Genomic DNA, 136,860 nt, shown 5'->3' with positions numbered 1-136,860 from the left:
ATGCTAATATTCACAGGATGCCTTTGCAGCCTGCTTTTGTGGGTGTCTACTTGGAAGCAACTCCACATTTTGAAGCTGAAGGTTTGCGTAATATCAGGCAGAGGTAAGAATGGAAATGAGGCTTCCCAATTCATAACTTACACCCACACCAGGTTCTTCATGCAATGCACAGGAGTGATCCAGCCTCCTGTCAGGACACATCATTTGCATGTAGGATCACTCCAAGGAGTCATCACTAAGACCAGAAATCTGCAATCCTATCCACACTTACCTGGGAGCAAGTCCCATTGACTATAATGACTTACTTTGGAGTAGATGTGCATAGGACTGGGCTCTAAGCACCCAAGCCTATCCAATTTTCCAGCCCCAATGCAGCCCTGAGGCAAAGAAACAAATGCTCCCTTACCTTGAAGAAGCCTCCATTACTGCCCCCCTAACCTTACAACACAGTGCACAAGTCCATTGGCAGTTCAGTGCACGGTTGTATTAGCTTGGAAAGTTGGATGGCATTGGAACCTAAGACAGGCATGCCACCAGCCCAGTCCTATACTGATATCACGCCAGTGATGCAGCAATGACAGTACAACATCAGCAAGAGTTTAAGTTGTATCTTAAGCCCATGCATCATGAAGCTGGAGGAGAAACACTAGAGCCCAAACCATTCTGGTGCAGCCTTCCCAGTAACACCACCAAAGTCTGTGGAAACCCCAACAACACAGCCCAGCATCCACAGAGCAGCAACCTGACATCCAAAGAGCCAGTCACTTCAGCCCAATGCTGGTGGGCCACAAGCACCACCATGGGGAACCAAGCAGAGGCTGGCACAAGTCCAGTGAGCAGCATCACTGGGCCACTCTCCCGGTGGTCCCTAGGAATGAGTATGAGAGCAACACATCACTACCAGTTGTAAGGAAATGTCCCACTAACACCACCCACACAACACAATACTATGGCACCCTCCACCCCCCTACAGGAGCTACTCTAGCATAAGCAGCAGAGGCAAAAGTAGATAACTGCTTGGAGTCCTAGCTCCCAGATATCAATCCCCCATGCCACACACACCCATCCAAGAAATACCTTTTTGACACAACTGATGGAAGAAGACTCCCTTGGAAAAGGACACCCATGTGAAGTAAACACACAGAGTTTGGGTTCTCCATGTAGATGGAACCATTTTTTTTTTTCCAGGGGAGGAACTGGGACAAGACAGGGAACCTCAACAGCATGCACATAAATCAGGTTGCTGTTAGACTGCTGCACAAGACACAGGCTGGGAATCAGGCAAGACAGGTTTGTGCCCAGCCAAGGGGCTTGCCTCACCAATAAGGCACTCATCTGTTGCATAACTTGCCAGAAACACTCACGGCAGGGACAGAAGAAGAGGTGGAGGTAGTCTAGAATTCATACTACACCATAAAACTGTTTTTTAACCACGCAGCCACAACAAGAGACAGATAAAGCACCTCATGGAACATTTAGCATCTCACTTCACTGCAAACAGGCACACCTGGCTGGGAGGCTATAGCACATAGACCTATCAGAGAGAGTGTCTGTGGGCCAATCAATGAGCTTTCATGTGACTGAGGGCACCTGCTGCAGCAGTGTATCTATGTATTCATTCAAGCAATCTTCATCCTGCTCCTAATAATCAGGGCAATCAAGGTGGCATACACCCACCTCCACCCCATGCCCTTTGCACCACTGTTAGTGCCTGCCAGTGTAGCTATCAGTATGCTGCCCTTCTTTATTACCCTGCAACTGTCTGCCATTCACTATGACAGCAGAGGGGGTCCATGATCACTGACAAGGGTCCCCCACCCAAGGAGCCAGAGAGTGAGGATGCTACAGATCCTGACAGCAGAGAAGTTCCTTCCCACTCTCCTGCAGAGAGTCCCACCCTGTGGTGACAATCAAATTGGGTGGGAGTAAAGAATCCCTTATTCCCACACCATATATTGAAGCAACCTGTGATCTGATCAAAGTTTTATTACGCAGTCTCAAAGATGGAGCATGTCCCATCCAAAATATTTCATCTCCCTTCCAATGTCCACTTTTTGGGCTAATTAACACCTCCCCTTCTTCAGAAACAGCAGCTGCAGAGTGCAAAGGAACTACAGAACACTCTTATCAGTTTGAGCAATTAACAAAATTTATTGCTACATAAACATTCCCCTGCAATTCCTCTTGTCCAGAAGCTTTCCCCTCCCCCAAAACTCCACTTAACTTCATAGGTAAAAGTCTGAAGCATCTAGTCCAAGTCCACAGCAGCTTCAAAGAACAGTCCAGCTTTCCCAGCCCAATCCAGCTGTGTATCCACATCCTCTTCCTTGGCTGAGTCCACCACAGATCTGTCAGGCAAAGTCACAGCAGCCCCCTCTACTGTGTGTTATGCTTCTTCTGGGACTGCTTTTTATTCCTGCAGACCCTTGTTAAATCCAAATGAAGCTCAGCTGTGAGCTACCTCATTAGTCCATGTCCATTTGCCTTAATTGATTGCAGTTGTGAAGCTAGCCCTGCCCTGCCCTTCCCAGAGCTGTCAACCAGCTGTCAAAACATGGGAATCTGTCAGCACCACATCATCTACCTGGTGATCTTCTGATCTTCCCTTACAGAGCAGCATCTGAAAGAGAAACTTGCAAGTACAGTTGCCAACCATCTCCTCCAGGGCTGTTGTGCCGTTACAAGTTATCTGACAGAGAGCAAAGTAGCAGGTGTCCATGAGATTTGGCTGCCCCGTTTATATCACTGCCTGTCTTTTGAGTTTACAAAGCCACGGACACCTGACTAGAAGGCCAGCAACCTTTCTGAGCACAGCTGTGCTCACACTGGTCACTGCAGGCAGGCAGGCTATAGGCTTCATTTGAGGGTTGTGTGTTAAGTCTTCACATGTGGGACATCTCCCACAGTCTGTGGGGAACAAGGAGAAACACACAGAGAGTAACAAAGAATTGAAAATAGCATCAGTAATGTATCTTCCATAGACCAAAATGCATGCAGTACTTGGTATTTGTGGGGGAGCATGGTGCCACCAGAATGGACCTAAGAAGGCAAGTGTTAACACAGCAATTCCCCACCCCCACAAGGTTTGAAAAGCAGGAAAACATCAAAAACTCTCAGGAGAAAGACCATTGGGTAATATAGAGGAGAAATGGCAGTCTGAAAAGGGTTTAAGCATCCCTTCCTCTCAATTGCTTCTATGTTCCCAATCACCCACTCTAAAATACCCTCCCCTTAGAACTGAGAACTGCTCCCTCATTGCTAATGTTTCGGCGTGGACTGAAGACCTTTTTATTTCAAAAAGCTTTTAATTGTTGACAGGCTGGCTGGCGTTCTTGCTTTTTATATGAAAATCCACGGGGTTTGTTTTGTTTTTTAGCTTTTTAATCATTGTATATTGTTTTTAACTGTTTCTCATGTTGTATTTTTAAATTGTTTGTTAGCCACCTTGTTTGCCCGTTGGGCAAAAAGGTGGGGTACAAATTAATAAAATAATAATAAAATAATAATAAAAGTAGGCCACGAAGCTACTATTATATGAATTTGCTCATAACATGTGCTTTGGCCCTTCACGGACAGAAAACTGACATGAAAAAATGGCAGCATTCAGAAGCCATAGGAGGGTGTTTCAGTCTCCCAGGACACTGTACTCTTGACCTCAAACTCACTACAAGAAAGTTACAGTGTGAGCCCTGTTGAACTAGAACTTCTTAGAATTTCCACTCTATTGAATTTGGACTTAGTCAAGCCTAGGAATGGCTTTACCACCACTGAACGTTATCATTCTTTTTTAGCTGTTAAATTAGCATAGCCAGAAAGAGAAATTATCACCAGTGACTGTTGCAAATGTCACAAACTCTGTTAACCTCTTTTGATCTCTGCTGCAGCATAGTGTTTTTCTATCTACCTGCACCCTTTCCAACTGAGAATAACACAATGAATCTGATGAAGTGGGCCACACAAGCCACAAATGTTTATGCAGCTACACATTTGTTAGTTTCCAAGGTACCACAAGCACATTTTTTTACCTTCCCCTAATTCTATTTTTTTCTCCTGCTAGAAAATGTGTCCAAAAGCCCTTTTCAAAAGCATTTCTGGATTATAAAACAAAGTATCTCCACTGTCTTATTGGTACAGTCACTGTTGGAATGATCATGAATTGGTGCTGAGAGATTTCCAAGCAAAGCAAACTTGCCATTGAGCCTGGATGGTACTTGCAAGCTTTGTGTCTCAGATAATCCAATTGAGTTATTACGTCCCTCTTACTCTACAGATCTTCATCCTGCCACTGCTAAAATCTGAGTCCATCACGTGAAGGAGGATCTGTCAAAAGAGAAAGGAAGTGTAAACAACAGGCAACCATGGTGTTGCCCTCTGCTCTGGCCAGGAGGTGCTCAGTTGGGCTTCCCAGCCTGAGCGGGCAGGTTCCGGTTTACTTGCTAAACCACTTGCCAGGCACTTCAGTGCTTAGCTACGAACCACAAACAAAGCTATAAAAGAAGGAAGGCAAATAAACAAGGAAAACCAACCCTGCACTTTTTATTGGGAATACAATCCGGAAAAATTCAAGTCTGGACTGTTCTGAATGCAGCATCTGACCAGCATTGGCAGGTATTTTTTTTTTAATCTCTTTCTCTTGTGTATGGTGAAACAATAAATAATAAGAGATTGACACTGTGTGGAAGTAAGTTCCATTGCTTTCAGTGGAATCCACTTTCAGCTGAAAGGCTTAAGGTGGCAGTCTTGGTCTTTCTTAATGCTGTAAAATTCTTGGCATTGTGCTTAGACGTTAATATTGTCCTCCAAATGTGCTGGATTTTTACTGTTTAGAGCAAAAGTCTTGGCATTCCTAATTTCAGTTATCTTGCTCAGGAGAAAAGTTATTACCCAGGAGAGAAATGGACAATTTTTCTTTGAGATGGCAATAGTTGTTTCCCGCTGGATTTTAGACCTAGATGGGAGATTTTTTCTTCAAGTTGAAATTATTTTTTATGTAGTTGTATTTCTCGCTGTTTGTAACTCACTGTTTGTAACTATGTCATTGTAAAATGACATAGGTAAAGGTGGTTTTATGAAAGCGGTTATAGCACGGGGCTGGTGTATCTGTCCTGCATATAACTTTTTTAAAATTTCTTTTAATTTTCTAGGTAGCTGGGTCCTAAAGGAATAAAATTGCAAATAACTGGGGGGAGGGGAGAGTGAGTATGGCAAACCACTCCCAATAGCCACAATAAGGCAGCTTTAGCTCCACCTCCAGAGTACCCACTCAAAAACGTTCTATGTAGATGTGGGCATATTACTTAAACCAGTCAACTTCCTCACATATATATGGAAGTTATTCTCACCTTAAAAAATACTGGATATTTGTACAGCTTTTGAACACGAGACTAGAAAAAGACCCCTGCTAGGTCTTAACCAGGATCCATGTAGCACAGCAACTGCTTCCTAATGGCCAACCAGATGTCCCCAAAAGCCCACCAGCAGAGCATGAATACATTAGCCTGCCCACACAGTTGCCTATCCAGCAACTACTATTTAGTGGTACTGCAATACCTCCTATAACACTGTGGATACGTTCCTGGAAAGCAGAGTGCTGTGAAACAGAGCTAGAGGGGACCACTCTAACACTGTTCTAATGTAGATGTGTTCACAAAACTGTACGAAGCAGTGCATAAGGTCAGAACCTGCTATGTCATTGACCATCAGTTCCGTTGCTCCTACCACATGCTGCTACACAGCAGCAGAAAATGATGGGAGGAGCTGTTCCTAGGAGGATGAGTCAGTATTCCAGTTTGATAATACTATAAAAATTATACTGATGACCAGGGGCCCAGTCCTATTCAATTTTCCAGTGCCAGTGCAGCCATGCCGATGGGGCATGCACTGCATCTTGTGGTGGGGAGGCAGTCACAGAGGCCTCCTTAAGGTATGGGAACATTTGTTTCATTAACTTGGGGCTGCATTGCACCTGCACTGGTGTTGGAAAGTTGGATATGATGGGGCCCAAAGAGTGCTATAACAAAACAATGTAACTGGAAGCGGTGTTATAGATGGTTTTAAGGTAGTGTTTCTCAAACTGTGGGTCAGATGGGTCCTCATTCATTTCAATATTTTATTTTTAATATTTTAGACTTGATGCTACCATGGTATGTGACTGCATTTGGGGAAATGTTACAGATTTGTACTTTTAACAGGCTATTATGTGTATGCTTTTAACAATGATAGTAAACTGGACTTACTCCTAGCTAAGTGTAGGTAGGATTGCAGCTGGGCAGCCCAATCCTGCGCTCCTGTGGCACGCAGCTGTGGCGGCACTGAAAACAGCTGCCACCGCATCCAGCGCACCCACGGCAGCTGCGGACGGCACCTCGGGAGAAGGGAAGTAGCCCCGCAATGGGGCTACTCAATGAGGGAAGGTGAGGTGAGATGAGGAAGGTAGTGAGGGAAGAGCGTTCATGTCGGGTGCCGAGCCCCGCACAAATGCTCTGGATGGTGGAACAGAGCTCCACCGGACCCGCCTCCCTCCCTGTTCCCCTCCCGGCACACCTCCTCCCCTCCCTCTCTCCGCTGTCTCCCTGCCTCCCCGCTCCCCGGAATGCCACCTCCCTGCCTCCCCCCACCCCCCGCTGACCTTACCACAGCTCAGCAGTCAGTGTGACCATTGAGCAGCAGAGACCGGGCACCCACCCGGCGCTAGCCCAGTGCTGGCCAGCGCTGGGCTAGCACAGGCACTTACCCAGCAGTAAGCCTCGGTGCTAAGCCGGCGCATCAAGCCTAGTATTGGGCTCTAAGATTGTTAAATATTTTCTAGCTTGATTATGTCACTTGTGGTTGGTCCTGACAGATTCCCTTCTAAAAAGTGGGCCCTGGCACTAAAAGTTTGAGAATCCTTTTTTAAAGGTAGTCTATCTCTGAACTTGGTCTTTCATTTACTGATAGTAGTTAACAGCCATTGTTAAACCTTCATGAATTTGTCCAGTTCCGTAATATTATTGTTTTTATTATTGTGTCATCATAGTGACACAGGTGCAGATTTGAGGAGACCCATATCAGAGCCTGCCATCTCCACCCTCCTCCCAGGCCCACTCCTGAACCTCCACATTCTGCTGCCAACATACTAGCACCTACAGAGCCTCCTCTGTATGCTTCACACCTCTTGCCATTTGTGGCAGTAGCCCAGCAGTATGCAACAGCAGCTCACCTTTCATACCACTATAAAGGACTTTCATTACCTAAACTGGCAGTTGGCACCTTACAGTTGAGAACTAAATCATGGTACCAACAGTGTCACAGAAAAAGTGGGTGTTAAGAAGAGATTTGAAATAAGTGAACAGGAAAGCATCTTATAGACAATTGTAAGCGTAAGAGACAGCCAAGGCGAAAAGATGGAAATTTGAGGGAGCAGGAGGGCTTTGGTTGGTTGCAGATAGTAGCAGTTGAAGCAGGAAAGTCACAGGTAGGAGTGTAGAGGAATATGAGATCTGAAGTTTTTATGTTCCCATGACAAAGATTGTCTACAATAGAAGCACATCAGGAATTAAAGCTAGCACCAATCCTCCCAGCTGTTGGTCATTTCTTTTTTGGCCATGAAGGTGTTTAGCTGCTGTTGATCCCCTTTATTTTCAGTGTAAAAACATCTCAACCTTACACAGTACTAGATGGTTCTGGCAGCCTGTGTCTCTGAAATAACTGTAAATCAACCTGTATATACTGTATTTTGAAAGTAATCAGCCCTCAAATCCCTCTAATGCTGTGAATCTTTCTACACCTTGTGCATACAGTCTAGAACAGTGTTTTTCAAACTGTGGGTCAGGACCCACTAGGTGGGTTGTGAGTCAATTCCAGGTGGGTTGCCATTCATTTCAATATTTTATTTTTAATATATTAGACTTGATACTACCATAGTATGACTGCATCTGGGAAAATATTACAGACCTGTCATTTTAACAAGCTACTATGTATATTCTTTTAACAATGATAGTAAATGGGACTTACTCCTGGGTAAGTGTGAGTAGGATTGCAACCTAGGCTTGTTAAAAAATTTCCTGCTTGATGATGTCACTTCTGGTCATGACATCACTTCCAGCAGGTCCTGACAGATTCTCTTTCTAAAAAGTGGGTCATGGTGCTATATGTGTGAGAACCACTTGTCTAGAAGTATGGGGTCAATTTGCTGTAGAGTGTGCTTTAATAGGTGCGTGAGAAGTGACAGCCCTTTTCAAGATAATAGCTGTCACTTTTAGTGTTTCTTAGACTAGAGCAGCCATTTTCAACCACTGTGCTGTGAATGGTCCCCAGGTGTGCCACAGGAGTTTGTTAGAGGGTCGTTTTTTAATAGGACCATTGGGGGATATGAGCCCCCCACCAACAGCATGGTGTGCCTTGTCAATTTTCCAAAAACTGATGGTGTGCCTTGACAATTTTAGTACCTTGTCAGTGTACCATGAGACAAAAAAGATTGAAAATCACTGGACTAGAAGTTACTTGGTCCAAGTCTTTGCTCCCTAATCTCTGTTTGGATCCTGTCTGTTTCTTTCCCATCTCTGTGGCTTTCTGGAGGGTTAAAGCCTCTATTGACTCTATTCTCCTTTATCTGGCATTGAAGGCACCATTCTATCTCTCAATTGTTTCTCTTTCTTATCAGTAAATTCACAATGTTCAGCCTGTTCATGCAAGGTCCTAATAAAATGACTCAACAATTCTCCAAGCTTCTGCACTTTGGTAGAAGCAAGCCCTCTCATAAAACACTTTCCTCTTTGGAATGAAATGGGCATCAGACTTGGAACGAAGAGTCTCATAGTTTGTGACCTTTTTCAGCAGGTAAGGAATTTATAGTTGGCTTCTTTACCTATAGCATAAATGATTGGGTGTACTTGTGCCTTTCTCCTTGTGGTTTGGGCAAAAGAAGGCAAATACTTTAGGTCAGCCTGCAGGATTGTTCAGTGCCATTTCTCTGCTTGTCAGTTTTAAGACTAATTCTGATATCCTGCCAATGAGAAAGCTCAATAAGACACTATTCAATACACTGCATATAAGTTTTTTATCTTGCTATAATGGGAAGTGACACAGCAACCAACTCCCAACTACAAGTACCTCCATTGCCACCTAGTGACTGAACTAAAGATGTGAAGCCCAACACAGATATCTCCACCCCTCCCCCAGCTGCTCAGTGGAGCAAAACAGCTGTTCAAAGAAAAAATATATATATACATCTACTCCAAGTGATGAGATTTGGATCATGTCTCAAATATGACTTGTTTTCAGTGGAATTCACTGTATAAATTCAGATTGAATATTTTCAGTCCACCCTCCCTTTAAGGAAATCCTTTATAGCTTTGTGCCTACAGTGTACGCCTACTGCTTATTTAGAAGGGAAACTTCCCAATATTCCAGTTGATAATAGATTTTGCATTTGTAGTCTGAGGAGGTAAAGGATGTTATCTATTAAAGTTACTTCTCATGTAATAATCCAAGACATACATTTTTTGCTGTCTATTTTAGAGCAGATATGAATTCTTCTTGTAAAGCAATGATTGTTTACTACACTTACAGTACAATCCTAAGCACGTCTACTTGGAAGTGAGTCCCATTGTGTTCTTGAGGGACTTTAGGTCTGAGTAGCCGGCAGTGTTGATATGATCCAAGAGCCTGTGATCTCATGGAAAATGGTGTCATAGAAAAGGCTGGTAGGCTGCAGAATGATCCTGGGCTTACTTGGAAGTCCAATATAATTTTTTTGACATCTCAAACCTCTGAGTTGGCCAAGTTGTTCTGTGTTAGGGACAAGTGGATGGTGTGTACTGGTTTAGGAGTTGGATTTAGGACTGGAAGATCCAGATTCAAATCCCTGCTCATACATGCAGCTTCCTGGATGACCTTGGGATAGTCACTATCTCTCAGCCTCACTTACCTCACAGGGTTTTTGTGAGGATTAAAGGAGGGAAGGAACCATGAACACAAACACCACATTGAGCTTCCTGGAGAAAGAGAAGAATAAAAATGTGAAAAATAATTTTGAATACTATATCCAGTGCTAATAGCAATCTACAGATGCTCAGAAAGAGTCTGTAATTTTTAACTAAGGAGCAAAACCAAATATGTCTAAACCCAAAAAAGGTCAATGTGGGTTTTTCTAGGGAACTGAAACTGAATTCCCAAACACAAAAAGTAGTAACCAGTTCAAAACGGGGTTCATTAGTCAGGCATTCACAACACTCTTATGAGAGTGGCAAGGGCTTGTCCTTACACCAGCTGCACTTGGTGTAACAATTTCTCCCAGTAAACCATCAGGAGGAAGAGGCCAGGGTTTAGGTGTTGTCTATTATAAGGCCTCAGGATGGATGGTGTTGCTTGGTGGCAGAGAACTTCCAGCCTTGTCTGAATTCCTTGCTGGTTAATAAAGCATAGACATTGTTTATGTGTCTCTCCCTTTTAAAGTGAAAACACCCAAGAGTCTTGGGAGCATTTTGGCTCAGTAGTCATTGCAAGTGGTTTGCATTTGTTTAGGAACACAGGCTTGTGAAGTACTGAAATTTGCTCCTTATGCCCTGCAAGCCCTCTGCAACTTCTCTTCTTCATACCTTTCCTTTCAGAGCTCCCACAACTTGTCTGAACTTAAGTCTTGCTTCGCCTCAATTCCATGTATAAATAGTCCAAATGAATTTGGAAGGCCCACTAAAAGCAATCCAATTTGGTCTTCTTCAAGGATCTCATTTCAACAGCCAGCAAGTTTGTCAACATGCAATGAATATGAGATCATGAACATGGTTCCCTTCATTCAGCCTCTGAGAGTACAATTCCTTTAGTAAATGCATCCTGTCTTGGAGACTGTGGACCCAATCCTATCCAACTTTCCAGTGCTGGTGCAACCGCAATGCAGCCCTGGGAAAAAGGAACAAATGTTCATTTACCTAGAGGAGGCCTCATGACTGTTCCCCTACTCCAGGAGGTAGTACATGCCTTATTGGCACCGCTGCACCAGTGCTAGAAAATTGGATAGGATATGGCCATGTTTGGGGGATGCAAATCTCTTAGAATCTCCCACTTCATGGGCTGTTTTCTTTCTCTTCATATGAATTAATGGGAAATCATCAACAGCTTGGATGATAAGGGCAATTGCAAGCTTATTCTTTTCATCCCGTGCATCTGTGATTTCAAGAGAATGACTTTTGGCAAGTCATCCTCCATCTTTGCCAAAAGTCATCCTTTATCATTAGCATTTTCATTCTGAAGCTCCAGAACTCACAATTCAGGTGTTAAGTCTTGGGATCAAAGTTCCCCCATCAGGTTGTTGGGCAGTCACCCTGATTGCTTTAACGCTCTCCTTTCTAAATCAACTCAGTGAAATTCTTCTTTTAGTCTATTTCTCCCATGTGCTGGGCCCATTATCTCCTAACATGCCACAGGGTTTGGGAGACTTCTTTAAGAAGATCATTTCAAGATATGTGGTTGTAAAGAAAAGGAAATACTTTAATTATGAGGACTCCATACTTGGAGAGCATGAAGTCCTACATGCTTGCTATCTATCCTGAAAAAGGGTTTCTGGGAAGAAGAAAGAGGAAGGTTGAATAATTTGACATTAGCAATCCGCAAACTAAAGAGAACTTCACTGGAAAAATAAAGTGGATATGAAATGTTTATTAATAAAAGTGGTGCTACATTTCAGGCTTCCAATAGTAATCAAAATACCATAGATAGTAGATACTAACCTATAGTAGGTAAAATTTTTGCCAAGTAATCAAGCTCCAATTCTCACTTTGCCTTATCTCCGGGTCAATCAGAGGGCAGAACCTTTCAACTCTGAACAGTTTCCTTTCTCAGGGGGAGACAGGTGCCAAGTTTCTCAAGCAGCAGGCAGACACAGCTCCTTAGAAGCAATTTGTTAACCTTTTATTCTCCTTCCTTCTGCTGCAGCCTGGTTCCGCTTGGCAAATGCTTGCAAAGCAGGTCTGTTTTTTGAAACACCAGGAGGGGACCCTCCTTCCCAGGCTACAATTCAGTGCACACTTACTTAAGAATAACACCCATGGAAAGCAGTGGGTCTACTTCTGACTACAAAGGGTTGCAAATATCTCATCTCTCTGCTGTGAATTGAATTGCACACTCTCAGTTATGTGTTATGGATTGTATGTTGAGCTTCTGGCTTAACACACCAGACACCTTAAAGGTAGATTTGATTCATGGTTCTCCTGCAGTGGTTCCCAACCTTTTTCATTTGCATATCCCTTGGCAGCCCATTTCCATTAATTGTACCCTTCATATGAGCAAAATGTTTGTAATTAATAATACAAGCCCTCCTCTCCTCTATATGAAAGCCCAGACTTCATGTATTCATCACAGTGTTTTCTTTTTTTGTCTGTTTGAAGAACAGAAGACTCTGCCTTTGCACTGTTTTGCACCAGAAGTGTGGTGAGAAATTCCGGGTGATTGATCACTTTTCATATTATGTTTCAGCTTTTTTTACTGTGCTGGTTTTCAATCACTGGTTCATACATGAATTGATGACCAAAAACTAGCTATTGGTGGGGCTTTCACAGCCAACTAGCTCCCTCCCTTCCTGCCTTGCTGGTCCTTGCAAGGCATTCTGGAGCATGGCCTGCCTTTTTCTACCATTATTCCATTCTTTTTCAAGTACCCCTAAAGGTCCTGTTGAGTGTCCCTGGGAGTACGTGAATACCAGGTTGGGAACCACTGTTTTACTTGTTCACAGTGCACTTATTCTGATAGTGCTTACAAAAAGGTGATGAAGACCAGAATTTAAAAAGAATAAAAATGTATCTTATGATCTTTTACAATGTTTTTAATAAATTAGAGACTACAGTTCTTAGGTAACAATTAGTGGTGGGTTATTTTTCAGGATCTGGCGTTGGGTAAAATCAGACAAAACTATAGTCAGACACCCCCTTAAGTTTAGCCCCCGACTTATCCGAGGGTCATAGAAAATTCCATGATTGTTGGCTCAAAACCTGCCCTCAACTTATCTGTGGGATCGACTTATGGACGGGTGTCTGCAGTGGTTAACCTGAATCCTTACATAGCGGAGGTATTTTAATTCCAACACCTTTTTGGCCTTAGTTTCTCCACTCAGGTCCAGAGGAGAATAGGGCAAGGCCCAACCAGCTACCAAGGTGTCTGGACCGTGGAAACTGCTGACTGAACTGCAGTGATCTGTCAAAGCCTTGCAGTCAACTTTTGCCTGTCTTTTAAAGGCACAGTACATAACAGGGACACTCTCATCTGGCTAGCTCACTAGCTTTATTGCCCCTTTTATGTGTAGGATGCTTGTGCAGTGTTGTTGCATCTTTCTCCACTTAAAACAAATACAAAAAGTCCCCAAGATACTACTGATTCTATTCTGGATATTTGTCCTAAAGTTGGAACATATGTAGGTCAAAACAACTGCTACTTGCCAGCCCACAGCTATTGTGCCTGCACAAAAGCATCACAATGAAAGGACTGCACCCATGAAAAAGTAGAGATGCAGCCATCTGTAACTTGGACATCTGTAACTCAGGGACCCAGTGTATCAACCTGGGATATGAGCTGCATTTTGAGAACTTCCAGTAGGAAATGGGATTATGCACTGCAAAAAAGAAGAAATACTTGCAACAACAACAAAAATGTATTCACTCAGGAAGTTAGCAGAACCAGTGGAATGAGTTCATCTGCTTCATTGGATTGCTCCAATTTTGGAGCATTTTTATTGGAACAACATGGGACAAACTCTTTCATTGGAAGCAGAAAATTTGCATGCAGGAGAGCTGGGAGGCAAAACTCAAGAACCCAAAGAGGACACAGTGATGATCTTAGCATGGAGGAAATTCCTCTGACCTCAGTGCTGATGGGTTGACTGAAATGCAACCCCAACAATACATTACAGAGAGAGAGAGAGAGAGAGAGAGAGAGAGAGAGAGAACATGGAGATGGCTTAGATTAAGAAGATTTGTATGTCATTTGTAATTAAGGTTAGGCTTTTAAGAAGCTTTCCTGACCTTGAAACTACACAAACTAAAATTAGAACCATGATCCCCCAGTTCAAAATTCCAAGTTAGTCCACTGTACTATGGAAAGATTGCTGAAGGCTCATTTCAATGCTTTACAACACCCTTATGTGGCAAGCCAGTAAGATTGAAGCCTGTGAAGTTATAACTAACTCCTGGTTTCTGTGACTCGCTAACCGTGCAGAACTCCAAAAGCATAGGAAGGGAAGCTGGCAGAGGAACAGGCTCATGGAAAACAAGCTGTGTCGTCCCCCTCTTTCACCCATTTTTCCTTCTTTTTGAACACTTCTAACCCGCTCCTCCCCAAAAGGTCCTATGCAGGTTCAGCAGCCTAAAAAGCTGCTGAGGCATCCTTCTGCAAGCAGCCTTTTGTCCTTTGTTTGACACTCCCTTATTCATCAACCATGTGTGTTTGTGGTTCCATTCCTACAGTTGGGTTCTGTGTTATGTGCTGTGCCTTTAAGAGGCAGGCCAAAAGTAACCTACTGTTCAATCCTTCTACAGAGGCTTTGGTGAGTGATTAGGCCTGGTTTTCTTTGGATGAGAGGCAAGACTAAGCCCCAAAAGTAGTGACATTTAGATATGTCAGTTATGTAGGGATTTAAGTTTAGGGCGCAATCCTAACCCCTTATGTCAGTGCTTTCCAGCACTGGCATAGCGGTGCCAACGGGACGAGTCCCTCCTGCCCTCCTTTGTGCTGTTAAATACAGTGATACCTCGCAAGACGAATGCCTCGCGCAACGAAAAACTCGCAAGACGAAAGCGTTTTGTGATTTTTTTGGTGACTCACAAGACGAATTTTTCTATGGCCGTGCTTCACAAGACGAATTTTTTTTGTTTGTTTTAAATCGCGCTTCGCAAGACGAAAATTTCGCAATATGAAACGACTCACGGAACGAATTAATTTCGTCTTGCGAGGCACCATTGTAAATATAATTTCATACCATTAGATTCCTTTATTCACCCCATTTAGTGTCTGAATGGGGTATAGCGTCTATACCAATGCATTCTGGGGTGACAGTGGAGGAGCAGGAAACCTGGAAGTGGCTCTTTAAAGCTATTTTTCAATTGATTTGGTATCCACTAATATTTTTATCTACTGGGGGTTCCGGAACAGAACTCCCAGTGGATAATGAGGCACAACCTGTAGTTATTGTTGGATGCCTGAAGTGTGACCTCCTTTTCATGAGCAAAATAATAAAAAAAAATTTATTTAAAAAAAACTTAAAGATAAAACTTTTTAATCACTAAAAAACTTTTCATTAACTTCATGACATCATCACACCTAGCACAAGAACACTCTGTGTGTTTTCTGCCTGCTCTGCTGTCAAAACCTAATGCTGGTATGTGGCAGGCACACCTACTTACTCTCTAGCAAGTGCAGGGACCAAGGATTCCTGGGACACTAAGTGGCTAATAATAGGGATTGTATTTATAGCCAGACATGTTCAGGGAATTTGCTTTGTTTACATTTGCTTTCACTCCTGACTAGCTGCAACTTCTCTGGTTTAGCAGTGTGATGAATTGGGGGCTTCGGTGTACTTTGCTGTTGAGTAGCATCCCAGCTCCATCTGCAGAGTATTACTAGTTATTGTACTTTGTTTGGTCAAGCCTTTGCTTTGTGTCTATCCAGCCAAGTTCAGGCATTTCCCACTCATTGCTTGCCTAGTCCACAATTTGGTGAGTTGTCTTTGGTTTTTTAATAAGAACCCCTAGAGTTCTGCCCTCTCCTGAAAGGGAGAATTTTCTCAGATGATCCTACCCCACACCCTGAGATGGTGTCAGCAGTTTAAAACTGCTAGTCCTTTCTCCCTTCAGCTGTTGACCCAGTAAAAAGGGAAAGCAGGGAGGTTGTGTGTGCATGCACATCAACCCCTTGGCACTGCTCCTGTCAGTCAGCCTCTCTCCTCCCAGTTGTCTTCCCTGACACATGTTGTGTGCTGAACAGGTGGAGCAGGGGAGAGCTTATATTTTTAAGCTCCTTTTGTTTATTCTGCATTGAGATGGATGGATGCTTTGCACCTAGAGACAGTGCCTGCTTGTGAAAGAAGTCTGGGTCAGGGAGATGATCTGCAAAAGTGAACGTGTCTGCTTTGCATCATGTAATGTTTCAATATTGTTGGGACAGTGATTTTTTTCATAACATGATGGTGCAGGCTTCTTTAAAGTTTTGTTGGCATCCTTCAGTCTTGGAAGACCACGGTATCGTGCTCTGAATGGAACAGAGTGTCCTCTCCAGTGCATGAAGCCTGGGTAAAGTAGATATGGAGGATAGACTGTTTCCCATGCAGCAAATCCCCCCTCTCCACGTCACCGAAATAGTCCAAGGGAAAGGCAGAAGCCAATACGGTTGGTTCCAGCGGCGTCGCAGGAGTTGCCAGAATGTAACTGTGTTCAGCCATGAACTGCCTCAGGGACTCCGGCTCCAGGTTTTGCCTCAAGGTTGGATCCTGAAGCCTTTTCCATAATTGGATGTAGCCACAAGGCAGTGGAGGTTTGGGAGCAGAGTTTTCCTTCTCTCAGATGAGCTGCCGTCCCAGGCTAACGAGTCCCATCTATCCAGTGGCTGTTTAGTCACCTCTTATGACAAGTACAGCCAAACCGAGGGCCTATTCTTATCCCCAGCCCCCAGGGGAAACTTTAAAATTATATGAACTATACGAGTTATATGAAATTAAAATTTCTTTAAAGTTATATGAACACAAAGGCACATTCATTTGTGAACAATTTGTTTTCTCTTACATAGCAATTGAATGGGTATGTGTGTTATTGTGCTCTCAAAAAATTCTCACACTTCTGATATATCGTGTTCTTCCTATTTAGTCAACTGGACTGCATGGCCAGTTTGTGCTCTGATGATGAATTGTCAGGGTGGGGGTTTCTGCTCTGGTGCACTTTAATCTGTGTCTGGTTGGTTGTCCACCCACTGCTGTTTGTTGTCATCCTTCTCTTCCCACACTTCTGGATTTTGGAAAGAATTTTAAAAGAATCAGGGAATAGCAAAGAGAAGAAAGTATGGAGAAGTAATATGGAGAAGAGTACTGGGCTAGCACGTCTGGGTGTTGTAACAGGCAGATCAAGACGTACTTTCCAAATCTGGTCCTTCCCTCTTCTTGGCTTCCTGAGGTAGCAATACTGGGTTGAAGGGGAGGAAGATATTGGGGTGATGAGTGGGATGAAATTGAAAAGTAGGAGTAATGAATGGAATGCAGAAAGCACTGGATATCTCCTTCTATATGTACCTAGTGAACTTGATGGGCTTATAGCCAGTAGTTGGTTTTTAAAAAAATGTTGTTGTTTCCATTCTATAAATGCTTGTACCTGGATTTTCTCATAACAGAGATGAGTTCATCTGTAACTCTGTCTGATGTCTTACAAGCCAAAGGATGTCCTCTGGAGGAAGAAGAGATATGGGCGCTGATGGTCGTTGGCACTGAACGTCTTCTGGAGGACTTGCGCAAAGGTGAGCAGATGTATTGTTCTCTTGTGACCATTTATGATGGATTTTTCAGATTTACGACCAAGGTTTGTGTGCCTTGAGACTTCTGTGGGCCCAAAGCTGTCACCATGGATGGGATGATACTAGTGGGGGCCTGCCCCCCTCAAGAATTTTTCAGCTGCTTTCCCTGATCTCATGAGAGAGTGAAGCCTCTAGCTTTTTTATTTAAAGAGATATGATGAAAACCTTGTGGGTAGTATCCTGGCCAATTACTCTGTAACAAATAATGTGCAGGAAGCAAATGATCCAATACAGATGTGACAGAGTCATGGCTTCTTGCACCAGTCAGCAGCTTAGGGTGAAATCTTAACCCTTTATGTCAGTGCTTTCCAGCACTGACTTAAGAGCAATGCAGCTCTGAGGTAAGGGAACAAACATTCCCTTACTTTGAGGAGGCCTCCGTGAGTGACACCCAACTGCAGGGTGCAGCACATGTCCCATTGGCACTGTCATGCCAATGCTGGAAAGCACTGACATAAGGGGTTAGGATTGCGCCCTTAGTGGCTGTAGTCTGTATTAATTTTTGTTTCCAGAGTGCCTTCATTGGCAGCCCCATGTTGAATGCATTACTCTAGTCCAGGGGTGTCCAGACTTTTTGGCAGGAGGGCCACATCATTTCTCTGACACTGTGTTGGGGGCTGGGGAAAAAAGAATTAATTTACATTTTAAATTTGAATAAATTTATATAAATGAATATATTAAAGATGGAACTTATATGAATGAATGAAGGTCTCGCAATAGCCCAATGCCTATAAAAGGCCCTGCACCAAACAAGGCCAGCCCTTCCTTTGCTGCAGCTACTGCATCACAGATGTGGAACAGCAAGCAGTGGAGGAAGCCCTTGTCCCACAGCTCACGCGAGAGGTCGAACAGTTGGCCATCACGCTTAGAGCAGTTGCATCAGGCCAGTGTGGGCTCCAGCAAGTCTGGAGGGCATAATGGGGGCAGGGGAGGGAGGATCAGGCTCGTCAGGGGACGGGATCGGCGACAGCGCCACATGCTGTATCCTATCCCCCTTTCCAGAACTGATCTGCTGAAATGGGGCAAATTGGGCTTGCGCCAGCTATTTAGCAGGTGCAGGTCCAAGTTTCCCCATTGTGGCTACTGGGGCTTTCCCCAGGGCAATGGGACAAATGTCCCCCTTCCTCGCAGAGACCTCCATCATGCAAAATACCCCACAGGATACAGCACAGGACACCCTGGCACTGCAGATCAGCACAGGGGAATTTACTATTTGATTTATAGTAGAGCTTCAGCAGCACTTTCCTGGTATGATTCAGCCTTTTACATGGAAGGTTAAAACCTTGACTCTCTGCTCTTCTCTTACAGAGTCATCCAGCTATATGATTTGCCCATGGTCAATACTGCTCTCAGATGAAGGATCTCTGTCTTTCAGAGACAATGTGCCCCAGGAAAATATTGCTCCTTTCAGGGCGCCTGAGACACTGTGTGAACACAATAAAAGCAATTGTGGATTAACAAAGGTAAGGAATTTTTTTTTTTTCTTGACCACCCACATTTAATATGTGGTGATTTATTTCTCACCATGACCAGGCAACTGAAGCTGAGAACATACAGTAAAATGTAGAAGGAAGATTTACTGGGGACCTAATACTTTCTGTCTGTGTTGACTGGGTTGCTTAGAAGCCTTACTTCCCGATATCACCATTCAGCCCTTTCCATCCGAGCCAAACTGCACATGATGCACTGCACTTGTTGCTATGGTGGGAAGTGCTGTGTTTTTATGGCTGTATCAGACAGAAGTTCATTAGGTGTGCATATGTACCAACTCTTTAGCTGCTCCAGTTGAATTTCTGTCTGGATATGCTCCCTTCCCCCTGCCAACCCTGTGTCAAGCTGAAAGACCAAGCCAGAGTGGGAGTACATAGTTCCTGATTTGTAGAATTCAGAATATGTGGGACTGTACAAAGTGTTTAAAGCTTGTGTGGCATGAAAGTTAAGATGAGCACCTTACGTTACCATTTCCATGCGTTTTGGAGCATAAGTGAAAATGGTAAGTGCCTTACAAGAAAGCATCCATGCAGCCCAGAGCTCCCTTCTATAATCTAAAAGCCCAAGTAAACAAACAGGTCTTCAATAGTTTTCTAAAGATTGGAATGGGTTTATAAATTATGTATATGTCTTTGGAAATAACATTTGGTGTTATTTTATTTACCTCAGACTTGGTTCAAGTTTTCTATGGTCTGAATAATGACTTTTTTTTACTGTTGTCTTACCTTTATTATTATTTATGCTAAACATCAGATAAGCAATACATTATTAATAGTTGTAGTAATAGTATTGTTGTTAAGTCGGTTTCCTCTCTCTCTCTCTCTCTCTCTCTCTCTCTCTCTCTCTCCCCCCCCCCCCCCAGATGCTGATGTACTCATTAGGGATGACTCTCTACTGGTCAGCAGATTACCAACTTTCTCCCAATCAGGTAAGTCAATTAGTGAATGAATCTCAAATTTTCAAAGAGGAAAAATGAAACCTTGTGAAGGGAGTCTTTCTATCAAGGGTGAGGGTGTGTCATCTTCCACAAGGAAGAAAAATGTATGTTAACTTTCTACAATATAAGAGACAGTGGTTATGTTTAGCTATAATTTGATTGTGTTAACCACAGTTAAGAATTCACACCATGGGTTCAGCTTCCATGCAACAGGCAAACCAGAGCTTAAAGCTACCTATTGACTTTTGCGTCACAGGATTAAGATTTGGCACTTTTGTGTTATGACTGAGCTTCATAAGTTCATTACCTGTCTCCATTGAGCAGCAGTCTCTTGAGACAGAGCAATGTTTTATTAATGGTCTGTATGTTCAAACATACGTGAAGCCAGTAAGCCCAAACTACGGTTTGCAAACCAACCTCAAAACACAGCTTCAGAGTCTGTTCCACTGACCCCAAACAAACCAGTTTGTGGGCAAGCTTGGGGTTAGTCGTAGCATGTCACCATGCTTTAGCTAAACAAACTATGTTTTCACATTATGTCTTAAAAGTCAGTGACTCATTTCATGACAGAAGAGCACGGATTAGAAATTCAAATGTAACAGTGATTCAAATGAGTGCATGACATAGTTATTTATAATAACCTCTTTCAGTGAGTCCCGTAACATTGGTGCTGCTACAGAGAAGGCCATACCCCTTATTGTCCCCAACCTGGCTACAGTCAGGGGCAGCACTCAAAGGAGGCCACCGCTCAGATGACCTCAGGTGATGAGCTGGCTTATATGGAAGAATATATACTGTTTGCAAAAGCAAGCAACCAAACTTTTTCCAAATGCTCAAACCAACCACACAGAATCTATAGGGCACAATCCAACCCAAATTAGGTACTTGCAAAGTCCATCTGTTTCAGTGGGAGAGTCAAACATGTACATACGTATTTAAACTAAATGGGTATCAAAGGTGCTTAATTTCTGCTGGATTGTGCTGATAGCATATGAGTACAGATCTTTGGGGGTATAGGCATTCCCCAACTTACGTAAGTGTTCTGTTATGGATACCCTTGCATAGGTTAAGTAAGAACCGGGCTGTGCAAGAGGAGCCACCCATATTCCCCACTCTAAAATGCTTGCCAGTCACTTTGCTGTTTAGGCTGGGATCATTCCTAGTGCACCCCACGTTTCCTCTTTCATTTAAAGAGCCTGCATGGAGGAAGGGTCGAGGCTAATGCATGCTGATCCTTGGAGCACAGTAATCTCACATCTTCCTCCACACAGGTTTTTTAAGCAAAAGAGAAAACATGGACAAACAAGGAGCAAAGCAGCTTACAGAGCAAAGCAAGTGGCAAGAACCTTATAGAGCAGCAAACAGTGAGCACTGGCAGCTTCTCTTGCACAGGCTGGATTTTACGTAAACTCAGAATTACTTAAGTCAAGGCTTATGTAACTTGGGGACTGCCTGTAAATATTAAGTCACTTGGAAATATTAAGTCACTTGGAAGATACTTGCTTTTTTCCCTGCTGTTTCAGCCTCTTCAGCTAAGTGATCAGTTACATACCATCCTGCTATTGTTATGTGAAGATCTGCCTCATAAAAGACTTTCTCCAGAGTCTGTTCTGGAAGCATGCAAAGGACACCAAATGCAGTCCTCTCAGTACTCAGCAAATGCTGCAATCAAGAGACTGGTCAAATTTGTCTTAGGAAGTATCAGGCAGGTGAGCACCTCTCAAATTTTCTAATATTCATAGACTAGGGGCGCAATCCTAACCCCTTATGTCAGTGTGTTCCAGTGCTGGCATAGTGGTGCCAATGGGACATGTGCTGCATCCTGCAGTTGGGTGTCACTCACCCAAGTTGGGTGTCAAAGTAATGGAATGTTTGTTCCCTTACCTCAGAGCTGCATTGCCCTTATGTCAGTGCTGGAAAGCACTGACATAAGGGGTTAGAATTGCACCCTAATTTGTATGTGTAAGTTATTTTGTGCACAGGTGGTGTTGAGAGAATGTTCTGAATCAGGACAACTTGTGAGAGACAACTCATTGCTTTTTGAATGAGTCAAGGACTTTAAAGAGCTTAATTTTTTCAAAATCACTTTAAAAAAAAAAAAAGGTGAGGCATCTTTGGGCTACTTAGATCTGAGTATTTTGGAACAGTCATTCCCAAGCATTTTATCACCGGGACCCACTTTTTAAAATGACACTCTATCAGAACCCACCTAGCTTTATGAGACTAAAAAAAAGTTTCACTTATCAGCTACTCAAGCTCTGTTTTTATCCTTTTTATTATGGTGGGATGGGAGACAATCTTCTGAAGCATTTGCTAAGGTTCACATACATCATATCAAGACCATTCTAGTGGTCTTGCATTCCCCTTTGCCTGGCCTTTGATAAGAACCAAGGTATGTTTACCAACTTATAAGTAAAGTAGTAGTAATTTTATTGTCATTGTGCTACAGCACAATGAAATTTATGCACCTTTGAGATACAAGCATAAATATATACTACAATTCCAACAATCACACTCTGCACACTCACCCACACATTCTATACAACATGCATCATAATATAAAAACAGTATACAGACCATAATGCCCAGGAGCATGGTAACAACTATATCGCCTTATTCAGCATAATTATGGCTGTGGGATAAAAACTGTTCAGGAGTCGTGTGGTGCTGCTCTAATAGTTCTGTATCGTCTACCGGAAGGCAACAGTTCATAGAACTTATGAGCCAGATGGAAGGGGTCTCTCAGAATACTATGTGACTTCTGCAGACAGCAAGATGTATAGATGTCCTCCAAAGCTGGTAGATGAAGGTTGATGATGTGCTGCTCGATCTTAATAATTCTCTGCAGACCTTTTTTGTCCCCTGCAGAGCAATTTCCTTACCACACCAAGATATCATAGGTTAGGACACTCTCAATGGTACAACGACAGTAAGACACAAGCAGCTGCTGTGACAAATTTAACCTCCCAAGCCCAGAAAATATAACCGCTTTTGTGCCTTTTTTATCAACATGCTGGTGTTAATAGTCCATGAGAGGTCCTCTGTGATGTAAATACCTAGGAATTTGAAACTAGCAACCCTCTTCACCTCCTCACCATTTATGTATAATGGTGTGTGTACATCCCTCTTTTTCCGGAATTATAAGTTCTTTAGTTTTTTTTTATGTTAAGTGAGAGATTATTTTCTTTGTACCACAATTACCTCCTTCCTATAAGCAGACTCATCATTCCTGCTAACAATCCCAACCACTGTAGTATCTGCACATTTTATAATTTCACTGGTGTTATGTGATGGGGTACAATCATGTGTATACAGGGAATAGAGGAAGGGGCTCAGCACACAGCCTTGGGGAGCTCCTGTATTTAGTATCAGAGTGGAAGAATGATAAGAGCCCATCCTAACTGACTGTGGCCTATTTGTCAAAAAGTCCTTTCCAGCAGACAAATGTCTTGCTGTATGCCCAAACTAGTCATTTTAAAAAACAACCTGCTAGGTAGAATGGTGTTAAAAGCAGAACTATAATCCATAAATAACATCCGTACATATGTACCCCGTTGTTGCAAATGACGCACATATGGCTCAGTTTCCATAGGGCTCAATACATTTTCCTTGACAGCTCTCATCTTGTCAGTTTCACGACTCACCAACAATCAGGTTGTGACTCTCTGGTGGGTCCCGACCACAGTTTGGGAAACACTGTTTTGGAGAAAAGTAGATGTCATTTATTAGGCAATGTAACCCAACCTTTAGGAGCCTGCGGACCACTGAAGTAAATATTGTAATTGTCGTGGACCACATGCAACCACCCCCCTGCACAATAAAAATAAAATTAAGTTTGCAATACATGGGGGCCCCATATCCACAGATCCTATCCACGGTTTCAGTTAACTATGGATCAGATCTATGGAGCACCCTGCATGCCCCAATCGGAGGTGAATGCAGCTCCACTTCCCTCGCCACCAGAGGCTTTTCTGACCCCTGCAGAGGCTGCACGCATCTGTCCACAATCTCTGTGGGACTCAAAATGGCCATTTGGGCCCCCCCCCCAAAAAAAACGTACTTCTGGTTTCCAGAGGGAAAACTGGAGGGCTTCCCCGGGCCTCAGAATGCCTTATAAGGGCAGAAAAGTCACTTCTGGTTTCCCGAGGACACCGGAAGTTGCTTATTTGGCCCAAATGGCCATTCTGGAGGCTGTGATCAGACACATATGGCCTCTGCAGGCCTCAGAAAAGCCTCTGGACCCAACCAGAGCATAGCTCTGGTCAGGTTCACTGGGCTGGGGGGGCATCCCTGGGTATCCACAGTTTCAGTTAACTCCAGGGGGTTCTGGAACAGAACTAGCACAGATTCTGGGGCATGCCTATAATTAGAGAAGATTTATTAGAAATTTATTATTTTTATAGAGAAGATTTGTGGGTTGCTGCTTTTGTTGCTGGCTGTGGGGGGTCCGTCTCCACCCTCTCTTGTAATTTGTGGGGAAGCGTCTGCCAAGTGAGTACTCCCCTCATTAACCACCAGAGAGAGCAGAGAATGGACCACCACAGCTGCAGCTGGCACTTCAGTGCTGGCTGAGGGCTGTCTGTTCTATGCCCTCTCTGGTGGTCCATGGGGGAATGCTCACTTGGCAAGGCATTGGAAGTGATTGAAGGCGATTTGCTTTTCTGAGACCTTGTGGACCACTTCTCAGGGTCTCACGGACCACTTGTGGTCCCTGGACCACAGGTTAGGGACCAGTGTCCTAAAGCCTAAAACTGTGTTCCATAGTCCAATCATTACCCTCATGCCAGTTCTCACTTTAAATTGTTCTCATTGTTCACTACTTTAAATTGTGTATGACTAAAGCAGCCATAATTAAAAAAAATTACTTTGAATGAAATGTCAGAGAGTTGGCCGTCTAGTGTAGTATTTCCAGCCTTGACTGGCAGCAGCTCTCCAGTGTTTCAGAGAGGAATATTCTCTGACTTACCCAGAGAAGCAAGAGATTGAAACTGGGGCCTTATTATACAAGCAGATGCCCTTCCATTGAGCTACAATCCATCTGGGGCTTTCTGGGCACTGACAGCATATATATGATTTCTAGACAGAACTGGGAGCGACTGAAGACAGTGTATATACTCAGCTTAACAGAAGCAATGAAATCAGGAAGAGGCTGCATGAGAAAGGGGTTGAGTGTTCAACTGTGCCATCTCAGATGAATTTGCACCAAGGTAAAAATGATTTCTTGCTTCATTCATTTATGTCAGTTTAAGAAAGCATTGTGTTCATTTTAAGTAAGTGTATAGCTATTCCTTGCTGATGCACATCTTAATGTTTGACAGGAAAACATGGTATGACCACCCACCCCTGCGTTAACTTCAGTCACTTAGCTGTCACAAAGAATGACTGTCTGAAAGTTGCAGAGAATTGGCAGCTGCATAGCTGATCTCAGAAAGATGATTGATGCGAAGTGGCATGTCTGTGGCATGAGCTGTCCCTTCTAATAGAGAACCTCTGTTGGCACTTTTCCTTTTTGTTCAGACCAGCAGAGGGCAGTAGCTTTTAATCAACAATTGATTCCATGTCCTGCAGCGTTTGTTTCTCTCTGAAGCTGTATGCAGTAGATTCAGCCACTTAGGACAGGCTGACCTACACTTAGAGTGGGTCACAACTGCCTGAAGAACTAAAAATAAAATATTGTTACATGAGTTAATTGCCCGTCCACCTGGTGGCTATTGCAGTTGCATCTGCCTACCTGTCCTTGCCTTCTTCCCTCCTGTGCCATGTGGACCATTCCTGGAGCATTCCACCACCCTTCCAAGTGTGACAAATTTGGGGGGGGGGGGGAGAACCAGTTATGAATCAGTAGCTTAATCAGGTGACACTGGTGGGTCATGACCTGGGCCTGCTCACCCATCCTTGCCTCCATTTGGTTCCAAATCAGAGCCACTTCAGAGGTGTGGGGAGGCCCCAGAGGCTTCTACAAGCTTCTGCAGGCCTCAGAATGACAACTTTCAGTTTGCCTCCAAAAATGGGAAGTAGGTTTCAGGGGATTCTGCAGGCCACTTTGAGGCCTGCAAAACCCTGTAGAGTGGGTAACCAGCTTGGCATGACCCAGAAGAAACCTCTGAGACCTCCCCAGCACTACTAGGACCATCAGCCAGACAAGATGGGTCGTAGGGTGGGAAAGATTGGAAACCACTCAGTACATGAAACCTTAGTTGTATGTAAACATATAGTTGTAGACATTTTTCTCTAGTCATTGGTTTCACAGTCATTAGCCCTGTGAGTATTCGGTCACACCTGCCAATAGTTTTGGTTTCATTTTGAATTTTCCAATCATGCATCTCTTGTGGTTGCCTCGATGCTGTCTCATCAAATCTTGTGACCTTTGTAGGCTTGTATTTTTTCATCATTTCCATCTGCTGCTAGTTAGGTACATCAGCCGCTGGAAGATTTAGGCCTTCATAAAGGGTGGCTTGGGTGGGTTGTCCTCCTTTGCTTTGTAAAGCTCTGCACACCAACAATAGCATCTCCTCCTCTCCCCTTTTCCCCCTCAGGGGCAAGCACTGCTCTTTTGCCCACAAAACCAAACAAGTCTTCCGCTAGAAAGGATTGAGCCTGCTGCAAAGCATCCAAAGGCAGAGTGCATGATTCACCCTCTCTCACTGGATGCCATGGGCTGGAAGAATTGGTGCTAGTTGAACTGCCCAGAAAAATGTGCCCCTTGCAGGAACAATGGCTGCCTCCTCTTGCTTGCTCATCCTATGTCTCTCTCTCACACTCACTCACTCTTTGAGATGTGGCTGGGAGGATTCGGTGCATTACACTGCTCAGTGCAATCAAACAGCTTAACTCCTCAAACAAGCCCACCCCAAAACTCCTTTTTACCCCAATCACCTTTTTGTTCAGCCAGCTGTCTCCTTAAAATGGCTATAGTACCGTAATTGGGCCCCAGCCACATACAGGTATGTGGTTTCAGCTTTTTAAAAAACACTGTAACTAATTACAAATTCTCTGTTCCGATTCCTGGGAACAGGATCCATGTCAATGAATTACAGTCACTCAACAGAAGGTTACAGACAACTTTCAAAAGATTATGCAGATTCCAGCAGCATTACCGAGAACATGTCCTCGATTCTGCCTAACCCGGGATTCAGACAAGGTGAGCTAACTTTTGAACTCTCCTTAAAAGTCTTGTGTTTTTAATAGCTTCTGCAGAATCCCTGGCTCTCCAGAAACCTCAGATTTTCTTCTGAAGTGACTTTCCATACTCACACCTTTAAGATGCATGTACAGAAAGAGAAAGGGGCCAAAGAAATTGTCTTAAAGTTGGGAACAATCACATCCTACATGCAGATGAGCACTCTTCCTCTGTCAATTTTCTTTGTGATGTCGGAGTCTGGCTACAGCCTGCACTCATCACATGAAAAGATGAGATGAGCAGATTCCCCTTGTTTAATTCTATAACTAGTCTAGAGGTTTTCTGCTCCAATTGTTCTGTTCTTCCACCTTTTGCTGATCTGCTGCAAACTTGTTCATAGCTGCACAACAGGAATACCTATAAGTATTTTGATGTCACCAAAACTTGGCTTGCCCTATCTGACACCGCCATGGTTACTGCCCTGTTTTTTTTTAGCTTTATTTTATTACTGCCCAGAAGTAATATTAGTAATAATATAGCTTTATTTTATTACTGCCTTTATTTTATTACTGCAAGATTTTAAAGGTCTTGCCTTTTTCTGTACCTCTTTCTCTGAAGGCTACACTGACGTGGTATTAATTTTCTCCAGCTAATATTGCAAGTTCCAATCTCTGCTGTCCTCCCACCCCTCAGAATCACTGTCTCTATGACTTGCAATTCATTCTATAGGCAGTTACTCCCACACTACATCTCCATATTGCTAGTCTCCTTTGACTTCCCTCTCAACCCCCCCCCCCCAAACCTTGACTCTTGGCTCGTTTTACTTTCTGACAGCAATCCTACTCTTCTTCTTGGTGACTTTAACAAATGTGTGAATAGTATCTCTTTGACCTTGCTGCCTCCCACTTTTTCTCTTTACCCTCCTTCCATACCATCTTCTGCCTTTACACTGATTTATCTTCCTTGAGTATTTTTGCTCTCATTTTTTTTACTAAGGTTGGTCCATCTCTATGAAGGGTCAAAGATGCCTTGACACTAGTGTCATTTCTGTTGCTATTTTTTTCCCCCTTAACTAAAAAGGAGCTGTGAGGGACCTAATCAGGACTACATAGTATGGGGATAAATAATTTAACCCTTTCTCCTTGTTCTGTCATACCACCAAAAATGGTTCTTCTGATAAGAACTTATGGATTTTGACAGTGTGTATCATTACTGAAACCTCAGCATGAGGAAAAATACCCACTCTCTATGCTCTGCTCTTATTCCTGCTCAGAAAAGAAAATATATTCAAAGTGGCTTACAACACTAGATAAAGATATTACAAAATACCACAATCCCAGAAAATTCAGAGCAGCACATAAGTGAGGTTGCAGGAGTTTAACATTTGATTTGAACATCTAACAAGGTGTAAGACTGAGGGCCCAATCCTATTCGACTTTCCAGCACTGGTGCAGCGCGAAAACAGCCCTGAGATAAGGGAACAAACATTCCCATATATTGGGGAGGACTCTGTGACTGCCTCCCCACCACAGGATGCAGTGCACGCCCCATTGGCATGGCTGCACTGGCACTGGAAAATTGGTTAGGATTGGGCCCTGAAGCCCCCATTCCAGTTTTTCTCTGAACTGTCTTCTTCATTTTTAGATCCTGCTTATGGGATACTTATTGTAATATTTTTTTCTTCTCTACCTTAGGCAGAGCTCCCCAGGCACAGAAGTCATGGGACTCAAATTACAGTGGCTCCAGGACTCACAGTAGCTACAAGTTGTTTATTAATAGGTATTATTTCTTACTGAAACCCATTTGTGTTGCTTATATAATGTTAATCTACCTGCCAATATCTAATATTAAAATAGGAAGCTTCATGAAACCTTATGTAGGACTAAAATGCCAAGGGGTAGCTTCTGAGGACAGGGAAGACCAAAAAGAAAAAAGAAAAAGATGTACAGCGTTTAGAAGGACATAACTTGAACAATGAGACCACCATGGAATGGCATTCATTATGTTTTGGTCTGATATACAAGGGTCGCCCAGAAAGTAATGCACCACATTTTTTTTCTCAGCCTACAGTAATGGTACGAATGTGAAACTTTAGATATACATTATTTGAATTTTCAGGAGTGCGCACACAAATTTTTGGTTTCTTCAGACAGATAGCGTAGCTGCAGCAGTGTTTCGAAATGGCGTCTGTAAGTGATGTACGTTACAAGCAGCGTGTCGTCATTGAATTTCTTACTGCAGAGAAAGAAACTGTTGGGAACATTCACAAATGTTTGTGTACAGTTTATGGAGAATCTGCAGTCGACAGAAGTACGGTTAGTCGCTGGGCACAGAGGGTGAGGCCATTAGAAGGCGGTTCGGCAGAGCTCCAAGATTTGCAGCGTTCGGGGCGGCCATCCACGGCTGTCACACCTGACAAGACGCAGCTTGCTGATGTGCTCATTCGCGAGGACTGACGCATAACGACTAGGCAGTTAGCGCTGAAGCTGTCAATCAGCAAAGGAAGTGTGGATGCAATCATCCGTGCTCTTGATTACTCAAAAGTGTGTGCACGATGGGTTCCGCGCTGTCTTACAGTGGACCACAAATCTCTCAGAAAAAAAGAGAGTCTTTTTCTGAGCAACTCTTCTTCTGAGTTGCTGAAACGTTTTGAAGATGAGGGGGAAGCGTTCTTATCCAGGATTGTGACAGGTGATGAAACCTGGGTTCACCATTTTGAGCCCGAAACAAAACGACAGTCAATGGAATGGCGTCATCCTCAATCTCCACAGAAGAAAAAATTCAAAGCAACTGCTTCCGCCGGTAAGGTCATGATCACTGTGTTTTGGGACTGTGAGGGCATCATACTCATTGATGTGATGCCAAGAGGCAGCACCATTAATTCTGAAGCTTATGTGAAGACATTAACCAAACTCAAGAAGCGCTTCCAGCGACTTCGGCGCCATAACAACCCAGGTGAATGTTTGATTCAACATGATAACGCTTGGCCTCACACAAGTTTGAGGACTTCGGAACACATCACTAAACAGGGTTGGACTGTGTTACCCCATCCACCCTACAGCCCTGACCTAGCTCCCTCAGACTTCCACTTGTTTGGGCCATTAAAGGATGCCATTTGCGGAAGACATTTTGAGGATGACGAAGAGGTGATTCGCACAGTGCAGAAATGGCTTTGTGACCAGAACAAGGAGTGGTACCGACAGGGCATACATGCCCTTGTGTCTCGCTGGAGGAAGGCCATAGAACTGGACAGAGATTACGTGGAAAAATAGAGAGTGTAGAAGAAACATCATTCTTTCTTGTGTGTAAGTTTCATTGTGTTCAATAAATAATTGTTGAAGAAAAAAAATGTGGTGCATTACTTTCTGGGAAACCCTTGTACAGTATTTTTCTGGGAGTGAGTGCAAAGGAAACCTCTTCTTGAGGAGTGAGGGTGCATAGTGCTGACTGGCTGGCCATTATTACAGTCATGAAGCTACCTGCCCTGCCCTTCCCTGAGCATTTTTTTTTTCCACATTTAAAACAAAAAATGGGGTGCAGAACTGATTGGAATGACATGCAAGACACTTTTTAAAAGAGACAGATTACCCACAGAATTGCTTGGGAAGAAGTGAAGAGATGCGGAAATCGGTTTTAGATTTATACTTGTGCCATTTGAGGAGTAAGTTAGACAGAGGCATAAAGTCAGGTAGAAAGTTCACCGTGCAGTAAAGACTACACAGACCTCTGTTTGTAATTATAACATTTAACACCAGAGGCATCACTAGGGTTAGCTTTCAAGAGCTCTTTGCACCATCCCCATAATGGACCTCCTCCCATGCCAGACCATACGCCCCAGTTTGGGAACTTTATTGGTTCCCTGCTGTGTCATAATAACACCTCATTGACTCTTGGAATAATCAGTCTCATTGGTCAGTTTTAAGTTAAGAGAATCCACCTTTTGTTACATAAGGCAGTCGTGTTTTTTCTGACTAATTGCTCATATCTTTTGAGCGAATACAGATAATTCAACACTGTTTATTTCTTTACACTCTTCATGAAAGTACCTTTCCAGTGATATAAAACACGATGGTATTATTCATAAATACACATTTTCCAAAAAGTTTCCAGAATTTTGGCCGCTACTAGTGTCACCTCTCCGAGGGTGTCATCCAGTGCGGTCCACATACCCCGCAACTCCCTAGTAATGTCACTGGTTCACACCCAGAGTTTCCTTACCTTTTTCAGCTAAGAAGCCTAAGATATAACAGATATTGGTGTAGTCTGAATAGTCTTTCCAAGTAACTGAGTAGTTAAAATCTCACTACTGGAAGTCATGGAGAGGTTTGTTAACCTTGGGTGGGAGTTGCAAATTTTAAACATTTCCTCTTTCTCATGTTGCTGCCTTTGCATGTGTGGCAGGGAAAAGCTAAAATTCAAGAAGCCACGCATAGAAAAGCAGTAATGCTCCTTACCACATACATCACCTAACTTAAGGAGAACTCTTCTGGCTCAGACCAACAGATACATCTAGAACAGCTCTTGGAAAAATTGTTGTTTGGTTTGTAGAGGCAGTAGGATTGGCCACTCTAGGTTGTCTGGCATTGGTTGTTCTTTCCATTTATATTTTGTAGGTCTTGTTTTTATAATTTTGTACACTGCCTGGTAAAGATTTTGCCTTAAAAAGCCGTATAGAAAAGCAGTATAGAACTGCTTAAAAAGCAGTATAGAAATGTATTTAATAATAACCCCATAAACTAGGGAGGTAGAACCAGGGCAACCACTCCATCAAGAATACAACCTGGCCCCATAGAATAATTTGATTTTTTTTTTTTTAGACAAATTGAGACATGATAGCTTCCTTGTGAAAAAACAAAAGCTTGTTCTTAGAATTAGAGCCTATAGAGTAAGTGTCTCTGGTAGATTAGGGAATTCAAGATAGGGGACATTCAGGAGTAGGGTGAAGGTATGTTTTTATAAATTTATTGACTTTAGTTTGACTTTTGGAAGTTTTGTGCTATTGAAGACAGCAACATTTACAATGCACACAGAAATCTTTAGTAGAAGGCAAAAGATTTATGCAATCTGAAGAGAAACCAAAGCATAGGATTAGGATAGAGGCCTGTATCTGGATAGCCATTTGCTCTTACTGGTTAAGACTGCACCTATACCCATTAGGGATTGCTCCCCTAATCCTCCAAGATGAGTATAAATCCAGGTGGATTAAAGGGCTGGAATAAAAACTGTCCTCTCTGGAATTTTCCATGCCATTTTTGTTTGACATGGGACTGTCTCAGTCGGGAGTTAGGATTAAGCAGCGGATCTTTGACATAGAGTGCCAGGAAGACCTTAATAATGTCAGAAAGTTTTGTGTCAAGGAGGAGCTCAGATATATAGCTGTGCCAGCTCCCTGCCTGTTCCAGTTGGAAATCCCAAACCACAGAAGGTTGTTTACATTGGGGCGGTGTGATAGTTTGCCCTCAGCTGTAGTGGAAGGACACTTTCAGAAGGTCCCATTTTTGGAGCGACTGTGTCCTTGTGGGGCAAACCAACCAGAAACCACCAGTCATGTTTTGCTGGATTGTGTTTTTTATAAGGATATACGGTTATCCCTTATCTCCCAACTGTTAGAAGAGCTCACCAAATGCCCAGATCAAGATTATAGTCATTCTCGTCTATCAGATGCAAATCCAGAGGTAATGCGGAGGGTGGCTAAATTTTTAGCTGCTGCAGTTAGCCTCAGGAGGAAGAGTGGATTGTGGCCTTCCAGGTTGCTCATAGAGGAGTATTTATATTCTGAATAAGTTTTTAATTCAATATGGACTAGAAGACTTTCAGAAGTACCTTCCTCAGTTACTGTACTCCATTCAATCCACAATAACTAGACCAAACTTAGTCTTATCTAGACTTAGATCTATTAATTGTTAGTATTTTATGTTGTCAAGAGCCTATGTTAGGATGCTGTGATGGGTCCTATGTATGTTCTGTTGTATATTATGAATGTATCGTTATTTTTATGCTGGTTGGTGATCGTAATAAAACTGAACTGAAACTGAAACAATGCACACTTTCCTCTGAGTAAGGAGCCCACTGAATACAGTGGGTTTTACTTCCAGGTAAAGATGACTAGGATGATGATGATGATGATGATAATGATAACAGTATTTATATACCGCTTTTCAACAAAAAGTTCCCAAAGCGGTTTACAGAAAAAAAAAATCAAATAACTAATGGCTCCCTGTCCCAAAAGGGCTCACAATCTAAAAATATGCAAAAGAACACCAGCAGACAGCCACTAGAAAAGACTGCTGGGGTGAGGTGGGGCAGTTACTCTCCCCCTGCTGAATAAAAGAGGAGCACCCACTTGAAAAAGTGCCTCTTACCAGTTAGCAGGGGTAACCAGGATTACCAGGATTGAGCTGTAGGAGTTTTAAGATACCTGTAATCTTCCCATATTACTGTTACCCATATTATATATTACTCTCTGCAAATGCTTTTCTTTGAAGATCAGCCAGTACCATGGATGAAACCCCAAATGGAATTCAGAAGAATAGCAGTCATAAAGTCCTGTGCCTGGGTTCCTCCTCCACCTTCTCTGAGCCACCAAAGGATTCTTTACCAGCTCCTGTGCTTTCAAGATCTGTGTTTCAAAGAAAGGAAAAAGTACATCATTAATAATATTGTTGTGTGTTCTTTACTGCTCAGGAATTAGAAGTTAGTATCCAGTTTAGTTTCATTTGGATGAGAGTGCACTGGAAGATGGATAGAACTTTTGTAGTATCTGCTTTATTTACAAATATACAAGCGGAGCCTAAGTGGCGGGGTGGTGGGCAGGGACAAAGTGGCACTTCTGCACACAATATTCTCTCTAAGGGGTCTGCATACTGCTAGGACCCCCATTGCTGAGGGTGAGATATCCTCCAGTCATTACATGGATGGAAATACATGGATTCTCCAGTGACCTGGAACTGGTATCAGTGGGAGCTTTTGTTCCTTTCAGAGCCTGGAAAAACTGAGATCGGGATCACAGTGAGGTCAAAAAGTTAAAGCTTTCCTACCCCCCCCCATCATAAACTTGAGCCAAACTGGGGCTGTATACAGCTACTATTTGCATTTTAAAATACACAGGTACTCCCATCATGATATTATTATTTATTATTTTATCTTTTTGTCTGAATTGCTTTCATCTTCCCAGTTTTCAGGACCAGAATTCATTATTCTGTCCAATGAGCCACCGGTCACCCTGCAACTGCCTGGATCAATTGTGGTAAGTGTTTATTTTTGATATATTTTATTACCTAACCATAGGTCATAGTAAAAGACCAAAGCATAACATTATTAAAGTAACTAAGGGCACAATCCTAACAAGGTCTACTCAGAAGTAAGTCCTATTTTGTTCAATGGGGCTTACTCTCAGGAAAGTGTGGTTACGATTGCAGCCTAAAACAATTAAAACCAAATTCAACGGAAAATGATTCAATGAAATTATGGTAATCGTAGTATTTATGAAAAAATAGGATTACAAATTATATTGTGTGTAAATAATAAATGATGATTTTTAGTTATCCTTTTGGCTGTCCATAAGATGTTTGCAAATATAAAGCTACCTTATCAGCTGTCCAAGAGCAGCTGATGGGCTGGTCCACTTCAACCAGCTTGTAATGGAGCAGGACATGGATGAGGTGGGGGGGGAAGTATTCGGCACTTGAGAGTGGGAGAGTGGATGGCAAAGACTTCCAGGATACTGCAGTGGCCAGAATCCTCTCCCATGACTCTCTGCTCTAGGCCTAGAACCATGATCTTGCAAGACAACAGCAGTGCAGTGTGCACACATGGGATACAGCTTGCTACCTGAGGCTAAGGAAGAGACAGTGGCCTACAGCTAAGCTCTCAGGAGAGAGAAGTAGCCAGATTGTTCCATAGAGGATGATGGAGCCTAAAGGTGTTATCAGTGGCGTCACTAGTGTTTGCATCATGCAGTGTGGGAGGCCAGCATGTCACGCCCATGATGGACCTCTTCTCACGCAGTGGGCGGGGTAGTGCCCCAGGTGGTGGGCGTGATGATGTACCATTGCCCTGCCCTGCTGGTTTTTTGGCTATGCCTTTTGATACAACACAGATATTTCAGTATAGTTTTTTTCATTGTATTCTACTGTAAATTACACATTGAATGGTATATAACATGATGGTATTATTCCTATAATTGTGATTTTAGCTATTTTGGGCACTAGTGGTGTCACCTTAATAACACCTTATTGATTCCATGCTGTGTCACAACAACATCTCATTAGCTCTTCGAACAATCAGTCTCATTGGTCTGTTTTGAATTAAGGAAATGTACTTTTTTGTTATGTAAGACAGTTGCATTTTTGTTTTCTGGGTTTTTTTGGCCATAACCTCAGATTTTTTCATTGCAATCTGCTGTAAATTACACTTCAAATAGTATATAACATGATGGTATTGTTCCTACAAACTGTGATTTTAGCTATTTTTTGTGCATCACCCCCCCCCCAAGTACTTCACATGGTGCAGCCCGCACCCCCTCCCAGTGATGCCACTGGGTGTTATGAAAAAACCCATACTCATTCCAAGCTGAAGCAATTATTAAATGACTATTATGAATTATAATGAACAGGTTTTTATGGAACAAGTAAGATGCTCAGATTCATGAAAACCCACTCTACTATGACTAGACATCACAGCCATAAAAGAAACTTTTACACATCTGTGTATGCAGTCAAACCGCCACCTGGTCTCAAAGTATGGGACAATGTAGTTTTCCTCTGAATACTTTATTGACTACATGATATCAACCCCACCTTAGAGAAGTGTTGCAAAGCTGCAAAGGTGTGGCTTTCCTCCCACACCTAGGTCTTTGCCTGTGACATGAATGTACTGAATTGACCTGGGTGGGAATGACTGTGCCTGCATTTTGAGAATACTCTTAATGGTTGAAAGACACTTGGAAAGAGGCACATAAGCTGTGTAAATCCATCTTTTCCCCCAAACCCAGCAGTAGTACTCAACCTCATCTCTCCTTGATCTTTTTAGACAAAGAAAGGAAAGTCATACTTTTCTCAAAGGGATGTTAATGTGATTCTTCTGAATGGACAATGCCTAGACGTGAAGTGCAACATCAAATCTAAAGTACAAGATGTCTTCAATACGGTAGTGGCATATGCCAATCTTATGGAACACTTCTACTTTGGCTTAGCCTACATGAAAGGTAGTGTCTCTCCCCTTTCCACTGCACATGACAGTCAGGGAATTGGTCTGTATTAACTTGTGGAAGGAAAGCACTGAATTGGCTGGAAGGAGGACTGGACGAAAAATGTTAGGGTAAAAATATTTAAATAAATAGGATGGCAAAAATACATCCATGACCCAATTGCACCATCCACATGGTTTTCCAATGCAAATTTAGTGGGGCCCAGCTCTATGTAACCTAGCATTTTGTTTCTACTTATACCTTAATACCCCCAAAAAAGGGGAAACTCCATTATTCAGCAACCCTGGCTGCAGCTGCGATGTGGCTAGCACTGTCAGCAGCTGCCCGCAAGAGAAGCATGTTTATTGGTGATTATATAGTGGGCCCTTTTTACCAGTGGATTCAGGACCCATGGATTTGAGTATCTGTGGGTCGTGAACTCACAGGGTTGGCCCAACAGGGACCCTCGGGAGGCAACAGGTTTTGTGCTCCTGTTGCCTATGGAGGGTGTTCTGAGGCCCTTTGGGAGCCATTAGTTTAGAACAGGAGTGTCCAAAGTTTTTGGCAGGAGGGCTACATCGTCTCTCTGACACTGTGTTGGGGGCCAGGGGGAAAAAGGAATTAATTCACATTTAAAATTTGCATAAGTTTACATAAATGAATATATTAAAGATGAACGTATATGAATGAATGAAGGTCTTGCAATAACTCAAGGCCTATAAAAGGCCTTGCACAAAGCAAGGCCAGCCTTTCCTTTGCTGCCGCTACTGCATCACAGACATGAAACAACAAGCAGTGGAGGGAGCCCTCATTCCACAGCTCACATGAGAGGTCAGACCGTCTCCCTCACGCTGAGAGCAGTTGCGTCGGGCCAGTGTGGACTCCAACAAATCTCTGGCGGGCCAGAGGCTCATTGGAGACTGGGGGTTCCCTGAGGGCCACATTGAGAAGCCACGAGGGCCGAAAGTGGCCCCAGGGCCAGGGTTTGGGCACCTCTGGTTTAGAAGGTCACTTCCGGTTTTCTCCTGAAAACTAGAAGTGACATTTTAGACCCTTATAAGGCCTTCAGAGGCCCAGGGAGGCTTCTATAAGGCTTTTTAAGAGGCTTATAAGACCTTATAAGAGGCTTATGAGACCCTAAGGCAGTGGTTTTCAGATTGGGGCGTCGCGACGCCCCAGCCTGAGAGCCCAGGGTAGTTCTCCCTTAAGGGGAGGGGTGGGAGAAAGGCAGAGATGCAATGCTCAGCATCGCACCTCTGATCCGGGCACAGGGGCATGCTGCCACTCACCCCTGCCTGCAGCAGCCTCCTGGGGGTTGAGGGAGCCCATCACCAGCCTCAGCAGGGCTCCCCACGCAGTGCAGAGCAGGAAGTGGTCACGATCATTTTCTGGAAGGCTCTGCGCTGTGTGGGGAGCCCTGCTGAGGCTGGTGATGGGCTCCCTCAACCCCCAGGAGGCTGCTGCAGGCAGGGGTGAGTGGCAGCGTGCCCCTGTGCCCAGATCAGATGCGTGATGCTGAGCATCGCATCTCTGCCTTCCCCCCACCCCCGCTGCCTACAGCAAAGACTTAGTGGCTCTCAGACTCTCCCACTTTGAGAACCACTGCCCTAAGGGCCTAAAACATGACTTCTGACTTCCCCCCAAAACCGGACGTAACCCCCTAGGGCTTCCCAAAGGCCTTAGGTATTCTGAGGCCCGTGGAAGAGATGTGCTCCTGTCTTCTCAGGAGGGTTACAGGTGCCCAGACTGATGGATTTCGTTATCTGCAGGTTTTGGCATTCGCGGGGGTTCTGGGAATGAAACCCACATGGGTAATATGGGACACCTGTATATACAAAGTTGCAAAGTTATATATAAATATACAAACACACAAAGTTCAATAAAAGAAAATGTTCACTGCCTATGCTTCTCTGGTAATTATTATTTATCTCATGTCATGACTGTTACTGAAAATAATTTTGTCATGGGTGGTGGGTGGCCAAAAATGTATGAGCCCCAGTTGCCAAATGACCTTGGTATACACACACAACAGGCACAACCGCTTGGTGGTCATTTGAAATCTACATAGGTCCTTTCACGTATAGCTCTTCACTATGTGGAAATTGAGGAAAAGGAAAACATCACAGTGTCAGCCATCCAGTCACTGCACTCAGGCTGGCGAGTTCAACTCAGGTTGACCTTGCCTCAGGTCCTCTCACTTGCTAATCAAACAACCATGATGGCTAACCGTGGATGGGAAGTCAGTGGCTGGAGGAACTGCAGTCATCATTACCATTGCTACTTCCCTTGGATGACTAACCCTAATCCTTTGACCCATTGGGGACAAAGAGGAAGAGGGTCATTGTGTGGGGGAGGGACAAAGGTAATAATGAAGGCTCTGTTCTCCCTGCTCCAGTTGAGAAAATTGACTCCCACTATAGCCTGTGAAGAGACACATACTCAGGAGGTATGGAATCCAAGCTAAGCAAGGTGGTTGGATTAAGTTGAATGACTGGTGGTCATTGAAGGGGACACAGATGTCCAGCCAGCAATAACCCATAGAAGGACACAATGGTGGCTACAGATCATTAGCAGTCTTAAAGACTTTGTTCAGTGTGATTGTGAGATCCTCTCTCATCATCACAAAATCCACTTTCTCTTCTTTAGGTAAAGAATTTTTCTTTCTGGATGATGACACCAAGCTTTACAAAGTGGCTCCGGAAGGCTGGACTGACCAACACAAAAAGAAAACCTCTATCATCAACTTCACTGTCTTTCTGAGGATAAGATTCTTTGTTGATGATTTTAATGTTATCCAGTAAGTGTTGTAGTTCTTCTGACAGTCCAACAAGAACCTCCTTGGAGTCTGAAGTTCTCTTTCAATTCTTAGTTTTCTTTTTGGGTTGCAGGCATGACCTGACCAGGCACCAGTTTTACCTGCAGCTTCGAAAAGATCTCCTGGAGGAGCGCTTGTACTGCAATGACAAGACCATTCTGCAGTTAGGAGCTTTAGCCTTGCAAGCAGAACTGGGGAATTATGCTCCCGAGGTATGATTTACTGCTAGACTTTTGAGATGAGCAAAGGCCACCCAACCAACTCTACCTGCTCTTCCAAAAATGATCAGCAAGCCCTGAATGGATTGCACTTCATATTCAGAGTAGAAAGTCATAATATTTACTTGCTGATATCTCCTTCGGCAAAACATTTGCTACCCTTCTTCCCCGTCTCCAGGTTCATGGGAAGACTTATTTTCGTGTTGAAGATTACATTCCTCCACACCAAATAGAGAAATTGACTCTAGAACACATACAGTTTGAGCTTGCCAAGCTGCACCGTAGAACTCATTCCCTCTTTGAAGAAGAAGCTGAACTTGAGTTTTTAAAGGTATCCAAAAATCCCTATGCTTATCTTAGCTAGCCAAGCAGTTGGCTGTCTTTTTTAAAAAGTTGTCTTTAGCTTTAAATGTATCAGAAATATGTCCAACTAAATAATGACAAAATTTTACTCTTTTGAACATTCCGTACTTCCTGTAGTCTCTGTATACAGTCTTAGTTTTATTAGATTTTTCCATCTTCTGAGTTATCTGGTTAAGATAACTTATATTTATGCCTTGAATGTATACAACAAATAAGCATATCTCTTTTCCCACCTAATTTTCTGGACAAAGGTGACTCAGAAGCTTCCAGAATATGGAGTGTTTTTCCATCATGTGTTCCAAGAGAAGAAAACAGTAGGTGGAGACTTAGTGCTGGGAATATGTGCCAAAGGAGTCATAGTGTACGAAGTGAAGAACCACACCAGGATTGCCAATGTACAGTTTCAGTGGCGAGAAACTGAAAGGATTTCTGCTCATGTGAGTATGAACAAAGCATTCCTCTTTTTAACTTCAGTGCAAATCCCAAAGGCCACCACACCTTTCCTCCAGTGTGCTGCTTCATAGCACATCAGGACAACAGAGAAGGAGGAGGGAAATGAGGGAACCTCCCTCTTCCCCATGTGCCACTACTACTGATTCTACCACCCCAAACTGGTAAGTAAAGGATAGGGGAAATGAGCTTGTCAGTGTTGGGCTGAGTGGGAGGATGTTTTGATGATTTGGGAGGCTGATAAGAAGTCATTTTCCAAATCTAAGATTTAAATCTAACCCATGAAATAATTTGGAATCTTGAAAACGTTTGCTCCCTGGGGCATTTGGTGGGTCACTGTGAGATACAGGAAGCTGGACTAGATGGGCCTATGGCCTGATCCAGAGGGGCTGTTCTTATGTTCTAAAGGTCCCCTTTTCTTTGAAACAGGATTTTATGAGTTCCCAAAGTTACTCCTCGGAGTCAGGGGTGCCAGTGTTTCTGCATTTTAATGTGATATTGATTGTTATGAGCTATTGTTTTTATTAGTCCCCTGAAGATTCTGCAGAGATGTGTTTGATGGGATATAACCCACCCCCACACACACCCATGCCATGGGCACATTAAATTATTATACAAGCAAAGCTATAAGGGCCAAACAACACATTATGTGTAATGTGTTTTGGACACACAACATGCTGTTTGCTCTTAAGAGGCAGGGCTTGTCAAAAGCCATTTAGAACTGGGCAATGCCATCAGGGCTGATTAGAATGTCATTTTGGAATTTTAGAAAAAAAGAAGCATTCTTCCTCAGTTCTCTTCACAATATTTACAGGTATTCAGGGTTGATGCTTTTCAGACAGCGTGCAGAGCAGAATGAATACATATAAGGAACAGGATCATGATTTGAAAAGCAGGCTTCACTTCCGGCCCATGCACAGTCCTCTGAAGATGTCTATAAAGCCTGTGCACATCCATTTGTACATCTCTCCTTAGAGACGTGAGGCAAGAAGTGTGTCTTCAGTCAATAGCATTAGGCCACCCAGAAAGCTGAAATTGCTTAGTGTACCATGATTACTATAAAATTAGGAGAGCCCCAATCCATGCCTAGCATGAAACTTCCTAGGTGGCCTTGTTCCAGTCACTGTCAACCTATCCTACATCACAGAGTAGTTCTGAGGATGAAAGGAAAGAAACAGGAAACCAATTATACTGCCCTGAGCTCCTTAGCTGAAGGATGGTATATAAATGTGAAAAATACATAATGTGTTTAATCACACACCTAGTTTATCCCCAATGAGACACCTAATTATCAATACACAGTCTATGAAGTTTACCTCATAAAAGAGATCCAGCATGCATTCCAGACCACAGAGCATGTCTATCCACAATAATCCAGAAAGAATAGGAGTATGAGTTTTCCCCTCCCCCTTCCCCACCTTCACTATAAAGTATTGTAACATGTTTGTGCTTAAAACATTAAGTGGCATGTATGTTTTTTGTTTTGATTAGAGAAAAAAGTTTATGATCGAGAGCAGTTTCAGTGGCAAAAAGCATACATTCCTTACAGACACTGTGAAAACATGCAAATATTTGCTGGATCTCTGCTCTGCTCAACACAGATTCAATGCACAAATAAATTCCTGGCAACTTCTTCAGGCTCCATCAGGTGAGTTAAGGTGAAGAGAAGAATTTTCAAGTTACTATGGTGCTGCTAACTCAGTAAAACGAGGCACTCAGTAATAATATGCTTAATACCTTGATTTGTCTAGAAATAAGCAAATTGTCTTGGTAGAGACAAATAAAGAGTAGGGCTTGCAATAGTGTGCACTCAACTGATATATCATCTTATTCCTTGCAGGTGATAGTAGATTTATGGAAATATTTAGAACACATTCTGCATATATATCACCCCGAGATGAGCTCACCCTGATTCAGAGACTCTCCCGCTCAGAAAATGTGCTGTATGGGACTAATCTGGAAAGCATGTCTGCAGAGGTTATAAGCAAGTCTTGTGATAACCTTAGCGTGGAAACTAGCAACGAAAATGGAGAAAAGAGCAACTTGGGCAGGTACAGTTTTAAAATAAACATTAGTTCATCAGAATGAAAGAGGTCGTGTTGTCCACTTGCGGGAGCTTCTCCAAAAACAAAGCGACGAAGTCTCAGCATTGCTATTGATGACTGGCTCAGGCGGCTAAAATAGCCTCCTAACGGTCCTATAAAGCTCGTCTGGATGGCATTCTGCAGATACAGTGCTGTTGGGAAAGTAGTATTTCTTTACCAACAGCATTGCCACAGATTAAATGGGTTTTCAAGTGAGCGCTCAACTCTGTTCAGTCAGATTCGGCCTGAATTTTCTGCCATTTGTCATTACGGATTTGTTATCTAAGTGGAAATTTTCTTTGTCCCTAGAACTCCATCTAGGTTATTTCAGTCAGAAACACACATTAATTTGAATGATAAGCAAAGAAGTTATGACTACCTTTCAATCCATTCAACTCAGACCACAGTCAGTGGTAAGTAACATTTGGAATGTATTTACAGCAGTACTGTACTGAATGTATTTTCATGTGTCTAAGAATGTTAGATTGGAGGGGGGGGGGAAATGTGTACTTACTGAAGTTAAGGCTGCAATCCTAACCACACTTTCCTGAGAGTAATCCCCACTGAACAAAATAGGACTTACTTCTGTGTAGACCGGGTTAGGATTGTGCCCTTAGTTTGTAGGATGAACATAAAAAAAGGATCATTTTCAATTTAAGTACTTCTCTTGAAAATGACACTCTTACCCATTTTGTTTTCAATGAAAGTCTCAATCTTCTGATCATCAGGAGATTTTCCTATAATATTCCTACAAAAGGAGTGTGGGTAAGGACTGTAACCAGGATCTCTATACCAATGGTCTTCAACCTTTTTCATGTCACAACCCCAATAAATACATAAATAATGAGGCTAGGGAGTCAACATCAATCTCGCCTCCCTCCCAGTACCCTATCCACCCATTTTCCGCCCCCATAATGTCCTCTCAGCACTGTTCACTGTAACAATATTTTTATTAGAGAGAGAATAAAAAGTTACCATGAAGCCTGGCACTCACAAAGGCTATTTTAGCATAATTGCTAAGAACCTGAGCAAACTAGGAAACAATCGCCAGGTACATGAAGGGGTACACCAGATGTCTCCCCCTTTACCTGATGGTGCTCTAGTCCAGTGGTCTTCTGGGGATGTGGAGGGTCAGGATCAGCGGGGGTGGGATCCTTGAGTGGAGAGGCCTCAGAGAAGCACAGGGGGAGGGGGTTTACTTCACCCTGGTCCTCCTCCCTGTTGTGGTTGCTGTAGGCTTGGTCCTGGGCAAGTCTGGCGGAACCCAGGCCTCCTGCCTCCCTCCAGCTAGCCACCTCATCACTGGCCTTCTCTCTCCTTATGAGGCCCTCTCTGACCTCCCCACCCCTTCCTCTTTCTGCCTGGGAGGCTTAAAAGGAAATCCCCTGGTCCTGCCTGGCTCTATGGCCAGCCTTCTCTTTCCCTCCTCACTGTTCCCCTTTGTTAGTTCTCTAGCTGGGGGCTTGACAAGCGCTCCCTGGGTCTCTACCTGAGCCCACGCCCCCAATGCTCCAGCCCCCCTGGGCGGTAAGTCAGGGCCCTGGTTGGGTCAGGGGTCCCTGATGGAAAAATCTCACGGTGAAGGGCTAGAATCACGGAAACAGACAAATTTATGCTTGGCTTGAGAGCTTTTGCTCCACCCCACATCCACCAGGCTTTACCCCTAAGGTGCCAGGCACTTTCTTTGACAACCCTCTGCCTTCACGAGCTGTCACTAGGCCCTGATGCCACTCTAAGCTCCAACCTGATTTGCTCTACAACAGTATCCTTCTACATTTTCATGCCATGACCCTAATAATTAGATAAATAAAAAATGAGATTGGGGACCCACCATCGATCCTACCCCCCTCCTGGAACCCAGTTCACTCAGTTTTGATAGTACCTTTATTGGATTGGATCCAAGCCTCTCTTGCACAGACTTTGAAAGGTTGCCACAACTCCCCCCCCAAAAAGGTTAGCAACCCCATTGGGGTCATCACCCACAGGTTGAACAACATCTTTTATTTAAAACATGCCCAGGCCCCACTTGGATCTGAACTTGAGTCTGAGCTTTGGAAGATCTGCTAGCCCATCATTATCTCAGTTGTATTTATTTTCAGCTTTCAATAAGCCTGTCAAATATGTGATGGAATTAGGCTATGTTTTTGACCCCTATGTTTCTTCTTCTTCTTGCTTTCACAGCACCAGGTTCACCGTGCAATCAGAGTAAGAGCTCACTAACCAGAATAGAAAGGGAAATTATCTCTGTTACTTTAAAGCGCGACCCTAAAAGTGGCTTCGGTGAGTAATAAATTTTGATGTATCCAAATCTCAGGAGTGCCCACGATTGCAAAGTTGAGGGTTGCAAAGATGAGCCACCATGCCTATTATGTGCCTGAACCCACAGCTCCATCAAAATTTGTGCTGAAGTTATAAGGGACTTACTGTCAGACAGTCATCCCTGCCAGTCCCCTTCCCTTAGCCAAGCAAATTTACCCTTGGAGGGGGAAGGGAACCAGTGGCAGGGAGGGCTGGCTGGTAATGGCTTTCTAGACTTCATGTATGACGTCTGGATATATCCCCTTCTGCTGAGATATAATGGAATGGCAGTTTCCAGTGTCTCCTCAGATTTGATCTGGAAGACAATGAATGCTCCTAAGTATGCTCAGGAGTGTCTACACCAAAGAACAAGGTCTACAAGCCCAGCTCTGTCCTATACCAAGATTCTTTCTAAAAAAACTCTTAGTTTAAAAATTCTCAAGTTTTGCTGAGAGTTCTGTTGAAAGCCCAGGGAAATCAGCTGCAAAGTGAGGAGACATTCATAGTTAAAAATATGAGGATTGGGGCAGTGGTGTCGCTAGGGGGGTGCGGGCCACACCGGGCGATGCACACGGGGGGGTGACCTGCACTGGGGGGGTGATACACTAAAATTGCAGTGGTTAGGAGTAACCCTATCATATTATATACCGTTGGATGTGGAATTTCAAGCAGAATGCAATGCAAAAATCCAGAGGGAAATATCTTCTATCTATCAAAAGTTATGGCCCAGAAAACTGGAGAACAAAAAATGCATGGATCCCTATGGAAAGTGAAAGTGAACCATATCGTGGGTTTACTCATGAGTAGGTGCTTGCCCTAGTCCTTCAGAAAGGGCAGGCTGAGAGGAATCCGAGGACACCAGAATGGTCATGATCCAATGGATGCAGCCCCCAAAAACACCTGAGAAGGAAGTCCCTCCCTCCAAGCAGATTAAAGTATTGAGCCCTATGGAAAAAAAAAACTAAGCCTCACAGTCGTGTTTACTTGCAACTAAGCAACCATGCCTTGGCTGGTGTGGAAGACCAGGTGAAGGAGAGTGCAAGGCTACCAGAATGGTCCTGATCCTATGCACCTGGAGCTAAACAAGTGCTCCAGAAGGCAGCCCCCCCCCCCCACTTAAAAGAATCAAAAGAGGCTTCAGCTGATAAGGTGAACTTTTTGAGACTTGCAAAGCCAGGTGGATCCTGACAGTGATCTGGTTTAAACAAAAGTTCTTAAATTGAACTGGGCACTGGGTAGGGCTGAAAACCTTACTGTTTTTGGAGGGGGGGGGGGTGTTATTGCAGGCAGGCTACAGAGGAAATTCACTTGGTGGACCAGGGTTGGCTTCTGCTTATTTAATTATTTGTTTTACTTTAATTATTTATACTTATTTTAATTTGCCTGATTATGTCACTTCCACCATGACATCACTTCTGGTGAGTCTTAGACAGATTGTCATTCTAAAAAGTGGGTCCCAGTGCTAAAATCCATGTATCTTATCTTGTTTTAATTGTTTTAATTGTTTTGTATTTTTAATCTTTATCTGCTGTTTTGTATTTTTAATCTGATTGTTAGCCGCCTTGGGTGCCCTTGGGGAGAAAAGGGGAATATAAATCAAATAAATATAAGTTTGAGAACTGCTGCAATAAGGTGTTAGTAATTTGACACTCGACCGGGAGGGTGTGTGTGACATCACTAGTGACCAAAATCACTAAAATCACAGTTTGGAGGAATAATGCCATCATGTTATACATCAATCAATGCGTAATTTCATGCAGAATGTGTTCTATCTTTGTTCAAAAGGTACAGCCAAAAAACCAGTGGGGGCGGAGTCATGGTACTTCACCACGCCCACCACCTGGGGTGTTGCCCCGCCCACTGTATGGGGGGGTGAGGTGCTGGCAGCCGCACCGGGTGATGTGAACCCTAGTGACGCCACTGGATTGGGGCATGCATTTAGAACTCATTTGCTGCTTATTAACATTTTAGATTCTCATTTTATGTCATTATTGTGCTGTCTTGAGTAATATCAGTTGCCTCAGGTTTGTCTTTAGGTTGGAGAGAAAGGGAAGGTAGGTACCAATACTGAAGCAATAGCGGAAACAAAACCTAAGATGCACTAGAAATGTGAATCCAGCATATTCCAAGGACGAAGTTCTTATGCTCTGTATTTTGTGTGGCACAATAATTGTTTCTCATGTTGTGTTTGGCTCTGAGTGGAGCTGATGAGCATTCTTCAATTATATGAAATCAAACTTCTAAGGGCCAATCCTATCCAACTTTCTAGTGCTGATTCAACTATGCCAATGGCGTATGTGCTGCATCCTGTGGTGGTGCAACAGTGAAGGAAGTCTCCTCAAGATAATGGATGTTTGTTCCCTTATCTTGGGGCTGCATTGCAGCTGCATTGGTACTGGGAAGTTGGATGGGATTGGCCCTAAGATTGTTTCTGTAATAATTCCGGTGCCTCCAGCTTCTAACCTCTGTCTTGTTCTTTCAGGTTTTGTAATTATTGGAGGAGAAACTGTGGGGAAATTAGACCTTGGCATCTTCATCGCCTCCATTATCCCTGGAGGACCTGCTGACAGAGCTGGGCATATTAAACCAGGTCACCATTTTCAGATCTTTAAGTTGAATCCAACCAATTTTGTGGTTTAAAACAAGGCATTTTCTAGCTCCATTTAATGTAGTCTATTTTTTATCATTATCTGTAGGAGGACGTCTCATCTCTGTGAATAATATTAGTCTGGAGGGTGTTTCTTTTAATACTGCTGTTCAGATTATACAGAATTCTCCTGATGAGGTGCAGCTTATTATCTCTCAGCCCAAAGGTATGACTACAACAATAGGTTTACATGGGCAATGATATTATAGTTGCATAAAGCAGTTTTTTCAACAATAGCCTCAAATTTTAACTGGGAAGCAGGAAGCAAGCTCATCCATAAACCTGTATACTTTTGATTCTTCTCTCTGTAACAGATTAAAAGTTAAACCTTTGGTAAAGAGCATAAGGCCCACAGGCCAGATACATCCTACTGAAGTTCTTTATCCAGCTGCCCCATGATCATTGCTACTATCTTCTTCACCTCTCAGTTGCTGTGAAGTGACACCTCAGCAGAAGCACTGCTAAAAGGTGCCAATGTGTGCAGGAAAAGTAAGATAAAGAAGCATCTCCACGCTTGGCTCTCACAACCTGCACAATCCTGCTCTTTTCTTTCCCACACAGAGTGTTGCAGAGTGAACCAAGATGAGAGACTAGAAGGGAGGCATGGGGACGATCAAAGGAACTTTGCTAAGGATGTAGGGAAGGAGTAGAGGGGGGGTAAGAACCACAGGGGAAGAGAGAAAGGAAAGACCCACCACAGACGATACAGAGACAACATACAATTAAGGCTCAAGAAAGCTGTAAGACTGGAAGTAGGAGGGGAGGAACCTCAGAACAAAGAAAGAGAGAAATGCTAGAGACTGGAAAAGAAGAGCAGGTGGAAAGAGTATAAATGCAGAAGGGGGACCCTAAGGAAGAGTGGAATGCCCTGAGGGATTACTCCCTTCCCATAACCTGGTTTCCCACCAGAATGCAGAGCAGGACTGAAGTAGAGACACTGCGGGTCTTAAAACTGCGTTTATTTACAAAAGATATTTCAGTGGCAATCACTTTCGAACAATTCAGCAATGATGTATCTCATTGTTTCAGGTCAAGCTTCCCACAGTGAATGACTGGCTTATAAATGGCACAATGAATAAGCTTGCCTTTATACACCCTTTGAGGCTGCTTGGTTTGTCCCCCTCTAGTCGGCCATTTTGGAAGAAATTTTAAACCAAACTGCCCTTGCACTTTTTTTAAACTTCAGTGGTTTTGACAGGAAAACTGGAGTTTGAATTCTGACCACACAAACTGAAAAGGAAACAGCTTTTAATCTCTGCTCAGGACAGCTTCTTTTTTAAACTGGAATTTTTAAAAACCTTTTTTTCTGTAGGAATAAAATGTTCTGTCACAGGAATGGTTGGGTGGGCAGTGGAAGTAACTGAAAACCAGGTGGAAGAGGATGCATGCCTATTTGGAAATAAGCCCCATTGAGTTCAGTGGTATTTGCTCCAAGTAAACATGTATAGGGTTACAGGTTAAAGAGGCGTAGGTAGGGATTCTGATTTTCTTATTTAGCTTGTTTTCAGGTGGCTAACTTTTTTTTTTCAAATTCAAAGATGGTTTTGAAGAAGGACTGAATGAGGAAAGGCATCTGCCAAGAAAAATCAGCATCACCAGTGGTTCTGAGATATCTTGCATTGAGTCTGAGAAGCAAATTACAGAAGATTGCCATACAACACCAATTGAAGAAAATGGAGGTGTAGACAATGACCCCAAGAAAGTTATTTCACAGAATATAGCTCCCAAATTGGTGCCCAAATTTCCTGTTTCTTCTGCTGACACCCTTGTACCACAGGTAACCCTCATTACTGTTTTGTTGAACAGTTACTGGATATATCCTTTTTACTACTATAGACACGATTCTACCACTAGCCACAATTACCTGAGGTGTTGCAGCTACACATTCAGAAATGTATATCTGTACTTATTACCACCCAAACTGGACCCCATTGTTGTGGTATTGTTTGAAGTGATTCAAGACAATTGTTTGCATTGATAGATCCTGGTACATCTATCAGGCACTGTGAAATGACTTGTATTTTGTGATTTATTCCATTTGCAAGATCAGGATTTTACAATATATGGAACTTCCGCAGGAATTCTAATGGTAGAAATGGAGTTCTTGTGGTAGACCTTTCACAGGAATTCTTATGGTAGGAATATGTGGATTGTTCTGGGACAATTGTTTTATGGGAAAGCACTGAGAAATAAAGTGAAGCTTTTCTTCACAATCATAAGGACCATAAATGTTTGTAATTATTAAAGTGAAATTTGTGATTCTCAAGATTTAAAATATGTCTCTGGCAAGCTGATTAACATCAACTTAGCATAAGCTCCATGATTAACTCCATTACGGAAGCGGATACAGATTCTAGGCTCCTGAATTTATTTTGGGAACTACTTCAAGTACAGTATTCAGGTTTCCGATCCAGATTTAACCTTGACTGACTTCGTACTACCCAAAGTTATACACACAGCTCTCCTACATGTGACAAATAGCAAGAGATTGAGAATACATGTGCCAGGCATGTAGTCTTCTATTTCATGAGGAACACCACATAAACCATCCCCACACACCTGTTTAGCAGAGATAGTTAATTTCACAACAGTTCAGCAGAGGGCAGAACCTCTTTCCATTAGCTTGATATATTTATTTCAGTATCTTACAGCTGTTTATTATTTTTTTAATAGGAGGGTTACCCATTGCCACCTGGAGAGTCCCAAGGGGATGACATCTATTCTGTGGAGCTGACGAAAGAGAATGACTCTTTTGGAATCAGTGTGACTGCAAGTATTACTGTTGAAGTTAATGATGAATCATAGAATAAGTTGTAGAGGGAAACACACATACCAATGACTGGTTAATAGGTTTCCCATAATACACTTTAACCAAAGATTCCCCCAATAATATACTTAACTCCATAAATGAAGGAATATTTTATAGTTTTGATATAGTTTCTGAGAGGGATCTCATGGGGTTGGGGGCTGCATCTGAGGATCAAACTCTGCATTAAGTTAAGCCCATCATTAACAGCGAGGCTTGAAGATGGAAGTGTCTCTTATTCACAAAAAGCAGCCATGCAGCAGTGTGGGGAGAGCTGCAGCACATGGAGGGGGGGGGGGTTAACGCTTTCCCCCTGCCATTTTTCCACTGAAAATCTCCTCCCCAATTTGACTATTTGCTGCCACAGCACAGAGTTACCAAATCAATGGGAAGTCAGCCTCTGACACATAAGAAGCTAGATCTTGGGGATATGATTTCATTTATAATAGTCTGATGAGAGCTGTATTATTTTTATTAGAACTGAGAGTAAAGAACCAGATGAACAGAGAGAATGAGGTCTGATATCAATATATCTTAAGGCCTGTTGTAAACAAAATGTGAAGCAAATTTGTGCCTGGCTGTTTTGGACAGCTGCCCAATTCTTAGACTGTTTTGCAGGTTATAAAAATAAATAAGTTGATTTTGCTTTTTGAATCAAGGAAGGTTGGCATATTTCTGTGGTAATGATAATGGCTTAGTACTTTTGTTGCCAGGGTGGAATTAGCACCAATGTGCTGTATGGAGGGATCTACGTGAAAGCCATTATCCCCAACGGACCAGCTGATAAGGATGGGCAAATAAGGAAAGGTTAGAATTTTTACAGTTCAGTTCAGCCCTGCCCTACTAGTCTTTTCCTCTGATTGTAAAAGAAGTGATGGAACTTAGATTGACTAGGCACATTGAGAATGGACTGAAGGGTTCTGGGTGTTAAGCGGATACCACCAATGAATCTCTGAAGCATACGCTGTAACAGTGCATTTCAACCAATGGTCCAAGTATCACTGGTGACGTACCACTTACAGTATGACAGAGGTACTTGGGCCCCCTGCCCAGTGGTGTCGCTAGGGTGGTGCAGGTAGTGCGGGCCGCACCGGCTGACGCGCACGGGGGGGTGCCGCACACTGGGGGGTGACACGCTAAAATCACCGTGGTTAGGAGTAACCCCATCATGTTATACACCGTTGGATGCGGGATTTCCAGCTGAATGCAATGCAGAGTGAAATATCTCCTTTCTATCAAAAGTTATGGCCAAAAAAACTGAAGAACAAAAAATGCATGGAGCCCTATGCAAAGTGAAAGTGAACTGTATCACACGTTTACTCGCGAGTAGGCAAACTTGCCTTAAGCCATTGGAAAGGGAAGGCTGAGTGGAATCCAACAACACCAGAATGGTCCTGATCCGATGAATGCAGCCCCCCAAAACACCTGTGAAGAAAATCCCTCCCTGCAAGCAGAAAATGTATTGAGCCCATGGAAAGCGAAACTAAGCCTCATGGTCACGTTTACTCGTGCGTAAGCAACCATGCCTTGGCTGGTGTGGAAGACCAGGTGAAGGAGAGTGCAAGGCTACCAGAATGGTCCTGATCTTTATTTAATTTAGCACCTGGAGCTAAACAAGTGCTCCCCCCCACTAAAAAGGAACCCCACAAGGCAGCCTTCCCCCCCCACACACACACACACACTAAAAAGGATCAAAACAGAGGCTTCAGCTGGTGAGGTGAACTTTTTGAGACTTGCAAAGCCAGGTGGATCCTGACAGTGATCTGGTTTAAACAGAAGTTCTTAAATTGAACTGGGCATTGGGTACGGCTGAAAACCTTACTGGTTTTGGAGGGGAGGTGTTATTGCAGGCAGGCTACAGAGGAAATTCACTTGGTGGAACAGGGCTGGCTTCTGCTTATTTAATTATTTGTTTTACTTTAATTATTTATACTTATTAATTTTAATTTGCCTGATAGTGTCACTTCCACCATGACATCACTTCTGGTGGGTCTTGGACATTCTAAAAAGTGGGTCTCGGTGCTAAAAGTTTGAGAACTGCTGCAATAAGGTGTTAGTAAGTTGACATCCTGGGGGTGTGTGTGACTCCACTAGTGACCAAAATCACTAAAATCACAGTTTGGAGGAATAACACCATCATGTTATATATCAATTAATGTGTAATTTCATGCAGAATGTGTTCTATCTTTGTTCTGTCAAAAGGTACAGCCAAAAAACCAGTGGGGGCAGGGTGATGGTACATCACCACACCCACCACCTGGGGTGTTGCCCCACCCATTGCATGGGGGTGATGCGCTGGCATCCCGCACAGGGTGACATGAACCCTGTGACACCACTGCCACTGCCACAGAGACCAGATGACGCTGCCTGTGTCCTCACTGCACCAGGTGTGGTTATGGCTGATGGCGACATTTGGCTTTGTACCAACCCTTCGAAAGAGGCATAGGTTGACCAAGGAGTGCACATAATGGAACAGAAATCAGGAGCTGGCAGCAACCAGAGAAGCCTCTTCTTTGCTGCAGGGACAACTGTGATTTACATTGCCCACTTCTGAGCACAGCAGCTATCTCTGGTCACCTAGTTATCAGGAAAAGTGGTACCTCCAAGCATCATATTCAGACATTTGATACTTGAGGGGGGGGGCAAAGTTAAATGTTGTGTACTTCAGTATTTGATGGACACACACAGGTTCACCCCCAGTTGCCTGAGAACCAGAACCTTCAGACTATGTCACCTGAGCTTGGTCAGGGATTAAGAGTGTATATGCCTTTTCAAAGTCTCAAGTCAGGCTAACACTTCTCAGTTTCCCACAGACATGTGATACTCTCTGAAAACCACAATAAATATCTTTGTTCAAGTGTCTAAAGCACTGGTTCCCAAACACTGTAGCATCGGGACCCACTTTTTAAAATGACATTCTATTGGGGACCCACCTAGGATCACCAGACTTTTTTTTTTTAAAAAAAAAGGAGATCTAGAAAGAAATAATACCTTATTTATTTATTTGTAAGTAATAATAACCAGAAAAAAGACCCTCAAACACCTATCTCCCTATATTTACACATGCTTGCAAACTGCAGAAGCTGAGCTCTTTGCAGGGTAACTAGCAGCTACAGCAGCAGTTCTCAAACTCTCAGGGAGTTTGAGGACCGCAGTAAGTTATTGCAGGGGGGCAGGGAAGGCAGCGGGGGTGGGGGAAGGCAGTGACGCGATCCCCAGGATCGCGTCACTAAGGGGGCTACAGGGACTGGCATGTACTTACCAGTCCCTGCTGCAGCAAGGGATCATTTCACTGGGGATTGTGTCACTATCTCCCCCCTGCCCCTGCCCCTTAAGGGAGCAGAGTCGAGGGCCCTCAGGCTGAAGTGTCATGTACCCAGTTTGAGAAGCCCTGAGCTATAGTATCTGATTTTTCAATAGCTTTAGGGCTTGAGGCAATTAGTTATCTGATCTTTCCTTCACCCTTTGGCAACTCACCAAATACCATGTTGCGACCCACCAGTGGGTTCCAACCCACTGTTCCAACAGTTTGGGAACCACTGGTTTAAAGAATGGATACTAGAATAGTCTTGATTTCAGAAGTCTGTGAAAATTCTTGCAGGTTACTACTAAAGCTTGCTGATGTGGTCAGTGGGAAAAGCTATAACATTACAAGAGTGTCTGGTTGAGTCCCATAGGTCCACAACCTATTAATTTATTTCTTGTGTGACCCAGGAGACCGTCTCTTGGAAGTGGATGGCATCAGTCTCTGTGGAGTGACGCAAAGGCAGGCTGTGGAAAGTCTGAAGAAATCTAAGCAGGTTTGTCTTTGTTGGGCAAGGCAGCGAGGCTAAGTGGTTCTCTCAGAGAATTTGGTTTAATCTCTGAATCAGGAAATAAATCATGCTTGCTGGGCATGCACCTGTGCATTAGGGTGTTTTAACAAAACTTCTTCACTATTCTGCTAGGTTGCCAAGCTAGTCTTGACAAGGGTATGTCACATACCAGCCAAACCGAGTCCAGGTGATAACTCCATTAAGGATGAGCATATGAGCCTTTCATTGACAGTGCCAACCTTATCGGAGAGTCCCAAGAGCACCTCCTTCATAAGCGATGGTAAGAAATGAAAGAATACTAGAATAAGGATTTTGCAGGGAGTCAAAGGGTGCTTCAAAGCTAACTTTTTTTCTCTACAATTGTCATTCTTTGTTCAAGTCTCCCTCCCATGTTTCTTCAGACCAGATTTGTGGTGATATTTAATTTCCTCTAATTCTGAGGTCCAAGATCCCACGCTAATCGATATGTGTGGAGGGATATCTGGAACACCAGCAAAGAAGAGGGAGGTGTTTGCATAATCAGGGCAAGCCCAGTGATTGCAGAAATACAAGTCTAGGAACATTAACAACACAAATCTACACGTCTATTCAGAACTGAGCCCCATTGTGTATGACCTAAGGGGCAAGATACACTCTTCTCTAAAGCATTTAAGAGTCATATTTGTTCAGACTTTCCTTACACATGAGAGTAATGGAGCAGCAGCTGAGCATGGAAAGCTGCACATAAATAGTGAAGTGCTGGAAAGAAGAGTCCTTCATTTGTAGATGTTAGGCATTCGTATTTATAGATTTGGCCTTCATCTGTAATACCTGTCATTAGATATAAAGCTTATGCCTCTTTGCTTTTTATACATGAGCTATGATTTCAAAGTCCAAACAATGCATTCCCTGTTATAAATACAATTTACTCTTGTTGTTATGAGATGCCAGGATGGTGTAGTGGTTCTGGAGTTGGACTTAAATCTGGAAGATGCAGTTTCAAGTCCCTGCTCAGTCATGAACCTTTCTGAGAGACCTTGGACTAGTCCCTATTTCTTAGACTAATCTACCTCACAGGATTGTTGTGAGGACAAAAAGAAGGAAGGAGCTATGTACACCACCCTAAGCTTCTTAGAGGAAGGGTGGCATGAAAAATAACATAAAAATAAATCCACCATTGCACAGGAAGAGGAATTCTCTATTCATAATTCCATGTTTTAATTTTCAGAACTTTTCAGAACTCTACTCTGCATTTATATTGTCCTAGGATCTCTGTTGGGCCCAGTGAAGCACACGCAAAAGCCTGGCAAATGTAATGGAAGCCTTGTGTTTTATATGAAAATATCCAAAGATTTGACTCTGACCTCGGTGGAAATTATGGGCCCAATCCTATCAAAATTTCCAGCGCTGATGCAGTCCCAAGGTAAAGGAACAAACATTCCCTTACCTTGAGGAGGCCTTTGTGACTGCCCCCCGCCACAGCAGGATGCAGTGCATGCCCTATTGGCACACCCGCATAAGCTCTGGAAAGTTATGTTTTTCTGAACACGAAACTAAACTTCATGGGGCACTTGAGGCAATTAAGACTGTCTGGTTTTTTTTTATCCATTTATGAACAGATAACACATTTGAAGTCACACTAAAAAAGAACTCTGGGGGCCTTGGCTTCAGCTTTCTCCAGATGGAAGGGGACGTCTGTGAACGCTTTGGAAGAGACATTGTCAGAATTAAGAGACTATTTCCTGGGCAGCCAGCTGAGGAGAATGGAGAGATTGACGTTGGAGATATTATTTTGGCTGTGAATGGAAAATCTGTTCAAGGGCTATTATATCAGGTACCAGACAGTGGTGTTGAATAGACTTTTTATTTGTAATACAATAAAGAGGATTAAGGATACTTCACCAACTTCCAAGTTGCTACAAGATTTTAGAACAAGAGCTGCCAGGTTGCATTTTCAAGAGAATTGTTCAAATTTTTTAATTTCCTGAACCCAATTCACATATTTGTTATGAGGATAAAATATTTCCACCCATTTATATAAAGAAGAATCAGAATAACAGTGTATCAAATAAATTGCATCATAATGTGATTTCCCTTTGTGGGCCTGATTCGCCTTCGCAGAGCAATGCAGACCTGTGCCAGCAATTGAGGTGGCACAGCTCTGAGTTGCTCCATAGTGGCTGCTGGGGATTACCCAGGGCAAGGGGACAAAGGAGATCTCCAGCAACTGAAAGCCCAGTGGTAGTTGTGTTGGTGCCGCTGCACTGCCACACAGGGATTTTGGTAGGATTGGGCTGCCTGTTGAGTAGTTGGGACAGAATGTGGGGTGAAGGTGCACATTCAGATGTGCACCCATAGCCACATTCCCCATATTCCCTGGCACCTGGAATACTGCTGTGACTGTGTTCAAATTGTCAAGGAGAGAGGCACTTTAACTTAAATTAAAATCTGAGTTAAATAACAGCTTTCAATGAAAGTGGTGCGTATTGTTTTAAATTGCCAGTGCATTGTGTCAAGTGAGAGAGCATTGGTCTGGTTGCCAGGGCAACAGATCAATCCCATGGTACAAGCTGCAACAGATTGAGGTAACAATTAGTATGAAACAGCCCAAATGTGTGAAGGAGCAGGTGGTCAAGATTTTGCAGTGAAAACTGAACCTCTGTCCTACAATAAGCCATAAAACTGTCTGTGGTTTCTTTTCTTGCCAGGAAGTCCTGCACTTGCTGAGAGGGGCTCCTCCGATTGTGACTCTTCATCTTTGCAGACCACCAAAAGGCATTCTGCCAGAAATAGATCAGACTTCACTGGTAAGCACGTGATATCTTGAACTGCACTTGTTTCTGCACATCTGAGCTCCTTTGCATGACTGTTTGAGAAATGGAGTCTCCAAGAACAACATTCTCCAGTTTTTCCCTTTTCCAGCAATAGGTTTACCTCCTAAAGACCAAACAAGATTTGACATGGAGATTCATGAAAAGGATCAGCTGCCATTTTTTAAAATTGTGTGTCCCCAAGCTGCTGTTTGCCCCATAGCTCAAAACATGAAGGTACCTGCATGATACCTCTAGATTTTATCATTAAGAACAAGTACTGGGGGGTGGCATTGTAATTGGGGAAGTGATAAAAAGGAATAAGATTAACCCTCTCCCTTACCACAGTGTTACGGTCTCCATCCAGATTGGGGCCCACAGCTACGATTAATACTTTTAAAAAAACTTCACAAAAGATAAGGAATGAAAGAAGAGATACTGAAATGGGAATTTTTCTTTGGCTGAGCTTATTATGCTTTGCAGGGATTCAAAGTACGACCTCTTAATCTATTCAAGAACATTACTTCAACCAAGCAGCACCAAAGGGTAAAACCAAGCATCTTTATAATGTATGAAAAGTTAAATCCAACAATAGAACATGTGAACTCCACTAAAGGTCCTGGGAGCTTTATCTGATGTGCACTTTCTAAGAAAGTCACATGTACTTGGCTGTTCTTTTTGCTTTTAAAAAATGTGCATAAAGGAATGTGAGGTCTGTCAGTGCTCTGCTCTGCTGGTAATTAGGAACTTGTGCACATCCTCTCTGCTAGGGTGGGCTTACCCAAGCCCCTGGCAATGTGGTGTGGCTGTTTTTATATATTGGCTGTTCTAAATTGTGGTGTGCTGTGTTTGAACTGCACAAGATAATCTGAGATTTTAAAACATCTTTTAAATAAACAAATACATTGGAGAGGAAGTGGCTGTTCTGGGCAAAAATTGACTTCTACTATTGACATGCTGTTCTTGCTTCTAATCATACTTCTCATAAGCCACATATGCAGGACCAAATATTTCATCTTTCTCTTCATTGGTCCTGCCTGTATGTCCTTAAGGGGCAACCTTAACTCCAAATGGTGCATGGTATAAGGTGAACATCAGTACTATCAGAGGCACTGGTTGTATATATCTGTCTTTTGTAACAGCAGGGGTGTATGGTTGTGTGTATGGTATGGTAATGGGGGGGTGTAAAACACTTTCAACCAACCACAGCTGTTTTAACTACAATTTATATGCTTTACTATCTGTGTGTGTTTGTCTTGTTAAGAGTCCGCTACCTTCACCAGCAAAAGAATTCGTGCCATCCCTGGAGCCAAGTTATGGTTTGGATCACACCGTTAGTGATGAAGAAGACTCTTCCCCAGCACCAAACTCTCCAAGAGCAGCCCATGATGGGGAATTGTGGGAAGTAGAACACTCCCTACATGAGGAGCAAGAAACCTCTACTAAACCTCTAAGCAAAAGGGATTCCGCGGGTGAGCGCACCTACAAGCACCGCTGGAAAATCCGCCAGGAGGCCATCACCTCTGAAACCTTCCTTTCCCTAGAAGAGGAGGTGAGGCAGGGGTGCTACTCACCTTGTGAACTTGAAAGGGCTCACAGGTAAGACTAATGGGGTAACCATGTTTTCTGCTGACCTAGAAGGATTTGGAGTGAAAGGAACATAATGTGAGGGATGAAACTGTAGATGACATATGACTGTAGCAGCATGGGAAATCTGGGGAGGTAGAGACTGAGGGTAAATGGGTAGGAGCACTGCAGTGCTCAAGTTTGGTGTGTGCATAGTGAACAGTACAAGTAAGGAGTGCTGAATCAGGAGAGAGAGAGAGAGAGAGAGAGAAAGAGAGGATTCAGGTTCTAGACTTTTGCAATGATCGCCCCAGTAGTTTTTGCATCTTCTTATGTCAAGGAATGGCAATGTTGCGTGTGTGTGTGTGTGTGTGTGTGATTTAAATAGCTTATCTTGAATTGATGTGCAAAAGCAAAAACCACAAGTTGATAAAACATTTTTAATATTTTCATGGCTAACAACAGAGATTATCCAGAACTAGCATGACCTGTAAAGTTTTGTGACATAACTCAAATTCATTATACATTGCAAAAGTTTGTCAGACATGCATCCATAGTAGTTTAATTTGCTTTTGATAGAAATATCTGTCAACAAGTGAGAGAAACATTTACAAGAATTTTACTGCAGCTACTACATTAGTAAAAATGCAGTGTGGTCCTTAAGCAAAATGCTTTTTTTCCCAAAGAATTGTCTCTTGAAAAATGTTTGTGTTGAGTGTCTTCCAACTATTCACTAAATATTTTCAATAAATTCTATATTTGCTTCAATAAATTCTATATTTGATTTTACAAATGGGTTATGTCAGAATGCCAGATGCAAGGGAGGGCACCAGGATGAGGTCTCTTGTTATCTGGTGTGCTCCCTGGGGCATTTGGTGGGCCGCTGTGAGATACAGGAAGCTGGACTAGATGGGCCTATGGCCTGATCCAGCGGGGCTGTTCTTATGTTCTTATGCTGTTGGTATTTGACACTAGAGGTTATTTCAATATTGGATATTTGACATTCTGTAATGGTAACGGCTGGAAAGGCTATTAGACTAACAAAGCAAAGCTGTCAGACAATTATAAACAGTCCTCTTGTTTCCCAAATGCCTATTGTGGCAGTATAACAGGGTCTGGAAGCACAATCTTAGGCATGTCTACTTAGAAGTAAAATGCATTGAGTTCCATGGAACTTACTCCCAGATAAGTATGTATAGGATTGCAGCGTTGAAGACTTGGAAGAAGCCCTTAGCCTCTCAAGTTTACATAAAGGGTGCATGGGGTAGAGAGCCAACACTGCAGTTCTGGGCTTCAATAAATCCTTGCCAACCTTCTATTAGACCTTCTGTACACAGCTAGTTGGTCAAAGCCACAGAAGGATCTGGCACCTAGTGCCCTTTTTTTGTTGTCTGGGGAGGAAGGCCGTAATAAGCAGATTAAGATCAATGTAATAAGCATTGATTGTGTTATAGCAGCTCTTGATTTGGTTCCTGCTGCTCTTTCTAGAAAAGATGACCTTGAGTTTGAGAAGAGTGATGATAACTTAACCATCAAGTGCTACCAACCTGAGATTTGTTCTCCCACACCAGTGGATGAAGAGTATCTTACCATCAGTTCAACATCCTTCACCCCAATATCACACAGTGGGAAATCTGAGGTGGGCACCACCTTAGAGCCAGATGGGCTTGGCCCAACTTCAATCTCCTTGTCTGGTAAAGAACTGTGCACTAGTGACGATGAGTGGGAAGACCTAGAAGAGGTGGAGAGAGACATGAAAGAGCAGCAGGATGTTAGGGTATGTGATTCCAAAGCAGCAAGTACAATGTATTTTCACACTGATGTTTAAAACACACTGTCCAGTTTTGTCAGGAAAAATATGCCCTCAAACTGGGCAGAAACATTACTGAAACAGCTGCAAAGCCACTGGGCCCTCAGGCATTATCTCTAGTAACCGAGGTAGTTATGCCATTAGTTATTTGATTTTTCTCTGTAAACTGCTTTGTGAACTTTTCATTGAAAAGCAGTATATAAATATTGTTAATAATAAAAATAATATGCCAAAATGCTTGTCTGCCTGATTGCTCAAAGCAAAGCATGTAATAAGTGAACCTAATCCTTGCAGAATACGTCCACATGTGAAGGTGAGTGCCAGTAACATACCCAAGTCCACATACCCCTACTAACTGGGAAGAGAGAGAGAGAGAGAGAGCTACTGTTTTTATTCTCTCAGCATAGTGCCTTTTCTGGTGGCTGTTTACTGAGGCTTCTTCTAAATCTTTTTGGATCATGAGCCCTTTTGGGACGGGAAACCATTTATTTAGCTATGTAAACCACTTTGTGAATTTTTCTTGTTGTTAAAAAGTGGTATATAATAACAAACAATGTATTCTGCTATTTCTTATGTAGGAAACCAAGTTCAGCATGTCATTGACAAGGTCAGTGAACAAGAGCTATGGATTCACTGTGGTTGTTAATAAAATGGATAACCTCTTATATGTAGCAGAGATCTTGGGAGAACCTGCTTTGTCAGATGGGCGACTGAAGATTGGAGACAAGCTCCTTATGGTAAAGAAACTTTTAAAATCTATTACGCTAATCTTTAACTGACTTAGGGCCCTATCCTATATATGTATGGGCACAATCCTAACTCACTTTCCAGCACTGACATAAGGGCAGTGCAGCTGTAAGGTAAGGGAACAAACATTCCCTTACCTTACAAACATGAGGAGGCCTCCATGACTGCTACCCAACTGCAGGATGCAGCACATTTCACATTGGTACAGCTATGTCAGTGCTGGAAAGTAGGTTAGGATTTGAACCTAAGGTATATTAAAGAGTGGACATTAGATTCAAAATATGTGAGGAAGAGTACTATATTTGAAAGTATAGACTCTACCAAAAAAAAAAAAAAACCACCCTCATTAGACTGAAATTATAATGTTGAAGCTGGAATTATTAACTTTCAACAAATTCTTGCTGGAAGTCAGTGGGCATACCATGGTGATTTTAGCATGGTGAGGTGTAAACTGGCAAGTTGAATGTAACCAAGACCTTTCCTTGTGGCTCAGGTGAATGGGAATGATGCTACAACTCTTTCAGCTAAGGAAACTTTGGCTATATTGCGCAGTTCCACCTGTGAGCTGCACTTGGTGATTGGCCGGACTATCATGGAGAGCTCCACTTCTCTCAGACTGGATGAGATCCCTGAAATCACACTCACAAAGGGTGACGGTGGACAACTTGGTATGTAGCACTCTGTGAAGAGGAGTGTCTGCCATCCTAAGCACAGTAACTTAAAACCAAGGATGGGTTCATACATGCATGTTGTGGGCCTCTTTTTCTTCCAGGTGTTTTAGCCTATACAATGCACTGTCATGCATAAGCTTAGCATTTATATGGCTCCACATACAAGTTACAGTAATTCTTACAACTGCTCTGTGAGGTAGGCTAGGATTATTTAGAGTTCTACACATTTCTCCATGCATGATTCATAACGCCAATTGCAAAGTGCAATTCCAATCATGATTGTCCATAACTTTTTTTTTCTGGTATTCATATCTGCATGAATTTTCCATTTACCTCACCATTTCTTGTAACAGTGATGTATATGGGTAATATCGCACAGGTGCTTGAGACATACAGTGTGGAAGCAGAAGCAGGAGACATTGGTACCGCCTTATTCCTTGATAGAAAAGGCCTGATAGAAAAGAACTCATGGGTGCTCATCCTAGACCTAGACTTCTTCTCACACATGCCTAGTTGGAGCATTCAATTGGACTTTGGGGGTATATGGGTGAAGCAGCTTACTGGTTCAGAATCAGCTGTTTTTTTCCTTCTGGTGGAAGAGCGGTGCAGACAAGGGAAAAAGAGGTGCTGTGATCACAGCAACTATGGTCTGTCTGCATATTATTCATTCACCTAGAGCAGGGGAAGGGAATATTGCCATCCTTCTCATCTTTAGTGCAGTATGTCCCAACAAGGAGTGGTACCTGGAAACACCCTCTCCCCTCACAGTGGACCAAGCTGATCCACCAACCAAAACACCAGCTGATCTTCCACCATCAAATTCTGCTGCTTTTTAAGCAGTGCACACCAACATACCAGCAGCCTCCACACCAGGCACAACATACATGCACATACCGCCAGAGCTAACCTCCACTCCCACTCCTCCTCCTCCTTGGCTTTTTGTAAAGTACAGACTAAGAAGAATCCTGCCTTGCCACTTTACAAGAAGTTGGAAGGAAAGGTCTCACCCTTTTTCTGAGCTCTCAAGAGAATTCAGGAAAAGGATGGCAGTAGCTGAGGAGTTGAAAGAAGAGGTGAGTCCTTGTCCTCCTCATATTGTGCACTCTCTGAGCACACAAGAAGAAGGATGGGGCAGTGACCAGGCAGGTGTTCGGCAGGAGAAGGTGGCAAATGGGTACAGGTTGCAAGGAATTGGGATAACCAGCCTTCACTCCACTAAATGGAGAACATGCGCAAAAGTGGCCGCTAACAGTTTTGCACATATTCTGAGCAAAAGCCAAAAAGTCTTGACTGAATTAGTGAGATGTTTCCATGTGTGAAAGGAGCAACCTTTTTTGGTTCAGGTCAGAATATGTGATAGAGAGAAGTTTGACAATTGAGCACTAATTCTGTAGTCCTGAGAACGCATCTAGAATTATTATGCCATATTGAAGGTGGGAATGGGGTGGGGAGGATACAGGCTGGGAGAGTTATTGTATGTGAAATGAAGTTTAAACCAGGGGCTTCCTAATTCATGCTGTTAGTTACTATGCTACACTTATATCCAGTGCTTTTTTTGTAAAAGAAAAGGTGCAGGAACTCACAACTTGTTAATCTCTTATTTATTTATTTATTTTTAAACCATTTTTTATTGGAGAAATAAAATCTTTTTTATGTGCTTCCCCCCTAAAGATGAACTTACTTCTGAGTAGACATGCATAGGATTGGGCTGTCAATCTCCACATCCCCTTCCCCCTAGCTACTTTTTCTACACATGGGGAAAAATACTGTACAGGTGCACTTGTAGCGTGTAGTATGTAGTGTGGCACTACTTCAAGGAGAGGTAGCAGTGAATGGATTCTGCAAAATGGCTTACATGAGTTCCATGTAGTAAAATTACTCTAAGCAACTGTGGGAGTAAGAACAAAAAAGGAATTCTTACACGAGAGGGGTCCTGAGGTGCACATAGAAACAGCTACGTTTGCAAACAAGCAATTAAATATGGTTTAATTCAGGTATCAGAATACTCTGTGTCTTTGGGAAGGCGCTTTGCATGCAATTGTATGTTCTCTGCTGCCCTGAGCAGCTGCTGTGCATTGCTGGAGAGGAGCTGCAAACGCTAGCTGGCGGAGGGCATGCTTGTGGGGGAAGGATGAGGAGGATCTCTGGCAAGGCTGGACAGCACATTGTATACACGTAGAATCCCTTTTCACCTGCCCTTAGCATGTGAAAACGGGTGCAGATATATATCTCTGCCAGGATTAAGAGCCCAATCCTAGGTATGTCTACCCTGAAGGTATGTCTACTCTCATTCTAGTCAATGGAGCTAACTCCCAGGACAGTGCCTAGGATTGCAGCCTAAGAGCCCAATCCAATGCATGTCTACTCAGAAGTCCACTTTAGTGAATGGGGCTTACTGTGCATAGGATGGCAGCCTCAATCCTGTGCCTGTCTCCTCAGAAGTCAGTCCCATTAGAGTCAATGGGGCTTCCTCCCAGGAAAGTGTGGAGAGGACTGCAGCCTCAGAACCAAAGCCTATGCCTGTCTCCTCAGACGTCAGTCCCACTAGAGGCAGTGCCAGCACCTACCCAGCGAATGCCTCTGTCTTGCTCCCCCCCCCGGAATGCCTCCGAAGGGGAGGGGCCCCTGCAAAAAGGTGCCGGAACTCCGTCCCCCCGTGTTCCATTAGAAAAAAAGCCCTGCTTATATCAATAGTGTGTACAGTGGCACCAAGCCACCAAAAACGCAGATGAGGCTGCTTTTCAGTGATGAGTTTCTAGTGCCCAACACCTATAGAGAACACTTATGATCTGCATTAAATCACTTAAGTGTGGCATGAGTCCACTCTTAAGTTCCAATGAAATGAATGAGAATTACCTCCAAGTGAACATGTTCAGAATCAGAACAATGCAACAGTGTTCCCATTATCTAAGTGGAATGGTTTCAGGGAGCACTGCAGTCTAGCAAACCTTAACAGCTAATGACAACCAAAAGTAGATGGAGACAATGGATTTTTTTCCCCCTAGGCCTGAAGTTAACTGGTGGAGTTGGAAGCAAGCAACAGGGTATCTATGTCCTTGATATAGTGCCTGACTCTCCAGCCTGTCACGAAGGCAGCCTGCAGCCACTTGATGAGATTGTCTGCATCTGTGGCTTGTGGACAGAAGGCATGAGTCTGGATGATGCTGTCCGAGCGTGTGATGCTGCGAGCCAGATTGTTCATGTCAGAGCCATCAGGTTTGTCTGGCATGTTCTGTCATTTAACTTTTGTGAAACCTCCCAGCTGATGTTCGTCCATCGTTTTTCAAAGAAGACATCTAACGGGTTGTGGACTGCGGTGTGTCCGCAGGTGACTAATAAGGCCGATATGAGCACAGAATGTTCTGCCACATGTCGAGCAGACATGTGTAGGCACCGCTGTTGCAGCATTTGCAGCTCTAGCTTTACGGAGTGCTCGCTTCTCTTGTGCTATGGTTGTCCTTCTGGCTTCAGATGTCTGACAGCCTTGGTGGATCAGTGTATGCCATGTTGATCGGTCTTGTGCCAGGATTTCCCAGGTGGTGGTGGTAATATCCAGGGACTTGAGAGAGGCTTTCAGTGTGTCTTCCAGTCAGCACATTGATGGGAATGGTGTTCTCTCCATTCTAGTTTTTCCCTGCACTCTCTACTCACATCTTTCCCTCTTAGATGTACTAGGATAAAAACATTTGTGAATGATAGAACTACAGAGTTTAGAGTAAACTGGTGCTCAGAGCTGATGTACCCCTTTTATGTTGTCTCCTGGAAGATGGTATACCAAAGTTCATGCAATGCTTTAAGCATCCCCTACAATTTGTTTAAAGAAATCACTTTGTTTAAGATTTGTTTAAGAAATCACTAGCAAGCTCACAGAATCATCATGAATTTAGAATAATATCTAACACTTAAGTGTTCAATGTGTTTCATATAGACTTTCCCAAGTTTTTTTGTTTTGTTGGCATCCTTCAGTCTCGGAAGACTATGGTGTCACGCTCTGAATGGTGGTTCTGGAACAGAGTGTCCTCTCCAGTGCGCAAAGCCTGGGTAAAGTAGGTATGGAGGATAGGCTGTTACCCATGCAGCAAATCCCCCCTCTCCACGTTGCTGAAATGGTCCAATGGAAAGGCAGAGGCCAATACGGTTGGTTCCAGCGGCGTCACAGGAGTTGCCAGAACGTGACTGTGTTCAGCCATGAACTGCCTCAGGGACTCCGGTTCCGGATTTTGCCTCGAGGTTGACTCCTGAAGCCTTTTCCATAACTGGATGTAGCCACAAGGCAGTGGAGGTTTGGGATCAGAGTTTTCCTTCTCTCAGATGAGCTGCCTTCCCAGGCAGACGAGTCCCATCTACCCGGTGGCTGTTTAGTTGCCTCTCATGACAAGTACAGCCAAACTGAGGGCCTATTCTTATCCCCACCCCCCAGGGGAATTAACTTTCCCAGTTAATTGTACAATTACCCTGTAAAATAGGTTGGCATTTCATTTCGTGTATTGTCCAGTGAAAGATTATGATAATGTATGGGGGGGAACCCTGAATTGGTTCCAAGGTGGAATTTTTTAAATCTAAAATTCCACTAACTGGCTACATTTATAATTTGCCATATTTACTTGAAGATCAAAACAACCCAGCTTGGAGTTGGCTACTACAAGCATGGCTATTCTCTATGTAACATATTTATCCTTATTGTTCATGATATTGATATTACTATCCCTATATCGCAGGTTTGAGGCTGAGAGATTAGTGCCCAAGACCACCCAGTGAGTTCATGGCAGAGGCAATATCTTAACCTGGGGATTTTCCTGGTTCACAACTGAGGGTCCAATCCTATCCAACTTTCCATCACCGATGCAGCCACAATGCAATCCCAAGGAAGCCTCCAAGACTGTCCCCCCACTGCAGGATATAGCACAGCCCCCATTGGCATGGCTGCATCGGCACTGGAAAGTTGGATAGGATTGGGCCCTCAGTCTCCTAACCAATGTACTATACTTACTCTCACTTAAGAGTTTACTCTTTACTAAATTGTGCCAGGGGATAAAGGTAACTTCACATATTAGGCTAATTTTGTGTTTGGTGTGATGCACCTCCCCATGCACAGAAGTGCATCTCTTCAGATAACACACTAGCAAATATCAGTGTGGCTGCTTTGTGTTGGTACTGTAATTGGCAGTGGGACTCTAAGACACTACATGCCAGCCAGACTGGCTGCTTTTATATTTGTATGTTAAACTTCTCTCTTGTGTTAGCACCAGATTGCTGAGACCCTTGGAAAAGACCTGTATAAGACCCCCCCCCCATGGCATCCATCCCCTGTTGACACATTGGGGACTATCAAGGATTTAATTTGCAAATTTTTTTTTTTTTTTAAGGAATGGTGAGCCAGTGATTCCATTGGAGCTACAGAATAGTAAGTTCTGTAATTGGTCTCATTTTTGTCCAGAGGTCAAAATACAGTTGTGGTGCTCTCATAAAGTCTCCAACCCTGGGACTACCACTACCACTTCCACCCATACTGACGGTTTGGGGCTGCAGTCTCCAAGTCCCCCTTATTGCCCCTTTTCATGCCTCGCCATCCAGTGGGCCAACTGCTTCACTGACAGGCTTCCTGCTTGTAGCATATTTGAAGAAGCTGTTATTATTCCTCTTAAGCCATTTCTGCCCAACACTGCATATATGCAACAGGGATCAAATGTGTACACTTGTGGGCTGGGCAGAAATGGGTTAATGTTGCTGACCATATGCTTCTCAAAGTCTTTCTTGGCTTCCTTTTACATTTCTTTTGCCAGCATTTGTGATCCTTTTTATTTTCCTTATTAGGGCAAAGACTTACACTTACGAAAAGTAGCTTCCTTTCTTCCTGATCCTTTACAGCCTCTCTGACTCTGCTTGTTAGCCAAACTAATCACAACAGTTCTCCATTTAGATTTTAAAATGAATTGTTCATTCTGTTATATATGGCAGACCTAATCACCTGCAGATTTTTCAACCGCAGATTTGACTCAACCTGTGTCCTCTAAACACAACCAGAGCTGTGCTCTGGTCACGTCCAGAGGGCTTTCTGAGGGCTTTCAAGGCCTCTGGGACACCTTAGAACAGGGCTTTTCAGACTGGGGCATCGCGACCCCTCCTGGGGGTGCGGGAAGCCCTGCACAGCTGTCCACAGAGCTCTCCGAAGCTTCACAAGTGAAAGTGGAATGATCACGCTAAACCAGAAGCAGGCCGCAATCACTCCACTTCCACTTTTGAAGCATCAGGGAGCCCCACGGATAGCCACTAGGGCTTCCTGCACCTCCAGGAGGCTGCAGGAGGCTCTGGTAAGTGTACCCAAGCCCCTGCAGCCCCCCTGAGTGGCTCAATTCTTCCCCCCACCCCTGCTCCTCCCAGCCCCTGCAAGAACTTACTGCAGCTTTCAAACTCCCTGGGAGTTTGAAAACCACAACCTTAGAACATCACTTCGGGAAAAACCAGAAGTGACATTCTAAGGTCTCCCCAGGCTTCAGAACGCCCTCTGGACACAATTGGAGCACAGTGCCAGTAATGCCTGGAGAACTGATGTGCCCTGACCCATGGATTTCATTATCTGCATGTTTCAGAGAACCCCCTCAGATGCCGAGGTACGACTGTATTTTTGAAAGCAAAACACTGCATTCTGATAAAGTCGCAGGTACACCAATTTTAAATGAGGAAAAAGCCTCAAGTTGAAATTCTGTGCATACTTACTTGGGAGAAAGTGACATTAAACTCTGTAGGAAGTACTCCAGAAGAGACATGTAGAATTTGGCTGTTAAACGTGGCTTATCTTTGGCTGGATTATGAATCTCAAAATTGCCAATTGCCATAAACATATTGTTACAAAAGCACTTAAGTTATCACTCCATTCTTTGTAGTAATTTTATTACTGTTCCTCATGGTATTTAGCCATTAATGCTCAAGAGCAGGATCTTATTTTTATTTTACCATTGTCAAATGCTCAGTTCTCTCAAACGCTTAATAATAATACTTGGCACTCCCAATAATCCAAGACAAGCAGGCTTGGGTTTTAAAGCAACCCTGATTTTATTGTAACATTACTGATGTCGTTCCATATTTCTTGTACAGATTCCAGTGGAGCGTAGCAATGACTTTATTGTAGCATTTTTTGTCATCACTCTCTGTGATTTTGCTGCACCCACTTAAAATGTGATCAGTTGTTTCATCTTTTTCTTTACAAAGCCTACGCTTGGCATCATTTCAGATCTTTTCCACTTTTGCCTTCATAACATTGGGTTGTAATGCTTGGTCTTGTGTAGCCATTCCTCTGTTAATTTCTTCAGTTTTTCATACTGTTCACTCAATGACAGACCACATATATGACAGTGGTCAAAGCACAATAAGGATGCTCTTAGTGAGGCAGTTGCGTCTCCCATCACCTGCAGCCGAGTGTCTGTTTACACAACAGAGAGGCTCTTAATGCAAAGAAGAGGCAATCTATCTCCAGTATCTCGCTATACAGCCAGAAAGTGACTGGCAGGGAGTGCCTGTTTACACAACACAGGCACTAGATTGGGCTGAATGACCTAATCGCATAACAACGGGGATAGGAGAATGTATCCCTGTCATTAAGTGACTCACACCTGTATATGGCAAAAGGTGGAACTTCCAAAAACAACTTCATAGTGTATCGAATTTTTAAAATCAAGACAACATTTTTCTTTAATCCTGGAAACACCTCATGCATCCCTGGACCCTCTTCATGCAACTCCTACTGGTGCAGGTCCCACAGGTTAAGAACCCATGTGCCAGAGTTAACTAGAATTCATTAGTACATCAAAGACTGTTTGAATAGTTTTGAGTAAATGGACCTAGTTGCATCTATCATAAAAAAAACAAAAAACTACCAAGTTAATGGTTTATCCATTAACGTGAGTGTTTGGGATTGTGGAATGAATATGACCATTTCACACTATGGCAAGGAGGAACATGAAAAGTGGTATGTAGTCCCAATCCTCTTCCTTTGCAGGTTGGAGCAAAGGACACTATGGGAAGAGTGGCTCACTGATGTTCCACTTTCCCAATATATTTTCATTTTGGTTAGGGAGAGTGACGTATTTTGGTAGTGACTGGTGGGGAGGGAACAAGCTTCATAGATGGAAGGTGCAGAGTGGGACACAAAACTGAAGGCAGATGGACATAGGGGAAGATGAAATCTGCATTTGGGACTGCAAGATTACATTTCCTGGCACATTTTAAAGAGATCAAAATGGTGATCAGGAGGAGCCAGCTGCAGAGAGTGTCATCGGCAAGTGTTACACTGCTAAAGCTGCCGCTGCCCACAGAGATGTAGGGAAGCTATTTTAAAAAGAAGAAAAAGCACATTCTATCCTTCGATAAGGGGGTGTGTTTAACATTTTGCAGGAGGATAACTTTTGGTTGCTTAATAACAAGGCACACAAGGGGGGGGGAAATACTAACTAGATAGGGCATTCAGACAGAAACCTGGGAGATCCACTTCTGTCTAAAGAAACTGTGGATACGGTTGAGAGCTTTGTGTAGGTCTTGGATCAACAAGAAGGAAACAGTGTGAGCACAGTTCACAGTAACATATTCAGTCAATGACATATTCAATCAATGACAAAATGCACCCTGAGAAACAGTCAAAGGAATAGAAGGAAGTTTCCTACTACTATAGAAATCAACTTTGGCACATCATATTGTATTTTATTGTATTGGCAACCTTCAGTCTCGAAAGACTATGGTATCGCGCTCTGAAAGGTGGTTCTGGCACAGCGTCTAGTGTGGCTGAAAAGGCCAATCCGGGAGCGACAATCCCTTCCACACCGGGAGCAAGTGCAGTCTGTCCCTGGTCTGTCTCCCTGGCTATGGGCCTTCCTTCTTTGCCTCTTTGCCTCAGTCTGTTGGCCAAGTGTCTCTTCAAACTGGGAAAGGCCATGCTGCACAGCCTGCCTCCAAGCGGGCCGCTCAGAGGCCAGGGTTTCCCACTTGTTGAGGTCCAGCGAGTCATGGACTCTCCGCTCACAACAGGAGAGGAAACTGAGCGCTTTCCACATGCGCTGTCTCCGACGCATCCTCGGCATCACCTGGCAGGACAAAGTTCCAAACAACACAGGCATATCATATATGCCACGGATATTACAGTTTTTTGCTTGGGAAAATGCACAAACCAGCAATGACATTAAAGTAGTCAGGGACAATGGGTGGCTCCTTTGAGGATGCTACCACCACCCCTTCTGCTTTTCACAGTGTTAGTGCCTTGTTTTTCTCCTGTGCCTCCTTCCTTAGTTCTTTTTTTTTTTTCAGCCTTCTCATAATTTTCCCCCTCTCTGTTTACTTACCTGGTCTCAGTTCACTTGGGAAGGAGGAAGTTGTCATGTCAACCAGACCACCCATGTTCTGCTACTGGTTGGTTTTAGGAGAGTCCTCTAAATTGTGGGGCTGTCTGTAAACCTGAGAGGAAGATTTTCCCAAGGCAGCTTTCTTTTGACTAAACTCTTTAGCTCTGAATGGTGGCAGCAAGAACTACCTTACTCCAGTCCAATCCCAGTTTAGCCAGTAAGGAAAGGATGAGTAGGGTGAATAGTAGCTGGCTACTGTCACTAATCTCTAGGCACTTTACCCATTTTGTCTTCCATTTTCCCTTATAAGGGGAGGAATGAGCAGGATGATGATGATGAATGGGGACCTTGGGGGGGGGGGGCCTGCATCCATTGGCATTTGTTTTTGTTGTCATTTTTCAGCACTGGCAATATTTACCCGCACTTCCCTACAATGATGTGGCATCCAGGGGCACATGGGCAATTAAAAAGACTACCATAAAGAGATGGTTATGCAGTGGAGCTCCTGCTGGAAGCTACTGTTACAAATCATAAATTGAAAATGAAGATAAATGGGAAAAATGAAAGTAAATCAAACTAAATGAAATGAAAACAAAAATCAAATGAATGGAAAATGAAATGAATGAGTCCCACCCCATAGTAATCAAAAATTAAAATTCTTGCACATGTGTAGAGCACTTTCAAAAGATTCAAAAGCCACATAGTAGATATATAGCTACATCTGGTTTGTGGTGTTACATGATTTGAAGCTTGTTAAGAAACATCAATTTTGTAAATGAACCGACTTTTTTTTTTTCCAGCGCTACCCAAAGAGATGTTGGACATGCAAGCACCTACCACAAATGAAACTGTAAATTTCCAAGAACATCATCTCTCCAGTAAACACAGTAAGGAAACTGTTTAGCCATCCTCTCTCTTTCTTTGTTATCTTTAATGCAGCTCTTTCCAAAGAAGACATAAACTGCAGGTGCTTCTGGTTGCAACAGATTAATTATTTGTGAGCCAAACTACCTCCCTTGGAGTATCAGTGAACAGTTTTACCCATTATCTGTCCTCCTGCTGGTGCCGCCAACCCTGTCATATTCCAGCTATAAGGGTTGCTTTGACAACTGCTCCCTGGGAGGTAAAAGGCTCTTGAGGGTTGCAGGCACATACTTCACTTAAGTCTATAGAGAAACAAGCAAACTGAGAGCTGAATAATCTTTGATGCAGGCAACAGTTTGATAACTTAGCTTTGAAAAGTGTGTCCATCTTTCTTGCAGAACAGTTTCCTCTTGAAGACAGTTTCACCCCTGAACATAGCGCCTCCAACTCCGCAGTGCATGAGGTATGACATAGATTTACCAATCCATAAAGAGAGCCAGGTGGTGTAGTGGACAGAGTGGCATATTTTGCCCCAGATTGTAAATGCCTACTTGGCTATGATGATTGAATGACTTTGAGCCAGTCACTGTCTTTCTCAGAATACCTTGACTCATAGGGTTGCTGTGAGAATAATGGGGGGGGGGGATTCCCCATGTATACCACACTGAGTTCCTTGAAGAAAGTGTGGGAGAAACTTATAATAAATAAAATTTGAAAACCAAACACAAAATGACAGCCATATGATTTCTAAAAACTGATTTTCCTCAGCTACCTTTTGAGCCTTTGGTTAATGGTCTAGCATCTTGTAACAATGAAATTTGTTGTATATATTATGAAATGTGATCTCATTTGCAATCAGGCTGATCTGTGAAAAAGTACGTGTAATGAACTTTTGTAACATTAATTTGTTAACACTTGCTTGGCTAGAGATACTGAATTAATTCCATCTAAAAGATGAACAGAAGGTTTCTTGGGTGATACTGGATAAAGTTTCCACCTCTGGATGGTACCCCCTGGCCACAGGCACTAGCAGTTGAGTGCAGAAATACACCTGTTTTTCAACTATCTTATTTCTTTGGGATAATGTGTTTCTGAATGCGTGGAAATTAAGTAATGGTTCTAGGGTCTAAAAGCTTCTGTTTTTAATCTTAGACTTTCTTTTTTTAAAGGAAAGTCACTGAATTACATGAGCTCTCTTTAAGGGTAGATGGGAATGTAAGGCTATTGTGGCTCTATAATTATTAATTAGTGCATCCAACAATGTACGTACTTAAGGGAGTACAGATCTGGACAGGGCCAATTCAAGTTCAGCTGAATCTCTAGACATGCTGCTTTTGGACAATCCATCTCCAAATCAGCATGGTCTATCAGCACATTCTGTGAGATAATCACAAAGAAATTACAACATGTTTGCATATTGAAAAATACAGAACATGTTGATCACTGCAGAAAACAGTACCCACTATTGACCTTTTCTTACATTACAAGTTTCATTGAATCAATGAGCCCATCAATGTTTAATTTGTTGTGTTTTGATATAAATTAGTTTCAGTTCCTTACTCAGCCATCAAGAACTCTTTAAGCAGTCTGGATCAAATCATAGTGGAAATTTTCTTCTGATACGAGGCTACATCTGGGAAAAGTCAAGCTGGCCGCCTCATGCATTCTAATACTTGCCTTCACTTAAATGAATTGTTTAAAAAGCAGACTTTTAACACTTCCTAACTTTATGAATACACAATGGAGTTTCTCCAGACAGGAAGGGCAAGACCCCTGCAATATTCTTATACAGTTGAGAGATTCTAAACTAATAAATAGGAGAAACAAAAAATATATTTAGGGTATTCAAAGTAACCCTTCAGAGTGCTTCATCTCAGACATCTTTGTGTGATTCTTTTGAAATATGAGGATTTCTGAAATATGAAGGTGAAAATAGATTTCATGTGCCAAATTTCATATGGTTACATAGAAAATCTCATTTTGATTTTTTAAAAATAATTTGAATATTTAACCTTTATAATGGTAGAACACCATTTGACACTTCTGCCAGGTGCTCCTTCATCTGTGTGCTCACACTTCTTCCTAACCTGCAGGACTTCTATTTAATACCATCACTGTACAACAGATGATCAAAAATATCCTTAATGATCATTATTTATTGTTTTGCTTGGCTGCTGTTCTGTTGCTGACTGTTGCTGTTCTGTTGCTGTTGCTGACTACTGTTGTTTTCCATTGCAGGATTGTATAATCAATATTGAGTTGGAGAAAGCAGCTAATGGCAGTCTGGGATTTGCTTTGGTTGGTGGTAGGAATGGCCGTGCAATCTTGATAAAAGCCATCAGCCCAGGTAGCGTTGCTGATATTGATGGAAGGCTTCGAGTGGGTGACATCTTACTGAAGGTAGCATCCTTTTTTCTTCTGTATTTTGCACAAAATGATAGTCGGATCTTGTGTGTATCTTGCCAAGAGCAGATTAAACCATGTCAGACAAAATAAATGTTTCCATAACAACAATGTCAGGATCTAGCGAATCATGAAATGTGGTGAATATGATCAGATTGACTAATAGTGCAATCCTATGCAAGTCTACTCAAAAGCACCTTCCATTGAGTTCAATGGGACATACACCCAGGTCTATAAGATTGCAGCATAAGCTTTGTGAGACTGCAGCCTGTTTTGTGGCATCACACCCCACAACAGTTTACTAAAAACTGCAAAAGGTGGGGTCAGGTTATGCATTTGTTAGAACATGTAGTTCTGTCCTGAGCAATCTTCAGTGAACTATGAGAGCGTTTGGTCGCCATCTATATTTTTAGGGCCTGATTTTTGCAACTGAATACTCAAAAGTTTGTTTTTTGCTATTGTAGAGGATGAATTTTGGTGAAATTATATTTTTGACATTTAGATTTTTTTTTAATCCTAAAAAAAATTCTAGAGAGTCCAAGACTTAAAAGTTTCTCAGAAGATTCTCAACAATAGGAAAGTCTGCTATTCATTTAGTAGATAACATCAACACTGATGTCCCAGCCGGTAGGTGGAGGTGGAGCTGCTGCATCTCTTCCTCCATAAGGGGCTCTGTGTTTCTAAATATATGGCAAGTGCCAGCAGCTAATCACAGTGCAAGGTTACACAGCACATGCAGAAGGAAAGGGAACATTGATGCCTAGGCAACTTGCTTTCCCTCCCGCTCCCCCATGTCTAGTTCCCAAGGGAGAGCATGAAAATACACAAGTAGACAAAAAACACCTTATGAACCAGTTTGGAATTGATTTTCTTTTTTTCTTTTTTACACTAGCAGATTGCTGGTCAGTTATTATATGAGCTAAGGGAACTTTGCATATCACTATTTAAAGCATTACTAAAAGCAGCCCACCAATGTGTTTGGTCATGAGTTATGTAAACCATGATGGTTAGGAAAAAAAAAAAAGCTGGACCATTGTATTGCAGAGAAGAATCTTTGATGCAAAATGGGCGGTGGTAGTATTGGGGTGCAAACCCTACCCCCCCCCACCCCCGGGCACCTTTTTGCAACATTCTTCTTTGGTGATTTGCAGCCACAGAGATTCATTTGTTTCTTTTGGCAGGGGGGCAGAAGGAAAAAAGTGGAGCAGGGGGGCCACAAATATGCCCTGTGTTGTCTAGGCAACACAGTGGGGGCACATCCGTCTGTTCCCACACTATGCTGGGAACAACAGAGGAGCACAGGGACATATCTCCGGGCAGCTGGGCAGTGCTTACTCTCTAGCATTGCTTGCAAAGTTGCAGAGGCTGTTCCAAGTCAGCCCAGCAGAAACTTGCTGGTTTGCAAGTTGAAAGCAAAAACTATTCAGTTAGTTTGCAGGTTCCTGTGGAAAAAATCTCAGGATCTCAAGAAGTCACATCCCCTTCTCTGAATTGTGGGCAGTCTTTGGAGGAAACAGCACTGGTGTCTTGCAGTGACTGTGAACATTTTTTCTTTGTAATTTAAGAAGGAATTTTTGTGAGTACTCAAAGAAAGCAACAGTCCAGACCCCAGGGCCTGATCACGTCCACACTCTTGTATGTCTGGCTGTATTATAAGACAGGGGTTCTCCCAATTCCATCAAATGACTCAGCTCTTCCCCTACCTGACCCCCTGGGAGAGGTAACTGCAAGGGATGCTATGTGGAAAAAGAAGCAGACAAATGAAGTCCAAAGTAATGCAGAAGGTGTGCGTTCCTTTCAGGTGAATGGGCATTTTGTGTCTGGCCTGACACGCAATACAGTGATAGACATTTTGCGCAAAGCTCACAGTACAGTGCAGCTCACTGTCTGCCGGAGCGCAGCACTTCGTTGGGCTTATTTGGATGGTCAGTGGGATGAACCTCCATTCCAGTGTGGATCAGCACAGCTTGGTAAGTCCTTGGATGACAAATGCTGATGTTTAAGAACATAAGAACATAAGAACATAAGAACAGCCCCACTGGATCAGGCCATAGGCCCATCTAGTCCAGCTTCCTGTATCTCACAGCGGCCCACCAAATGCCCCAGGGAGCACACCAGATAACAAGAGACCTCGTCCTGGTGCTCTCCCCTACATCTGGCATTCTGACTTAACCCATTCCTAAAATCAGGAGGTTGCGCATACACATCATGGCTTGTACCCCATAATGGATTTTTCCTCCAGAAACTCGTCCAATCCCCTTTTAAAGGCGTCTAGGCTAGACGCCAGCACCACATCCTGTGGCAAGGAGTTCCACAGACTGACCACGCGCTGAGTAAAGAAATATTTTCTTTTGTCTGTCCTAACCCGCCCAACACTCAATTTTAGTGGATGTCCCCTGGTTCTGGTATTATGTGAGAGTGTAAAGAGCATCTTCCTATCCACTCTGTCCATCCCCTGCATAATTTTGTATGTCTCAATCATGTCCCCCCTCAAGCGTCTCTTTTCTAGGCTGAAGAGGCCCAAACGCCGTAGCCTTTCCTCATAAGGAAGGTGCCCCAGCCCCGTAATCAGCTTAGTCGCTCTCTTTTGCACCTTTTCCATTTCCACTATGTCTTTTTTGAGATGCGGCGACCAGAACTGGACACAATACTCCAGGTGTGGCCTTACCATCGATTTGTACAACGGCATTATAATATTAGCCGTTTTGTTCTCAATACCCTTCCTAATGATCCCAAGCATAGAATTGGCCTTCTTCACTGCCGCCGCACATTGGGTCGACACTTTCATCGACCTGTCCACCACCACCCCAAGATCTCTCTCCTGATCTGTCACAGACAGCTCAGAACCCATCAGCCTATATCTAAAGTTTTGATTTTTTGCCCCAATGTGCATGACTTTACACTTACTGACATTGAAGCGCATCTGCCATTTTGCTGCCCATTCTGCCAGTCTGGAGAGATCCTTTTGGAGCTCCTCACAATCACTTCTGGTCTTTACCACTCGGAAAAGTTTGGTGTCGTCTGCAAACTTAGCCACTTCACTGCTCAACCCTGTCTCCAGGTCATTTATGAAGAGGTTGAAAAGCACCGGTCCCAGGACAGATCCTTGGGGCACACCGCTTTTCACCTCTCTCCATTGTGAAAATTGCCCATTGACACCCACTCTCTGCTTCCTGGCCTCCAACCAGTTCTCAATCCACGAGAGGACCTGTCCTCTAATTCCCTGACTGTGGAGTTTTTTCAGTAGCCTTTGGTGAGGGACCGTGTCAAATGCCTTCTGAAAGTCCAGATATATAATGTCCACGGGTTCTCCCGCATCCACATGCCTGTTGACCTTTTCAAAGAATTCTATAAGGTTGGTGAGGCAAGACTTACCCTTACAGAAGCCATGCTGACTCTCCCTCAGCAAGGCCTGTTCGTCCTTTGTGTCCTTTGTTTGTGTCCTTTGGGCCTGGCTGGGCCCTTATCAGTGACAGTGTAGTTCTGACTTCCTCATTTATCCTGGTAGAATGACCCCATAAATCCTTTTTGTATTGCAAGTTTTGCCCACAACAGCAGTTCTGCAAGTTACTACCATAATGAAAAATCATATCAGAAAGAATTTGGTATACTGAAAATCCTAGAAATATCTCATTACAGGTTGAGACTCATTATTTGCAAGGATTCCGTTCCCAGAACTCACGCAGGTGGCAAAAATCGCATTAAAGCAGATCCATTTAATAAACAATGTCCCTTCGCTCAGTGATTTAAAAACAGCCTTGCTGACCTTCGTAATGCATCAGGCTGACAATCAGTCTCTCTCCAGGCACTTAGAAAGGCTTCACTCCAAGGCAGCAATCCCTCTGTTCACCAGGAGCCACAGCCCAGGAGAAAGAATGGAGGAGGTGATAACCACTGCCATTTAGCATTCTTTCACATGCTCAGGGGGAAGGGAGGGGTCACTTGCTTTGGAGTGAAGCTATTCTAAGTGCCTGGAGAGAGAATGATTGATGGATTGTCAGCCAGCTGCCCTCTCTTGCATTAATGAGACTATTGTTAAACGACTTTTTTCCTTTAATTTAAAAGGCCCTTCTCATCATGTTGAGATAAAACTGTGGATGAAAAATCTGTGGATAATTAAGTTACACCTGTATACTTATGTCTGACTTCCAAGATCCTAATTTAAATCCTTTTCACATTCAATATTAGTAACGGGAGTTACTTGGAAGAATTCCTATAAATTCAAATTGGCTTGATGGCAAAGGAAAGGTCCATTTCTCAGAGTTCACCAATGAAAACAAAATTTAATATGCAAAGGCAGTGGGCAAAGCTCATGAGTAAGAACAAAGTCTGGGAATTCTATCCCTATGGTACTGGAATTGATAGAGCTTCTTGACTTTCTAGATTGTTTCTTTTGACTTTTAAGCTGTTGTTTCAGCAGCAGTACATTGATATGGTGGTGCAGGATTCTTGTCATTTCTTACCCTTCAGCTTCAGTTCCAAACACTGTCATCAGGAGGTTAGCATACAGAGCATACTAACATATAATCTGCATTAAATGAGTGATATGGTCAGACTGGGGGAGACATTCTCAATCTTCAGTCCTCACTGAAAAATGAATACACAGCATTTTCACTATGAGACAAAAATCAGATTCTTAAATAAACAAATATCCCTGAATGCCATAGGCTGCAGTTTGATTTTCAGCACAATCCAGTACATGTCTACTCAGAAGTAAATCCTATTGATTTCAATGGGATTTACTCCCAGTAAGCGTGCATAGGATTGTAGTGTCATTCAGTGTCACAAAGGAAACGCTGTGTATAAATAAATATTTAACAATCAATCAATTTTCACCCCCTCTTTCTGCCCCTGATGGGGCTCTTAAGGTGACTTACACAGTATTAACAGCAATAACCACTAAAACATGCTGTGGCATTTCCAAAACATGGCTCCTTTTTGTGTGTCTCTCTCCTAAAGAGAGTTGTGTAATCTGAGTTTGTGTGACATCACAGAGGCCTAAGCATAAGGTTCCACAGGTGACTGTGACAGTTGGAAAGTCAGTTGCAGAGGATGCTAAACAATCAAGTGAAAAAGCAAGACATAATTCTTTTCCCCTTTTGTGTAATTTCACAAAATCTGTTGGGTGACCTAAGGAAATATATTGTCTGTCCTCTCTTCCCTGATCTGTCTGATGAGAATGGGTCTTCTACCCTTCACCAAACCCTGTGTATTTTAGAAGGATCTGACTTCATCCTTAAGTGCTCTCTGCTCAGTAACTTATAGGAGGAAAGGAATGTTCATGGCAAGGGCCTGAACAGAGAAATCTCCCAACCTTTCATACTTCACTGTTATTTTTCTTTGCTCACTATTGATTCTTGTGCCTAGATGAACATGGTGACTTGGGAGTCTTAGGAGCCCAGGAAGACTTCACACTCCAAAGCCAGGAAGAATTCAGCCAAATGTATAGCAAGGTGAGGTGTTACAATTAAACTTATTTTGTGTAGCACTGCTAGCTTGCAGTGGCTGGTTCTTTCCGGTCCAGCTTTGGTGAAATGGAGCACCCTTTGTTCTTTAGATGGTGGGGATATGTGCTGCCATGTACTTAGAAATGTGGCTACATGTGGCTTAGAAATATAAAATTTCTGAGATTTTTAAAGCTGGGCAAGAGAAGGGGATTTCTCAATTCTTCTAGGAAAAAGTGGAAATTGTGAAGGGACTTTAAATAGATGCAATAGGTTCTTATCAAACCAAAATTTATATTACGTTACCTTATGATCAAGAAACATATCATGTATAAGTTAAATTAGCACTAAATTATACTGTAGTTAAGGATACCAGATACTAAGTGAGACAGAGTGCCTTACTTTTAACCATTGTATAGAAGAGGGAATTTTGGCAGGTGCAGCTCAGTATGGAAGAGTTTAAAAAGCTGCACCTGTCAAATTTTCCTCTTCTGTACAATGGTTAATGGAATTTGTACCACTTTGTACCACTTTGTTTCTGGTAACCCTATGTTTACTTAGTATATAGATGGAATGTAAAGGTATAAATGCCTTTCAGCCCAATCCTATGCATGTCTACTCAGAGGTAAATCCCATTGAATTTAGTAGGACCTACACCCAGTTAAGTGTGTATAGGATTTCAACATTTGTTTTAGTCAAGTAATCAGTCCAAATATATTCTGTGTGTGTGTGAGTGTGAGAGAGAGAGAGAGAGAGAGAGAGAGAGAGAGAGAGACTTGCAAGTTGCTGTAGCCTAAGGCAGTGGTTCTCAAATTTTTAGCACCAGGACCCACTTTATAGAATGAGGGCCCACCAGAAGTGATGTCATGACCAGAAGTGACATCATCAAGCAAGAAAATTTATTTATTTATTTATTTATTTTTATTAACACACAGACATACAAACATATAACATACATTTAGGAGTGCTAAATACCATATACCATTACTAATTAATCATATTATATCTCCTAATCTACTTACTCATCTATTTCTACCTCTTATTGATTTATCCATTTATTTATATAATATACAATAAATTTTCCCTAATGCCCTATACTATATTTTCTAAATACTCACTTTCTACCAAGCGTTAACTAACTTCAATTGCTCATTAATATTTAAACAAAATAATCTAATTACCAAAATTATCACCTCAGCTATTTCAACTCCAATCTAATTCTCCAATCTAATTACACTTTTTTCTTTGACATAATAACCACATATAAAACAATTCTTCCACACGTTTACATTTCCAGCTATATTTTTTAATACATTCTAATTCATATTTATCAATTTCATATGTATTCTTTTTTTTTCTTCAAATAAATTTGGGCCATTGTTATTAGCTGAATAAATCCTCCAATTTTCTTTAACCCTCAGATTACCCCTCAGGGTTCTTTTTCTTTCTTACTTTCCATTTTTTTCTCCTGTAATATCTTTAATAATTTATCTCTATAACAGAATATGATAAATCCACACTTTCTTATATAGGGTGTGTTCATTCTTCCAGTTAACTGGGATATATTTTCTCCTTCTTGTTCCAACAAATTTTGTGATTTGTGCACTCCTGTTACTCTGTCCATCTTATCTTTCTTGATCTCCATCAGCGCCTCTTCTTCATCCTGTTGATCATCCTGTTGATTTTCCTCCTTGTCCACTTTTTCACTCCCTTGTTTATCATCTACTTGTTTCTTCACATCTTCCAATTGTTCCTTACAGACATCTATCTGTTGGGAAAGAGTCTCCAGACTGGCTTGAATCTGCGATGACCAATTCAGCTGTTGTCGCTCCATGATAAGCAATCTCTCCGTATTAATCAACATTTTCTGTATCCACATTTCTGGAACATAGTCCATTTTGCAATTTCTCTCTAGTCCACTAGATGTCCACAACATATTATTCTCCTCACTTCCACCACGTCATTACTACTCTGCCATCCTCATTCCTTACATACCTCTTGCAGATAACAGTCCAGTGTGGTTAACGGAGAGAAAAACGAAACGAAAGAAAACAGTCTCACCATCTCTGGTGCAGAGAAAATAAAGCTCTTTCAAATCTAATGAGAATTATATTTATATCCAATTATGTCCAAGAATAATTATGGATTTTAGTTTACACCCAAGTTATAGTTGTAATTATAATCCACCACCAATTTATTCCACGACAGAGAAAAAGAGCACTTTCAACCTCCTTAAAAAGTCTCTTGTTAACACCTCCAATATATCCAGGGCTTTTAGCCAAATCAGTCAATCAAAGCTGGAGACAATATAAACACTTGCTTATCTTAAATTTCCAGCTTAAACTTTACACTTCACGCTTCCCCCCCCCTCCATATAGCATCTTAGCATGGAGCTAGCAGCTGGATTGCAGATCACTGCACCTCCCCCAATACTGTCACAAACAGATTCCTCTGAGAAGAAAGCCCCCCCCCAGGTCGGGCTTTCAGTTTCCCAGATACCTGCCCCGATGAAGATCTTGTCTCTCCTAACAAAGATCTTCAGGTCCTCTTCAGACCTGCAGTATTTGGGGGAAAACAAACTGTCTCCCAGGAGCTCCTGGGGACATGCCTGTTCATCCACTGTTGGCTCCTCCTCCTCCATCAAGCAAGAAAATTTTTAACAATTCTAGGCTACAATCCTCCTCATACTTACCCAGGAGTAAGTCCCATTGACTAGCATTGTTGAAAGCATATACATCGTAGCATATGTATAGTAGCCTATGTAAACATTTACATAGTAGCCTATGTAAAAATACAGATCTGTAACATTTCCCCAAAAGCAGTCACATACCATGGTAGCATCAAGTCTAATACAGGTTGAGAATTCATTATTCATGTGGGTTCCGTTCCAAGCACTCACGTGGATGGCTAAAAACGCACTACAGCAAATCAATTTAAAAAACAAAGTTTCTTTGCTCTGGTGACTTAAAAACAGCCTTACTGACTTTTGTGATGTAAGATAAGAGTAATCAAGAAGACAATCCATCAATCAGTCCTCCTCCAACCGCTTCACTCAGCCCCTCCCTTCACCAATGCAAAGGGATCACCTTTCTGTCACATGCTTAGGGGGAAGGGAAGGGTCGCCTGGAGCGAGAAGGACTGATGGATTGTCAGCCAGCTGCCCTCTCTCTCTCTCTCTCTCATATTAAGGAGGCTACTGTTAAAGGACTGTTCAGTTTTTTAAACTGATTTTAAAGGGATGCATTTTCTCCTTCTCCAGGGATCAGCACCTTCCTTCTCATTTGCAGGGGCCATTCGTGTTGACTCAAATCCGTGTATAAAAAATCTGTGTATAAATAGGCTGGACCTGCATATTAAAAATAAAAAATTGAAGTGATAGAGACCCACCTGAAATTGGCTTGCGACACTCCTAGTGGGTTCCAGTTCACAGTTTGAGAAACACTGGCCTAAAGTACGTTCAGTTTTTGCCAGTTGTGAAAATAAGAAAAAAAAATACGATGAAAGTAGAGTCTTTGACGTAAAGTACAAAGAAAGTAGAGTACATGTGGCTTATGCAGTTTGTGTGTAGAGAACAGCCAGTTTTACATAACAGTTGGAGTTAAGTCAATAAGACCCTGTTCGACCATAAAACTGTCTGTCAACCTAATCTGTCTCACTAGGTCTTTGTGAGAATGAAAAGGGTGTGGGTGTGTGTAGGTATATGTGCTATGGGAATATATACAGCCCCGAACTCTTTGCAGGAAGTGTGGGTTAAAAACATTAAATGACCAAAAAGTCCTCACTGCTGAATTGAAAGTTGTGAATAGATGCCCAGAGCTCACTGTGTTGGTCTGCAAGTCTTCTGCAAAAGAATAGCCACCAGTGCCTTCAGTTTTCCTCCTCCTTGATTCTTTACTAAGTTTATTGTTTTTGTTCTTTAGGATTCAGATGATACAAGCAGCTTGCCTTGCCAAGGACCTGAAAGCAGTTCAAATGGGTATGAGTTTAGCACATCCAGATCCATCTCCACTTATAAAATACAGTAATTCCTCACTAAAAGTTGTTGATAGGTTCTTGGAAAGTGCAACTTTAAGTGAAATAACTTAGAACAAAACCAATTTTATGGGTATTCTTAAACAAGAGTTGTTTTCCTCCAGCATATTTCTGGTCACGAAAACATCACCAAACTTCTAAATAAAGACCCAAAACACTTCTGATATTAAACATTAAAATAAATGTGAGCTTTCTGGGCTGGAGAAAACCCACGCAGACATGGGGAGAATGTGGAAACTCCACACAGTGGTCCCAGCTAGGAATTTTTTTTTCTTTTGTCAGCAACTTTATAATGAAATGACTTTGAAAGAAATGACTTTAAGTGAGGACTTGCTGTACATGTGAATTTCCTGCCAGCTCTGTCATATCCATGCAACACTTGCCAACATAGCCCCCCACCATATGTTTCCACATCTTTTTGTTGTTTAGAAAGCAGATTCAGTGGGTCGAAGTGTAGATCAGTCCAGAAGCCCAAGGTAGGCAAAGTTTACCAATTGCTGCACTCTGATTTCCTGATGCTAATATTTCCCTCTCTTCAAGTTGTTATTGGTACTGAGAAAAAAATATATATATACATTTTGGGTGCCTGTATAGCTTCCTGTCTGTGCTAGTAGCAGCTTGGGGGTGGAGTGGGAATTTGCATCAGTAATTGGCATGAGGATGAAGGATTAATCCATCCTCACCTACAGCTGCACTGTGAACAAGAAGGTGTAGAGAATTCAAAAGACAGAACTCCCATGTAATGTCTGGTTTGGTCCTTAGAAAAACATAAGATGCACTGCTCTGAGACGAAGTCACTTTTGAAGTTGGCATGTGCCAACTTTACTGCTGCGCAGAGAGGGGCAGTTACAGACCAACATAAAAAATATGTCCAGGGATGGCACGACCTAACCCAATGCTTCCTCAGGTTCACCAATTTTAAAAAGTAGCCGGATACCGCATTACATGCAGATTCTTCAGTTGCAGCAGCACAGAACTTTGGTTTGGTTTAAAGGGACGACATGAATGAAGGAGCGCCTTCATTTGCACAGTCCCTGTAAAACAAACAAGAAGTCCTGCTTTTCTGTATTTGAAGTAACCATACCAAGAGCATGGTAAGGAGTCAAATGGTCCGCTTAGCAGGCAGAAAGCGGATCAGTGCAGCTTGCATCTTTGGTGGGATGGAGGGAGACTATGACAGCGATAGACTCGGGCTGAAAAACACCCCTAATCTGCTGCCGTCTTGTCCATCTGTGATCCAGTGCTGATGCAGTGTGCATCACCTCTCCAAATGGATGGGCTGCTCTTGGATATCTCATTAAAAGGGCCCCAGCTGTTTAATATCTGGGCAGTATTTGCATTCTGGTTAGCAACGTGTACTGTTAGTCTTGCTGACAATATTTGGCCTGCTTTAGAAACCATGAGATCACACCTGTGGGGCAACCATGTAGCACAAGATGGCCATTGCCCGGTGTGAAGGTAAGTGGGCTGAAACCCTTTGATATCAATAGGTTAAGTGCATGACTGTGTTGGATCTGTAAAATGCAAATTGTGGCTTCATTAGTAGGATTCTTTCCCAGGGGCAAATGGGCTTGGTACTTGTCCTGAATCTAAATCTAAATGCTAAAACTAATAGAGCTGGTGTTATAACATGGCTTAGAGATGAAATCCAGAAGTTTGCCTCTGTGATGAACTTATGCTAGATGGCCTTAAGATGGCTGTTGGCTTCAGCCCCCATCTGCAACATGGGGATGGTCAAGCTACTGATCTGCCTTTCAGAGTCAGTGTAAGAATTACAAGAAGCTAATATATGTGATGGGCTTTGAACACTCAAATGCTTTATTTACTTAAGGAACTCATAACACTTTTCAAGTAAATTTCACAAAGTAGGTTACATAAAGATATTAAAACAATAAGCATCACTATACCTTATACAAAACAAGGAAGAGAAAATGTTTTCGGACTGTAATTCCATACATACACCTTTTCCTTGGGAGCAAGTGCCACTGAACTCAGTGGTAGTACATACATAGGCTTGCACTGTTACAACTGCATTTTAAAACCTGTTCATTCTGCAGTCCTAGGGGCCCAATCCTATCCAACTTTCCAGCTCCGGTGTAGCTACAATGCAGCCCCGTGGTAAGGGAACAATGTTCCCATGCCTTAAGAAGGCCCCAGTGACTGCCCCTCCACCACAGGATGCAATGCACATGCCACTGGCACAACTGCACCAGCATTGGAAAATTGGATAGGATTGGGTCCTTACAGCCCAATCCTATGAATGTCTACTCAGATGTAAGCCCCGTTACAGTCAATGGGGTTTACAACTAGGAAAGTGTGGATAGGTTTGTAGCCTCAGTTATCTAGCAGTCTGTTTTGTGTACTTTCACTGCATACATGCAAAGTATTTTTAATAACATATGTGGATTACTTTTAGTTGCTGAGATTTAAATTCAGATTTCCTAGACCTAAATCTTAATATCTGAGGGCCCCATCCTATCCAATTTTCTAGTGGTGGTGCAGCTGTGCAAATGGGGCATGCACTGCATCTTGTGGTGGGGCAGCAGTCACAGAGGTCTCCTTAAGGTATGGGAACATTTGTTCCCTTACCTTGGGGCTGTATTGCAGCTGCATCGGTGCTGGAAAATTGGATAGGATTGGGCCCTAAAACTCCTCTGGGCAATGAGAATATTTCTACCATGCTATAACACAGGAAACCACTTCCATAGCTTATATACGATTTATATATCATGTATTATTATATATATATTGATTTGATATCAGAATGGTGACTATTGCTCAGTGGTAAGGCCTAAGGGACACCCTGTATCAGGACTCAGAACATAAGAAGGTCCTGAAGCAGAGACTTTAGGGAAACCAGTTAGGGAATCAGCATGGTCTGAGAATTGCAGGAGGCCAGTCAAACCAGCAAAAATGTATCTTAATAAGAGACCACAGCAAGTCTTTGAGTGCTCTAAAACAAAAAAGAAGGGGCAACACCTACCAAGCAAAGAAGAAAAAAGGAGACCTTTAACAAGGCACAATAAGGGAAGATGTATTGACAAGCTGTTTTATTTGCCCCAATGCGTTTCGGTACATACCTTCCTCAAGGGCACTAAAAATTAAACAGTTCTTATCAAACCACAATTCCAATAGAACTCTTAACTCAATAATCAATAGGAGAAGGTAAATAGAGAAGTAGTTGACCCAAGCCCTTCAAGTTAACATAAAATAAGATTGAATCATGAAAATACTGTGAACATTGAAAAACATACTAACAGAACCCAATAATGCTTATTAAACCTAGGAACCCACAGAAAGAATGCTTTTCTCAAGAGAGCCCAATCAGTGCCAGGCTTCCTGCTGAACTTAGCATCAAAGAGGCTGTCTTGCCACATTCCCTGTAAATACTGGTCATTTTCCTCAACAGAGGGTGGGACTGTCATGATGTTCTACTTTCAAATAGAAGTTAGGATTAGGGGTGCTGTTTACAATAAGGGATTCTATATTTCTGTGCTCTGAGCAGCAAGGAGAAGGCAAAGGAATGGCAACAGGATATGGATATCTTGTTTTATGTGCTCCCAGAGGCATCTGTGGGCCACTGTGAGATATAAGAAAGTGGAATAGCCCTTGATCCAGCAGGCCTCTTCTTATGTTCTCTCTGTTTCTTGGAGGACATATTCTAATACTGTTGAGAGTATGAAATAGGATGGAAAGTGCCTGACTTCCTCCAGTAGTTTCTAGAATTCCTGGTATTGAGTGTTAAGTGAATAATATTATTTTGTTCCAAAGGCAGCAGACAACACAGATGCGGGGACTAGCAGAGGCAGCTACCTGCCTGAGTGACGAAGAAGACATAGCCCGAAGGCTAGCTGGCCGGCCCAGAGGTATTTATATAAATGCTTAGCGGGTATAAAGCATACAGAGGGGCCTCTGTATCCATGGATCTCATTTCTGCAGATTCAGTTAACCATGAATTAGGTTCAGGGCACGCGGACGCACACACGCATGCACCCGCACCCGCATGTGTCCTCTCTGAAGGTGAGCTCCCCTCACCATCAGAGGGTTTTCTAAGCCCAGCAGCAGCCGTGGATATCTGTCCGTAGCCTCTACCAGACTCAGACAGAGCCCTAGCACTAAAAAAAAGTCACTTCCGCTTTCTCCATGAAACTGGAAGTAATGTTTTTAATGCCATATAAGGCATTAGGAGGCTTGGGAAAGCTTCCAATTTCACAGATAAACTGGAAGTGACTTTTTTTAGCTCTAGGACTCAGGCTGAGCCTGGCGAAGGCCACGGATGGACATCTGTGGCCTCTGCTGGGCTCCAGGAGCAAGGGGAGCAGAGCTCCCCTCGCCTCCAGAGCGTGGGAAGGGAAGTGTTCACCTGTATTCACAGTTCCACTTAACAATGGAAGGGGGGATTCTGGAACAGAACTCACACATGGATATGGAGGCATGCCTATATTGACCTTTTTGTCAATATAGTCATCTGCTGAAAAAAAAACTGGATATGTGTTTTGAAACACACATTTTTGGAGGCTGGTTTCTGATGCAGCAGAGAAAACCCAAAAGTCATGTACAGGGGGAACACATATTTCTGGGACCTTAAATTGGAAAATAGAGATCAACAGTGCAAACTTATGCACAGAATAAATCTGATCAAGTTCAATCCAGCTTAATTCTTCATAGGATTGCAGCCTGAGTTACTGCATTGCAACCTATGACTGCAGCACTGAAAAAACTATGAAGTCATGTGCTTGGTTCTCAATAGGGCATCACTTATCTGGAAGTCTCCAAGCACTTCTTACTTCTTTAAGTGCTCAAGGCTACAACCTTCTTCCAACTGCCCTTGCCTTCTATTGAGGCTAGTATAGAGGTCTTGGAACAATTATGCCATGGGATAAATTATTTAAACTACAGGCGTGCCCCAGTATCCATGGGAGTTCTGTTCCGCTGTTAAACAAAACCCAGTAAGTATTTGTGATTAAGTATCCACGGGAGTTCCGCAGTTAAGCAAAACCGCAGATACCAGGGAACACCCCCACACCACCCACATCTGCATCTTGACTCTTGGAGTAAAAAAAGTCACTTCCAGTTGTTGTTTTTTAAAAATAGAAATGACTTTTTTTTCTACTATGAGAGTCTGACTGAGCCTGGCAGAGGCCACGGGCAGACATGCATGGCCTCTTCTGGACTCAGAAGACCCTCCAGAGCTCCCCTTGTCTCCAGATGGGGCAAGTGGAGGGAACCTTGCGGGAGAGGGGTGTGGTCCCAATCCATGGATAAGTTAATTGTGGATACAGGATCCACAAATACGGGGCAGGGGCCAGTATTTATATCTTGTCTTCCTTCCCATAACATGGGGCACCCAAGGCAGCTAACATCAGAAATTAAAATACAACAGTGACCAAGTGGAGACTAGAACGCAGGTGTTTCTGGAGAGGGAGCCCCATTCGCTTGACCTCACCAACTGGAGCTAAATTACTGAAAATGAATCAATATTTATTTTTGGTTCATTCAATAGGTGCCACACTCGTCAGTGAAGAGGAGCTGAGTCAACTGGCACTGGTTAAGCCATCAAGAACAAAGTATGGCCTAAGATACGGCATCAGAGATCTAATTCAGAAGCTTCAGTGGAAGATTGAACAACAGCAAGAAATCATAAAGGAATTTGTGGTGAGTGTTTTTGTTTTGTTTTTGAATGGACTTGAGCTCTGCTGTTGCAGCAGAAATGTACACAAACATTTTCCTCCATTATTATATCATTGTGTTTCCAGTATTTCTAGCCAGGAAATTAGGGGCTAATTGGGGGGGGGGGGAGGTAGGAAGAGAGCAAAGGGTGAGGGACTAGGATTTTGCGATACACATTAAATACTCTTTATGGGAAGAGGTGAAATACGTAACATAAATTTGTTTACCTTCTTAATAAAATAAGGTATTTTATTTTTATTACCTTCTTTTTTAAAAAAAACACTTTTATTACCTTCTTAATAAAACTGCACGTGCCTATTTGGCTGCCATTCTCATCACTTTGACTACATTTCCATGACAAGAAATTTCCTTAATCAGTCATGTGTCATTTTGTTTCTCAGGTAATATCTCCCCACATTAAAGCCATGATCATTTTCCTTTCAGTGTAGCACATAACTTAGGAATATTCACATAAGTCACACATAATTTGTGAAGCTCATGGAAGGCAAGTTTGGATGCTTGTGAGAAAAAAAAGAAAAGGAAGCTCTAACCAATTGTTGATTTTGGACTTCTCTCTTTCGTAGCATTTGTTACTATTGTCAGAATTTTCGCCTTGCTGTCTGCATCACGTTGTGGTGAAAAGTAGCAAGGAGCAAGGGCTAACAACCCAGCACCTAGTGGTTAACAGCAATCCCCCAGTCTTGTTGTCCTCTCTTTCCTCTCCTATTGGTTGCTCTGGATGTATCTGGGGACTTGGTACATCTTCACTGATACCACCACCAAGGCTAGGAAGCCCAGTCAGAAACAGGCCACCTTGGAAAACCTCTCTCCCTGATCTGAGATTTTCAAAGCCCTGCCCAGTTGCTGATCTCCTATTATGTCTGATGGGGCAAATGCCCTGGGCGTGAGCCTGTAGGACCCCACAGAAGCCTCTTTGAGGCTCCCAATGGAGTCGGAAAATGTGCTTCCTGTTTCCTGGAAGCACAGTTTATAGCGTCAGGGAACCCTCAGGAAGTTTTCCCAATGTAGGCTTGGGTCGCGTGAGGCTCTGTGAGCCTCAGATGGGGGGGTGGATTTCTGCCCAGAGGGGCAGCAACAGCCCATGCGGGGCTGGGGAGGTCCACCACTGACCGTGTCCTCTTGAGCACACTTATATTTTAAAAGGAGATAGATTTTTACCCCTGTTTCAAAGCATGTGGGCAGCGGAGAGGCCACTAAGGCTGCAGCTGGAGTGAAGACAAACATGACATCTGCCCCTACTTATGTTTCTCCATTGATAGTAAAGCAGGTAGGACAGGGAGAGATGTGTGCTCATGGCTAGGGGGCTGAGGAGAGCTGCCTTGGAGCCTTAAACATCCTTTAGGAATTTCTCTCTTAGTTCTGTCTTCTGTGTCTGCAGTCCAAAAATTAGACAAACAATGGAGGAAATGGAGAAACTAAAGGCATGTTCTGTTCAGATACGGAATCTCACTGTACACTGGGAGCTGTACAGGGGGGCCCTGTAAATGCAGATCCCGTATCCACAGATTCACCTTTCCACGGATCAGGTCCGCAGCCCCCCTGCATGCACCCCTGGTGCACTTTGCCTCCGGAGGGTCCTCTGAGCCTTATAAGGCGTAATCATTTCCGGTTTTATGAATAAAGCTGAAAGTGACTTTTTCCATTGTAAAACTCAGTCTGAGCTCAGTGGAGCCACAGAGAGACATCCATGGCCTATGCTGAGCTCAGAGGATCCTTCAGAGGCAAGCTCGCCTCTGGAGGGTGGGGATAGGCGTCCCCTCGTATCCATGGTTACGGGGGCACACCTGTATAATAATGCAAAGAAACGGCACTTGCAGTGCATCTGAGAACACTGAGGACTGTCAGTGCAGAGTAGCTGTTACAAACTTGGTAGTCTGACATATTTTTAGATGTACACCTTAAAAGATGTAAAGGGCAAAGTGGCCCTGAGAGAAGACAGCAGCAGAGGCACACTTTGTTCTCTTAATGATAAGAAGGCATTTCTGATCATTGCAAGTGATTTTGTTCCACATATTTTCAGAAAATATTTTACTGACAAGAAAATCTCAAATTAATCCATCCCTGCTCCCCCCCCCCAAAAAATCAGCTTCCTCAGTGTTTCTAAAACAATTTTATTTCAGCTTTGTCAAGGGGTCTGTAAGCATTCCCATTCAGTTTACACAAGCTGCAGGCAACCCCAGATTAACAGTTGACATTTCTTTTGAAAGACTCTGGTATCGCGCTCTGAAAGGTGGTTCTAGAACAGTGTCTAGTGTGGCTGAAAAGGCCAATTCGGGAGTGACAATCCCTTCCACACCGGGAGCAAGTGCAGTCTGTCCCTGGTCTGTCTCCCTGGCTATGGGCCTTCCTTCTTTGCCTCTTAGCTTCAGACTGTTGGCCAAGTGTCTCTTCAAACTGGGAAAGGCCATGCTGCACAGCCTGCCTCCAAGCAGGCCGCTCAGAGGCCAGGGTTTCCCACTTGTTGAGGTCCACTCCTAAGGTCTTCAGATCCCTCTTGCAGATGTCCTTGTAGTGCAATTATTAGTAGACAATAATTCTTATTAGCCACATATCAGACCACAGGATCTCTTTTCCAGAAAAAAATAGCCGACTGCACTAAATAAGCCAATGCGCATTCCCTACCTTCATTCTCATTCCACAGATTAAAAGCCAACACTGCTAATGAAGCATGTTGAATTTTACTTTTATTTTAGAGTTTAGAACACATAAAGCCACTTGATGACTGCATGGTTGGCAAAGCAGCCGAAAATCGGGAAAAGAACAGATACCGAGATATCCTGCCATGTAAGTAAAAGCAACTGTCAGTAGGGCAGCAGAGGAAATACATGAGAAAGACACAAAAGTCTGAGGGATCTACACGTGACCTGCTCAAGACCAAGTTTTGTCCAAGCTAGGATTTAAATCCTCAGGCCTGTATTCCTTAAAGATATAGGAAATAAGTTTGCATAAATATCTACAAGCATGATTTACAAGTAATTTCATTTTTTTTCTATCATGATAACAAACTTGTATCCAAGATTTGTCTGTGGTTGGACTTCCAAGACTGATAAAGTGTGCCCACTCCTCTCCTCTCCTACCCCATCACATTCTTCCAACCCTGATGGGATCACATTTTGCTTTGAAAGACCAGATACAGGCATACCTCACTAATATGGCAGGTTAGGGTCCAGAGCCTCTCCATAAAGCAAATTTCACTGTAAAGTGAATCACAGGCTTTTTTCCCAATAATAATACAACAATAACGCAATTAAAAAAAATAAAAGTTGCCAGTATACGACACGGAGACACAAGTGGAATGAATGCTGTAAACAGACTGAGGGCCCAATCCTATCCAGCTTTTCAGTGCCGGTGCAGCCGTGCTGATGGGCGTGCACTGCATCCTGTGGTGGGGAGGCAGTCACAGAGGCCTCCTCAAGGTATGGGAACATTTGTTCCCTTATCCAGGGACTGCATTGCATCAGTGCTGGAACGTTGGATAAGATTGGACCCCGAGTGCGGGTGACAACAAAGCTCCGGTTGACTTGCTCGATTCAGCTCAGACTTGGCTGATGTGCACACCACCGCTGTAAGAGTAAGGCAAGCACAAAAAATGATAAAAAAGAATTTAATTGAAAAGCACCGCATAAGGAAGTGCTGCAAAGTGAAGTGCCATAAAATAAGGCAGTACTGTACACTGTTACACAAATACGCAACTTGGGAGTGGTCCAGGATACCCAGGTGATCAGGAATGCTCCATTTTTATAAGCTTGGATCCATGGAACAGCTGGGCACCTCCAAGGTGAAATGGCTTGCAAGAAATGGCTGCATTCATACATACCTTCATGACTTCTCAATTGGATTACTGTAATGACGTGAGGATGGCCTCAAGAGCAATCCAGAAAACCCAGGAAGTCCAAAATGTGACTGCTGAATTACTAACAGGGGCAAACTGCAGGGAAGGGAACCTATTACATCACTCTTAGGAGAAGTCTGGCTTTTGGAGCAACCTCACTTCCTCAGGGGGAAAAGAATGTGGACCTGACTCAGCCCTGTGCCCCAAAGGATACAACATAGGCAGCCTCCTCCAGCATGGTGGGCCTCTGCATGGGTTCAGAATCATGGGAAGAGGCACTGAAGTGCTGGGCAGCATTTTGTGGTCTGTCAGAGTGACAGGGACACATCAATAGTCATGTCACAACAGTTGAGGCAAGTTGAGTCCCATTAGGGAAAAAAGCAGGGTATAAATTGAATGAATGAATGAAAGGGACTGGACCATTTCCAGTTGGAAGGAAGGATAGGAAGTAGAAGGAGAAAGAGTGTAAAGGGGCAGCAGACAGAACAGAGGTGGGGTTTAGTGATGGGGTCCAACCTGTACAACTCCCTCCTCACAGAAGTTCACCCAGCTTCAGACTTTTGTAATGTCTCTGAAGTTTCTGACTTTGTTTTCTTGCTGTGTTATGAGAGGCTGGATTTTGCTTGGGTTTTTTTGTAGTTATAGCTGATATTTAGCATATTTTCTGTTACATTATTCATATTTTACAATGGCCTTAGGTGCCATGTGTGCAGAATGGAAGGTTCCAAAAGAACAACCATGGGGATCCATTTGTTTGAAAGTCTTTCTATGTCAAAAAGATTATCTCAGGCATGAAAAGTTTAGCAGTTGGGTGAGAAACTTGCAGGGCCTTTCTTTTTTCCTGCCCAGATGATGGGACACGAGTTCCCCTTGGACTGTCGAAGGCCTATATCAATGCCAGTTATATCCGCATACTACTGGACAAAGAGGAGCTTTTTTACATTTCCACCCAGGGTCCTCTGCCTACTACCCTGAATGACTTCTGGCAAATGGTTTGGGAAAATCACTCCAATGTCATTACCATGATTACAAAAGAAACAGAACGTGGAATATCCAAATGTCATCGATACTGGCCTGAACCTCCCCATGATACTATGGATTTGATTGAGTTCCAGCTACGACTGGATAACTACCAGATCCTGGATTGCTTTGTTATAAGAATGATAGAATTGATTGAAAAACAGGTAAGGCACAGAGACTACACAAGAAAAGTGATATAGATACAAAGTTTTATATTTGTACATATTATTATTATTATTATTATTATTATTATTATTATTATTATTATTATTATTATTATTATTAACAGTATTTATATACCGCTTTTCAACTAAAAGTTCACAAAGCGGTTTACAGAGAAAAATCAAATAACTAAATGGCTCCCAGAAGGGCTCACAATCTAAAAAGATGCCAAGGAATACCAGCAGACAGCTACTAGAACAGACAGTGCTGGGGTGAGGTGGGCCAGTTACTCTCCCCCTGCTAAAAAAAGAGGAGCACCCACTTGAAAAAGTGCCTCTTACCCAATTAGCAGTGGATCGCACTCCACTTCCGCTTTAGTGGGGACGGGGCATGATTGCTCCGCATCCACTTTCCCTGCTGCGGGGAGCCCTGCCAGAAGTCGCACCGGGCTCCCCACACCCCGGGGAGGCTGCAGGAGGCTTGGGTAAGTGCACCCAAGCCCCTGCTGCCCCCTGAGTGGTGCAATTCTGGGGATCGCGTCACTGCCTTGCCCCCGCCCCTGCTGCCTCCTCCCCTCGCCCCTGCAAAGACTTACTGGCTCACAAACTCTCCCAGAGAGTTTGAGAACCACTGCTTTAGGAGATTCCCCAAGTGAGTTGTTCTATGGAAGTCCCGGAAAACCCACTTTGTGACTGGGACACAGTCTAAACGCACCTGTACTTCAGTGCTTCATCTTGCATGTGCAGGCAGTATCATTAGTTCTAACCTTCTTCTAGACTGCAGTATTAGAATTATTATGAATCCGACTATGAAAGAGAACATTTTCCACTGTTGTGAACTACTTTTTGTGAAAAGCAGTTTATAGGTATTCCTAATAGCAATCAGTCCCCTCTAGAAATTTCCAGATGCTTCCTTGCTCAAGCATAGATTCCTGTATAGGTGCATCTACACATATTGTTGCTCAAGGTCTGTGTCCAGTAAGGAGCCTGTTTTGTCTGATCTGTGTACCACTTTGGGATCTTTCTCTTGCAGACGCAGGCAAAGCGCATGGTGCATCATCTCCAATTTATAAGCTGGCCAGACCATGGCACTCCCAGGTCATCAGAGCACCTTGTTAAGTATGTTCGATACATGAGAAAAATTCACCAGACAGGCCCTATTATTACGCACTGCAGTGCTGGGATTGGAAGAAGTGGGGTGCTGCTTTGCGTGGATATTTTGTTGAGCCACATAGAAAAGGATATGATTGTAAGTTCAATAAAAATCTTTTTTTCAGTAGTCAGTTATTTCTTGTTTATGTTGTTGCAAGTGACAGGCATCAGTAGGATTGTTTTTCAATTGAAACCAATTATCCAATGATAAACTGAGAGGTGTCAATTCTTGGCATTGAGACTGAATTGTGAAAGGGAACATTTTGGACATGGAAAATCCTACTAAGTACACCTCAGTTAAACTGCAGGAACAGCCAACTTAAAGATTAACACTGAGCAGCGATCAGGCATGAGTGCACAGTTCACAGTTGTGAAAAAGAAACAAGTATCATGTTTAAAGTATGACTATTATCTCATTTTGAGAACAAAATCAAATGCCCCCTTGATCATAGTCCCTCCCTGCCTCTGATTATCATTTCCCTTGCCATTAACCTTTTTCTTCATCACATCAGCCAACCTGTCTCTATCCTCTGGCTCCTTTCCTTCCCCATTCAAACATGCAACTGTCTTCCCTATTCTCGTATGCGCATGCACACACAGAGTCCTTTGACAAGTCCTCCCTCTCCAATCTGCCCAGTCTTCCTTCTACCCTGTGCTCCAAACTCCTGGAACATGTTTCTTACTCCACTGTCTCAACTTTTTCTCCTCCAGCTCTGATCTTGGCCTCCTTCAAGCAGGCTTCTGCTCCCTACACTCCACTGAAACTGCCCCAGCATAAATCAGCAATGATTTTCTCATGGCCAGATTGGAAGGTCTCTAATCTGCCCTCAGCCTTCTTGTCCTCCCTGCTGCTTCAGTATATTAATTAGTATCTTATGCTTGCTTCCCTCTAAGTATTAAGTCTCCATGATGCTGTCTGTCTTCAAATTGTTTTCTTTCAATCTGTCTAATCATTCATTCAAGGTTTACAGTAGGGGAAACTCTTCCTCTCCCTCCCCCCTCTGTTGGAGCCCTTGGGGCTTTGTTCTTAGCCCCTTGCTTTTCACTCTCAACATACTGTCTCTGGGTGACTTCATCAGATCTCACAGCATTCAGTAACACCTGTACACTGATGACACACAGGTCTCTTTTTCTACCCCAGAACTTTCTTCCTCCATTCAGTCCTGCACCTCCAGCTGCCTATCCAACTCTTTTGCTTGGACGCTTTCATGTCTCAAATTCAGTATGTCTAAAACTGAAGTGCTCAACTTTCAACCCAAGTTCAGTGCAAGCTGCAATGCAAAATGAATTTCTAAGCACTTGGAAAAGTTTTTGGTCTTAAAAAAATATTACCATACATTGAAGAGGTAAAGAAAATATAGACTACTAGGGCCCTAGCAAGCTACAGTGTAAATAGTTGTATGCTTGTATAGTGGGTGGGTTAAGAAATTTATCCAATGTTCGGCAGGCAGACGTTGGGGCTGTATGATTGGGGCTGTGTAATTTGTTTGAGGCTCAGAATGTCTTCATAGCAGGCTTTTCCACCAATGTCTAGAACCTTAACTCATTGGAGAGCTCATTGGAGAGCTTTTCTTGTGTTGCATGGGAGCAATAACACAGGCCACGCACATTTTGCTTCCTTAAACATTACACCAATTCCTGGGTACATTTGGGGTGCTGATTCCAAAAATGGCATCCGTTTTGCCCTATCACGTCTAGTTTTGGAGACATGGCATAGCCTCTTTAGTGAATGGTTCAAGCAGCTTCCTCATGAGGAAGACTACAGCATGGCTTCTTCATGAGGAAGCTACTTGAACCGTTCACTAATGAGGTTATACTATATCTACAAAACTAGACGTGATAGAGCAAAACGGATGCCATTTTTGGAATCGGAACCCCAAATTCATATCAAACCACCATAAATTTGGGGGAAAACTTTTCTGACCCTCAATTTTGTAGGCCTGTGTAATTAGTGTCTGGAACCTGAACTAAAAATAGAAAATACTTTAATAGTCAATTCTCTACAAAATGGAAACCCTTTTTCTTGTCTCTCACAACCCTTGGGATAGTAGCAGAATGCAACAAAAAATCACATGAATTGATTGGCGAACACAGAAGATATAAGCAGTAGAAGGGCAGCTGGTCTCTATTGAAATCAATGGGAGATGAAAATGCCATATTTGTGACACAAAATGTGATTTTAATGCGATTCTTATAACAAATTGTTACAAAAGATTCAATAATGAAACAAATTAGGTTTGTAAAAACAAATGAATGTAATAATGAAACAAAAAATGTCTTACAAACCGCTACTTATCTCTGAGCCGTAGCTGTCTTATGGGCAATGCATGGGCAAAATAATACTGACCTACCTTTGATAATAATTGTTGCAAGGAAACTATTATTCTGACATGCTAATTATGGAAATGCTAACTATTATTTTTAATTGCTCAGTGCCTTGATGTGACCCATGGCTGCCTATTTTACTCATTGACACAAGAGTTGCAAATAAGTACCCTTCTTTTCTGCCTACAGTTTGACATCAAGCAGATAGTCAGAGATCTGAGACAGCAGCGATTTGGCATGATTCAAACCAAGGTAAGGGTGCTTGGCTTAACTGCCTCCTTGCACAAAGAGTATGAAATTAAATGGTTATTTGTATTCAACCCACAGGCATCAGCCTGTTTTCAGATCGGGGCTGGCTCTTCTTGCCTTCCCATGCAAGAAGAGCTTAGTAAGTCATTGAAGCAGCAAATTGGCCACAATTGACATGGTTTAGTTTGTCTTGGAGTCACCAGGGCTCAAGGATTTGTTTTTAACATAACAGGCAGTTCCCTCATCAAACCTGCAAAAGGTTTATGAAAACCACGCTTGGTTTCGAATCCTTGCAAAAAACCCACCACCCTATACAATGTATAAGATTGTAGCCCTAATGGGGAGCTGTCGCAAATGGCCCAGTTGGTCAAGGGAGCCACCAGTCAAAAAGGTTTGGGAACCACTGGCCTTGGGGATCATAAATAGTGCACCAATGACAAAAGGGGTAGTTTTCTTTCACCAAAGGTATTTCAATTTCCAGGTCTTTGTATTTTGTGATCTTTCCCAATTGTTTCACCTCAATTTGACTATCTCATAGAATTGATATATCAATATATATTATTGGTGGTGGTAGTGTAAGGGAAAGTTATTCGAGGGAAGGTGTATAGCTCCTTCCATAGCTGGAAGATTCTCAGCCTAGCAGATTCTCAGGGTTCTTCACCCTGTGATATGGAATGTGACTGTTTCTCTCTTCATATCCAGGTTCAGTATATATTTTGCTATGAAATAGCTCTTGAAGTCCTAAAGAGCATTCAGAACATGGATCCCCAGCTACCGTATTAAGGAATCTTCTGTGGTCACCGTCTACCTCGGATTCTGCTTGTAACTTACAACTCAGTCCATCAAGATGCCCAAATGAGATCTGTGTTGTATTTCAATGTTTAAAAAATATGGATTTTGAACACATTTCCCAGACAAGATAGGCACATGTGACTGAAAGCTAGCTATAAAACGCACATGCTTGTAACTGAACTCAGTTCTGCTAATATTTGTAGTGGTATGTTGGTGCCCAAGAAATTACTTGGGGTTACTGACCATGAGGCAAGTTTCACAGAAGACCTTGCTATTCCTCGTTGGCCACCTGACAAGGAGGGCTCTAGCCTTTGTTTTGGATAGATATGCCTTGTTTTCCATAACCAAGTTCTCCTGTGAAAGATGCAATCCAACCCTTCTCCTGGCTTGAAGGAAATCTGATTCCTGAAACTTATGACATCCTTGAGAGCTTTAATTAAATATACTGATGATTGGACATACCCTTTGAGAATCAGCTGAAAAACTTTCAAAGCAGTCAGAAAGATTTCCAGGAACACATGATACGTTTTATCTAAAAAATGTAAAATGTCCCTCAGCATTTCTTTCAGTGTGTTTTGGTGTAAGAGAAGTAGCTATTTGTTTTGTTTTTATATAGCAGAATGTTCATGTATATATGCCTGTAACCATTAAATGCATTTCACCCCTTTCCAGGCACTTTTTGAAGTTCAGCTACCCTTATACAGGGACTCCATGGAGTATCCCTTTGACCAAATGAAAGGAGGACAATTTTTAATTCTATTTCAGCAACTCCTTCATTTTTTCTGAAGACACAATCCCCTGAAGCTTCTAGGCAAGTTTCATACATTACCATTTCCCATATAGAGAATAACTGCCATGTAGGAACAATCTCACAGTCATGTAAGTGCAGAAGTAAAATACATTACAGAGATTGGGGTGAGTGTAATTTCTGACCTTGGCAGTGTTCCCACATCTGCACCTGGTATGAACAAATGCTAGTTAGCAAAAAATAACCAGCAGCAAAAAAATATAATTTGTGTCCCTCTTCATATATTTCCTGAGTTGCTTTTCCCTGCCTGGCAGTTAATCTCTGAGGTGAAAAATGTCACAAATGAAGCAACCAGTAGGCATCACTTCCCCATGTTTGTATTCCATGATGGATCTTTGTGGTGTAATTTATGATGGACTACACATCACAAGGAGGGGAGAATCAGCAGACAGGAGCTTAACCATTTAAAATAATTTTGCCCTAGGTGGACTCTAAATCCAGAGGAAAGCCCAGGTCAGAGAAGGGGAGGATGGAGGAGTCTGAGGAGGTCAGAGTCTGGGGAGGAGGAGTGGTGGGTGTGGGAAGTGGTTAAGCACACCAATTTCCTGTCCAGTGATTCTGCACTGCAAGTATCTGCCCCTACATTTGTGTTATGTCTCCACAATTGTGACTTCAGGACCAAACATTTGCCAAGAGAATGCACTGCACAACTTCTGGAAGAAAATTTCGGAAGAAATATGTGGAAGAAATATTGTTACCTTCTTCTAAAAACTGGAAGTATACTTATAATTGTTTAACACAGCTTCCTATAACTGCACGGTTTGTTAGTGTGGAACTTTTGCCAACAGGCTTTCTCTAGATTGCAAGGCTATAAAAAAAAATAGCTTATGTTTCATTATGAAACACTGGGAGAGATTTGACATGGCAAAGTAGATGCCATCAAATGCAGCCCATGATTAAGGGTCACTTTCCAGTTTTTGCTGTCATCAGCCTGATTACAATTTCTGTTAAACTGATCACTGCTAAAGGGGCTTGTATTTTCACTGGCAAGACAGAGAGCAGGATCCAGCCACAATAACTGGTCCAGAACCTTCTAGAAAATGATATTTTCAAATTATGAATGACAGTGTTTTCCCTTCTTTTGTTATATGCAATGCTTAGTCTTTCACTGGCTTTTATCTTTTGCTAAACTTGGTTTCAGAATTTCTTACCTTCATCTAGATTGTGTATGTCTTAAACATAAAATATAAAATTGCACACAAATACCCAATTCTTTGTACCAAACCAATTCAGTTTGTGAATGAATATGTTGACCAAACTTTGTTCAAATATGGTTTCCAAGACTGCTAAAGGGGGGGACGGGACTATTGGTCTTATGCTGACAATCCACCTTAAGACAAAACAGGGTACATGTTACTCCACTTTTAAAAATTGTGTCCTCTTTCAAGATTTCTGAATGAAAAAAATTAAAGTAACCTTTGAACACATATGTGCATCTCATTTTACTTTCAGTGGCTAAAGCCCAAGATGTATACATAAATATATGACTGGAATGGGGGGAACTCATTGGAATTGGGAAGTCCATTAGGGTCAGCAACGTGCAGAGGTTAGACTGAAGACTGTTTATTTTGAGCCATTTCTGCCCAATCCTTCATATAAGCAACAGAGACCAAATGTGTACAACTGTGGGCCAGACAAAAATGTATGACAGGTAAGGCTCTGCCTCCCCTGACCACAAGTCCTCGTCATAAATCAATTATTGTGTATGAAGCTCTCAAAATTTGCCCCATTGGTGGAATACGTGCCTGATGACATAGTCTTACATTCTGGTTCATTTCTAGACATTCAGACGTTTCTTGAGACCTATCCTCTAATAATGTGCAGTCAAATGTTTGGGTTGCTGCTCAACCTCAGCAATAATTTTATCTGCCCCACCCTTTCCCAAAGTGTCTCTGGACGCCTGCTTCTGGTTTTCCTATTTAAACAGGCAAAACAATGTCAAGATCAAACTCTGCCTATGCCTTCAGAAACCCAAGTGCTACTTTATTTCCTGACCAAACAGTTGTTCCCTGTCATTATGGTTCCTGATAGTTTTGTGTCTGTGTAGAGGGGGGGATAAAAAAGACCCTTCCAAAACTGTTTTGGACCACAAGATATCTTTTGAGGAGAGGCCTCTTAACGGCACAAGAGACATGGCAATTCTTTTCCACATATACAGTGTTGTTAATGATGTATGAGTCTGTTTATGCGATTATGCTTCTCATTTTTTTGTTTTGAATGTGATTATGCTTTTTTTCTTTAACAAGCAGCTTAGAACTGCCATTCAAAACCCTTGCTCTGTGGGGAGACTTTCTCTGAATCTTTCCAATGGTCTTTGAGCAATTCCTTTTTTAAAAAAGATTGTTAGTTGGCAAGGTCTTTAATTAGCAGAAATTTCCACACTGCAAATATCATTCTGCTTGAGCAGAACTTGCATAGATTTTCCTTGTAGATGCCTTAGTGATGCCATTGATCAACCAATTCATGGGGAATGATGTGACCCAGTGCTAATTTGAATTCACTTACCAAACACATTTTTATTTACTCATCTTGGCTGCACAAAGGGACCAAGGCATTTGGATTCAAGGTTCCTGCAGAGCTGCAATAAAACAAGGCAAGAAATGTTACTCAGCTTCTCCCAACAATATCCAAGTGTCAGTGTCCTACAGGTTTTGGTGCAGGTTAAAATCCAATACAAAAATGTCAGCTTCAAAAGGCTTTTGGAAGGGGCTTTAATGGGACACTGGTCCAAAATAACCCAGCTTGTTCCCACCTCCTGCTGCCTCTTCCTCCCTTTCACAGGACCCCGATTGTAAAGAAACAGTACAGACAAAAACCATTACACAAAAGATGGTGCTCTCACCCCCCATCCAAAGGTCACACACATGCTACCATGGAGAAATTTTTTTAAAGCATCTAAGGAAGTTCAGGATTATTTATAAGTAGCAATTAATTAATGGGATGGTTGATACGCTATTGATGGCAGCCTGAGCAAATTTCTGTTTGTCAAATTTCCACTGCACAGACACAAGGAGCAGCGGCAAGGCTCCCAGCGTTCATGTTAAGAAATGAATCACATTTCTTGTCGCACCACAGGCCAGGACGTTACCAGTGCACGGTTTCAGAAGCTTTCAAAAGTATCAACTCCGCAGGGTTGCAGCATCCCACAAAAGGTCTGTTAGCAATGGCACTGGCAACTCTTTCCAACTCTTCCCCCCCCCCATTATTGCATTGTATAGTCTTCAAGAACCGCAACTGTTTAGGCCACCTGCAGAAATGTTGCTGAACAATGCAGAAAGATAGGCTTCATCCAAGGGACTCTTCTTGCCTCTCTGATTCCTTCACCCAACCAGCTGCCCCCAGCCTGAAAACTGCTAATCTTGGACCTGATGTGGGCAAAGCAACAGACATGGGAGATCTACCCCCTCCTTGCCTGTCTTTTCCATCTGCAAGCAGATCCAGCTCCCAAACTCTGCAAAGCTCTGGGACTTCACTCTCTCAGATCAGTTATAACCCTTTGTTGCCTTTGCAGCTGACCTTTCCCCACATCACTTCGGTGGGCATCTAACGGTTGATGTACTATGGCAGGTTCTACTGCCCATCATTAAACTCGGTGCAATTCAAGCATCAGTGCCATTCACACGTGCCCAGAAAGGAGCTTTGCTCTCGATGCACTTGAAAGCTGTTCAGATCTAACAAGTGGAGAGGGTCTTCGTTGAGTGGGTGTCGGCGGGGGGGGGGTCAATCAGCAGCAGCGATGGGTGGGGCGCAGCGGTGACGGTGGGGGAAGTTTCAGCCCCAACAACCCAAGTCGTGCAGGGCGTCGGGGCGCTTAGAAACGCCCCCCCCCCTCCACGATTGATGCCCGGCGACGGTGCCAGGACTGTCCAACCAAGGCAGCCTGCGGGGCTTTGGAGAGAGGAGGTCAAACTGGGGGCGCGTAAGCAGGAGAGTCCTCCCCGCCCCTCACGGCCGCCCCTGGCTAGCCACGGGGTTCCCCCACTTACCCCCCGCCCCGCCTGCCTGCCACGTGCTCCCAGAGCATCTCGCCCTCCGCCCCGTTGGGGCTACATGTTTGCTGCGCCCAAGCGGGGCTCCGCTCTCCTCCTCGCAGACAGGCGGATGGAAGAGGGAAGGCAGCGACGACGCCCGCCCGCCCGGCCCCGCGCGGCCCCGATGGCAGCCCGCCTGGCCTGCTGCTGCTGCCTCCTGCTCTGGTCCGCAGCGGCCGATCCCCGGGACAGGCTGGCGGCGCACATGCAGAGGATCCACGCGCGCTACGGCCGCCTTGCGCAGGAGGGCGGCGGCGGCGGGAGGCCGGCCCGGGCCAACACGGTGCGCGGCTTCAGGGCCAGGCTGGGTAAGTCCGGCTGCAGCGGGAGAGGCGCGCCCTGCGCTCTGCACACGCTCCGTCCGCCAGCCGGGACAGCAGCAGGGGGTGCCGCCGCCCCCCCCCCCCCGGCTGGCAGCGACATCGCTTGGGACGTTGGGGACTCTCAGCGCGGGGAAGGCGCGACCGTCTGGTGCCTTCGGGGAACGTGGAAGGGACGGACCGGCTGCTCTGGGGCGGGGGAGTTACAAGGGTGATATTTATTTGCCCCTGCATGCTCTAGCTTATGGACCTATATGTTTACTCTGAAGTAAGCTCCACAGAGTAGGAAGTAAACATATATGTTTACTCTGAAGTAAGCTCCACAGAGTAGGAACATATGTTTACTCTGAAGTAAGCTCCACAGAGTAGGAAGTAAACATATATGTTTACTCTGAAGTAAGGTCCATAGAGTAGGAAGTAAACATATATGTTTACTCTGAAGTAAGCTCCACAGAGTAGGAAGTAAACATATATGTTTACTCTGAAGTAAGCTCCACAGAGTAGGAACATATGTTTACTCTGAAGTAAGCTCCACAGAGTAGGAAGTAAACATATATGTTTACTCTGAAGTAAGGTCCATAGAGTAGGAAGTAAACATATATGTTTACTCTGAAGTAAGCTCCATAGAGTAGGAAGTAAACATATATGTTTACTCTGAAGTAAGGTCCATAACATAGAGTCAGAAACATATATGTTTACTCTGAAGTAAGCTCCATAGCGTAGGCAGTAAACATATACATTTACTTGCCCTTACATAGATATGTAAACATATATATGTTTACATATAAACATCTATGTTTACTCTGGAGTAAGGTCCATATCATAGAGTGTCAGGTCTTGCTCTGAAGTATAACCCAACTTTCTGTGTAAGAGAAGCAGGTGATTCACTGAAGCAAAATTACTCTACGTTGTGGACTGTACTTCATCATCATCATCATCACAACCTTTATTGGCATACAACAAACAAACAAGACAAACAAACAAAATTATAATGATCACTAAAGAAAAATATAGTGAGGCAGGGAAGAAGGAAGTGGTCCAAGGATATGGACCTTACTTCAGAGTAAACATATATGTTTACTGCCTACTCTACCTAATGTATGTAAGCTTTGGAATGCCATTGAGCCTTTCAGTAGGCAGAACAGAAAAGCAGCCAATTCTCAGAGAGAGAGAGACTTCAGGATGAGGTCATGAAAAGCTCATGGCAAAGTGTTGGGATGGTGGGCAGCATAGCACAGCAATGTAACACCTCAAGGGAGTAGGGAAGAAAAAAAAGTGGCCTACAAGACTCCAGTTCCAGGCTGGCTGAAGGGAACTGACTACACGTATATACGGTACTCACTTTCAGTATAGAGACACTTCCATCAGGTAGATGTGGTGGGAGGTGAGGCAGAACCTCCCCACCAGAGTCCTTCAGAAAGCAGAGTGCATGGGTTGTAAGCGCTTGTGCACCTCACACACATGCAGTGCTTTTTGAAGGACTCTGGTGGGGAGGCCCTGCCTCCCCACCCACCACCCATCCCTGACTTCCACAGCTCTATAACATACAGTCTGAAAGTAGATTCTTCTCGGTATTAGCTAATGGTTAAAGAGCTGCAATCCTAGGGGTAATACTTCTATATTGTCAGCATACTGCATAAAAAAATTTTCTCAACTATTTTGTTTTCCTCTTATAGTACACCAGACTTCCTTGCGATATTATTTTTGGTATCTTATTATTGGCAGTATCAAAACTTGCTCTCACAAGCAGTCCATTGCTTTTCCGCTCTAAAGTTTCCTCAATAGGTTATTGGAAAGTGAACACATCATTACTTTTGGAACGTTAATTTGTTCAAATAAGAAGGGAGAATCAGATCTGAGGGAAGGGTATTTTTGTTGAGATATTAATACTTGTGTGTGTTCTTGGTCTGTTTGTCTTGTAAAATCTTATTACAGAAATGGTGGCTCAGAAGCCCCTATACTGCTTCAACTTGTCCTCCATACAGGATTCAGAGGTGATCGTGGCTGCTACGTTCCACTTCTTCTCTCACAAGTGCAAACAATCCCATAAGACAGTCTGGAAATGCTCCAAGAACTCTGCATGCCGACTCCTTCACCTGCCCCAGGAGTCACGGCTCAGTGTGATCTTACACAGCTTCAGTGAGAATTTCGCCTTTGGGGAACTGAAGGAGAACATCACTGTGTTCACTCATAGGCTGGAAGCCTGGCAGGCAAAGGACATTTCACACTTCATTAAACAATTGAAGCAAAATGGTGAGCTTATCCTGTGTGCAGAGCTTGACTCTGGGGAGAAATATCACCACCCTGCTTCTCACTTTCCGTATATACTGGTGTATGCTAATGACTTGGCTATATCTGAGCCCAACAGTGTGGCATTTTCCCTCCAGCGTTATGACCCGTTTCCTTCTGCTGAGAGAGTTTTGAGCCTTATGCATAATGCTTCTGTAGACACCCGTATGAGGAGGGACATATACCCATCCAGTTCTATCCACAACAATGTGCTTCCAGAGGAGGTGTATGTCAATGGCCACAAGTATAATGAATATGTCTTCTGGGAAAGCACCTACAAATCCCATAGACCAAAAGCTTCACGCAAAAAGAAAGGGCAAGAAAACCCTGAGATGCTCACCAAATCTCAGCTATTAAGTTTTGATGAGAAAACAATGAAGAAAGCCCGTCAAGAGCAATGGGATGAGCCTACAATTTGCTCTAGAAGATACTTGAAAGTAGATTTTGCTGACATTGGTTGGAATGAATGGATCATTTCTCCCAAATCATTTGATGCTTACTATTGTGCAGGGACCTGTAAATTCCCAATGCCAAAGGTAGGTTGTTATACTGCCTTTATTTGCACTGAGTAGAGACTGGGAATGAAAGAGTTCACGCTGTGCTCCTCCTGCCTGTTCAAGATTTCCAGTGGCTGCCATTGATGACTATAAAAGGCTTGTATAGCAAGACAAGCACTTGCGGGGGGGGGAGGGTGTGATTAAAAGTTAAAGGCGCTATAGAAAAAGAGTAATTTTGTGAAGAACTTGCTAACACAGGAAACCTGAAAAAGTGTTGTGTGTTCAGTGTTTCAGAGTTTGTGGCTGCTAGAACATTATTTTAACAGAGTTTATCAAGCATATATCAATCGCAGAATTATAAAAATGGAAAAATACCCTGGGGGTTATCTAATTGAGCAAAAGCATGGACTGCAAAATTGTAGACAATAGGTACTAACAGGCTGCTTCACTCCAGCATCAACTTGAAAATTGTCTTTTTTACCATTATTATTAATGATAAATCATCATGCATAGAAGTTCATGAAGCAATAAACAAGATGGCAAGCCCCTCCCCCAAGGGGAGCATAAAGGGCATTAAAGCATCACTAAACCCTTAAGATAATTTAAAAGTACTAGCTAAGGAACAAGATCTTCTGTCACCTGAGGTGGCAAATGCCAAATGCTGCCCCCTTCCCTGGTGATGTGCCAGCCTCTGTTCCTCCAGCATTTTAGCCCACCACGGGAGCATTTTAGCCTCCCACTTCATACGTCTCCCTCTTCATTTTCCAATCAAAGGAGTGGGGAGAGGAGGATCAGTGGAAGCAAGCGGGTGAGTCTGCTAACTGAGGTGACTGTTTCGGTTGGCCTCATGGATGGGCCAGCCGTGATCAAGTGGTAACAAGTTCCCTGTCATTTCATTAATGAGGTTTAAAACAGTGACCAAAATAGATGTACTGTATTACAGTGCATGTCCAAAAGATGTGCAAAAAAAAAAAATACCTGTACAAAACTGTTCTAGTAATTACTTATGGTTTGATTGTAAGTTTGTCTTTTAACTGAGGGAGAGTGAAATGGTACCTATATTGAATTTGGAAGAAATTTTCTTTCAGATCAGCCAACAGCAGTCTACCTGGCAGATTTTTTTTCATATCCAGAGTATTTCTGACATCTAGGTTCACTCATTCTTTCTAGTACTGAACTTGGTGGTCCTGTGCCTTTCAGAAATAGGGCCTACCACAAATAAGAGTTTCTGCACCCTCAGAGGACTCCCCTGGTACACAGGAAAACTAAAATCCTACCAAAAAATTCCACCAGGGATTAAGTAGGCTCTGGGATCTCCAGGTAAAAATGAGCACCAGTTTCTGTTTTTATTTTTTTGGAAGCCTGCTCTATAACACAACGGAAGAAGGTTTCAGAAGTGTTCCATTCCCCCTTTCTGTGTTGGAAGTAGTTGAAACCTTCCTCCGTGAGCTGTAAACAGCACTACAATACTTATGATTTAAGCTTGCTGAAGTGTGTTAGGAGTTTACACACACACACATACATAAACCTTCTGCAAACATATTAAGCACATATTTAACATGTACTTTGACCTTCACGGGACCGCACAGGTTTTTGTAAGGCTGAAGTATCACTCTGAGCTCTGTAGAGAAAAGTATAAACATACTTTATATACATTTATATAGCATATATAATTGCCATAAGCGGGGTATAAACATAACAAATGACAATGGTTTTCACCATTGTGATTAAAAGCCATTCTAGTAAATTCCGTGTCACCAGTGGCCATAATAAAGATCATGATTATAAAGATGCTCTGATGGTTTGTCAGAACTTACTTTTACAGGCAGAGGTGATTTTTGAAAAGAAGGACCCAATGCTATCCAGCTTTGTAGCACTGATTCACTGCCCAGTCCTATCCACACTTTCCTGGGAGTAAGCCTTTTTGACTCTATAATGGGACTTATTTCTGAGTAGACATGCGTAGGATTGGGCTCACAGTCATGCTGATCGGGACTGCACTGCATCTCGTGCAGTGGGAAGCTGGTGGGAAGGCAGTCATGGAGGCTTCCTCAAGGTAAGGGAACATATGTTCTCTTAGACTGCATTGCAGCTAGATCAGCGCTGGAAAGCTGGATAGGATTTGGCACTAATTCTTCTGACGCTTTCCATCTTTAGCCTATTTTCCATTCATTGATTTTAAAACAAAATAGCTTTCCCTATATTCTCTAACTCAGCCCTCTCCCCTGCCCCTCAGTCCTAAGGTTCTGTTCTTGCTTTCCACTGCTGTGGTGTTATTGTAACATTTTCCTTTTTGCTCTGCTATCAAAGCAGACGTCTTGGGCTGGCCTTGTGAGCTCTCCTACAGTCAGGAAAGCGGTTTTAGCCTCACGCATGTAAGATAAGATAAAGGCCTCAATGTCAAATTCTTTACTACAATAGCGACACTTAAGTAGTAAAGGGAATAAGCAGAAGATTATTTCTCAACTCCAGCACTTATCAGCAAATACAAGAATTTCTGTTTTTTACAAGCATTTAGCCTTAGGGGCTTGTTAGAAACATAAATCTGTGTTTCTGAAGCCACTTTCAATGTCATTCCTTACTTTACTTTGGTTTTGTTCCTTTTCATCCTTCTATGAGTTTTTCCTTCTCGCTTTGTGATTATTTTTTAAAAAAAACTTTTTAAAACAGTCTTCTGCATCTTTAATCCTCTATCTAAGAGCCGAATCCCATGCATGTCTGTTCAGAAGTACATCCCATTATAGTCAATGGGACTTACTCCCAGAGAATTGTGGACAGGACTGCAGCCTGAGGGCCCAATCCTATCCAACTTTCTAGCACTGGTGCAGCTGCAATGCAGCCCTGAAGTAAGGGAACAAATGTTCCCTTACCTTGAGGAGGCCTCTGTGACTGCCTCCCCACCACTTCTTGCCCTTGAAGGTTTCTTCAGCCCAATGCCCACTCCCTCCTTTTTTTCCAGCTGACATTTCCCATTTCTTCTGTAATTCCTGCATGACTCCCCTATCTCAAGAAACAAGGAAACATGCCTTCCTGGCAACAGAGCTGCCATTCTTCCCACATCATGCTCTGTGATGGGCAGAGGCATGACTCTTGTTGACATAGTGACAAGACAACCGGTTTATGCCATACTATCTATTCACTCGAGAGCCAGCCCTGCACATCTCTGGCATTTAACAACCATATTAGCGCAAGACAAACAATGTAGAAATAATACAGCGTTTCCAATGTTTTTCTCTCATAGTTATTTTGTCCTTTACAGCTGTGTGACAATCAGAGTTTTAGCAGGTGCTACTTTTCTAGCCGTACAGATGTCAAAATGTTTCCCTGGCTGAATATCTGCATGTTATGCAATTGGTAACAACAAAGAATCAGTAGAAGAAGAAAAAGGAAAAATAAAACACCTGGTCTCAGAAGGCCTTGTAGAGGCCTAAAATTGGTTTGGTTTTTCCACCAAAACCAGAAGTGAACTTTGAAGGCCTCCTGAATCCAGGACACCTTAGATACAAGGGGCCTGTATCTGCGGATCCTGTATCCATGGTTTCACTTATCCATGGTTCCACAGATGTGGGGGGCCTGTGTAACAATTAGTTAATTTACAGCACAATCCTATCTTGCGCTGGGACAGGCAGGCCAAGAGGCCTGCACTGTTTCCAGCACAAGATTGGGGCCCGAAGTGGCTTAGCAGGAGGCAAGGGGAAACTCTTCCCCTTACCCTCAGGTAAGCCGACACAGCCCCAATGCAACTCCTTGGACTTGCGCCACCTCCGGGGCTGGCATAAGTTCGAGGAGAGCAGAGCGGCTTGCAGCTCCACACTGCCCAGGAACAGGAGCTAGGATCTGGCATACCTGCTGGGTCCCAGCCCCGCCTTCTGCTCTCGCCCACCCTCCCCCACCCCAAAACACCTCCTTCCCGCCTTCTGCTCTCGCCCACCCCAAAACACCTCCCTCCCGCCTCCTCCCCGCCCACCCCAGAGCCTTGTGTCGGCCGACGCAAGCAGCCCTGCCCAAGTCAGTCCAGAGGCTGTATTAAGCCTTCGTGGGCCAGCACACGTCCCTGTGCCGGCCCAGCCGACTCTAGAGGAGGTGCAAACAAGCTTTACGGCATGTTTGCAACCCTCCTGGGCTGGTGCAAGTCCGCCAGCCCAAGGCACACTTAGGATTGCACCCTGAAAGACTTACCCGTGCAGCCACAGATTCTTACCTGGACCCTTCAGAGGGGAGCACAGCTCCCCTTGCCTCTGGAGGCTCTTCTGAACTCCTGACAGTAAGAACGCAGGCCATAACACTCCAGAACTTTCCTAAGGCATAGTATTCCAGTATTCTGAAGAAACACGAATAATAGATATTACAATCATGAAGACATCTCTGTTCTGAAAGGAAACTCACCTTCCTTCCTGTGCTGCATAAGTAGAGCTGCTAGTGGCCTGGCCCTTTGCATTCAGCCATTCACATGCTTCTCCTCCCTCTCTCCTTTAGCAGGCTTCCCAACCGTTCTGGGAAATCTGCTTCTTTTGCCAAGAAGCAGTAATGATTTCCTTTTCTCTTCCAGATCGTACGGCCATCGAACCATGCCACTATCCAGAGCATTGTGAAGGCTGTAGGGATCATTCCAGGCATTCCAGAGCCCTGCTGTGTACCCAACACAATGAACTCCCTGGGTGTTCTGTTCCTAGATGAGAGCAAAAACATTGTGTTGAAGATGTACCCCAATATGTCTGTTAAAAGCTGTGCCTGCCAATAGAGTTGCTTCAATATACAGTTTGTTAATGAAGCCAGTCCATAGCCTGGCTCAACAGAGAATGACCAGACTCCCCATAACGAGTGGGTCTAATCACTCCATCCAGAAGGGGCTCTGAAGAAATGGTACATTTTGCCCTTTGGCACTTTCAAATCCTTAACTTGCATAACTCCGAAGAAATAATGTTGTTTAGTGCAATCTTCTGTATTTAGCAAAGTTCCCAATGATCTGACAACTAAGTGACGCATTTAAAGGAATACTTTTCAAGAAGGATGTGGACATTGTAGTCAAATTTTACACACAGAATTTGTGCTTTTAAGATTTAAGTGTTTTCTTTCAGCAGGAACTTAATCCAGATATTTATACTGAAGAAAAAGTTGTACTCAATGTTAATAGTCAGCTTCATCTATCTCTCTATCTCTCTATATCTCTATCTATTTAATTAATTGTAGTGCACTGTATAAGTACAATTAGATAGATCACCAGTATATTTGCTTTTGGTTACCCTTTCTTATATATTTTGTTTTATCAAGTAAACATTGTGTAACTACCCCACAAAGAGCGTTTTCATTCTGTTAAATGTCAGAAGTATATCCCTGGAACAGAAATTACAAGCAGTATGTTTTTATTTACTAAAAGTAAATATCCAAATTTATATTTTTGTAAATGACATCTTTGGAGTGATTGTTTAATTTTAACAAAAAATAATAAATCAAGAGGTGTACTAATATCTGCAGTAGTGGAAATTCCTTCCAATGTCTCCTGTGCTCTTTTCCATCATGAAGTATGGATTCCTGTTTCCTATGTATGTTATAATTCTCCAGTTCACTTTGTGTATCTTTCCAGTTATCATCCGTTGAGGGGACACCTGATTCTTACGAACAAGCTGGAAGAACATGAAGTCCCATTCCTTCAGGTCTTTCCCAGCCCTTTCTGGAGATGGCTTGATGTCGGGGCAGAGCAGAGAGGGATGAAGTTTTAAGGGCTTTTGTTGTGTGGGTTTTTTTTAGATACACACGTAGGAAAGCTTTACTCACTCTTCCCCTGACTTAGCTTTTGGTTGTGACCACCAGAAATAGACTATTTCCCATTCACAAGCTCCCTGTGCCTCATAATTAGATGGCATATCTATCAGGTGGAGGATGCGAGTGTTTCTGTTTCAGAAAAGATGAATTGTAGAATAATAGGAAGATGTGAGGTCTTTATGCTTTCTGTTCTCTTGGACTTACTGCATTAGGAAGAACACTCAGAAACATTGACAGCTTAATCCTGAGCTGCTGAGTGTGCGGGGCTGCTGTGGCACCAAAATGGCTGCCGTGGCATCCTAAGCATGCCAGTCAGCCAGTGGCAGCTCCTCAGGGAAAGGGGACATTTGTCCCCTTCCCTCAAGTAAGGGAAGCAGCAATGGGGCTACCTGACTCTGTGTCAGCTATTTAGCTGGCACAGAGTAAGGATGCCTTGTGTTGGGCCACAAGGCCCAACATGGGGCTCCAGATCTGGCAGAATTGAGCTCCGTCTGTCCTGCCCCCTCCCACTCTGCTCCCTCCCCCCACCACACCTTCCTCCCACTCTCCGCCTGCCCTGGAATGCCACTTCCCCAACTTAGCACTCCACTGCCCAAGCAAGAACCAGGCAGCAGACCACCGGCCTCCAACTGGTGCTGTCCCACTTGTGTTGGGCCAGCTCTGGTGCTAAAGCCCACAAATGTGCCTTCCAGCATGTTTGTGACAGTGCGCATCGGCAGTAAGCCAGCACGCACTGTTCTGGATTGGGCCCTTAATAAACAAAGTTGGCAGATACTCCATTTGAAATTCATCATGCCTGCTTTCTAGGTCACCTAAACCAACACCTAGTCCTTGGAATAGTTGCAAAGTGTGTACCTAAAAAAACCTGCTACTACACTGCTGTCATGTCATCCCAGCTGATGTCCGTACAGATTCTGGGAACCTATTGCACCTGTATTCTGTCATCAGCACTGGCCATTGCGTCTTGGTCACATTTCAGTAGGCTAATTTTGACTTCTGCATTTTGGGATGTCTTTAGACCCGACACATCTAAGAAGCTTTATGGACTTTATGTGCAAAAGTCTAAAAAATTCTTCAGTGTCCTGAAAAAACCCTGAAAATGCTACCATATCATTCAAAAGTGAAATCAACAATCCTAGAAATAAGTGAACAGAAAGCAGACTTTCCTCTATGTACAAACAAGCATGCTTGGCTGAAAAATAAGAAAATGTTAATGTTATTTAAAGAATTTTATCTTGCAACAGGTCAGAAGTCTCGTGGATGGGTGTATTTTTTATGATAATTTAATGACACTTAAAACCGATATGGGGGTGTTATGCTTACCAAAATTACATTTTGTTTTTCATTTTTCATCTTGGCTTTGTTTACTGTGGGAACTCAGGCAACATTGATCTTTACCCCATACCCCCTTCCATTGCATTTCTGAAATACAAATTGTTGCTGGCAAGGAAATGATAAAGCTACATAATTAAGCAATGATGACCCCTCAAAGAGAAACATAGATTCTTTCCTGGATGCCATGTACTTCCACCAGCCATGTGTGTTTGTCTGGTGTTTATAGAATCTTCATTAGTGGAGAGCTTTAATAGATAAGCGACTCAAATGTAGCATCAATGGCTGAGATAAGACCAAGTGTACAACCAATCTGCTTGACGATTCACAAGGGTCTGGGGCTGGGGGGGAAAAAACCGGCAACACAGTCCCAGAAAGTAGCTGGCCTTTAGTATTCCTTGCTTGTTCAGTTTGTAATCAGACAAGACGTCTAGTCTCCTGGATCAAGGTTGGCTTTTTCTCCTGTGGAAAACGGAACACATGTAAAATGTACTATTTTAGTGCTTTGGTTCTTCTGAATGTTGTCATCATTCATTTGGCAAGTGGAAAGCCCTTAGAAAATCAGGGCAGGTTACTAGTGATGGAAAACTCTCACAAAAACCATGATGACCTTAGAAATGTGGAAACAGAAGCTCATTCCAACCTTAAGGCTTTCCTGGAGAACCTGAAAGCTAATTTCCTGAGGAGCTTGAATTTGACAGAGATACCTTCACAAGAGAAGATGAAAGAGGAGCCACCCCAGTTCATGATTGATTTGTATAACAGATACACGAAGGACAAGTCCTCCAGCCCCATATCCAACATTGTGCGTAGCTTCAGTCCTGAAGGTATGAGTTATTTTAAATATGTAGACTAGCTATTTTCAACCAGTGTGCCATGGTACATTGGTGTGCAGCAAATGGTCCACAGGTGTGCCTTGGGAATTTGGGGGGGGGGGGGTGTGAGCCTCCCACCAGCTGCATTGTGTGACTCATCAATTGTAAAAAAAACTCATGGTGTTCCGTGACAATTTTAGTGCCTTGTCAGTGTTCCATGAGATGAAAAAGATTGAAAATAGCTGATGTAGACTAAGGAAGTGGACATTGCAGTTTCTTGGGCTCCTCAGAAAGTCCTAATTCATGTTTTGTATGTTCTATTAGCCAGCTTTTCTCCATCTGCCTATTTTCTTATATGCTGTAAAAAAAAAATGTGATTACTTAAAAAAAATTATTTTCAGGGTAATCTTGGATTTGCCACCAAAACATTTTTGATACTTCTCCCTGCCTTTTATAAGCAGCAAATTTTGGTGGAGACTAGAGTGCTGTTAAAAATCCTCAGGTTTCTGAGATATGAATAGTCTCTACATATTTATGAAATGTCTGTTCAGGGCTAATTATGCCTCAAGAATATGGTTTCAGCAGCATGAATGTGAGCACCATAAGGTACACTTAATGTTCAGTGGACAATGTGTGGGAGAGCTGAGCCTTAGTAGCCACCAAAATGAATAGAAAAGCCAGCTCTTCTGCATCCATTCCACTTATCTACGGTCTGCGCAGCCAAGAACCCTCTTTTTGACAATGACCAAATCTGGATACTTGAAGAAGTTTAGAATTAGCACTAGTTATCAAGGAAGTGCTCCTGGCTTTTAGCCGTTCTCCTTTCTGTGCTGCAGGTGTGAACTAGAGATGTTTTAATTGTTGCACTTATGTTCAGAGATCTTTGAAGCTTAGTATGTTCTTTTTCAAAACTAAACTATTGATAAAATTGTGTGACTGCATTTGAGGAAGAATACAATCGAATGGAATAGAATTCAGAAGACAAATGAAGATAATGCAATTGTTCAGCAGTTCTATTTACTGATAAGATATATACAAGAGTGCAGCTCCTGTGTGTGTGTGAGAGAGAGAGAGTGGAGTCAAATCCCACTCCCACAAGTACATACAAGTGCATCCATCTTCACTGGATTACTGCCATCACTCCCTGAGATATCACAGCCAAATATATTTATGTGCCTCCTTCCTGATGTGCAACCTGTAGTGGATAACTGGGAGGAGGGCCTGGAGAAACTGGCGTTATCTAGAGCTATGTTTCTCAAACTGTGTGTTGGGACCCACTAGGTGAGTCGTGAGTCAATTTCAGGTGGATCCCCATTCATTTCAATATTTTATTTTTAACATATTAGACTTGATGCTACCATGGTATGTGTCTGCATTTGGGGAAAGGTTCCAGACCTGTACTTTTAACAAGCTACTATGTATATTCTTTTAACAATGATAGTAAATAGAACTTACTCCTGGGTAAGTGTGGGTAGGATTGCAACCTAGGATTCTTAAAAATTTTCCTGCTTGAGGATGTCACTCAGTAGTGTCACTAAGGTTCGTGTCACCTGATGCGGGGTGCCAGAGCATCATCCCCCATGCAGTGGGCGGGGCAAGACCCCAGGTGGTGGGTGTGGTGATGTACTATCACTCCACCCCCACTGTTTTTTTGGCTGTGCTTTTTGATAGAAGAGGGATAGAACACATTCTGTATGAAATTACATATTGATTGATATATAACATGATGGTATTATTCCTCCAAACTGTGATTTTAGTAATTTTGGTCGCTAGTGGTCACACACACACACACACACACACACCCCGGGTTGTCAACTTAGTAACACCTTATTGCAGCAGTTCTCAAACGTTTAGCACTGGAACCCACTTTTTAGAATGACAATCTGTCCAAGACCCACCAGAAGTGATGTCATGGTGGAAGTGACATCATCAGGCTAATTAAAATAAATAAGTAAATAATTAAAGTAAAACAAATAATTAAATAAGCAGAAGCCAGCCCTGGTTCACCAAGTGAATTTCCTCTGAAGCCTGCCTGCAATAACAACCCCCTCCTCCAAAATCAGTAAGGTTTTCAGCCCTAGCCAGTGCCCAGTTCAATTTAAGAACTTCTGTTTAAACCACATCACTGTCAGGATCCACCTGGCTTTGCAAGTCTCAAAAAAGTTCACCTTATCAGCTGAAGCCTCATTTTGATCCTTTTTAGTCGGGGTGGGGGGGGGGGCTGCCTTCTGAAGCATTTGTTGAACTCCAGTTCTATCAGATCAGGACCATTCTGATGGCTTCACATTCCCCTTCGCCTGGCCTGACCACCAGCCAAGGCACGTTTGCTTACTCGCGAGTAAACGTGACCATGAGGCTTAGGGCACAATCCTAACCCCTTATGTCAGTACTTTCCAGCACTGACATAGCAGTGCCAATGGGACGTGTGCTGCATCCTGCAGTTGGGTGTCACTCATGGAGGCCCCTCAAAGTAAGGGAATGTTTGTTCCCTTACTTCAGAGCTGCATTGCGCTTATGTCGGTGCTGGAAAGCACCGACATAAGGGGTTAGGATTGCGCCCTTAGTTCGCTTTCCATAGGGCTGAATACAGTCTGCTTGGAGGGAGAGACTTACTCCTCAGGTGTTTTGGGGGGCTGCATTCATTGGATCAGGACCATTCTAGTGTTGTTGGATTCCTCTCAGCCTGCCCTTTCTGGCAGACTAAGGCAAGTTCACCTACCTGTGAGTAAACGCACGATACAGCTCAATTTCACTTTCCATAGGGCTCCATGCATTTTTGTTCTCCAGGTTTTTGGCCATAACTTTTGATAGAAAGGAGATATTTCACTCTGGTTTTTTGCATTGCATTCTGCTGGACATTCTCCATCCAACGGTATATAACATCATGGCATTACTCCTAATTACCACGATTTTAGCATGTCACCTCCCCAGTGCACGTCACCCCCCCGTGCGTGTCACACAGTGCAGCCCGCACCACCCACACACCCCTAGCAACGCCACTGATGTCACTTCCAGTCATGACATCACTTCCACTGGGTTCTGACAGATTCTCATTCTAAAAAGTGGGTCCTGGTTTTAAATGTGTGAGAACCACTGATCTAGAGGCAGAGGAAGATGTGCAAATGGATCAGCCACCTGAAACTCCTATGTGACTATTTAGTCACATAGAAAGTACACCTCTGTGGGTAAGATCTGTCCCATTACCTACTATACACTAACAACTGGGATTAAGGGTTTGGACTGTATAACATGGATATTTGGAGCATTAAGGCAAACAGCTGATTAAGGCAAGCCCACTAAGGCCCACTAAGGTAAAGGCAATGCATTCCAAATGCAGCAAAACAGGAATCCCAAGATATGAGGCAAAGAGGGAACCTTTCTTATGGGCAAGCATATTCTGCAACTAAACACTATATTACTGAGGGCGCAGTCCTAACTCCTTATGTCAGTGCTTTCCAACACTGACATAAGGGCAATGCAGCTCTGAGGCAAGGGAACAAACATTCCCTGACTTTGAGGAGGCCTCCATGAGTGACACCCAACTGCAGGATGCAGCACATGTCCCATTGGCACTGCTATGCCAGTGCTGGAAAGCACTGGCATAAGGGGTTAGGATTGTGCCCTAAGTAAGCACCGCTTCTCAAGATCCTCAAATTTCTCAGCTTTCAGCTTGGTAGGATACCTGAACAAGGAGGTAAGTATGAACTAGGAGTGTGCACACTGGAGAATGTCTTTTTGTCAATTAGAAAGCTTTCATTCAAGTGCAGGGAGTCTGACAGGCCAGCCAGCTGGAAACTACTGGTGTGGCTGCCTTGACGCTCCAGTTCCCGAGTGGATGTTCTCCTTGGAGGGCCCACTGGGTCATTAGAAATTGAAATGAGGAATATGATGGGTTTATACCAGATGACCAAGAACTTTTTTAAAAATTAGAGATGCTCAATAAATTGCTTCTGTTTCCTGTTCAGGGAACAGGAATCCCTGGAGTCTGGAAGGAATTCCTTGTCCAGGCTGATACTAGGGAAGCTGTCTTTGTGAGGAAGATTTGTTGTTTTTGTTGTTGGAATGGACCCCTCTGACATACAATTGGTGTCCACCTTTGAGCTGAATGATTTTACTGAATTGCTTTGTGTGTGGTTAGAATTCATTCAAGGGTAGGGCATTTTGTACACCCTTTTAGATTTCTGGCAGTTTATAAATTGACTGAGATAACAGAGAGTTGGAACCATCCACTGGCACAAAAGCAGAACCATCCATTCATCAACCAGACTTCCCTCCCAATTCAAGCTATGTAATTCAGAACACTACAGTGTGTCAAGAGACGAGGCTGCCAGATTCAGGATCTGTCAAGGAGAGAAATTTCTCATTTTTCTGGCAGGGAAAACCACCAAACGAGACCAGGGAACATGGCATTGGCTTTGCGGTCAGAAATACCCTGCTGAAATCCATCATCCTACCTTCTGCAGGAAGTGAAAGAATTTTGTCCCTACAGCTCCACTCATCAGCAGGACTCATCAGTGCATATGCACCAACTCTGTCATCTTCAGCAGAAACTAAAGACAAATTCTATGATGACCTGGCCACCACCATCAAGAAAATCCCTGAAAAAGAGCCATTGTTCATCCTCTGCTATTTCAATGCTAGAGTTGGTGCTGATCACAGTTCATGGCCCACTTGCTTAGGCCAGTTCGGCACTGGGAGGATGAATGAAAATGGCCAACGCATGCTAGAGCTTTGCTGTCATCATGCTCTCTGCATCAGCAACACATTCTTCAACACGAAGCCCCAACATAGAGTCTCTTGGAGACACCCAAGATCAAAGCACTGGCACCCAGCTCAACCTGATTCTCACCAGACGATCCAGCCTTCCCAGCATCAAGATCACACGCAGTTATCAGGGTGCTGCCTGCAACACAGACCACTCCCTGGTGTGCAGCAGAGTGAAACTGCAACTTAAGCGACTGTATCACACGAAAAAGGAAAGAAAACCTCACATTCACACCAGCAAGACCCAGGATCAGGGAAAAGTGGAGAAATTTGCACAACCACTTGAGAAATCTCTTCCAGGCCCGGATGCAGATGCATCCAAAAGATGGGAACATTTCAAGAATGCCATTTACAACACCGCCTTGTCCATATTCGGCAAGAAGACCAACAAGACGGCAGACTGGTTTGAAGCCCACTCTGAGGAGTTGACACCAGTCATTGAGGAAAAGAGGAGAGCTCTAGCAGCATACAAGGCCTGTCCCAGTGAGCGCAACCTGCAGGTTCTCCAAGCTGCTCGCAGCAAAGTCCAGCAGACGTGCTAACGGCTATTGGCTCCAACTCTGTTCCCAGATACAGATAGCAGCTGACACGGGCAACATCAAGGGGATGTATGATGGTATCAAGCTGGCCCTAGGTCCAACACAGAAGAAAACTGCCCCTCTGAAGTCTGCCACAGGTCATCCAGGACCAGGTACAGCAGATGGAACGCTGGGTGCAGCACTACTCTGAGCTGTATTCCTGAGAAAATGCAGTAACCGAGGAAGCACTGAACAACATTGAGTGCCTGCCTGTGTTGGAGGAGCTTGACAGTGAACCAACCCTAGCAGAACTTCACGTGGCCCTGGACTCCCTCGCCTCTGGCAAGACACCTGGGAAAGACAGCATCCCTGCTGAAGTCCTAAAGTGCTGCAAAGAGATCATCGCCACTGAGCTGCATGAAATTCTCTGCCTCTGCTGGAGAGAAGGTGGAGTACCACAGGACATGAGGGATGCAAACCGTCACGCTGTACAAGAACAAAGGCGACAGGGATGACTGCAATAACTACCACGGCATCTCTCTCCTTAGTGTTGTAGGAAAACTGTTTGCCCAAGTTGCACTGAAGAGGCTCCAGGTACTTGCAGAGAGTGTCTATCCAGAATCGCACTGCGGATTCTGAGCCAACAGGTCTACCACTGATATGGTATTCTCCCTTAGACAACTGCAGGAGAAATGCAGGGAACAACGACAGCCACTCTTTATAGCCTTCATAGATCTCAGGAAGGCTTTCGACCTGGTCAGCAGGGACAGCCTCTTCAAGATTCTCCCCAAGATCAGATGTCCACCCAGGCTCCTCAGCATCATCAGGTCTTTCCACAAGGACATGAAGGGCACTGTAGTCTTTGATGGCTCAACATCAGACCCCTTTGACATCCGAAGAGAAGTGAAGTAGGGCTGTGTTCTCGCATAGACCTTGTTTCGGATTTTCTTCGCTATCCTGCTATCCTGCTTCGCTGAAGCAGGCCTTTGGAACTGCAACAGAAGGCATCTATCTCCAGACCAGATCAGACGGAAAGCTCTTCAACCTCGCCAGACTGAGAGCAAAGTCCAAAGTCCAGCTGAAATGTCTGCATGACTTCCTCTTTGCCAACGATGCAGCAGTCACCGCCCACTCTGCCAAAGATCTCCAGCAGCTCATGAACTGTTTTAGCAAGGCCTGCCAAGACTTTGGACTGACAATCAGCCTGAAGAAAACACAGGTCCCTGCATTACAATCTCTGCGCATGAACTGGAGGTTGTCCATGACTTTGTGTACCTTGGCTCAACGATCTCCGACACTCTTTCTCTCGATACCGAGCTAAACAGACGCATCGGCAAAGCAGCTACCATGTTTTCCAGACTCACAAAGAGAGTCTGCTCCAACAAGAAGCTGACGGAACATACCAAGATCCAGAGCTTGCGTCTTGAGTACACTTCTGTACTGCAGCGAGTCATGGACTCTTCGCACACAACAGGAGAAGAAACTGAATGCTTGCCACATGCGCTGCCTCCGACACATCCTCGGTATCACCTGGCAGGACAAAGTTCCAAACAACACAGTCCTGGAACAAGCTGGAATCCCCAGTGTGTATACACTGCTTAAACAGAGACGCCTGCATTGGCTTCATTATGTCGTGAGAATGGATGATGGTCGGATCCCAAAGGATCTCCTCTGTGGAGAACTTGTGCAGGGAAAGCGTCCTACAGATAGACCACAGCTGTGCTACAAGGATATCTGCAAGAGGGATCTGAAAGCCTTAGGAATGAACCTCAACAGATGGGAAACCTTGGCCTCTGGGTGTTCTGCTTGGAGGCAGGTTGTGCAGCATGGCTTTTCCCAGTTTGAAAAGACACTTGGCCAACAGACTGAGGCAAAGAGGCAAAGAAGGAAGGCCCATAGCCAGGGAGACAGACCAGGGACAGACTGCACTTGCTCCCACTGTGGAAGGGATTGTCACTCCCGAATCGGCCTTTTCAGTCACACTAGACGCTGTTCCAGAACCACCATTCAGAGCGCAATACCATAGTCTTTCGAGACTGAAGGTTGCCAACAACAGTGTGTCACAAGCAGAAAGTGGATCAATTTAATTTAACGTTTAAATTATTTAATTAATCCATCCAACCATTCATTCACTGGAAATTTAATTTTTTATATATTATTGCTCATCTGTCTGACTGCTTGAAACCAGGGCCAAGCCTTAGTAGCACTGAGAAGGAATGCTAGGCCAATGTTTTAATAGAGACATTGAGCTGAGGAGTGGAATTGCACACACTCCTGGGGCATCTCTTCAGCTCTGTTATTACCATTGAAAAATACCAGTCTGGTGGCAGCATGCTGAAATTCCCCTGGTATTTCAGAAGGTCAAGTTCATAACATGACTGGATGAGAATGAGGGAATTATGTGTGGGTTTGTTTTGGTGACCATGAAATTTATCACCACAGCATGGGTGGGGGCTTTAGGACTTTGCCTCCACAGCAGTTTCATTCTCAGTTGTGCCACCATGTACTTTCAAAGGATGTGTTTCCCTATTTAAAATAGCACATGGCAGGAGGTACAATTCAGAGTGGGGCCACAGCATGAGCAAAGTTTCAAAGCCTCTCAAGTTTCCTTGCCAAAGTTCGGTTCATTTTTATGGATCCTAGTCACTATTTCTTAAAAATAAAACCCAATATGACGTTACATATTTCACATAATATGTATTTTGGCACACAGTGCCTATTTAAAAAAAGAAAAACGAAACCCTTACCTCTTCATTTCATCTTCATCTTGATCTTACACATGTGCTCAAATTGTCTCTATGTCTTAGGGACAACCCCTGTCTTCTGACACTTGCCCTTGCTAAATTACTGTCCCCGTTTTCCCTTTTAGGGAGATGTTGGAGATGCCAGTGGCATAGCTAAGGGGGTGCAGGGGGTAGCAGTTGCACCGGGCATCAAGCTTTAGGGGCGCAACAAGCTGAGCTTGACAATAGTGACCAAAATTGTGAAAATCTTGGTATGTATGAATAATACCATCATGTTATATATCATTTGAAAGGTAATTTAATGCAGAGTGCAATGAAACAAACTGCAGTGGAATATCTATATTCTATCAAAAGTTATGGCCAATTGACCAAAAAATGAAAGCACAACTGTCTTGTGGAACAAAATTCTTGTGGATTTGCTTAACTCCAAACTGACCTATGAGACTGATTGTTCTGAGCACTAAAGAGATGTTGTTATGATACAGCATGGAACCAATAAATTTTTATTTATTTACTTAAATAAATTTGATTTTATCACACGGGGGGTCTACAAAATATTATTTGACCCCAGGTAGCAGATAGATGCCTTAGCTGTGCCACTGACTGGGGGGAGGCAGCAGAGCAAGTGGGTGGTGAGCTGCTGGGGAGAGGAGGTGGGTTCCTCCCAATTTTCACTTTTTAAAAGCTTGGGTGTGATGTCACTTCCGGTTGTGACATCACTTCCGGGGCAACATTTTGAGCTTGGTACCAGTCTACATGATCATTTGCTACGCCACTGGAGATGCCTTTTTAGAATTTTAACGCCCAGTGCTCCTCCCTCAGGGTTTCTAGAAGTGAAATATTTGAGAAGAGAGCAGATGCATCTTGAGTTCAGTACATGTGCATGTATGGACACGTACATGGGCATAGAATGCCAGGATCCCCGTAATTAGAGGTGTGCTTTTTCTGTTTAATTTTTTTTCACATATTTTGTTTTCTGACAAAAATGAGAAGTGGGGGAAAAAAAGGTATTGTATGTTTTTATTCCAAGGGCACATTTTTATACATTAAAATTATAATCACTTTTAAAGTGCACTAGGTAAGTGATATAGGTGGCATATTGTCAGCAGACACAGCCACATGCATCTAAGGTGTTATTGAATATGCAGAGGTGTTGGAAAATGGTTTTGCAGACTGGATTTTTTTTGTTCATTTGTTTGATTTGCTTTGTTTTTGTTTTTTTTACAAAAATGAGAAGTGATGAAAGTGATGTTATGTCTTTTTCAGCGCAATCCTATCTTGTGCTGGAACAGTCAAGCTTGGAGGCTTGTGCTGCATCCAGTGCAAGACAGGGCTACAAAGTGGCTCTGCTGAAGGTAAGGGGAAACTCCTCCCCTAACCCCCAGGTAAGCCACTGCAGCCCCTCTGGGGCTATTTTGTTGAAAGGGAACATATGGGAGGTAGGGGGCTCCTGAGGTGGTGCAGGTCCGAGGAGAGCAGAGCAGCTTGAAGCCCAGGTATGGGGGTTAGGATCCAGTATAACAGCCGGATCCCAGCCCCACCTCCAACTCTCTGCCCACCCCCGGGGTCGCCCTTCGCCCACCCTCCCCCTGCCCCAGAACGCCTCCCTCTCATCTCCTCCCCACCCTCCACAGAGCCTTGCATCTGCTGAGGTCAGCCGACACAAGGCTCACTCCCTCCATCGGCGCAGAAGCTGCATTCAGCCTCTGCGGTCTGGCGTGGCTCCATGCACTGGCCCAGCCAACTCTCAAGGAGGCACAAACGTGCTTTATAGCATGTATGCAACCCTCCTGGGACAATGCAAGGGACTTGTGCAGGCCCAACGGCGAGTCAGAATTGTGCCCTGAATTTCATTATCACCAAAAAAAAACCCACCTCTACCCATAATTGTCTATCCAGGCAGACAAGGATGGCCCAAGGTGACCTGCCACTGATGCACACACCCCAAAAAAACTGTGCAGAAGATGGCACTCTAGCCCCCTACCTCCCATATGTTCCCTTTCAACAAAATAGGAAGTGTGGGACACGCTTGGAGTTCCCAGAGTGTTCTGCACTTCCTGTTTTTCTGAATGAGACTGCTGAAAAAGACAGAGTGAGGTGAGTGGATAGGGAAATGCGTAGGTAGGAGTGGAGATCAGCTTCCCTATCCCTTACCTCATTCCTTCCTTGTGAAGTCCCTTCACATAAATGCACTTCCTGATTTGATAAAGGGTCTGTGCAAGGAAAGATCGAGGTAAGGGAGTAGGGAAGAAGGTTGTCACCTTCTGACCTGCTTCCCAGTCTCTTAGAGAGAGCAGGCCTGTAGGCAGGTGGGAGGGCAACGGGCTGGAAAACACCCACTGTCTTGCCACTCCCTGCAACTACTGGAGTTGTGGATTACATCCTGATATCAGGATGATACTTCAATGTATGTTCCTTTCTTTGCCATAAATACTCACGGTAATAGTAGTTATACATTTTCTCCCACAGATGTTGCTTCTCTCACCTCACTAGAAATGGGTCCTTCTCAGAAACATATTTTGCTCTTCAATATCTCCATCCCGTGGCATGAAGACGTCTCCAGAGCTGAGCTAAGAGTCCACATTGCCTGTCAGAAGGAGACAGGATGTTCCTCTCACCTTCAGGGAAACATGGCAATTTATGATGTCCTTGAAGAAGATCTCTGGGAGAAGCCAAAACATGTGAAATCCTTCCTAGTCTCCAAAGAGATCCAGGAATGTGGTTGGGTGATGTTTGATGTGTCCAACACTGTGAAAAGATGGGTTAAGGTGGAAAAAACAAAGACCACTGGTCAGCTGGAGATTGTTGTGGAGAATCATGTTCAAGATGATCTCACTTGTGGGATGTTGCACATCGGTGTATTGCCTGACTCCAGCCGTTTGCCCTTGTTGGTAGTGTTTTCTAATGATCACAGTAACAGAATCAAGGAGAATCAAATGGAACTGCAGGAAATGATGATGCATGAACAAGAGAGTATGCTTAAGAATGCAGTAAAGAACAATACTGCTCGCAAACAGAATCTTTTGCCCGTCAGTGAAATCCATCACCCTTTATCCAGACGCAAGCGAAGCGCTGAATTGCACTACTGTAGGAGAACCTCACTCCGTGTGCACTTTAAAGAAATTGGCTGGAAATGGATCATTGCACCCGAAGATTATGAGGCATTTGAGTGTAAAGGGGGCTGCTTCTTCCCTTTGACTGACAATGTCACCCCAACAAAACATGCTATTGTCCAGACCTTGGTGCACTATAAGAACCCCAAGAAAGCTGCCAAAGCCTGTTGCGTTCCCACTAAACTGAATGCAATTTCCATACTTTATAAAGATGATGCCGGGACGCCCACTCTGAAATACCAATATGAGGGCATGCAAGTAGCAGAATGTGGCTGCAGGTAGTACCAGGAGGACCTCTCTGAGAAGGGAGGAGAAGGGTCTTTCAGCTTTGCTGTAAATCTGTACATTCATAATATAAATGTGAAGTCTTGTATACTGACTTTTCTCTGTGGACATTTCATGGAATGGCTCTTGTTTGTAAATAAGTGGCCCAGTATGAGTACTGCAGGATTCCAAGCTCAATCAATTCATTCCAAAACTGAGAAATTGCTGACCGTTCCAAAGACAAAGGTGCTGAAGCTTCTCTTGGGTAGATTTCCTTGAACGAGGAATTCAGTTCCCTTCCCTTTGTGGCTCTCTCTCTGTTTCTTAAAGATGATCATGACCTATGGTCAAGACATGAATTCCACAGGGGTTGGCGGTCTTTTAATTGTGGCCAAATGATATGTTCACAGAGATGTCAATTCTGAAAAAAGTATAGTTTCTTCATTTTTTTTCTGGGGTCCAACATGGAAAAATTGGATTTGGGGGAGGAAACTTAACGAATATTTTCCCTTTCTTAATGATCAGCGGCACTGTATTAATAGCACCTAGTTGTACACTCAATTCACTCCGCTATGTGAATTTCTTTAGAGCCCAGTGCACCTGCAAATGTGCCCATGTGCAGAAGAGCTGATGTGGGGCTCAACAGAACTTGGCCTCCTAGCTTACCCCACCTGGTTGAGTCAGGTGAGAGGGAGGGCTGGATTGGGAAAATGGGGAAGGCACATGGGCCTCCCATTCCCATTTAACTCCCAGAGTGCTGTTGTGCACATTCAAGGGTTATGCTGAACTGTATGGCAGTGAAGATGATTTATGAATGTATATCCTGCTTTTCTGCAGCGTATTCAAGGATGCCATTCTTCTATGCTTGGACAGGATGGATGATGCTCTTCCAACAGTATCCAACAGTACTATTTTATGTACTAACGAGTTATACAAAATGTACTGCATGCTTGTAAAGTGATAAATAAAATTTATTTAAAATTTAGGTTTTACGAGTCAGCGGGAAATTACGTCTCTTTCAGCTTTCCCCAGCATTTTCAAAACTGCCAAAATTGGAGGAAAAAAGCTGCTTCGTCCATGACCTCCAAATTTCAAAATTTTTTACAGCTCAATCTTATGCTTTCCCCCTGCTGTGCAGCTGCGCAAAAATGGCTTGCGCTGAGTCCTATGGGGGGGCAGTCCCAGAGGCTTCCTATGGGTAAGGGAATATATGTATTCAGAGAGAGAGAGTGAGAGAGAGTTTGCAAATATTGTACGCTAGGCTCATTTAGGGCTAAAATGCTCTCAGAATTTAAAATGCTCCCCGAATTATCAAACCTCAGTTGTTTCCTACTCATGGCAGCTGGTGCCTCATCTTCTGTTCTTATCCTTTCTGTGTCTATTTTTACCCCTTTATGGCACATACTTAAATGATAAGAAGCAGAGCCCGCTGCATCTAAGACTTGACTTTCTCCAAGAAACAGCATCCTTTGCTACACTACGCTCAGACAAAGCTTTGACCTTCTGTCCATTCTGAGCATTTCCATTCATGAATTTATAGTTGAGCAGTACAGGACCTATTAAAGAGGATAATTTGTACTCGGGCCCAGGGTTAAAAAGAGGACCCAGGAGCCAAAGAAGGGGGCCCAGAAATTTCCTGGGGTCTTATATTTTCCTATGTCACCTGGACTTGCTGCCCCGTGGGATGCTGGGGGCACCGCTGCTATTGCTGCTACCAAAAGCCATATGTGCTGGGCCTAAGAATGCATACATGACCTCCTTAACACAGTGTCAAATATGGGAGGAAACTGACCTGCTGCAGTAGCTCTTTGGTGTGTAGATCTGCTTGCTATGAAGGAGTGTATAGGAGCTCAGGAACACAGCTATGGGGCTACAGCTGCTGAATAAATATGTTTTGGTGCACACAGGACACTTTTCATTCTAATATGAGCCTAAATAAAATGATGCTAATTTTCTCCAATGATTTTCTATATTTAAAAGATTTTAGAGAGACTTAGGAATGTGTTTGGTTTTCCGTATTACTGTATCTCGCTGCTGACACTGCACAGGAAGGTAGACCTGGGCTCTGCATTGAGAAGCCCAGTAGACCTGGCTCCAAGGAGTTTTCTGTCCATTGCCACCCTCCCCTGCCCTGTTTTCCCATCCCTGTTCTGCGCACCTTTGTCACCACCCTCCCCTCCTCTTTTTCATCCCCTCCCCTCCCCATTTGTGAAAGGGCCCAAAAGAAACTTTGCACCTCCTGATAAAATTCATCTCAGAGGCCCTGGAACAGTCTAATTCCAAATTATATCAAGAGATACTATGCACACGCACGTGTCAGTGCCTTTGAACCTGGAGGCAACTTTTAGACATCATGACGAGTAGCCGCTGATAAGTGTGCTCTCCATGAATTTGTCTAATCCCTATTTAAGGCCATTTAAACTCATGGCGATCTCGACATCTCATGGTAGTACATTCCACAGGTAAATCATATGCTGTGTGAAGAGGTACTTCCTTTTGCTGTCCTGCCAGTCAGTTTCATTGGATAACCCCAGGTTCTACTACAGGGATCCTCAAACCACAGCCCACCCTCTACATTGTTAACATTATGTTTCAAACTACTGTAAGTCACATCCAGACCACCAACATATTTTAAATGACCCTCTGAGCTTGTGGCATTATAGACATTTGATCCCTTCACTCCTTCCTCTTCACTCCTGCCACCCCTACCCTCCATAACGCACCTTCTTTCTCTGCAGTTGCAAACACTGCAAATATTTTTCTCTTATCATGAACATTCTTAAAATTCTGTACAAAAGGTGTATAGTACTTTATATCATTGACTCTCTCCAGGCCACCATAATAACAAGACTGAATGGTGTGGGCCGGGCAGCTGAAAGTTTGTGGACCCCTGTTCTAATGTTAGGGAGAAGGAGAAAAATATGTCTCGGTCCACTTACTCCACGCCATATATAATGTTATAAAATTTCCCTCACATCCCCCCTTAGGACCCAATCCTGGACAGTGTGTGCCAGCTCACTGCCGGCACGCATTGTCGCAAACGGGCTGTAAGGCACATTTGCAAGCCCTTACCGCAGGCCCAGTGCCAGAGCTAGCCCAGCGTGAGCCCGAACTGGGTCAGCTCCAATGCCGGGCCTGTGTTCCGTAGACCAGTGGCTGCACAAACCGCCAGGCAGTGGAGAGGTGAGTGAGGGTGTGGGGGCGGGGAGGAGGCGTTCCAGAGTGGGGGAGGTGGGGGGAGCGCGGGGAGGAGGTGTGGTGGAGGGAGGGAGTGGGGAGGAGGACGGCGGGACTGATGTAGCTTAGCTGCACCAGATCCTGAGCACCATGTCAGGCTGTGCAGCCCAACATTGGAGTCATTGATTCTGTGCTGGCTCAAGAGCCACAGCTGAATTGAGTAGCCCCATTGCAGAGCTATTTCCCTTACTTGGGGGAAGGGGACAAAAGTCCCCTTCTCTTGAGGAGCCACCGCAAGCTGCCTGGTTGCCCATTGGATGCCGCGGTAGCTGTTTTGACAAAGTGGCAGCCCCTCACACTGGGCACCTCAGGATTGGGCTGTGAGTTATATATTTTAAACCAAGCCCCTAAATCCTCATCAGAAAGGCCTCAGGACCCCTAATCACTTTCTTAGTCCTTTTCTGCATTTTTTCCTATTGCAGAATATCTGTTTTTGACATGAGGTTACTAGAAATGTATAGAAAATTCCAGGTGTGGTTGTATTGCAATATTGCCAGTCTTATTGTCAACTACTTTCCTAATTGTTCTTAGCATGGAATTTACTGCTCCTTGCACTTCTGGGCACTGGTTCATCTCGTGAACCAAGTCAAGTCAGAGTTTAGGCAGATGTGCAGGTGGGGGCCTGGGGGAGGGGCCACAGATGTACGGGGATGCAACTATGCCAGGAACCACAGTGCCCCTGGAAGCAGGCCAATGATGACTACACCAGCATCTCCCAGCCCAGAATCAGCAGAAGCAGGCCCCATGGAGACCACATGGGGCCTTGGGAAGGTAGAGAGTGGTGAACACTAGCAGGCAGTCACAGGTCAGCCCCACAGGGGTGGAATTGGCAGGTCAGGAGGAAGATGGGGCAGCTTCTGGAGCCTGATGATACCCAAGCTAGAAATAAAATGAGGCCTGCGATGAATGGTAGGCAGACTTCCATCTTGGAAAGAGAACAGACTGCTGAGGAATCTTGTAGGCTTTCAAGGAACTCCTCAAGAGGGGAGGCGTGTCTTCTGTGAAGCTCCCCCCTTTTATGCTGCCATGACTAGGGTCATGATATCCCCCTCCCCGTGGTGACTCTGATGCCTACTGGCAAGGCTTTTTGAGGAGTCTACTAGAAGAGAATTAAGCAAGGCAGGAAGGAAAGAAGACCCACAGAAAAAAGGGCAACCCCACTGGGCTACCTGCCTAGCACTCTGCTTATGTGCCTCGCACTCCGCTTATGTCTGGTGATGGCAAGCAGTTGCCAGGACAGGAAAGAAGCTGCATTCAGGACTGTCTTTACTCAGTCCAACTGCCTTCTATCAGTCATCCCAGGCATCATGGAGACAGAGCTGGCATTGTTCTTCCTTACTTCACACTGTTCTGGAATAGCCTTCTCGGTAGCTGGAATAGTAAGGTCGGGGTCCACACTGCCTGCTGTGGCACTGTCAGGCATGTAGCACAGGACCCCCTTAAGCATGGAGTCTGGAGTATCAACCCAGCCAGCTCTCTCTTAAAGCCAGCCCTGGTTGCCACCTCAACCCCTAATGGAGTGAAAACAAAATCCCTGCTATAATCCATTTGCCCTATAGACCTTTAGTTCCAACCACCTCCAGGAATTTTCAAGAATTCAGGCCCCCGCTTTTCAGAGGTTTCAGATGGTGTCAAAACAGATCTCTCCTGGGTGCAGGAAGCTAGCCTTTGGAAACCAGGAAGTTTGAAAATGTCTCCAGTCCCAGGTGGCCAAAGATCACTCCTGGCCATGTACAGCCAGATTTTTTTGAAGAAATGCTGCTGCTTATTTCTGAGCCAAGTTCATGCAAGTCACAGATTGCTCACTCTTCTCTTCATAGGTTGCTTTTGGCTTTGACTTGAATACTCAAAAGCCCAATTAATGTTCAGGACAAGCTGAAAGTGGATCACCTGTCTCTACTTGGGTGTGATTTTAATGTCATATCTTCAGCATATCAGGACAATGAGACCTGTTTTTAAGGAACTGTTTTTCATGCCACAATTCAGGTTACAGTACCCTGACCTTAGAACAGAAATGAGTCCATATATAGACTTCTTCTGGCTGTCCATTTAACCCTGCTCTGACCTTAAGAACATTAGCTGTAAGGAGCTTGCACCATAAATAGCAATCTGCCATCAGTGTTAGTATGTCTGATGAAGCTTGAACCTTTGTCCTTTCCCAGCTTATAAGATCAAAGCCTCCCATGAGATCCACAAAGGCAAAATAAAATGTGCCTTTGGAGCTGATGTGCCAAAATAAAAGTGACCGGTATTCAATTAACCAGCCCATTCCTCATAAAGATATAATTTAAACACATTTGCAACATAGTGAGAAGCTTTTTAGCATAGTATCTGGATGTCTAAAGTTTGATAAAGAATTAGATTACTGACCTTTTATGAATATGGGCCTCAATACTACTTTCCAGTAACCCCACTAGGAAGAAAGAACAAGTGTGTTTCAGTGGGGAGACTTTGCCCCACATATTAGATTCCTGAAGGAAAACTAACAGTGTATTTCACATTAATGCTGACATCTTAAACTAAACATAATCCTAACCCAGTTACAGTTCTTTATGTATACTGATGCTTTTTGAATAAATATTGATATATCACAATAAAGAAAAGCAGTCCAAAAAGATAAAAAGTGTCATTCCTCAGCTACAACAGGAAACCAACAATGGGGGGGGGGGGTGTGAGGACAGGGAAGTTACTAATCTAGAGTCATTTCCCCATCCCCTTCAGTTATCTCCTATGCTATTTTCTCTACACTGAAGGTAGAAACCAGATTTCTTTTTAATGTAAAGAAATCTAGCCAAAACTGTGACACACGAAGCAGGATGATTTAAACATGGTGACAGGCAAGAAGTCTTCTCCTGGGACATTACTGGTCAAGGTGGAATACAATGGAGGGATGGGGAAAGGGGAAAGAACACACCACACAGTCACAATCTGTCATCTGTTGCCAAGCCCTACAAGACAACCAAATGTGTTCCATCTAGATCATCAGACAAAGACTCAGTCCTGCAGAATTTGCACCGGGCATTCCTAAAATTACCAAAGCTACTGAAGAAAGTGAGAGGACAGATTGCCAAGGACACTGTGATACCCAGGAATAATCTACTACAGAACAAATATAGAAGAGGAAGCCACAGAACACCATTGGTTGTCACCTACAGCTCTCAGCTAAAATCACTCCAATGCATTACACAGGCCAACACACATTTTGCTTCCTTAAACGTTACACCAATTCCTGGGTATACTTGGGGTGCCGATTCCAAAAATGGCATGTGTTTTGCCCTATCACGTCTAGTTTTGGAGACACGGCATAGCCTCTTTAGCGAATGGTTCAAGCAGCTTCCTTATGAGGAAGCCTACACCATGGCTTCCTCATGAGGAAGCTGCTTGAACCATTCACTAATGAGGCTATATCTCCAAAACTAGATGTGATAGGGCAAAACGCATGCCATTTTTGGAATCGGCACCCCAAATTCATATCAAACCACCATAAATTTTGGGAATAACTTTTCTGACCCTCAATTTTGTAGGCCTGTGTTATCAGTGGCCAATTACCCGTTCTGGACTATGAGACTCAGAGGCCTCAGGTAATAGGGCTCTGACCTTGCTTTTAGGCAGCCCCTTTATCTAAAACAGTTACTGGGCAACAAGAGGCCACAGAACAGAAACACTAACACAGGAATGAGATCCTGCAACAAATACTGATGTCAAATCTGTTCTCATGGGCAACATTAGCATAGAACCAAACAACAACAGCCATTCCATCAGGGACTCACCTACTTATTCATCCTCCAATATGATACATGGTATCACATGCCAATATTGCCCCTTTGTCATTAACTGCCCCTCTTGACTCCACTTTTCCCAGATTTTTTTCATTTTTCTCTATACACACACCACATGTACAGGTGCTTCCTACATTAAGATTTCACTTCATGAGTTTGATGAAGTGAGCTGCTGTCCATGAAAGTCTATGTGGAACTATATGGTTTAGACTTGAAGATACTACAAAACTCTTGTTTGTCCTTGATGCAACAGTCCAACACACCTACCTCTTAGGATCTTCAAGGTTTTAATCAATAGTTAAACCAAACACACAAATCAGGCAAAAAATGGAAAGCTTTTTAAGGCATATTAGTATACCCAATACAATAATAAGATGTAGGTAGTATGACTCTGTCAGGCCTCTGCTACTTTGTTTGCACTGGCAGTGCTGATTCAAGGTGCTTGTGGTGACCTTATGTGGCTTAGGGCTAGGGTACCTTAAGGACCATTTCTTCCCATGTGAGAGAGCTGTCTCTTGAGGTCATCTGGCAGATTGGTCCTGCATGGATTGGCAATCCTGGGGGGGGGGCAGGGGGGGCAATGCCCTGGAGTACCAACCCTGTGGTGCATCCCCTGTGGGGATGGAACTGCTGCCCATTCCCCCTCCCCACTGTGCTGCAGCAAACCCTCTAGAGCCCCAGGGGGGCAACGCTCTGGGGTGCCACCCTTGTGGGCATTGCCCCCCCACCCTGTGGGCATTGCCCCTCTACACTGCTGCCTCCCCCACCGTGTTGCTGCCAACCCTCCAGGGCTGGGGAGGCCACATGCAGTGTTCTCTAGCCTTCTGACGTTAAACATCTCTTCCAGTTTTCTGATGAAAACCAGATGTTTGAAGGCCCTCCAGAGTCCTCAGAGGGCTAAAGGGTGCCTCATGACGCTTTGGATGTGACCGGTAAGTGGGGAACAGCAGTCTCGGGGGGGGGGGTGGTAACCTTCTGTGAACCTGGACCCAGGATCAAATTGGCTGCGTGTACCATCATTATCTGAAATTTGGTTGGCAAGAACAAGAGAAAGGACCTTCTCTGTAACAGTAGCACAGTTATGGAGGGAGGGTTCAGTCAATTCAATAGGGTTTTTGTGTTCTGTCTGCTACATTTTTAAAGTTGTTTTCATTTATGTGTTGGTTTATTGAATTGTATTTTATTTTATACTGTTGTTAGCAGCCTATGGACCTTTTTACTGTAGAAGGGAAAGGTAGGATTAAACACATATATATATAATAAATAAGAGGAAATATTCTTTCCACTTCCAATCAAAACCAAACTCATGTTCAAAAGTTTTCTAGCGCTGATGTGAAGTGCTCCCTCAACCTGCTCTGCTGTCTGTGAAGGTGTGTGTGTGTGTCCTTTTGAGAACTAGGAAATGTTTCAGGGACAAAAAGAGGGGCTTATTGATGACCGCAGAAGCAGAAACATTGGTCTGGTCAGTGGCCACCATTTTTTGTTCCAGAATGCCTCTTTGTGCAAAGCTGCGTCATCACATACCATCCCACGGCCTAACACATTTGGTCACATTTATGCTTGGAGCTGGATGCATGCCAGGAAATCATGACCCAGACTAGTCTCATTGTATTTTGTTTGGGCTGATGGCAAGGAAGCATCAGGTCCCACATGACTTTCCCCCATGTGCACTTATTACTTGTCTTACTGCATGCTGGTAACAACGCTTCTGTCACGCATGGAACCCTGGGCTGCCCTGGTAGTAGTGCTTGATGACATCACCAGGAGCTGTAGACTCCAAAGGGCCTGATGGTACTGCTGCTGGAGCAAGGAACACAGCTGATAGCAGTCAGAACTGGATTCAAACATCAGCAGTGATGCTGGGGGGGGGCGAGCAGCAAATGGATGCCTGCTGCCTCCCTCTAGTCCACTACTGATGCTTGAATCCTGTTTTGATTAAAGTGCCTGTACAGAGGAAGAAGTGAGGTAGGGAGACTAGTTCCAGTGGCAGCAGGCTTGAGGGAGATGTCCGGTGTTCATTTTCCACCCTTCAATCTGCTGCTCAATGGGAATGTCATTGTTTGCATCATGGACAGGCGAGTCATGATAAGAGCAAAAGGAGGTCTCTTAATGCTGGATGAGATCATTGATGCTTCCGCTCAGCATTGTCTATATTGACTATCCGCAGTGATCCAGAATTTCTGACCTTGCTCTACCTCAAGAGACTAGAGAAGGAACTTCAGACCTTATATTCGGAAAGCTGTTTTTCTACCACTGAACTCTGGCTCCTTCCATAAATTGGTTAATTTTTTTTCAGTCTTAGCAATGAGAATTAAGCAAGCTTACAAATTAGGGGTGTGCAAGTTTGGCAGGGTCAGGGGTAGCAGATCTACAACAGGAGGAGATCTACAACAAAATAGGTGTATCTCAGACATGACTCTCAGACTCTTGGACACCATATGATTGAGTTTTTAACTGCTTAACTGGTGGTGATCCACTAGGATTTTAAAAAACTTGTTGTTACTGCTGCTGCTGCTACTGTTGTTGTTGTTTTATTGCTTTAAAATGATTGCAAGCTGCCTTGAGTGCCTTATCGAGAGAAAGATGGGGTAAAAATCCATTAAATAAACCAATAAATAGAAATCCTTGGTCCTAAATAAGAGTGCTCCACTTAAGCTGCTGAAGTTGGGACAAGCTCTCAAACTCCACTAGCTCCACACACCAGCAGATGTCACTATTCCCTTACACACCTTTGCCTATACTGTAGGTCCTGCAGGTCTTAATATTTACAGACAGGTGTGTGAGTTTTCCCTGAGTACTCCTGGTCAAAACTGGGTGAGGGGGGGAAGGTGGAATTCTTCATTTTAACTCCAAGAAAAATAATCTGGGGTCATTTGGAAAAGGAGTACTCTTCTAACTCTACATACAGGGATCCTTCTAAATCTCTTGTACATGGGTCTTGACAGATTGTTTTTAAACATTTTTTTTGAAGTCTTACAATCTGGGCTTTGGCAAGAACTAATCTGACAGAAACTACAGCAGGTCTGGGAGCAAAGAGTGAGCACTTATATAATCAGAAATAATAATGTCAAGTGATGGTTGAAGCCACTGGATGGGACAGCGTGCACAGCTCAAGTTACAGCTCATCCATGGTGAAGAGAAACTGGCTTATGGGCCGTGTGGCACTGCCTAGGACTGGAGCAGCCATGTTGGTGGTTTTTATTTCTCTGTCGGGGGCTGTTTCACAGCAGAGGCTGCCCTATCTCCACCCTCTTCTGGCACATCACAAATTTGGCAGACAAAAACTAGTAGCACCACAAACACAAGAAATCTCCTAATCAGTGCAAGTAAAAAGCCAACAACATCACAGAAATCCCAGAATGTTTCAACTGAATGTCACCCCCTTGGCAATGTTATAGATTTAGGGTGCAATCCTAACCCGCGCAGGAGCAGGCAAGCCAGGAGGCTTGCGCTGCATCCAATGCAGGACTGCAGCAAGCAGTAGCTCAGCATGGGCAAGGAGAAGTTCTTCCCCTTACGCGTGGGTAAGGGCTGCGCGCCCCTATGGGTCTCCTTGGACCTGTGCCACCTCCAAGGAGAGCAGAGCGGCTTGAAGCCACTCCACTCGCCCCGGGGACAGGGGTTGGGATCCGGCATAACCGCCAGGGCCCAGCCCCACCCCCGGCTCCCCCCGCGCCCACCACCAGGCCCGCCCCCCGCTCAGTAACACCCCCTCCTGCCCCCTCCCCATACCCCCATGCCTACCTTTGCCGCTTACGTCGGCACACTAACACCAACACAAGCGGCGTCATGGGAGCTGCGGCGGAGGCTTCTGCCTCCGTCCATGTGTCAGCGCATCTGAATGCACCAACGCAGCTCCGTGCTTTATGGCATGTTTGCAACCCTCCATGGCCACCTATAATTACCAGTTAGGATTGCGCCCTTATTCTTATATTCGCTTCCAAAGGAACTACTAACAACA

The 136,860-nt window shown here is 43.5% G+C and overlaps 4 protein-coding genes across 4 annotated transcripts; all 4 read left to right on the top strand.

The window, feature by feature from the left end:
• Positions 1-15,628: 15,628 nt before the first annotated feature.
• On the top strand, positions 15,629-64,842 carry FRMPD2 (FERM and PDZ domain containing 2). Its single transcript, XM_066621373.1, has 32 exons — positions 15,629-15,677; positions 17,338-17,460; positions 18,826-18,980; positions 19,871-19,936; positions 21,469-21,654; positions 27,134-27,252; positions 33,551-33,707; positions 34,240-34,311; positions 36,096-36,270; positions 38,899-39,049; positions 39,141-39,279; positions 39,464-39,616; positions 39,900-40,085; positions 41,590-41,746; positions 41,939-42,149; positions 42,492-42,595; positions 44,364-44,462; positions 46,963-47,070; positions 47,177-47,293; positions 48,666-48,904; positions 49,801-49,896; positions 50,647-50,740; positions 53,648-53,733; positions 53,881-54,028; positions 55,347-55,561; positions 56,436-56,534; positions 57,802-58,136; positions 59,592-59,880; positions 60,492-60,650; positions 61,154-61,328; positions 61,685-61,753; positions 64,337-64,842. The coding sequence occupies exons 2-32, from the start codon at positions 17,340-17,342 to the stop codon at positions 64,840-64,842; spliced, it is 4,986 nt and encodes a 1,661-aa protein (XP_066477470.1). The 5' UTR covers positions 15,629-15,677; positions 17,338-17,339.
• Positions 64,843-66,701: 1,859 nt separating this feature from the next.
• On the top strand, positions 66,702-99,916 carry PTPN20 (protein tyrosine phosphatase non-receptor type 20). Its single transcript, XM_066621045.1, has 14 exons — positions 66,702-66,735; positions 71,461-71,547; positions 71,923-71,987; positions 73,763-73,924; positions 75,729-75,897; positions 79,295-79,380; positions 83,292-83,347; positions 87,175-87,269; positions 88,907-89,058; positions 91,788-91,878; positions 93,776-94,110; positions 95,141-95,356; positions 97,774-97,836; positions 98,536-99,916. Exons 2-14 carry the CDS (start codon positions 71,475-71,477, stop codon positions 98,614-98,616), a joined length of 1,644 nt encoding a protein of 547 aa, XP_066477142.1. The 5' UTR covers positions 66,702-66,735; positions 71,461-71,474; the 3' UTR covers positions 98,617-99,916.
• Positions 99,917-103,273: 3,357 nt separating this feature from the next.
• On the top strand, positions 103,274-111,479 carry GDF10 (growth differentiation factor 10). Its single transcript, XM_066621372.1, has 3 exons — positions 103,274-103,772; positions 105,720-106,609; positions 111,120-111,479. Exons 1-3 carry the CDS (start codon positions 103,274-103,276, stop codon positions 111,309-111,311), a joined length of 1,581 nt encoding a protein of 526 aa, XP_066477469.1. The 3' UTR covers positions 111,312-111,479.
• A 2,673-nt stretch (positions 111,480-114,152) lies between these two features.
• Positions 114,153-125,901, top strand: GDF2 (growth differentiation factor 2). Its single transcript, XM_066622263.1, has 2 exons — positions 114,153-114,492; positions 124,976-125,901. Exons 1-2 carry the CDS (start codon positions 114,153-114,155, stop codon positions 125,899-125,901), a joined length of 1,266 nt encoding a protein of 421 aa, XP_066478360.1.
• Positions 125,902-136,860: the final 10,959 nt, after the last annotated feature.

The sequence above is a fragment of the Tiliqua scincoides genome, chromosome 3 (genome assembly GCF_035046505.1).
Source record: "Tiliqua scincoides isolate rTilSci1 chromosome 3, rTilSci1.hap2, whole genome shotgun sequence".
NCBI classification, from domain to species: Eukaryota; Metazoa; Chordata; class Lepidosauria; order Squamata; family Scincidae; genus Tiliqua; species Tiliqua scincoides.
This window is presented reverse-complemented; position numbering and strand designations above follow the sequence as displayed.

What these genes read in the sequence shown, in the direction of transcription:
- GDF10 (XM_066621372.1), top strand. Translation starts at nt 103,274, where the DNA reads ATGCCCGGCGACGGTGCCAGGACTGTCCAACCAAGGCAGCCTGCGGGG. An exon ending in CGGCTTCAGGGCCAGGCTGG is followed by an intron (nt 103,773 to 105,719) that starts GTAAGTCCGGCT and finishes ATCTTATTACAG; the next exon opens with AAATGGTGGCTCAGAAGCCC. An exon ending in GTAAATTCCCAATGCCAAAG is followed by an intron (nt 106,610 to 111,119) that starts GTAGGTTGTTAT and finishes TTTCTCTTCCAG; the next exon opens with ATCGTACGGCCATCGAACCA.
- GDF2 (XM_066622263.1), top strand. Translation starts at nt 114,153, where the DNA reads ATGTACTATTTTAGTGCTTTGGTTCTTCTGAATGTTGTCATCATTCAT. An exon ending in GCGTAGCTTCAGTCCTGAAG is followed by an intron (nt 114,493 to 124,975) that starts GTATGAGTTATT and finishes TTTCTCCCACAG; the next exon opens with ATGTTGCTTCTCTCACCTCA.
- FRMPD2 (XM_066621373.1), top strand. Translation starts at nt 17,340, where the DNA reads ATGAGTTCATCTGTAACTCTGTCTGATGTCTTACAAGCCAAAGGATGT. An exon ending in AAATAGATCAGACTTCACTG is followed by an intron (nt 56,535 to 57,801) that starts GTAAGCACGTGA and finishes TGTCTTGTTAAG; the next exon opens with AGTCCGCTACCTTCACCAGC. An exon ending in TTGGAGACAAGCTCCTTATG is followed by an intron (nt 60,651 to 61,153) that starts GTAAAGAAACTT and finishes CTTGTGGCTCAG; the next exon opens with GTGAATGGGAATGATGCTAC.
- PTPN20 (XM_066621045.1), top strand. Translation starts at nt 71,475, where the DNA reads ATGTTGGACATGCAAGCACCTACCACAAATGAAACTGTAAATTTCCAA. An exon ending in CCAACTCCGCAGTGCATGAG is followed by an intron (nt 71,988 to 73,762) that starts GTATGACATAGA and finishes TTTCCATTGCAG; the next exon opens with GATTGTATAATCAATATTGA. An exon ending in GTGTGGATCAGCACAGCTTG is followed by an intron (nt 75,898 to 79,294) that starts GTAAGTCCTTGG and finishes TCTTGTGCCTAG; the next exon opens with ATGAACATGGTGACTTGGGA.